Source organism: Lonchura striata, chromosome 6 (assembly GCF_046129695.1).
Source record: "Lonchura striata isolate bLonStr1 chromosome 6, bLonStr1.mat, whole genome shotgun sequence".
NCBI lineage: Eukaryota > Metazoa > Chordata > Aves > Passeriformes > Estrildidae > Lonchura > Lonchura striata.
The window spans coordinates 5142845-5264740 of NC_134608.1; the positions used below are offsets into that span (position 1 = coordinate 5142845).

Below are 121896 nucleotides of genomic sequence, written 5' to 3' on the forward strand. Positions count from 1 at the left end.
CTGATGTGAACCCTGGGGTGAGATTGGGCTCGGTGCTGTTGGAGATAACATTGGTTTAGGGTGTGGTTTGTTTCCACACAGAACATCCCAGCCCAGATACAGAACTGCTAAAGGTCTTCTATGTACTCTAAAAACCTCATATCAAGCAACAAAAAGCATAATGCTGTCTCCTACCTTTGAGCCAAAACCAGCCCTGATTGCTGTGATGGAAATATTCCCACAAGCTCCAGTGGTCTGGGATGGTTTTAGGGGCTCAGATGGTGATTTTGTTCTTTTGGTGCAAGTGTTTGGTTTAGATCAGAACAACGATTAAATAAAAGCTGTGGCCTCTATTTCTGCTGAGCATATAATCTGTGCAACGTGAAAGACTATAACCTCGAGAGGGCTTTTTTCCCTCCAAAATCAATTTTACTTAATTTTTGTAAGGGGATGGGTTCCATATTCCATTACTGTCAGCTGAATCAAGTGTCCTTTTAGGTTTCACTGGAACACATAAAAACTCCTCCCCAGAGATAAGGACAGTATTGATCTGACATGGATTGGTCGCAGAGAACATTTATTAGGGTCTAGTGAGCATCTAAAGATGAAGGCTACCAAGTATATTCTTACAGATTTAGAACAAGAAACCCATTTTCTTTCCCTCAGCTCTGAGAAAGTCCTGGTTTAGTTTTTCATCCAAGGAGCAAACCCTGCTAACCCCCTCCTGTTACAAGGATTATTTTCCAAGCAGGCTTGGTACCCATGCTCTCCCCTTTTCAGGGCTGGATGCTCATCAGTCTTACACGATGACTATTGCATGTGTCCTACTTATCCAGAAAGGCTATGGGCAGCTGGTTATTGGGTTTTCCTGTCTGAATAGAGGAGCTTAATTTAATAGGCGGCTGTTGGAAAAACAAGCAGGAAAGCAACACAATGGGGCTTGATAAGCGGCATCCAAACAAGCTCTGAGGAGGCAGCTACAAGAAAATGGCTGAGCAGTTTTGATGAGGAAGATGCAATTCCAGATGCCAACCATTAAGCTGATACTTAGCCAGGCTGGGAGCCTTGCAGATCAAACCATCACTATGTGGTTAATGAAAGTCCTTGAGGAGGAAAAGAGTGGGAGAAGGGGGGTCCTGGGAAGGCATTTTATGGAGAAAAATAAGATGAATGGAAGGGCAAAAGAAAAGCTGTGCTGGGATGGAGGCAGGGACCATTCTGCTCAGCATCCTCTCATAGCCAATGGTGTATGATAAGCCAGGGGTATGAGAAGTGTTCAGGGATATTTTCCCATAAACTCTCCAAGTCCACAGCAGGCTGCATGCAGCTCCAGGACTTCCTGAGCCTGAGGCTTGTATAGAAATACTGGATTGAATAGTCCTGGCCTAACCCTTTACCTCAGCGAAAAATGCTCCCTATCTTTGATCACTAGTTCTTTGGTGAGAACAGAGGCCAAAGCTGCTCACAGTATTCAAGAGGAGAGCAAACCAGGAATTTGTACAGCAGTTTTTCCTCTTACCTCATTAACTCCTATCTGTCTATTTGCTTTCTTGACTGCTGCTCAGCAGTGAGCTGATGCTTTCAACAAATTCCTTGTTATAACCTGGGATCCTTTTCCTGAGGGGTTGCAGTCAGTTCAGAGCCTGTTGCCATGTGCATGATGTTAGGAGTGCTCCCTGTGAGGCTCATCACTTACATTTGTCTCCGGAGAATTTAATTTGTCATTTTGTCACTGCACGTCCCGAGGTCCCGCTGTGGTTTGGTGCCTTGGGCCTTTCCAAGCAGCTCAGTGTCACCAGAAGCCACCACCACCATGTCCCCTACTCCTACATCACTGATGAAGATGCTGAGCACAGGCCCCCTGCTCAGAGCTCTGTGAAACTCCCCACCTCATAGCTCCAGTGCAGACTGACCATCCCAGTCTGGCCTTTGTGGTTTCTGCCTATAAACCACTGAGGTTTTTTTCATGGCTCCTTACTCCCCTCAGTATGTTTTGATGAAGGATTTTGTCAGAGCCTTTAAGAAATCAATATCTCTTATATCCATTAGATCTACCACATATTTGGCTCCATCAAGGACTGTGGTAGATTTTGTGAGTTATAATTCCTCTTGCCAAAACTTGTGCCTGGGTACAGATATTTGTCCTCTTGTCCCACCAGTTTCACAACACCATCATTGCATTTGCTGCTCCAGATAACCTGCCCTTGACACCTTTTATCCCAAAACTGCTTCTGTGATTGCTTCAACACCCAAAGGGCAAGAAATCAAGCAAGGCAGGCTGGAGACCAGCGTGGCTGAGCAGAGACCTGCTCCTCAAATTGAGGAGTGAGAAGCAAATGCTCAGCCAATGGAAGCAGGGACAGGTGACCTAGGAAGAGTACAGGGATATGATTTTGATGTTTAAGGATGGGGTCAGGAAAGCTAAGGCACAAATGGAAAAGGCCAAGGAGAACCTGGTATAGTGGAAGGTGTCCCTGACCATGACAGGAGGGTTGGAACAATATGATCTTGAAGGTCCCTTCCAACCCAAGCCGTTCTGTGATTCTGTTAATTTTACACCACATTTTGGTATCAACTCTATGGATGCTTTCTTTACTTTCCCAACACTGGCTTCTCCTTTGTCCCTGCATCAATTTTTGTGCAGACTCCATATGAAACACAATCACAGTAAATCTCTTCCTGCTTTTCAGACCTTCCCATATAGTTGTTGCCAAGAAAGAAAAAAAAAAAATATTCAAGATGTAAATAGCTTGACTTCTTCTCCAAAAAAAAAAAAAAAAAAAAGAAAAAAGTTTACTTAAGGTAAAATGTTCCACGCTATTAATTTGATCTGAGTTTTGATTTGCACCAAGAACACTAACTGCTCCTTCTTCCATCTCATACAGCGAGGTTATTCCCATGCATGTGGGAATCCAACCGTGTATCCAATTGCTGCTCTGATTCACGTGAAATGGGAACCTCTGGAAAATTGATTTCTTAAATCCAAGCGGAGACTGCCGCATCTTGGGAGGCCTCTGCCAGGCAGCTGCGACACAGATCCCGCGTGTCCGTGTCGCCAGCCGGCTGAAACTTTATCCTCGCCGCTCGGCGGGAGCGGGACCCTCCCGCCTGCCCCCCGCCTGCTCTGCAGCACGGGCAGCGCGGAGCGTCCCGCTGCGGTGTCCTTGGAGCGGTGCCCTCGGCGCGGTACCGCCGGTGCCGTACAGCCTTTGCGGCACCCCCAGCACCGTACCCTCGGTGCTGTACCGCCGGTAGCGCCGCCGGGGCGGTACCCCCGGCAGGGCACCGCCGGTGGCGGAGCCCCCGCCCCGCGCGTCACCGCGAGTCCCGGCGGCGGGCGGGCGCTGACGCCAGCGCGCCGGGCGGGGCGGGCGCGGCCCATTGTGGGCAGGGGCCGGGCGGGCTCCGCGCCGCGCAGCGCAGCGCCGCGCCGGCAGGTACGGCGGGCGGGCAGCGAGCCCTCCGCCCCGGCAGGAACGGCGGGCACAGAGCCCTCCGCCCCGGCAGGAACGGCGGGCAGCGGGCAGCGAGCCCTCCGCCCCGGCAGGAACGGCGGGCACAGAGCCCTCCGCCCCGGCAGGAACGGCGGGCAGCGGGCACACAGCTCTCCGCCCCGGCAGGAACGGCGGCCGCGCTGCGGTGAGTGCTCCGAGCCCCTCGGCGCTCCTCCCTTTCGCTTTGCGGGGCTTTCGGCGGAGTGTGTTGCCCTTCTCCCGTAGCCCGCGGCCGTGCTGCGGAGGGGTTCGGGAGCACCGGGAGCCGGCGCTTTTCTGCCTTTTCCTCGCCGTGGGGAGGGAGGCGAGCCCGCGTCCCACCCCGCCCCGGGCGCTGCGTGGAGCTGTTGCCCCGGGGGGAGCGCCCGGGCCCCGCGGAGCCCGCTCCGCTGCCGGCGCCCCGGAGCACGGCGGGTCCCCCGGAGCACGGCGTGTCCCCCGGAGCACGGCGGGTCCCCCGGAGCACGGCGGGTCCCCCGGAGCACGGCGGGTCCCGGGCGGTGCCCAGCCCCGTGGGCGCCGGGCAGGGGGCGCCCAGGCGGGGGCGTGGGATGCGGGATGCTGCTGCTGCGCTGCCTTCTCCATGGCAACGCCTCCGGAGGCTGCTGCATCCCCGGCGCCGGCTGGCACGGCGGCTCCCACCCCTGCGGCGACTCCCACACCACCGGTGTGACCCCCCTGGTGGGGCTCCCGCGGGCTTTGGGGAATCTCAGCTTCGTGAGTGCCTCCCCACAGGCACGGCTGTTCGGGGCTGCCCCATCATCTGTGTGTGCCAAGCCTCTGGTGCTGGTGTCACACATTTTGCTGCAGGCGTGCTCTTGTCCGGCCGATGCTTTGATGTGGGAGTAGGATTTTGGCATGTGCCGGTGTTGGGCTATGGCTTGGCTACAAGCATGTGTATGGCTCAGGCACCAGGTGAGGAGGTCCGGTCTGTCACTGGCTGCACCCGCCCAGAAATTCTGGGAGGGAAGATTCTGGTCAGGGGTCTCCCTGGAGGAGGGACAATGCTCCTGCTGCATGGAGCCTTGAGGGTTGGCTGCCATTGCTGTGCTGTGGCTGTGGTCGGATCCTGGTGTTTTACTTGGCATGTAGTCTTCAGTGTGACCAGTGGGGTTTGGTCCCTGGGGTCTGCAACCCTCATGGCTTTCACACCACGCTGCCTCTTGCATTGGTGCTGGTGTGAAACAGTCTTTCTGCATCTTTAAGTGATCAAGGTTAATTTAAGGCACAGACAGATGATAATGTGACAATAATGTGTCAAAAGCCACGTGAACCGACAGGGCTGTGCTTGCCAAACTGGGGGCAAGGGGCTCCCCGTGGAAATCGGAGGCAGGTGGAAGATCATGGGGTGCAGCCAAGTCTCCTTTTGCAGGTGCTGGGGAGAGGGCAGTCCATGGCACAGGCTGTCCTTGTGGTTTTGACCAGGCCTGAGCACTGCAGATGCCCGGCATTGTACAGCCAGGCAGCTTCTCCTGGCTGCATGGAGAAGGAGAAGCCATTGGTTTTCTTTTCTCCCTCTCTAGAGGTTGATTCTGATACTGTGTACAAAATCAAGTGCTGGTGTGTATTAATGCCTCAGTGGTCAACCGTAGTGCAACCTCATTATCCTCCCTTGCCAAAAACCAAAACCAATGTATTCCAAAGCTATTGGCATTCCCTGCCTGCCCCTCTTTGAGTCCCATTAGGAGTAGATGTGTCCTGCAGCATCTGGACCTCTTTCCACGAGCACTGGAGTTTGTTTTGGCGTGCGTTTCCCCCCAAACCCGCAGGTCAGACATCCACCTTGCTGTTCCTGGATTAATGAGTGACTCACCCTGCTCTCCCCATGGCCATATGCTGGGACCTGCCCTGCTCTGTCAGGAGCAGGAAGCAAAAGCCAAAGTCCGCGATCTCTGACCGCCCAGTGTGGTGTGACACCGGGACAGGAGGAAGCAGTGACACTTCCTGGCTCTGGCCAGCGCTCAGCTGGTGTGTGGCTCTGCCGGTGCTGCCCTGACACGGCCCTGGGATTTTTGGGTCCAGCCAGCCAGGCGTGCACCCTGCTCTATGTACTGGCCTCTGCCCCGGGGAGGCAAACAGGATGGGTGAGGTGTAAAATCAGCGCTGAATCCGCTCCCCTGGGCTTGAAACGGAGTCAAACCGGTCTTGACCTGAGCTGGCTCCTTATCTGACCCTTTGTTTGTGGCAGGGGTGCAAGAGGGAGCAGGAACGGTGAGGACAGGCCAGACCAGGGGACAGCTGGTCTAACTGGATTGTGATTATCTCCCTTTGCTTCTGTGCTTTGTTTTGGTTCCTTCCTCCAGTTTTCCCGCGCTGTCATGTCACAGCTGAGGAGCCCAAGGCAGTGGGGACATGGAGCTGTGGGGCAGCTGGGCTTCCCACAAATTTTGTTTGTCAGCCAGCCAGCAGCATAGCTCCTCTTGCTCCATCTTCCTGCTTTCAAGTTTCCATGCATGACCATCCCTGCTGGGTCCATCCCTAAAGGGGGATGCACTTGGAGCAGCCCACCACGTGCCCAGGTTGCACAGTGGTGCATTTACAACCTGAACGGGTTGTGTGGGGATCCTGACAGATGTACCACCCAGAGTGAGTGGTCTGCCCATCCTCCTCCTGCACAGACACCCACTGAGCTGCTCCTACACGGCCACTTTTATCTCTGAAGTATTAATAAAATGAAGCCTGCCTATTTCTGTGAGCCTTTTTAAGAGGCTGGCGGGGCTGCCTGGAAGGCTCGCTCGGCACTGCAACTATTCAGAGCTTTTTTCCGCGTGTGCTCTAGCAGCCGATAAGCCAGGGCATCCAGCTGTCAGCTTTGCAGATTGCCAAAGCCTGCTGAACAGCATTTCTGCAGCCTTCGCTCACAAATGAGGATTTTGTTGGACGCTTTGGTTTCTGACTTGATGCTGGTAATTAAATATCTTAACTTGGCTTCAGAAAGCTGCCACTGCTGTGGAGTGACTGGTGAGGCCATGTGAAGCAGGATGTGCTTGTTCTTCTGGAATTGAGTGTGACCTAACTATGATTCTTCAACCTGCAATTTATTTTCTTATAAAAATATACTTTTTTATATAAGTAAAACCCTTTTAAAGGGGAAGAAAAACCTTGTGTTTTACTGCTGTGCTGTTAAGCTTGCACGGACCTGCTGGGACAGCTGTTTATTTGCAAGTCGTAGCAGCCTAATGCCACAAAATTCAAGTCATGTCCACATTGATTTTTTTCCCCCCCTTCTCTCTTTTCCCCCTATCTTTTAATCATATATGTACTTTTCACTCATGCAACACAACAGATGTCAGTGCTATGCTGAAAAAATAGGAGCTGATCTAAGCAAAGGGCTGTAAGTTGGGGCAGAAATACCGAATGCCTGATCCTGACTTGTGTGTTGGTTAATTTAGATGCTAAGTCACATAGATCTACTCGGTCTATGTATTTAACATACTAGGGGATGAGAGAAACAGCTAGTTAAGGGTTGGAAAGTCATTAAATATTCCACCAGAAGCTTTTCTGAGTATTGCATTAGTTCCCTCACCCTTCATGACATATTCTTTGAGCAACCTAAACTAGGGGAAGGGGGTTGGAACCAGATGGTCTTTAGGGTCCATTCCAACTCAAACCATTCTTTGATGCTATGATTTCCAACTTTCTATTTAATGCAGAAATTAGAGGCTCCACAGCCCCTTGCCAGATATATGTTGTAATTTGCTGTTTGCCTTTGATTCTTCTTTTCTTTATTCCTTAATTGGGATAAAAGCTGTGCTGGTGCCTATGTAACCTTCCTGCCCTCTCAGGAGACCATTTGCACTTGGTATCTTCTGTCCTTGTGGCATTATAACATTCTGGAATTCACTGAGGAACCAGGAGTTCTGGGGTAGCTCAGAAAATCTCAGCTCAGTGGGTCATAAAGCTTTCAGATCTTTGTGGCTGCTGAGAAGAAAACCAGAGGAGATGGAAATGAGAGAAACGGCCCTGGCACACTGTAAAGACGTGGTTAGTTGACTGAAGAGTTTCAGGATCTGAGCTGACAGCACTTTGTTTCATGATTGGTGTGGCCTGAACACCAGCCACCTGAATTATAGCAAATTAACCAGATTAGTGCCTGAAGTTGTCTGAATATCTGGCCTGTGTTTTCCTCATGGTGGGTTGGGTCAGGTCATTCCCAAAGGCATCTGTCCCATGCTGTTCCCAGGTCTGGAGCAACCTCTGTGCCCTCACATGAGTCTCTGATTATCCTGTTTGTGCTCCCTCCTGTGTTCACCCTCAGCCTTTTGGGAGGAGTTTATGGTAAATATATTAAATAGAGGAAGTTTGTGCTGCCTGGAACACCCAGGAGACGAGGTTGCTCATGGTCCCTTCCTGAGTCAGCCAAACTGGATGGGGTGGCCCAGCCTAGAGACACTCACTGGGGAACCAATGTGACTGTGACTCAGAAGGTTTCTCCACGTTCTGCTCCTCGTGGCGGAGTTGCCTTGAGAACCTGTGTTCAAAACATTGCCGTGACCGCTGGAAGGGCGGTGTTGGACAGGCGTGTTCTTACCCACCAGCTGCTGCTCATCCTGCCAGTGCCCATGGCTGCCAATGCTGGTTGCTCTTCAAACCTCTTCTCTTCCTGCAGTACACGCCACTTGCTTCACTGCTGCTCGAATTTTTATTTTTTTGTGTTTGGAGCTGACTTGCAGAGGCGGAGGAAGCGCTGCAGCGCCTCGTGGCGCGGCTGGTAAGAGCTGGTGCGTTGCTGGCTGGAGAAATCCTCTCTTTCCCAACCCAGAGCTCCCCGGCAGGGCCTGGCAGATGATTGAAGGGTTATTTGCCGTGCCAGACAAGTGGCTTCATGTTTCCCTTCTGCATTCCTGGGGCTGAGCGCTGCATAGCGATGATGTGCTTTCAGCTACGTGCTGCTCACCTGAATCATGTCTCCCCCGTGCACGCAGCTGGCAAGTCGGGGCTCTCCCTGTCCAGGCTGCTCTGTCCCTGTGCCACCGAGTGCTTTCATGAGCAGGTAATGAAATAAGGTGTGGAGGGTGTGGTGGAGGAGCTGCAGGAGTGTCCGGCTCCATCTGCCGACGGTGCCTGCGTTTACCACACCTCCTGAAGGAATGGTTTTCGGAAGCTGAACCCAGTGACCCAATTACCGACCTCTGGGTTTGGGCTGCTGCCAGGAATTCTGCACTGAGGCTCCTCATCGCCTTTTGTGCGGGCCCTGGGTGGAAAGCAGCCGTGCCAAAGCTCAGAACAGCTTGGCAACAGCCAGAGATCGGTGAGGTAAAGAGAGGGGAAGGACTCAATTAATCCACCTGGCCTGTGCCCATCCCTAGGAGAGCACAGGAGAACACAGTGGGATCTCCTGGTGTTCCTGCTCCCTGCTGCTCGTCTTTCACATGGGGCTTTCATCCTGTTTCCCGTAGCGATGGGCAGGGCTGCTGGCAGATCCTGCCTCGGGGCAGTATGGCAAGAGGAAAAAATTCAAAATTGTGCCATTCAGAGGCAGACTCTGGGGGGTGGTGTGCGAAACACCAGCAGCTGGGCTCTGTACCAATATGCAAAACTGAGCTACGGAACTTGGCAGCTTTTGGGGAAGGCTCTGCAGGGTGTGGGTTCCTCCGATGTTTTGCAGGAGTGAGGATCAGCTTGTCTCCCCTTTAGTGAGCAGAGTTGGAGGGTTGAGCCTTTGAGGGCAGACTGTTCCCAAGCAGGAAAATCCTCACACTGTTTTTTGGCTGGAACACAACTGTCCCTATGCTGAGGCTGCAGGGCAGGGGAGCTGGGGCTGTGCTCTGCACCTGGGAGCCAGCTTTGCACCACTTGGGCTGGGAGGAGATTTTTTTAAATTTTTAACTCAAAAATTAAAATTAATTTTTAAATATTTACTTTAAAGTAAATTTATTTTATTTTAAAATGTATTTTAAAAAATTTATTTCATGAAAAAAACCCCAAAAACCTGGAGTGTGAAAATGGGGGATGTAGAGGGGTATTGTTCAGGGGTGTGATCTGCAGCCACTCGGGTCTGAGGTGTGAGAAGGAGAGTGCAGTGTGTTCCAGGAGGGTGTAGAAAGATGTTTTATGTCGCTCAGGTGATTTTCTAGCAGCTTGGTGCCTGTTACAGGCAAACTCTGTTGGCAAGCTTTCCTCACAGCTCCAGCAGGGAGGAGGAGGAGGATGGAGGAAGAGTCCAGAGACCATTTCCCCACCCCAGACAAGCAAGATTAATTGTTTGCTGTGGCATGGCCATGGAGGCAGTGCAGGGGGATGTTTTCTGTCTGTGTTGTGTTATGTGACATGGAATTCAGTCCATGATGGGTCTGCCCTGCTGCTGCTCCTGAGTGTTTTTCTTTTTTCCATACCTTTCTGAGGTGGCTTTCTGGAGCTGCACATCCATCTGACTTTTACCTAGACATGAGGTGTGGCTTTTTTTTTTTTTTTTTGAGTGCTTGGCCTCAGCATCAACTTAATGAATGGTGCTTAGAGGAACTCATGTCCCATCCTGGAGAGTCTGTGTCAGCTGTGGTCCGGTGCAGCTGTTTCCTTCAAGGATGCTTGTGTGGATGGAAGCGACTGTAAATCTGTTTGTGTAAAGCTTTCCCTGCCGTGACTCCAGTCATCCTTCATGTTCCTGTTGTTTCATGCTGCTGCTGCTCCTGGAAACCACAGCACCTTCTTGCCAGAGCTGAGGGTGGGGGGGATGTGTCAGGGAAGGTGAGTACCCTTGTCGTGCCTGGCTTCCACAGGAATCGCATGCAAAGGACGCTTGGTTGGCTGAGGTTTCCTTCCCTCTGCCCCCGAGGCACGAGGAGTGCCTTGGTTTGTGTGCCCAGTGTAGGGAAGAGAGCTGCTCTGTGCCTTGATAGCAGGGTAAGCCTTCAGGGTGCCTGGTGTTGTTCAGCTGTCCTGTCTGGCTTGGCACTGTTCTCCCTGCATATCCCATGCAACGCTCTCAGCTGCCGTGCTCCTGCAGAGGGACACTCCTGTGCCCAGCTTGCTCATGGACAGCCTGGTGTTGGATCTCATCCTGCAACTCAGGAAAAAAGCAGCCCCACGGTGCTGCCTCCTTGGATTTTCTTCTTCCACTGAGTACTTTGATCAAGCACAGGGCTCCTGCCATGCTCATCCCTGCTCCGTGTAGGAGACAGAAGGGTTAAGGCTGTCGGAGCTCTGGTGTGTTCTGAGGTTCCAGGCAGGAGAAAAGCTGAACTTGCAAATCTGTTCCTGGGCACTCCGGTAAGTCGTGCCAAGGACTGTTTGAACAGTGCTAATCCCAGGTGCCTCTGGAGCAACCTTGTTTACAATGCCAGCGCTTCAAATGGGTGTTCTGACAGAAACTTTACGCAAGCCATTTGCTTACCAAAGCTCTCCAGGTCTGGGAGATTGGTTTTCAGACCTCAGCATGCTCTCTCCTTGTCCCAGCATTTTGGAGGCACTCAGCAAAGAGACTGGAACCTTTCTGGGGACCACTCGGATCCATTTATGAGCTCCATCTATTTTTCCATGGAGAGTGTTGCTGGCAAATTGCATGCGAAGTAGCTGGTGGCTCTGGAGGCATGAGAAATCTCTGCCCATCACATGGAGCAAAAAGATGTTGAGGAAAATTTTTGGAGCATGCTAAATATTGTAATCCCTACAGTGAGTTCTGCTTTTGGGGCTGGGGCTGGAATTGAGCCATTATGCTTATTGTTTTTTTCCCCATTTACTTATGTATTAAATGTTGCTCTTCCACTTACCAGGTTCAGCAAAATTTATCAGTTCTTAATTGATGACGTGGTGGTCATAGCTGTGTTCAAACTGCAGTGATGTGTGACAGGCTATGATGAGGGTTACTTAGTCATGGAATTGTGCCATTCCCTTAGCTGCCATACTAGGACTTACCTTACATCCAGGCTTTTGAAGCCATTCTATAGCATGACAGCTTTCATAGTGAGAAAAAGACAGTAAAGAGGGACTTCAGCCTCAAAATTCTCTGGATTGATTTCCAAAGGACTGCTTGTAGTTGCATCACAGGAAGTCTTGTTGGTTTTGCTCTGGGGATGAGGCTGATCTAGGTGAGAGAAGTGTGAGACAGTGGTGATGATGTGTCTTGCAGCTGTAGCTCAGTTGCCTCATGTTCATGTTTTTATTTTACTTTTGCCTTGTGGTTTTGGACTGTGTTTTTCACTTTGGTGAAAGTCAAACTGAGACTGTGTCTTCTGGCATCCCCAGTATGCCAGGAGGTGTGGGATAATTAAGGAGGGACCCATCCCTGGGGATGGCAAGACCCCAGCTCCAGCTGTGGTAATGGGCTGTTACAGTGTATTCTGAATTGTATGCCCTTTCTCTGGGAAACTGACTCCAGACAATATGGAGCGTGAGGGAAAAAAGACCTGTGAAAAATGGGTGCTCATTTTTCCAAAGAGGAAAAAAGCCAAGGAAAATATATCCAATAGTCGCCTTGTCAGATATGTCACGGGAATGTCCTTATCCAGCCCCTGGGTTGGACTCAGTGCTGCTAATTACAGCTTGTGTCGCTGCTGAAAGGGAAAATTTGAATCTGTTCACCCTGAGTTTCCCACAGCAGCATTTTGGGACAGCACCAACCCCACATCTCCGTGCCTGGAAGCTCTTGTCCAATGCCAGAGACTGGGCTGCTGTTTGCACCAAGCCTTGGGTTTGTGCTCACCCATCGTGGCTGAAGGTCTTGGAAAAACACCTTTCTGTATCTCTTCACTACTCTGAACTCACCTGCTGGAAAAGGCCCTGGAAAGGTGCTCTGGAGCTCAGGGGACGTTGCTGTAAAGGTCCCAGGCACAGGACCCCTGTCCTTTCTGGCTCTGGCCTTGTCTTTGGCTCTGTCCTGCAAGGATCCGCAGCTCAGCTCTCCCGTGGGTGCAGTGCTTCCCGCCTAGCAGAACTGGCTGGCTTTCAGGAAAATAAGCAGCCCTTCTCTGCTGGAGCTGGGAGTCCTGGGCTGCTGCAAGGGAGAAGGTTGTAACCAAAGAGGCAGGCTTTCATCACCTGCCTCTACCTGTGCTGCTGCTGCAGCTGCTCTGCAGCGCTGGAGCTGGGCTGTGGCTGGTTTACAACACGCTGCATTCGGGGGCAGCTTTATATTCTTGCTTCTCAATCCTCGTGTAGCTCCAGGAGGGGAAACCATCCCCAAACTTCCCGTTTTGCACGTGGCTGTGTTTCTGCTGGGACTCCAGCGATACAGAAGCCTGTGGGATGTGAGCCCATGGCACACACCTGGGCACAGCAGCAGGGCAGGCTCTCACCTGAGCTTGTGGGATACTCAGAGCTTTCCCAGCACCACTCCAGGTCATGCAGTGCCCAACACTGATGGATGTTCACAGCTTGCCAGTGCTGCTCTAACCCCAAGTTTATTAAAAGCCCACAGGACCGTGTCTTCCCCTTCCTCCTTCTGCTTCCTCCCCCCTCCCTTGGCTTTTCAACACTAGGTTTTGAATAAATCATCTAGGATGTGATCACACAGGAAATTCGCGAATTTATTTATTTTTTTTTTTTTTACAGCAAGTTCGGAAGTGAATTCAGCTCTCCGGGGTTTCAGTCCTGTGCTTTTTAATCACGAGGTTCCCCGTCCTTTCTACTCTGTCACTTGTGACATGACGTCTCCTTGGCCGTGTAAGCTTTTCCCCTGCTTCTGCCTGCCCACAGAAACAATAGCTGCTGGAAATGCTCTTCAAGAATGGCTGGGGATTGCCAGTGGAAAATACAGATCTAATCTGTGTTAGGTCTTTTTGTTGTTACTTTGTTTACTGCTTGGTTATCCTTTTCCTTCAAAGAAAAGCAAAGCTCTTGTTCTTGTAGAATCGTGATGTGTTCCTAGCTGGAAGTAACACGTTCAAAATCCTGCATTCTTTTGTGCATCTTTGCTTTATTTTCTTTTTCTTTGTGGGTGGGAGTTTAGGGAGTATAATGGGCAGATTAGCAACTGTATTTGTGGAGTAACCCATCTTTGTGCAGGTCTGGCTAGAAACCAATTAAGCTTGTCTTGATCTCTAAATGAGATTTTTGTCAAACGCCTCACCCAACCGCCTTCTGCATCCATTAATAGCAGGGTGGGATGGAAATAGCTGAAGGAGGGAAGATCTTGTGTTGGATAAACAGAGAGGCGTTGGCTGCAGGGAGGTTCCCGGGATGCGGGATGCGTGTGAGCTGCTGCCTCTTTGTGTGGTTGTTTTGTAGCTCTGGTTCTTGAAACCTGGGATTAGCAGTGCTTGACTGCAAGTGTGCAATCCCCTGCAGCAGCAGGAGTGGGGTTGCAGGGAAAAGCTGCTGGATAAAGAAGGAGCATCCCGTGGACTTCATTACTGTGCTGACCCCCATTCCTGTGACATCCCTGGGGTGACAGCAAAGGTGTGTTTGGGAGCTGCTGGTGACTCTCAGCTGCAGGTCCCTCAAAGTGCCTTGGCTTGGGTAGATCTGTCTGGTCTTAGGCTGCTTTTTAGCTTGGAAAACCCTTTGGCTTTCCAGGGGGACGCACGACCTCGCCAGGCTGGAGGTGTTTGCTGCTGCTGTGATGAAAACCAGTCCGGGAACGGCGCTTCAGCGCGGTGTTTTTGAAGAGAACCGATTAAGGAAAGATGCCTTTAATAAGCTGAGCCTTCGGGGAGCCCTTCTATCTCTGTCCCAGACTGTTTCTGCATCAAGATAAGGCTGCAGAGCAGCTGGATCTGTGCTCTGCTTTGGGAGGTGTAGGAGGGGGAAGGGCGCTAGGATTTCTTCTAGGGTGCGAGCGTTCATTATGATCACTTTTATTTGTAAAGTAGCTACAGATAAGCCATGCACAGGTGGTACTTTCTTCCCTGCATGCCTGGCCTCGCTGTTAGGCACAAATGATGGCAAGAGTGATCTCAGGGAAAGGGAGAAAGGAAAACACTGGGTGAACTTGCAGGGTGTAGCTGCTGCAGATGTGCTGTGACATGCAGCAGATCACCCTTCTGCCCCACTTGGAACTCTCCTAGGGACAAGAGAACACAAAAAGAACAAACCAGCTTTTCCCTGCGTGCCTAAAATTTTGCTCTCCATCTCCCCACGCCCTAAATTCCAAAAGCTGTTGGGTTATTCATGGAAGTGTTGCTTTTTTTCTTCTCCCTGTGTAAAAGTGCCCAATAAGAGATGTGGGTGTAAAGACATGGAATGCTGTGCTGGAGCCCATGTGCCACATCAAGGAGGTCATGCTGTGGACCTTGACATCATGGCATGGCCAAACCCAGTCACTTTTTGCCCTGGGGAAATTTGGGAATCTTGAATCCACAAAGATCTGAATGTGGATGAAGCAAGTGCCTTCCAGGGTTCCATGACAACTGCAAAAGCCTCAGAAAAATCTAAAACTGGGATGACTGGAAGATAGTTTTGGTGTTGGGTGGGAGTTACGGAGAGAGAAGCTGGAACAACCTCCAGGACTGGTGCTGTTTTGCTTTTTTGGGACGCTCTTGACTGAAAAGCTGCTGAGTTTTGATGCCAGTGAGACAGAAAAATACCTGGTGGCAGAGTGTCCCCATGACTTCATCCTGCTGTCGTGGGGCTGAGGGAGTTTGGTGCAGTGATCTGATGAGGCATGGCAGCCGTGCCCTGTGGAGATGCCATCTCCTGGGAGGAAAATGTAAAAATAACCACGTCTTTGGCTGCGTCTTTGAGTTGCGTGAGACTGCAGCAAAGGAGGTGGGGGGTGAAATTATATCCATGGAAATGAGGCAGGAGAAATGAACCTTTTCCTGGGAGGCAGACATGAAGGAAAGGTCCTGAAGACAGTGAGGGGAATGTCCTCTCCCTCCTATACTGTGCTGGGGTGCAGGGGACACGCTAGAACTGGGCTCTGGGGTGGTTTCAGAGGGTCCCCCAGGGTTTCCTGGCATCCTCTTCCTCGCTGTGGGCTGAAGGAGGTGCAGCCCCATGTGGGTTCCTGCACCTCATCCCATGCCGTGGCTCCAGGGTGTAGACAGATGACACAAACCCTTGCGAGAGACTGTGTCCTGCCCAAGGCTTTGGAAACCTGTTGAACCCATTCTTCCACCTCTTTGCTTTCCAGAGCTTTGGTGGAGCAGGTCTGTTCCTCCATGGGGGACCACTAAAGTGTGGAGCTGGAAATAAATCCATGGGAGCTGCCATGGGTGGCAGACGTGTGCTCCTGGCGTAAGCAGGCTCAGCTGATTTAATCTGCGGTGGACATGATTTCCTTTGTCTTCCAGTTGAGCTAAATATACCCTTTGGGTTGTGGTTATGGAGGCTAACTCCCTTTTTGATTATGGAAATCACACTAACAAGGGATGAGGCTGGCTGCCTCCAGATGGAGCTGGGAGAAGAACGGGATTGGGGCGTCCCATGGCTGAAACTCTCTCCTGCTTACCTGCATCTGGGCCAGGTGCAAAGTGTGGGATGCTCAGTGGGCATCTGTGGGGAGTGCTCCAGCTGCAGAGTTTTGTGTGATGCAGGTTTTGGAAGCACAAGGAATTCCAGCATAGCCATGAGCTTTCCATTGTCTGACAGGTTTTGAAGTTTAGTGGCTGAGCTGCACGTACCTGGGCATGGCTAGTGGCTCCAGGACAGAGAAAAGGTCCCTCTTCATCTTTGCATAATTCCCAGAAGCAGTAGTTCTGTATTTCTGGATTCAAAGGAAAGTAAAAAGCTGTTGGTCAGCTTGAGCAGCAATTGGAAGAAGTTTTAGTCTTGGAAGGCAAAAGGGAAATTAAAGGCCAGTGGTGAAATTTAACGTGTCAGTCCAAAGGTGCCACCTGGGAATGTGTGTTCCTGGGATTAGGCACACAACACACAAGCTGTGTGATGGGAGATGCCTGTTCTGTCTGTGTGGGTGCCCTGCCAGAGCTGCTGAGTGGGTCTTTGGTTGCTTTATCTCCTGAGGTTTGTCCTGTGTGACAGCATCTCAGACTCTTCTAGTATGACCTTGAAAGACCAGAAAGTCACAACAACAGGTAAAACGTGCTGCTGCATCTTCACTGCCATGCTGGCCTCAATGTCACTTATTTTTTTCAGTCCTCACTGTTGCTGGCTTCAGAGGAGCCAGGAAAACAGTTAGTCAGGAGAACTTTAGTGAAATGTGGCTTCGGGGTCTCTAATATTGGCAACTTCTGAGTTAAATACCCGGGGTCAGCCATGCAAGTGCCTTGTGCAGATATTTGCTGGAGGCTGGCAAAGCTGTATTCCCCCATTTGCTGCCCTGGTGCATAACCAGCTTATCTCTGAGCAGCTGGATTTAACCCTCTTATCCACCTCTGTGCCAGCCCTTCACACTCTGCTGCTCCTCCCTCCTAGGATGCTGGGAAAAGCCTGGATGACTTCCATGGGAAATGGATGTTTGCCCTCCCTGGGATGATTGCTTTTGTTATTTAAAAAGAAACAAAACAAAAAAATGCACCAGCAAACTCCTGGATTGGGATAATTAAGCCAATTGAAGTGTTTAAGTAAATGAGTTTCCCTTTAATTAAAAAAAAATAAATATATATATATATATATATATATATATGTCTCATCATGGTTCCTAAAATACTGAGTCATTGACCTGCTTTATCTCTGATTTGGCTTACAGATGGAGAAGGGAGGTAAATTATCATGGAAGCATGGAATGTCCTGAGCTGGAAGGGACCCTTAAGGATCACTGAGCCCAACTCCACCCCTGCACAGGACATCCCAAGAATCACACCGTGTGCCTGAGAGTGTTGTTCAAATGTTCCTTGAACTCTCTCAGGTTTGGTGTTGTGATCAGTGCCCTGGGGAGCCTGTTCCAGTGCCCAGTCATCCTCTGGGGGAGGAACCTTTCCCTAATATTCAGCCTAAACCTCTCCTGACACAAATTCATCCCATTCCCTCAGGTTCTATCATAGGCAACCACAGAGAAGAGATTGGTGCCTGACCCAAATTTTAGATAAAAGTAGGGGAAATCAGCTTCACCTGTGAAAGACCATCTCCTTGTCTTCGGTGGCAATGCTACAGTTAGTTCAGGGAAGCAGAGGATTGCTCTCCAGGGGCAAGGCAGTTTCTCCTTCTCTCCTGGTGTCTCTGGAGCAGAGCAGCTCTCCACCGTGGAGCCAGTTTTCAGCTCAGAAAGGTGAGCTCTCACCTCCCTGCCCTTGCAGGGTCCATCAGCCAGGAGGATGCTGAGGAGCCAGGAGCTGTGCCCTGGGGCTGGGAGGAGCCAAGGGACCACATCACAGCGGAGATTTGGGAATAAAATGCCAATGGCTCTCCCAAAACCAATGCACGTGGGAATGGCAACCCCTCCGAGGTGGGTTCAGTGAATAGATGTGATGAGACACGTTTGTTTATCACAATGCTGATCAGTACTGAGGGTGTGTTTGGGGGCAGGGTGAGGCAGCGTGGCAGGGTGGAGGTGCCTGAGATGCACAGGACCACAAACACAGCTGTGGGTGCCTCAGTGCCCTGCTAACTTCAACTCATTGCTGCTGGGAGTCCCTGCCTCACACTGCTGCCAGAGATGCTATGCTGGTTATTCATCTGCTGAGATAATTGTAGTTTTAATGTTTCCAGCGGGGGAGTTCACAGCAGGCAGAGGCATTCCTAGAAGCCCTCGGTGGGTGCCATCCTGGAGGCATCGCACAGCGTGACTCAGTGTCTTGGGTGTTTTTTTTTAAGTGGGCCTCAGGTTGGTGCTGATTTGCAAAGCTAGGAGGTAAAATGAAGGAGACAGGGAGCACAGGCAGTGATTTGGAGCTGTGGAATAGCATTTTCACAGAATCACTGGGTTGGAAGAGACCTTCAAGGTCATCGAGTCCAACCCAGGCCCAACACCTCACCCAGTGCCACATCCAGGCTTTGTTAAACACACCCAGGGATGGTGACTCCACCACTTCCCTGGGCAGCCATTTCAGAACTTTATCACCCTTTCTGTAAAAAACTTTTTCCTAATATCCAACTGGTATTTCCCTTGGTGCAGCTTCCAAGCTTTGTCCTCTGGTTCTGTCAGCTGCTGCTTTTTGAGCTGTGATTAGCAAAAGAAGCATTTTGGAAGCAGGGCTGCTGCTGAACCACTGATGGAAGAGCAGTGCCTGACCCTGGTTTGGCTGATGAGTGTGCAGGGAAGTTCTGCATGTGCATAAAAGCTGGGGAAATGTTTTGTGCTGGGCAATGGGAGTGCTCCTCTTGCCTTTCCATCAAGAAGCTATAAAATGGCATCCAGCAGCTCTTCAGCCCATGCCTGGAAGCCAAAGCCAGGTGCATGCAATCCTGAACAAGGCACGGGGACATCTGGATATTTATTTATATTTGAGCTGCATTTGGCCATTTGCACAAACACTTGCAGAAAGTGGCCTTAGCCTTGGTTCAGCATCCTGAATGCAGGCCTGAAGGGAGTTTGAGCTTGATGAAAGCACATTAAGCCATCAGTAGCAAGAGAAGCAGATAAGATCAACAAGCTGCAGTCTTTGGGAGCCCCATACTCTAGGAGAAATCACTTTCAGAGCAAACACTCTTAAGGTAGCTTCATAGGGGTGGAGGAGGACAAAGCAGAAGAGATCCTAATGGATCTGTGCCACATCACACCAGGGAGACAATCCCCCCTCCCTTTTCCACAGTGAGTATACCCTATGAGTAGACCCCCAGAGGCTGGGGTGGTGTTTGGGAAGTTGCTGGGGGGCAGCAGCCTCTGTGTCCCATCCCACCTGGTGGCTGCAGCCCTGCAGTGTAAGCCAGCAGGTGTGGATGGAGTTTCTGCAGCTGTGAAACTGATGTCAGGCAGTGGTTTTATCCTATTTGCTTGCAAAAATAATCTGTTGGCTCTGCCTGCTGTGGGGCAAAGAGGTGGGGACCAGGTGAGATGTGACCCTGTGTTGCCCTCTTCCAGCCCCCCAAAGCCCTGTAAGAGATGTCTGCTCAGAAAAAGTGATTTCTGCTGGAACGTGGGACTGAAAGGACTACAGTGCAACCTCTGACTGCCGGGGAGAGTCCTCGTTTTGTCTTGTCCCGTTGCTCTGAATGAAGTAATTTATAAGGACATTTTCCATGAATCAATAAATCCATGTTTGCTGCTGTGCCTGGGAGGTTTAATTTGCTCTAGATACTGCACAGAATATCTCTGTCCTGAATTGCACTGTGAAGTTCTGCTCTTTGGGAGAGGATGAGGATACAGTTGGATCCTCTGGGAACATGCTGCCAGCGTCTGATGGTGCCTGATCCCTGTTTGGGCACCTCCTGGTGTGAGCTGAAGAGTTCAGGATGTAAGAGCAATAGTTTCCCTGTGTGGAGTTTGAGACTTAGTCCATTGTGCCAAGCATTTCCTGATATAGATTTTGGGGAAATTGAAGCCAAAAAAAAAAAAAAAGGGAGGGGTAGGATCATTGGCCTTTGAAGAGACCACAGTGCAGAAATCTAGGTTACAGGTAGGTTTTTTTCTTCCACATCTCTGAGTGATGCTTCCTCTCAAGAGGAATTGAAAAATTCCTCTTGTTCTGCACCACCTCCACTTCCAAAAGCTGCTTTTATGAGCCCCTTGGAAACAATGCACGTGTGTTTACAAAGCCTGCCACTGGGTCTGCCTGAAAAAAAATAGAGTTCAGAAACACAGCTCTGCTACACACAGAGAAGTCAAAAGTAACCCCAATCTGCCCCAGTCCTTAGCTTGTTTCTCTTTGTCTGAGCAGTGTGGTCTGGTGAGGCTGGAACTGTGGTCATGGATGGATGAGGAGACCTTGCTTTCTGCTGTGCACTGGGGGTTTGGGGTTGTTCCTGGCCTCTTCCTGTGCACAATGGGTGTTTTGAAGGCCTCTGAACTGGTGGGGCACGGACTGGCTCAGCTGTCCCTGTGAGCACCTGGATCCCACCTCTTCATCCTGTTCCCCTTGCCTGGCTGAGCCCCCAGGAACTCCTCCACTTCTCCTCCAGAGCGACTCCAAAACCATTTTATAGCTCTTGGAGGTCAGAGCTCAAGCTGGAGAATCCAGAAACGTTCCCAGAGCCAAAACACGCCGTGGCAAGCGGGTGTGTGCCTGGTCTCTGCTTCTCATTTCCTTCATCACTGTGGGAGCAGTGGAGCTGCACATGGGGTTTCAGCAGGGTGTCCCCTCGTTTGTTCCTATATATTAGAAAAGTCTGTGCATGTGTTTATATTTAAACCAATATGTATATATTTCACCATGGCTGTGCCCCTCGGGACTGGTCTGGTTGGACAAAAGCAGAATGTATTTCACAGCTGCCTACCTGTTGCACTGGCAGCTGTGTGATGATCCTGCTGGTCCAGCCATTCTTGCACTTGGAATAACAGGTGTTGGCAGGGAGTGATCCCAAACCTGCTCAGACCCAGCTAGGAATGATCTTTTTGAAGTGAGCAGGTTTGGAGTAATTGTGGCAGCACCAGTGGAGAGGCTCTGTTGCTGTTATTTGTGTCACAGCCTGGGCAGTCCATTCCATGTGTGCCCATCTTGCATTTTCCATGCCCTCATTTTCCCACATGCTTGCTGGTGTGTTGGAAGGAGGCAGATGCAGCTTCTGGTGGCAGGGCTGGATGTTGGGCTTGTTGCCCATCCTCTGGGACAGCAAACACAAGGTGAAACAATGGCTATGCCAATGGCAAAGCAGAGCAGCCATAGAAAGTTGTCATTTTAAATAATTGCCATAATGGTTTCTCCTCCCTTTCTTCCACCCCCTCCCCATATTCTTCCCCCTCACTGTGTCTTTCCCCACCCATAACCTGGGGGCTGCCTGGATCTCTTCAAGATTTATGTTAAAAGGGAAGTGTTATGTACGTAATTAAACCATCGTATTGCTGGATGGAAATGGGATTTGGTGCTTACCGCTGTGACTCTTTCTCATGCATGAGGGTGAACTGATTGATTACTGAGGTTTGAGATTAAATATTCCCCTGAGCTCCACTGGCATTTAGTGTACTGGGGGGAGGCAGAGGGAAGGGGTGGAGGGGAATTCTGGTTTTCCTCCAAGGCAAGGAGAGCACGGGAATGTCTGCTGAGCCCATCCTCTTGTCTCAATCTGCAGCATTGGCTGTAGCAGGCTCCTGGCATGGGTGTCTTGGACACCAATAAAGCAGGGGCCTCACTCCATATCCACGCTGCTGGATGGGCTGCTGGTGGGCTTTGCAAGCTCCTCTCAGTGCTGCATGGAGCATCCCATTGCATCCTGCCCAGTGCAGGTGACTCAGCTGCCTCCCCACCTGCCCGCACCTCATCCCTGGCTCACATCCCTCCCAGCCTGGCAGTGGGGTAGACTTGCTTTCCCCCTCTTTCTCCTTAGGAGTGCACCTTATTTGTTTATTTTCCTTAACTTCTTTTCATCCAAAAACCCCTCTGTGTTTGGTTTCGATGGGAAAGGAGGAGAAACCCTCACACACTGCTCCTGGAGTGTGTGGTGGGCTGGAGACGCCTTCGATGCTTCCCTTGAAGTCTAATTTTAGCTGGAGGTGACGGGATCCCTCCAGGGTATGGCAGAGATTTCCTATCAGCTGCCTAGACCTTAAGAAACAAAACACACAAACAAACACAACACAGAAGCACTTAAGGTTTATTTGGGTGAATTCTTTAAAAAAAAAAGGGTGTGACTTTTTTTTTTTTTTTTTTTTTTTTTTACGAGCAGCATGCTGGCTTTGTTCTGCTGCAGTCGGGTATTTCAGGTCTTCCAAGATTTAATCAGAATAATTAGTTACTCTCTGTTTGTACCTTCTGTTTCTGTTGCAGGGTTACCAAAGGACGTATTTATCTTCCAGAGGGCTGCCTAAGTGTCACTTAATCATTAAAGCATCCGATTTCCTCCAAGTTATCTGCCATGAGGCTTATGTAAGTAAACAAATAAATAAATAAATGAAAGCAGGGAGGGTGGGGATGGTGTTGGTGAATTCAGCTTGGAGGGGGGTTATAGGGATTTTTCCTGATTGTCACGGGTTTAATTGTGAGTTGCCTGTGGTTCCCAGCCCGTCATGTGGGGATCAGAGGACTGAGTGTTTGGATTGGCGCTGAACGACCCAGCCAGTTTAATGAGGCTGCTCCCAGCCAAGCCTTCACCCCGCTAAACTGGCAAGAGCTGAGTTGCTCCCTGTCATTTCAGGAGCAGGGGGAAAAAAAAATCCTTGCAGGAATGAAAGGCTTTTGCTTTCACTCATACAGTTACAGCTTTGACTCCTTAACCTAGTGGTATCCCTTATAAAAATCACAGCTCTGTCTGGAAATAAGTTAGCACTGTAAGTTTGGCAGGATTGGGAATTAGCTGTTTTTCAGGCTGTATTTGCCATGTTCGGTTTGGGAAGGAGGACTGTTAATGCACACATTTCCCATCTCTAACACGGGAGATGAGAAACACTCAGGAAGTCACTGCAGAGGAGGGTGGGATGGCTGGGAAGCCTCGCAGGGAGAGCAGTGGGGTGCTGAGCCCTGGTTTGTGCCTGGAACCTGAATTGTGTGAATTGTGTGATGTTTTCCCTTCAGGGTTTGTCACCAGGAGCAGATGAGTGGCCCTGTTCGGATGGCAGTGTGCAGCTGGACAATTTGCTTTCTTCCCTTTGGTTTCTCTTTCTTCCTGAGCTGGTGTGGTCGGGGTTGAGTTCTGAGGTGCTGGTTTGTCAGCTGCCTCTGCTGCCTCATTTATCATGTCCAATGTGCAAACCTTGGGAGTGAGGGTTCAGGGTGCATGCTGCTTCCTGATGGGTTTAGATACTTTTAAATCCAGAACAGCCTTTGCCATCAGTTTCTCTGCTTTCCTGTGTGAGAAGGAGCATACATTTTTGACGTTGTTAGCCCGTCTTAGAGATAGAAGTGTGAGGCTGGCCTTTGTTCCCCTTCCTTGGGAGAAGTTCGTGAAAGGGAAGGGGCCTGGAGGGAACAAGGTGGAACCAAAGGGATCTGCAGAGCTTTGGTAGCTTCAGGGAAAATTGCCCGTGTGAAGGTTGAGGTTGAAGTCTATCTTCTCTTTGTGTTTGTTAGGAAGAGTAAAGACAAGTGATGGGGCATGTGTTCGACTCTGCTGTGGCAGAGCTGAAGCTGGGCATGACCCCACATCCTGTCCCAGCTCCAGAGTAACAATTTGGAGAGACAAATCCCCTGGCAAGGCCCCTGTCCTCTCTGGGACGGGTGTAGTGGCTGTCACAAGCTTTTCCTCCTTCTGCTCTGGTGTGTGTGGAGGTGGGAAAAGTCCTACTTGATGGAAATACTCTTAAGAAAGCTTGTCAGCCTGATTATTTCCTTGATGTTTGCCCAGCTGGAAAGCCAGTGGCAGTTCAGACAACACCTCCTGAAGCACTGGGAATGTGTGATGTGCAGCACAGCCAGTGTTCCTGCCTGGCATGGTCCCTCCAGCCACAGTGAGGGATGCTGGAGGGGGTGGCAGGTCTCTAATCCCCATCCTACTGGTGTGTGCCTGCCTGCTTCACTGGGCCCTTCACAGATCTGCTTGGCTTGGGCAGAGGGAGAGGTGGGGAGGAGGAGCAGAGCTGCTGGGAGTGGAGGAGAGTGGAAGCATGGAGGGGAAGGGAGATGACAGAGTGGTGGAGATGGATGCTGGGAGGAAGAGGAGATGATGTGGCTCATTTGCCTGGTGCTGTAGAAGTTGCTCAGTTAAATTAAGTGCTCACTAGGGAGCCTCATTTGGCTTTTAAATAGCTTTGGAGCATGTGAATGCTGTGTTGCTCTCTTCTTTCTGCAGTGTGAGCCACCTCCTGTCCCCATCTCTCTTTGAAGAATATCCCTGTTAAAAGTCTACCTTAGGATGTGGTGTGGGAAGCTTGGTGGTCACCTGCTTTCAGAAAGTCTTCCAAAGTTCTCTCCAAGCTCCTCATCATTCCAGACCATCCATCCTTTGTTTTTTTCCAGTATGGACACTGTGAGCTTTGGTGATTGGAACTGAGTACAGATTCCCTCTCCTGCAGAGGCCACAGCATGCCAGGAGCTGTGGTCTGGGATGAGCTGGCTACTCTTCCACCATCTCTCCTTGAGCATCCCACTTAAGGCAGAGGTTGATACCCCTTTGGCTTTCCTGTTCTTTTGCAGGGCTGTGTATTTTTTCTTTCAGCCAGCTGAAAAGTTGCTCCAAGAGACTGGAGAATGATTTTGAGTACCTCATTTCCCTGGTTGTACTTTGGTGCAGAGATGGATGTTATTTGTGCACTTGGATCATCCTGCTACCTGTTAAAGGAAATTCATAACGCTTAGTTTTACTTAATTTCTGTAGGAAATGAAAGTATCTCAAGATGTTTATTTTTCTTTGTCTCCAGAGTAGCATGTTCAGTGACGGAGGGTGCCAAAAGCAGGCACAAATCACCAGAGGCGCCTTGGGGCTTCAGCTGTGTCCCCCCATGCAAGGAGATCGTGGCCACCAGGTGCCACTGAGGTGTCCCCAGTCATGGGGCTCCCTCCCTGCTCTGGTCCCTCCACCATGTGTCCACCAGCCACTTCCAGACATAGTGGGGGAAGGCTTGGGAGGAGCACACCCCATTTTCCTCATAAAACTCCAAACAAGAGGCTTGGCCTGGTTTAGATTTTAAAAATAACTTGCACATTTGGAAGCTAAAGTTTCAGAAGGGCTCTGAATGGGATAATGGCTTTGATCGTGACAGTCTGAGATCAAGGGAAGGCTTTTTAGGTTTGCTGTATCAGCTGGAAAATATATTGTAGTGTCTAGACTTTATCATCCTCAAGAAGGGCTCTATTTTTTTTTTTCCCTACTCTACAGAAAGTCTAATCCAAAGCCCATGTACAGTTGGTAGGAGGGGCTTTGATAGTGTCCAGGAGCTTGTTGAAAGAGGTGGAGATGAGCTTTGGGCTTTGAAGGACTCGGAGCGTGGTTTAGAGGCGCCGCTGTTTCCCATGGAAGTTGTGTCAGCAGTGGGATGAGGAGGCTGAGGATGGGGATGGGGAGCAGCTGTGTGCCAGTCCCCCCTCCCCAGAGTGGTCAGTTCCTGCAGCTGAGCCCTGCTGACACCTCAGTGCTCATCCTTTGGCTGCTGTGCTTGTGGTGAGCTGCTCAGACCAGAATCTCCCACAACTGTCTCAGGTTTCTCTGTAATAACCATAAACATCCACGTTTGATGGTGTGTGGACAGAACTTCAGAATTTTTAGCTTGAGTGTAGAAAATGTATGGTTTTCTCTCCATACCATTCCATAAGTGGGGTTTAAAAGTTTTTTATTGTTTTATTGAATTTTTTAAATAATCTTTTGGCATATTTTTTTTGTAATTCCTAAAGAGAGGCAGGGAAGGATCATCCTGAGTTGCTTGGAATAAACTCAGAAGTCTGCCGAGAACGTGAGGACATCTGGCCACATGTATTCATAGAATCATTAAAGTTGGAAAAAGATCATTGAGTCCAGCCTTTGATCAAACACCACCTTGTCAACCAAACCATAGCACCGAGTGCCACATGCAGTTGTTTCTTCAACACTTCCAGGAATGGTGACTCCACCACAGCCCTGGGCACTCTGTCCCAATGCTTAACAGCCCTTTCAGTGAAGAAGTTCTTCCTGATGTCCAACCTGAACCTCTCCTGACGTAGCTTGAGGCTGTGTCCTTTTTCTTGCCCCTTGTTCCCTGGGAGCAGTGCCTGAGCCCTGCCTGGCTGTACTCTCCTGTCAGGGAATTGTAGAGTGAGAAGGTTCCCACTGAGCCTCCTTTTCTCCAGGCTGAGCCCCCACAGCTGATCCTCATCAGACTTGTTCTCCAGACCCCTCTCCAGCTCCTTTCCCTTCTTTGGACACATTGATGTCCTTCTTGTCGTGTGTGACCCAGAACTGGACACAACACTCGAGGCGTGGCCTCACCAGTGCTCAGTACAGAGGGACTGACTCTTCCTGAAAGCCCACGTAGCAATCAAGCTCCTCTGTCACATTGGAATATGCCCTGTGGAAGAAGCAGAGGCAGTTTTCCTTTGAAACACTGTGTTTTCTGTGCAGGGCTCTCGGGTGTGTTTTGGCAGTTTGTCATTGGCAAAGTCAGCACCAGCCATTTCCTCGGTGTGTCTGCTGCAGCACACCATGATGCCATCCATGCTCAATGCCCCAGGCTTTGGAGGGGTTGCATCCTAGTTATGAAAGCTTCATCTGGAAGCTTTGAGAAACATTTGGAAATGTTTTGGAAAACATTTGGATTGAGAATGCTGTAGCTCTGTGCTTGGTTATTTTACTTTGCTTTGTCCTTGAGCGAGGAAAGTGCTGTTTCTGTTTCTGTTTTTTTCTTTCCATCAGTTTTTCTTTTAGACAAACTTATTTCCAGGGATAAATCAGAGCAAATGCCAGTGTGAAAATAGTTTGTGGTGTAAAATGGTACTAAAATTGTGCTGGAAGGGATCTTGATAGGTTACCTTTCCCCAGGGGTAGTTGAATACGCTCATTGGTCTGGAAAGTGATCGTCATTGCTGGAAGTTGTTTTGTCATAAATTATCTCAGGAGCAGAGGCAAAAATCTACCAAATAATGCTGTCAGTATGTGTGCACGAGCCTTCCTCAGTTTATTCAAATAATTTGCTCAATAAGTGTTGAAAATTAATGCTGGGTTTGTTCCCAGAGCTATTCAAAGTAATATTCCTGAGTAACCTTTTCCACCTTGGCATTTGCCAATATCTGACAGCTTTATGGATGAATTGCAGTTACCCACAGTCTCCATTTGACACGGAGCCACCCCTGTTTTGCCCCATTTCTGAGACAGCCAGTCCCCAGAAGTGCCTATGAGATAAAGAGCAGGTTTTTCTTTGCTTTTTTTTGTGAATTAGCTGTGACTTTTCAGTTTTCCAGGTGGTCACCAGCCCTGTGGAAACCCACAGCAGCCTCTCCCCTTGACATCTGCAGGCTTAGATAAAGTTGTAAGATCCTGGGCAGGGATCACTAGAAATCCTCATCTGCTTTTAGATTGAGCCAAGTGATGACTTTCAGTTAATTTCTCCTGCACCTTCCTCTGTCCCAGCTTTGTGTCTTGAACGATGAATCAAAAAAAACCCATACCCAAGAGCCCTATTTTAATGCCCCCACCTTTTAAAGGTGCTGCAGGGCTCCATGGGGTTTTTCACCTTGCTTGCAGCTCCTCACTTCAGTGATGGAAAGTTCTGAAAAAGATTCAGCTGGATGCAGGGTTGTTCTCCAGCCAGCAATGCGTTGGTGTTGCAATCCACACAGCCAGATGATGACTGGTTTTCCTTCATCTGGTCCTTTTCCCAACCCAGTTTCCAGTAGGTGATAGGGGAGTTCACCCATTTTTGGCTGTGGGGAAGGCTTGGCAAGCCCCCCTTGGCCCATCTGCACATTTAAAGTGAAGATGACTGGCATCAGTGTTATTGTTTGGCCAAGTGTATGCAGGGATATCACAGCTTAGATTTGTTACAGATGGGTTTCTGGATATAGTCTGAGGCATTCTGCCAGCCAATTTTATATCTGTGTAAAAGTGATTGGCATCCCTATAAATAAAGCCGCTGTGGGATTATAAATCTAAATATACTTATTCATTAAATTATTTTTACACTTCCACTGGGTTGTCATCCTGGCTTATCATAAGCAAACTGCTCTCTGCCTGAGTGTTATCCACAGCTCCAGCAATGTGGCTTCTGAGGCTTGGAATTATCTTTTCACTTGTGTGTGAACTATCCATGAGTCTCTGTGCCATGGATCCCTTCACTAGGACTTCCTCACAGTCATATTGGGAATGACCTGGTCCTAGAAACTGCTGTAGAAGTGGCAGTAAATACAGGAATGTGATTTTTTTCTTGGTTGACAAGTGAGCATGACTTTGCTGGGGTATTTAGTACCTGTGACCTGGTAAATACTACTTGCATGGCTCCTTTGGTGTGGGAAGGGCTCCTCCATAAGATCCTCCATCTGTGTCCTTGGACAGGGAGTCTTGCAGAGTTTCTTCCTTCGGTGCCCCAGGCCAGGCTGCTTGGAAACAGGGGTCTTTCCACCTGGTTTAACTATCCCTGCTGGTTGTTTTGGCTACAGGAGCAAGAAGAAATGTCCCCCAGACCAGTTGCAGGTGCAGCTGTGAGCTGGGGAGGTGCTGGAGGGAGAGCCTGGCCAGACACCAGCACAGGCAGGCAGTGATGCAGGCACTGGTGAATCTGGCTTGGTCTTTGAACAGGCTGATGAGGACACTGAGAGCTGCAGCCTCCGGTTTCTCTGGGTTTTTTTTTCTTCTCTTTTCAAAGCATTTGATTATTAATTCAGTAAATGATGAAGCATAGAGGAACATGTGCTTGAGTGGCAGAATATCAGCTGCCTCACTCTCCTCAGTAATAACATGCATTGTTGAAAGTTAACCCATGATTTTAGTGTCATTTTCTAATGAAGGGAAGCTTTAAAGTTGGTCTGTCCATCTGCTCCTCCTCCTGTCAATGACAACTCATTAAGTCCAATGCCTGTTTTTTTGTCCTTTCTTTCAGATTGGTTTTTCATCTCAAATTTGTGAGGCTGCCGCAATTTTTTGTCAAAACAGCCATCAAGTTAGAAGGGTGTTACGGAGGTTTTTTATTAAGGGATGCAATGAAACCTCAGCCTGTACTAGACACCAGGGAATACATATAAATGTTATGAACATCCAAGCCATAAAGAGTGCTTTAGTTGGATTTGCCATGTTATGAGACAGCAGAGAGCCTGCAGGTCTCTGTGCAGACATGTAGGTGTTGCCTGGGGGATGTTCACCTCAGTGAATTCTCTGATGTCTAATAAATGTAAGTTCATCCTGCAGCTTTACTCTAAAAGTGTTGCTGAGATTCACAGAAGTAAATCTTCCCATTCATGTTGGTATTCCTAGTGCTGCTCACCCCACCAAATGTTATTTTGGTAGCATAACAGGGTCAGCACTGTCTTGTAGGGTCTTCAGAGGCTGGTAGCAGCATTTGGATGTCTTGACTTTTTGCTGGAGCTGCTTGCCAGTCCCTGTGCAGTTTGGCACTGTGGAGGCAGAGGAGGTGCTGCTGGGATTCAGCATCCTGAAGGTGGGAGCTGGACCATGCTGCTGGAAACCTCACCATGCTGTGTCTCAGGAAAGCTCAGTCTGGCAGGTGAGCAGCAGATGGGGAGGAGAAGCCTGAGTGGGGGTCCTGTGTCCCTGCCTTTGGGTTGTTTCTGGTGCCCAGTGGCTGAGCTGCAGCTGCATGGTGGAGGTCAGAGGTTGTGGTTGTGTCCTGGAGGTACCAGGGCTGGATAGAGCAGAACAAATTTCACACACTCAGAAGTTAAATGAAGCATTTTGCCTGGTGCTGATTAGGACAGAGGTTACTGTGGCCAGAGCTGTGTGGCTGGTGCCAGCAAACAGGGAGGTGGTTCCCTGTTCCCTGCTGCAGACCCTAATGCAGTGATTTACCCACTTCCTCCCTAAACCAGCAACAGCTCCTGGTTGGCACACCTTACCCAGGCTCTGGAAGTGCTGGTGTGGGTGCTCAGAGCATCTGTAAGGTAGTCAGGGGGTTATGGTGTGACCAGCTGGGCTTGGTGCTGCTGATAGATGGGTCCTGTGTGGGTGTGAGATCTTTTCATCACCTTGTCTCAGGGGGAAGGGAGAGACCCTGAAAGAAAAGACCAGCCACCACCACTTCCCTGCAGGGATATGATGGGGTGCAAACAGGATTTGACATTCAGTATGTTCTTGGTGAGCTGCCAAATGTTTGCATATCAGCCTGGCTTTTACTGGTAGGTGTCAATGCTTCTTTCCAGGCCTGCTTTCCACCAAAACTGGAATTCTTTGCAGTGCTGGGGTTTTGTTTTCCCCCCTCTTTGTTTCCTTTTTTCTTTCTCCATTCAGTGCCTTAGTAAGAGCACAGCTGAAGTCCTGGGAGCCCAAACTAAACCTGTGTATTGCACATGGGCCGATTAGAAGCCATGGTAATAAGCATTTGAATCTAAAGCTAGATTAGGCAGGGAGCAGTTTGAGGCTGGATTTGCATAGCACACATTCCTTTTCCACAGGACGTGTTGGTAAATCTTCTGAAAGTGAATTTAGAAAGTGCTGGCATGTGTCAAGTGCTCCTGTTGATGCATGGGTTGCTCTTCTCACTAGGCACTCACTGGGAAAAAAATGCCTGTGATTGCTTGGCAGATGCTTTTTCTCCTCTCTGCCTGCTCTCAGGGCTCGTGTTGCAGTCCATGGGGATGGGTAGCTCTTGCCAGCTCTACAAATCTGCATTAAAGGCATTTTGAAAGTTTTTGCCCGGAGAGGCAATTATTTGAGGGTGCTTTCTCTTCCTGTGACAACTCTGGCAGTAGTGGAGTGAATCTGGAATTTTCAGGTACCTAAATCCAATTTGCAGCTTCTTCAAGGTTTCACTTCAATGTTACAGGTCTTGTGCTGGAAAATGTTGCAAAGATTTGTTACCCAAAAGCCATTTAATTTCCTTCCCCTGTGGACAGTCAGAAGATTGTGGATGATCTGAGGGTCAATCTCTTGTTCTTTATGTCATTACCATGTGTTTAGGCCATCCAGACTACAATGTTAGGTCAGACAAGGGGGGGCAAGATGTTTTTCAATATTTAGGGCAGTGTCTGGGCAGCAAACCTGCAGGCTGTCTGTTCTAGGAGAGGGTTTGAGATGGGTTTCATCCTGGGTTTAGACTTGCTAGGCCCCACTTTGTTATCCATGGTGTTGTGTGGGCTGTGTTGGAAGACCTGGCATTCTGGTGAAGGCAAAGCTGCCCCTCTGAGTGGCCTCTGTTGCCATTTCTGGTGACAGAGGTGTTTCTAGAGCTGCAGAAGGAACGGGCAAAACCAGGGACCTCATAAAACGGGAAAGCTGGACAGGACAGAACACTCATCCAACCAATACGATTAATGCAACGTTCTCCGTTTATTCGAGAGAAGATGGCAGTTTATATACACTTCTATATAGTTTACAGTTTACAAAGGCACTCTCATTGGCAAGTGAAGATTGTTTATCTTTGTCTTAAGGTGGACTAAACTTCACATTATGAATCTATACTACTTCACACCCAGACAGCCCAGTGCTTCCCATCACACCTTAATGCAATTCCTAACTGTGCCACAAACTCTTAATTTCTAACTGCATCAGAGGCTGGAAGGCCTCACAAGGCCCAGATCTGAGGCCTTGACTGGAGTAGCTCAAATCTCTTTCCAGACATAAATCATGCCCTCTGTCTCAAAAATGCTGCAACACCGGGGGAGTGTTTCAGGGGTTGGGGATGTGTTCTCTCCCTGCACAGCTGGGCAGACCTGGTGTCACTCAAGTGCCACGAAAGGAGGGGAGCTCTGGAGGAGTGCCATGAGTCACTGATCACCAGAGCACTGAAGCCTTATCCAGGGGTGCAGAGCTCTGCCGGAACCACCATCACCTCTTCCAAGTGTGAAGCTCTCCACGGGTTTGGATTGTGGGTGAACCAGACTGGCGTTGATGGGGAGAAGTAAAAACGCTTTATATGCAGATTTCTATGCTGAGCACTCTGGAATAACCTTTGGTCAGCTGGGGTCAGCTGTCCTGGCTGTGTCCCCTCCTCGCTGGTGGCGTGGGGCGAGGAGCAGAGAAGACCTTGACTCTGTGCCAGGGCTGCAGAGCAGTAACTCAAACACCTCTGGATTAGCAACGCAGTTCCCAGCACAAACCCAAAGAAAACCAAGCATTCCAGAGCCACAACCAGCTTGGGAAGCGGCAGGAGAGAGGGGTGAAGTGGTGGTGTGGGAGCATCTCTGCAGAGGGCAGTGGGTGGGTGTCAGAGTTTGGTGCTGTGACACTGGTGGGTGACACTGTGTCTCTCTGAGCCCACTCCATGCCTGCAGTGGCCTTGGGGAAGGTTCATCTGTGCTCATGGACACGTCTGAAGTGTGCTGAGTCCCAGATATATCAACACCCAGTCTGCCCTCCTGCTGCAGATGGGATTAAATTTAAAAAAATCAAACATAGTTATGTTCTCTCAGGGTGTCTGAGCCTCTCAGGAGCCCCTTGGGTCACTTTTTCAAAGCAGCTGTTTGCAATTGCTAGGCTTTTTTTTTTTTTTTAAAGCAAAGGGAGATGATTGTATAAATGTCTACAGGGGTGGGAAGCTTGTTTGCAGTTTGTGCTGGGTGCAGTGTGAAAACCTGCAAAAAAGAGAAATCCACTCCCATATGTAGCTGTGGCAGGGATGTGACCACTGTTGCTGTGATATTGCCCCTCCAGGGGGTTTCATCACTGAAATGTTTGCTCAGGTGGGGTGGAGAGGCTCATTTTTTGAGCAGTATATAGGGAGGAAGGCAGGCAGGATGCCTGAAGCACTAGAGATGCTGTGGATGCCTTGTTTGGACTCCAGATTCTCCAGGGGAAAACCAGATTTGGTTAAATCAATGCACAGAGGAAAAACTAACAATCCTGTGCATGTACTCAGTGTGTTTAAATTCAGTTTGTATTGACACTGCTGATGCTGATACTTTCCTGGATTAAGCATTAAAATAGCCTCTATTGATTTTTAAATGCATCCCCTTGGGACCTCCACTGACATTCCCTTCTGGATGCTCCAGCAGGAGCAGAGCCTTCTTTTGGTCCATCCCCTGGTCAGAGGCTGGATAATTAGGCAATTAAAACCACATGCCCCCATTAAGACAGATCCTCTGAATTGCAGGTGGTGGATTTGAGCAGCTGTCCTGGAAAATCGAGTCCTGCTGCCCTGTGGCTCAGGATGGTGCAGATCCGTCCTGGTCAAAGCTTTTGCCATAAGCTACATTGTGCTGTAGTCACACAAAATAAGTATGACCAACCCTTCCAATTAATCTCACTTGTCTGATTTTTTTTTTCTTTTAATACTGTTTAAATGCAAACAGTATTTCAGTGAAATGTGATAAAAGTTGCTGTTTTTTTTTTTTTCCCAGGCTGGGTAGGAGCTGTTGGCATCATGTTGTGCCTGATGTGAGCTCACATGCATTGTTTTTTAGTGTTCATCTCCTGGAGCACAGGGAGGTATTAGTGTCATACTGGAAGGAAAAAAGGCCAGTGGGCCTTTTCTGCCATTAGACATATTTATCAAGGAATTCTCAACCCCAGGTTTGTACTTCAGTGGGGGAAATCACTCTGGATTAACATCAGAATTTAAAAACCTTTAAAAGAAAATCAGCATTGCAGATGGGTAGGCCAGCTGAGAGATCTGACAAGTGTGTTTTGTTTGCTCTGGGCACTTTCAGTACTGTGGGTTTAATGGTATTTTGAAGTTTAATGATATTTAGCCATCAGGATCCCTGCTGGGAAGGATTCCTATTTACAGCAGCTTTCATCCAGTTTCCATTTTGAGAGAGAAAGAAATCAGCTTGCTGCACACCACAAAATGCCTGAACACCTGTGGTTCCAGTAGCCTCACCTTAAGCATGGATAGTGCTAAAAAACTCCAAACACCACCCAAAAAAAGCCCTCTGGGACTTAACCAGTAGTTCCTTGTTGCCTTGTTGTGGTGGTGGCCCCATGGCAGATGTTGCTGTGCTGATGGACTGGAAGCATCTGCTGCTGAGAAACTTGGAAACTCCACTTTGTGAGGCCAAATTAAGAGGCTTTGAAAGAGGAAAAAACCTGCCTGCCTTCAGCCAGTCTCACCCTGGGGATTACTGCTGAAATGGGGAGCAGTGAAATGGAAAGCTCAGCAGTAAGGGTTTGCATATAATAAATCACATTCACAGCCCAAATATTCATTGGAGGAGCAGGGTTGAAAAAAAGGGAAGAATTAAAATAAGGGAAGATTGTTGATTGAACTGTTGTTCTCCAGGAAAAGTCTAATTGGCAAACAGATATCCTCCTCCAGTGGGAAATGCAGCTCCACTCTTCCTTGCCAGGCTGCTGAGTTTGTATTAACAGCATTTGCATGGTCAAAGGGAGTAGTCAGAACTTGTGATATCTGGGCTGGGCTTTGCAGCTGGAATTAGCAGCTTCTGGAGTTGTGTTGTGTTTTGAATGAGCAGTTTTCTCCTAGCTGGGGCCAAAACCAGCAGTGGAAAGGGACTGGGGCTGGATTGGTGCTTGTGCTTGTGCTGGGTGATAGGGATGGAGCCAGGATGGGGGAGGATGCTCCCCCAGGATGCTCAGTGAGGCTGTAGGAGCCTCCTGAGCTGCCTGGAGGTTTTGCATCCCTCTCTCTTACCTGGTTTTGTCCTTGAGGGCTGCCTGGATGAGGCTTGGCATCACCCAGCCCAGACACTCCCAGAGGCTGCCTGAGAGACCAGGTTCAGACGGCACAGGAGAAATTCTGGGAGGCTCTTCCCTGCAAGGCTTCAGGCTTTCAGCACAGCCTTGGGTGGGTGCTAATCCCTCCCTGCACATAACCTAGGCTCTGAAAGGGCTGTGGCTGCCCCTTTGAGCCCCACCACAATGCAGCACTGACAGCTGCTGCCCCAAAACAAGAGTGGGGTGAGGGGAACACCAGGACCCACTGCCCCTCGTGCCACCTTTCCTTTCTGGTTTTTTTTTTTTTTTTTTTTTTTTTGGGGGGGGGGGGGCGTTTGTTTTGTTTTGTTTTGTTTTGTTTTTTTTCTGTGTTGTCTTTTAGAACTGGGCTGGGACACAGGGAGGTCAGGGGAATGCCCCAGCATCCTTCCTGGAGATCCAACTCTGCTTCCCTCTGCCTTCCTGGAAAGTCTCTTGGGCTTGGATAAGTGTTGTGCCTGGGTTTCAGGATGCAAATCATGGATTGCACTTAAGGGAGCGTTATGTGACTTGAAAACTCTTTCTTTTTCCCATCAGTGCCAGCTCACCCCATTTTTTTTTGCTTGATTCTGTGAAAAGACCACAAATCCACCTGGTTTCTGGGAAAATGGGATGTGTGTGTCTGTAAAATTGGGTCATTCATTCACCCTAGTGAATATCAAGAAATATATATATTTATATAGGTTTGCAAACTGGGTCTTGTCTGTGGCTCCATGTTGTTGTCCTTGTTCCCAGAATAAATGGTATTTGCCCGAGCTGATCTGCTGGAGCTCCTGTAAGAAGTGGTCTGTAGTGGTTTGGAAGATCTCATTTTGTCACTGATGAAATTTACCCTTTTAGTGGAGAACTTGTGATATCCAGTGTTACTGTGCTGCTCACCATGTAGATGGCTGGGAAACTTCCAGCAAGGTTTAGTTTTTAAACCTCAAAAACTAAACAAGGTTTTGCTGCAGCAGCATCTTCCCTGGTTGGATTAATATGTGCACTGAGCCATGCAGCACAGGGGATCAAGGGCTGTGTGGGGTTCCCTGGACCAGCTCCTGATGGATGCTGCAAGTCCTCAGCTTCTCCTTGGATCCAAGCTTGTCTCCATGGCCTGGCATGAACATCCTGCAGCTCACCATCAGCCGTCCCCTGCTCCAGATTTTGGCTGCTCCGAGGATTGATTTCAGCTGGAGAGCGTTGAGACAGATCCCATCTCACCCTGCTGTGCACCACACTCTTCCCCCTGAAAAGTGGATTACAGAGGCAGCAGCCTGTGTGCTGCCCTTGGCAGGGACCTCACTCGTGTGCTGGAGACAGGCAAGCCAGGCCATGGCACTCTCACAGCACCGTGGAGGTTGTTGCTCTTTTCCCTGAATGGCATCAACACCTCCAGGTGGGAGCCCCATGCAGACACATACAAAAAAGTCTCTCCCAGCACTTTTGATAGGTGTAAGTTTAAAGTGGAAAAAGGAGGGCTTTCCTGGAGTGTTACAAATTCGTGAAGCTATGTCTTTTCCCTCACTAGCTCTGTAATAAGCTTGGTTTAATTTTTCTTGCTGCAGCCTGGATGTGGCCATCAAGCCCCCGAAGCTCATCTGCCCCTGAGCTGAGCGAAGCGTTTCCTTGTGAGACAGCAGGCCCAGATGTATGCTTTAGAATGTGACAAATGCCACAATAAAAGGAAAGAATAGAACGAGGAGGTGACACATTTTAGGCAAGCACTGGGTTTTTGATGGTGGTGGCAGATGGGGCTTTGCTGGAGTGAGCAGAAGAACCTGTGGCTGCAGCTGTCTCCTCATGGCATCAGGGGCAGTGTCCTGGTGGCCTTCAGGTACCAGGTAGCCCAGGCACGGTATGGAGACACAAAACACTCTTTTTGTTGGGTTCATAAAGCATAATAGGATTTCTGGGATGAGGAAAAAGGATTGGGGGTAATTCAGGATTTGGCAGGTGTATTTATAAATCCATGAAACCCAAGTCTTTGAATTTGCATGTGCTGAGAATCACAGCTCTTGTGATGCACTAGTGATGAGTCAGGCTCCTCGTGGCAGCTGCATCATGGAAAGGGTCCTGTTCCCATCCCTTTTGGGCTTCTGTTCTGAGTAGATGCATGGAGATAAGGCAATCAATAGCTTAAAGCCTTTTAGCTGAATGTTTTGGGCTTTTTGCTCCCTCCTGACGACATACATTGATTTCCGCCAAACACAAACATTGCTCCCCTGTACCAGCCTATGCCTGAAAACAGCTTTGCACTGGAGAAAGGGGGTTTTGGAAATCAGGATGATAGTTTGTGGCCAAAAAAATCATTCTGGTTGCTTTAAACCAGAGCAGCTGTGCTGGGGGATACCAGCACCATGCTCAGCACAGTGGAGGTGCTGGTAATGAGCTCATATCCTTTAAGCTTCTGTGTTGGAGGGAAGATGATTCCTGCCCAGGGGAAGGCAATCCTATTTCTGAGCATTTAATCGTGCAAGAGCTCAATATCAACCATTATATTTTTTTAATTGAATACTACTTAGACGACCCCCCCCCCCCCACCCCAGTAAAAGGTGTTTTCATGCACCATTGCACATTTTCATTTGCACATTTGGTGTAAATGTGAAATGGAAGAGAACTCCTCTCTCTTGAGAGGGATGTGCAGCTGCCTTTTGGATGGTCAGAGCACCATGAAAACACTTTGGTGGGCTCACAATCAGAACCAAACCCAAGAAGAGGTTGGGTTACTGAGTGGAGCCAAGGAAAGTGCTGACTATCTTGGGTCTGTAAGGTGAAAAATTAAAACATGCCTGGGAAGGGCTTTGGTGCTTCTCAGGGAATGCTGCAAATGTACAGCTGATCTGAAAAATGTTGTGGGAGCATCCAGTTTTTATTGCTGTGGAGGTCTGGATGTGACTTACACAGGAGGAAAAATCATCTGGAATTGTTTATTTAGAGAAATGGTGCAGGATAATCTCGCACTGTGCCCTCCTCCGGGTGTTGAATTCGTGGGGAGAAGCTCCGAGGGAGGATGAGCACTGCTCAGTGGTGGGGTGGGACAACTATAGGGTGCACTGTGTGGAATGCCAAATTCCTGCTTTCTAAGAGCTGAGAAAAGGGGTCCAGGACCTGGTTTTAACACTTAGTGTCAGTGATGTATCTTCCTAAAGTCCTTGCTGAAGCCAAGTGCTTCCCACCAATCTCCAGCCAAGGACATCACTTTGCAGTGATGGATGAGAGTTGGAGTATTTCCATGGTTTGGGAGCATCCCAGGCTGTGCTGAAGCTCTTGCAGAGTAAAGGCAGGCAAAGCTTGGTGTGGCCCAAGATGCTGAAATTGGTGAGGACACAGCAGAGAGGGTCAGTGAGCACTGTTACACCAAAACCCCTCCCTCCCTGTGCAGCACACTGGAATAAAGCTCCACATTCAGAGACAGAGCTCACTCAGGATCTCACATCCTCATTTTGGGAGGGGAGCCAGGAAAACAACAAGCTAATATTCATGTTTGAGGATTTAGCTGCTGGCTCCTGGGTGGGTTTGGAGGAGGCGGGTGTGAAGGGGAGCGTGTGTGCTCCTTTGCATGTGTTTGTGCCCTTGTTGGGTATTTTTAGGCTGCAGACCGCAGTGCTGCAATACCGGTGCTGGCTCCCAACCAGCTGGTTGGGGCATCGGTCACAGACAGGCTTTGGCAGCTCCTTGCTCCACGAAGTTTAATTTAGCTTGCTGAGGAGGCTGTTGAATATGCAAGTGGTAATTGCTGCTCTCCTTTCCTTAAAGCAAAGGCGGAAGCGACACCAGGGTCCAATTTTCTCCTAATGACTGATTTCATTTAAACACTGCTCAGGGCAATGCAGGCTTGATGCTTTTCTTTTTAGGGCTGGGGAGAACTAAACTTCTGTCTCTGTGTATCTCTGGGCAGGGTGGCCTCCATCTGTCCTGGTCCATCCTTGTCACACACATGAGCTAAACTCCTTCTCCTCCTTCTCTTCAGTCTGGATTTCCAGTTTGAGCCCATCACAAAAACATTTTCACCCTTGTTTCTGTGAAAACTGGGTTGTTTGGGAATGATTCGGCCCCATCAGTCCTGCCTTGAGATTTGGGCTTGGCTACAAGTTCCCTCAGTGACCCTTCCCAACCTATCATCCCTGGCTCTGTTCATACAGGGGCAATTAAGCTTAATTTATTCTGGCCCACTCAATAGTAGAGGCCAGAAGGCACCATCAGATCACAGTCTGACTTAAATTTATTGATCTAATTAGCAGTCAAAGGTACAAGCAGGAGGTGGGAGCAGGACACTTAACATATGATGTGGCATAGACCTTGTCCCTTCTGCTCTCCTTAACATAAGCCTCCAGATTGCCAGGGGCTGCTGCTTTTTCTTCTTGAATAACCAATTTCTGCAGGATTTGCAGGGGAGGAGGAGGCTGTGTAGCTGGACTTTGTTCTGATGATGCAAGCTGAGCTGTCTGCAGCTCCCAAGGACCTGCCAGGGAGCTGTGTTTTGATTTTGATCCATCATGTCAATGAATATTCATCAGTCTTCTGAAGGTTTAATGCTATTTGCCTGGTAGCTAACATATTCTCTCCCTAACCTTTTTTTAGCCTTGGTTGCTAATAACCTACAGCCCACTCAGTCTACATTATAGGGTGGTTTGGTTTTTTAAATTGTTTATAGATGAAAATGAGGAACCTCAGTAGCTCCAGAGCTGGAAGCAGCTCAAAAGTACCTTGTCTTGGTTGCTCCATGGCTGTCTGCTTTAAGCCCCAGAACAAAACCTTGCCTTTTGGTCTGTCATTCAGACTCCTCATAAAACATTGTCAGGAGTGTGTGTCTCTGAGAAGCAGGTGCTGTTCTGATAAAAGCTTTCCACACGTTTTTGTAAGCCCATGTCAGAGCTTGTGTGTAGCAGCAGGTTTCAAGGATGAGGCTGACGTGGTGTTGAAAAGGGGATGGAAAATGCCCTGTGGAAGGGCTGGGTCTGTTTGCTCCAGACCAGCTCCTGGAGCAGGATCAGGATCAGATGCTGCTTTGGGATTGGTGTGGCTGTACCCATGGACTTGGAATGACCAAGTGACCAAACTTTGCACAATGAGGACCCAATGTAGGCTGGGACAGAGCTCCTGTGCTGGGCACAAAGCGCTGGGCAGCCACCAGCATCTCCCTTTGAACCCTGCTCCTTGTGGCTCTTTAAAACCCAAACCTGCAGTGTTTTCTCCCATACTGGAGTGAACAGAAATCCCCGTGCCTTTGGCTTTTTGTTTCCCTCCCATCTTTAGGAGAGAAGCTCTGCAGCAGGTCCCCAGACCCTGCTGACACCGAGGGGATGCCAGCAGGCAGCTAATGGATTTGCTGCGGTGCTGGCTGCCGGGGAGCCGTGATGAGAGAGCTTTCATGGCAGCTAAAATTCCTCCAGCGGCTGCATATTTCTACATCCAAGATGTAAAAATGTGAAATGAGATTTGGGGCCCTTCAGGAAGGGGGGGGACGACTCTCCAGGCTGGGCATAGAGCAATTGCACAGCCTGGGATTATCCTGTGTGAAGATCCAATAGCTGTTTCCCATCATTCGTGGTTCAGCACATGATTACACCATGTGCTAGAAGCGTGCCATGGAGATCATTTCAAGGGTCAAATCCTCTGTTAAAGAACTGTGGGTAGAGCTTGAATTTTCTGCAAGCTCTATGCTTTCAGAGGGCAGTATTTGCCATGCTGTGGTGGTGCAGGGTCTGACCTGGGGTCTGACCCCAGCCCTGGCTCTCCATGGGGCACAGCAGCTGTTTATTCTGCTGTATAAATCCATAGTTGGAGGGAATGGCAGGCTCCAGGGAGATCAGACACTCCTTTCCAAATGCTGACCTTTTTTCCCTGAGTCTCTTCATAGCTTTGTTAATAAATCTGAGTCATCTGTATTTCAACCTTGGCTGTTTGTCCAGGCTCTTAACATCTCAGTGTCTTGTTTCACAGAGATAAAATATGTGGGTGTGTAACTTTGTAAGACAAATGTTTAGGCTTCCAAAAATTCCCTACTTTGCTGGTTGATTTTTCTCATCAGAGTGTTTCTCCACACTCCTCATTCCTCATAGGTGACTCTCCTCTTGTGTCGCTGACTTAAGAGCCCCAATTTTGGGGCAGCTTTTGCCTGGTCCTTGCTGTCATGAGTGAGGCAGGGCACATGGTTCCTGCCCTGAGCTTTGCTCCCAACCAGTTTCAGAAATCAGCAAAACCCAAGCAGCCGCTGGGGCGAGCGATGCCCGATGTCAGCACTGCTTAGGAAAATCTGAGCTACCGGCACCGTGTGATTTTTATCAGCCGAAATTGCCTCTTGTAAATATTTACTGGAGCTGCAAGTAAGGTTTATCTAATTAAAGCCAAGCAAAACTTTCCATGAAAAAGATCTGCCATACAGAGGGCTGCTGGTGGATGTCTAGGGACATGTGTAAGAGCTGGGGGAAGCGTGCAGGATATTTTTTCAGCTCTGCTGCTGTCTGTAGTTCAGGGCATGCTGAGCCACATGAGGTCCTCAAGGATTGAATCATCCGTGATGGGCACCTGGTGGCCCCAAGCACATCCAGCTGTTCTGACAGCAGTTCCCTGAATTTTCCATACGCCTGGCATGAAGAGATGTGAGGTGTGGGTATGAGGGGGGCTGGCCTGGCTGCCATGGCATGGGGAGATCAGTGCAGATTTGCTGGGATTTGCGGTGGGGTCCAGGACTTCTCATCCCACAGGGACAGTGGCGTGACCCTTGTGGCTGCCAGCTCTGGCACGAGGCAAAGCAAATGCATCTTTTTAATTTGCGTGGTCGTCAAGGTTGCCAGGACTGTAAACGTCAAATCTGAGCAGAAATATTTGGCATGGAAAGTGTCTCTGCTCTTCCCCTGCGTGCCGAGCGCGTGGGTGGCTGGGTTCCTCCTCCCGCCGCGGGACGGGAGCGCAGCGCTGCGGGGCGGCTGCTCGAGCCTCCTCTCTTCTCTTCCCCACAGGATCTAGTGCCCAGCAGGGAGGGACACAGAGGATTGTGGCCATGGCCCCGAGGAAGAGGAGCAGCCGGGGGATCTCCTTCATCTTCTGCTGCTTCCGCAGCAGCGACCACCCCGAGATCACGTACCGGCTGCGCAATGACAGCAGCTTCGCCCTGCAGACCATGGAGCCCTCGCTGCCCATGCCGCCGGTGGAGGAGCTGGATGCCATGTTCACCGAGCTGGTGGTAAGTAGGACACTTCTTAATTTCAGTTTTAGTTTTGGGGTTTCTCCCTCTTTCCCCTCAGCCCCTTCTTTGTAGTCTTCTCACTTTTGAGTTTTCAGGCAAACTTTGGCGTGAAGGGAGGCTGCTGTTGCTGAATCCTGAGCTCTGCTCCTCCCTGAAATCCTGCCATTTTGGGGTGGTCTCTCTCATTAGAAACTCTTTATTTCTTTTAGCGGGGGGTTGGGTCCAAGCTGGTAAAGCAGGATGTTCCCCATAGGTGGAAAGTGACCTTCAGAGAAATTGTCAGGTGTGGGCTACACTGTGATTCAGAAAGTCAGGATATTGTTTCTTGGAACCCTTGGTTCCAAAACTTGGAAAAACATGGATTAAGAAAAAAATTGACAGCCAAAAAAAGCTTTAATTTCCTCTAAGCAGAAACATTTTGGTGTGGTATTTTGGATGGCGTTCTACTTTGAGTTCATTCAGCAGTGAAATGAGCTTTTCCTACAGTGCTCGGATGCAGAGGGAGCTGGGAATTGTGACACTGGTCAGTCACACCTCAAGGTACAACACATCCCATTAGATGCCAGGCAGCATGGACCTGTTGAGCCAGGCCTCTTGGTAGAGGAAAGCTCCAGGTTGTATTATAAAAGTTGGTTTTGCCAAGACATCCTTCTCCAAGGGTGTGGCAGAGCAGGACACCAACACAGCACAGTGGGGATGAGGTGTCCCTGCAGCAGAACTCTTCTGGTCAGACTGAGTTTGTTCAGGAGAAGTGGCTGTCTCTGTCCTGATTTATTCTCCACTCCTAACTTGGCCAAACCAAGTTTTCCTGGAGAAATTCTTCCCATGGATCGCTTTTCCCATGCCCCAGCCAAAGCCTTGTTGGGCTGAAGGAGGCATCTCTGGAGGCTCATTTTCTGCAGCTCCACCAAGCCTTTGCACCTCATCTCAGCCCAGGATTTTCAAAACATCTCCTCCAAACTCATCCAGATGCTTTGTGCAGTGGCAGTGCCACAGGGAACCTCTGTGTGTACAGCAAGGCAAGAGCCAGTACAGCCTTATGCTCCCCAGCCCTTCTCCACGCTGAGGAGGTTTTTAGTTATTTTTCCCCAGCCAAGGGTGAGAAAAAGGCCTGGAGGCAGCTGCTGCTCCAGGCCATGCTGGCAGCAGGAGCTCCCTGGGGATGAAGTTGTGCAGGGAGGGGGACAACGGGTGCCCACCGTGCTCCTGCACAAGCAGCTGCAACCCCCTGTCTCCCCAAAAAACCCATCAGGCAGATCTCAACCCAAGCCAGCACTGGGTGGGAGGGAGAGGGAAGCCAAGCTCTGCCCTGTGGGCACAAGAAGGCAGATCTCATTCCGGGGAGTGCAGTTGCAAATCCCCACTCTGTCCTTACAATGGCTCCTTCTTGCTCTCTGTAACCTGTTGGTGTTGGGTGTTAAATTTCAGTGTTAGTTAAATGGTTTGGAAAGTATCCCACTGTTCCTGTACAAACCCACTGTGTAACATTTGGAAGAGAGACAGAGAAAGCACTCAGAGGTGCTGGGTTGATATTTACGCCTGCAGGAGCCCGATGCCATCGTGCTCAGCCCTCCTGGGTGGGATGGCTTGTGCCTGCTCTGTGGGACTGAGGCTCCTCCAAAGTTCTTGGTTGTCTCAACCTGTTGGGTTGAGGGAAATTAAAGGGGTTGGAGGGGGTCTGGAGGCTTTGCCAGCTGGAGTTGGTCCTTTGCCAACTCTTCCCTTGCAGCTTAATCCTGACTTTTCTACTCCACTTGTTTGCATCAGAGTGGAGGGATGGAGGATTTCAGCCTGGGATGGGGGGTATCTATGGGGACATTGCAGCAGTAGGCATGGACAATCCTCCTGCAGATACAAACAACAGAGTGGAATGCCAGCTCCACGGATCCCAGCCTGCTGCTTACACTGAAGGGCAAAGTCCCTTTCTCTTTGGAGCCATCCTGCAAAATATTCCCTGAGTTTTGTGTGTTTTTAAATCTGCCTTGTTGATCCGAGGCAGGAAGGATCCGTAGTGTGAGAAATTGGTGATTGTCCCATGCCAGCAGCAGAGGGTGAGGGCCTGGGCTGCAGAGGGATGTGGAGCAGCTGTGACTCCAAGGTCAGCTAAAGGCTTGGGCTCTTTTCCCAGTGTCTGTTTTTTTGGCCTGTTTAGTGTTGGATGGACACTTTGGATTTTAATTGGGATAGGTCAGTAGAACAGATAAATACTTAGGGGTTTATTCTGTGTCTGTGCAAGTGTTTTTCACTTAGTTGCATTAGAAACAACAGGGAAATGGGATATTTTTGTCACCTGGGCACAAATTTCAGTAACAAGAAATGCCTGATCTTCATCCCAGACTGCAGGGACGATGCTCCCTGTCCCAGCCAGCCCTATGCAGCAGGCAGGGGCTTTTCCCTGGCTCAGGGCAGATGCAGATGTTGTTGTTGTGGTCAATGACTGATCACTGCTTCCTCCCAGAGGAACCTTTTCCCTTTCTCTGCCTCTCCCCCAGCCTGGTCTGAATGGGTTTTGTCGGAGCATTGTTGGGATGTCGCTCAAGCGGGCACCGGCCCCATCTGAAAAGCTTTTCTTTGTCCCCTGTCCTGCCGGGGCTCCGGCCAGGCTCAGCCACCCAGGGAGGAGCAGGTGCTGGCAGAGAGGCACTGACAAAAGCAGAGTATTTCAGCAAGACTTACTGATTTGCAGCTCCTCTGGCTGGGACAATGCTTTATGGTTTTGTGCAGCTTTCTGTGCCTCAACGCCGCTGTGTCCTGCCGGCTCGGGTAGGCGGTGTTTGCTTCCCGAGGCTCCTGCAGAGGTGTGGCACCTGCCAGGCAGCATCCATGGGATTTAAGGAGTTTCAGGAGCCTTCAGTCCCCCCATGGGACACATCAGGAGGATCACTGATCACTGTGCCCCAGAGAGGAGGAAATCTGGGGCTGCACAAACTGCCTGCGAACCGGGAGAACAAAGCTGTGCCATCTGCCACAGCTTCTTTCAAGAGGCTCCTGCGTATCCAGGCTAACAATACAGCATTTCTTCAAAGGCTGAAGTCTTGTTGCACGCTCAGAGAAAGCACTTGCAAAGCTCCACATAATGGTGCCATATGGTAGATCTTGCCATAACAATCCTCTCTATTTTCCGCCAGCAACTAGACTTCCCACCAGATGGGTGAATGACTGATGTCCTTTATATCTGCTTAACACTCCTTGTCACTCCGAGGCTTGTAATGAAATGCTCTGTGTGTGGTGATGTGCACCGGGCAGGGGGCTGGGATGGCTTGGTTTGGAGAGGATAGGAGCAGCCCCAGCATGACCCAGGAGCCCACTCTGGCTTTCCTCACAGTGGCATCTCCATCCCTGCAGGATGAGAGTGATGCTCTGGTGGCTACTGACGTAGCTTAGATGCTCAGAGGAGCTGCTGACTCTGGTGTGGCTTTGCTTGCCCCTGAAGCACAAGATGCTGCCCCATGTGATCCCACACCCTGCTCCCAGCCTGCATCCCTGCTGGTGGAGGGATGGGTTCAGAGGAGAGGCTGCCCCAGACATTCCTCAACGCTTGTCTTGCCCAGCCTTTGAGGAAATTCCATTTACTACTCCCGCTGGGGCTTCACAGCCTTTTCACTTCTGAGTTAGTGAAGCAGAAGAAATTAGAGCAACCTCCATCCTGCCCTGCATCCTGCCTGTGATGTGCAGCAGCCCGTTTTTAGCCTGTGAAACCAGAGCAGGTAACCTGCCCTGGGTGCCTCTGCCCAGACTACAGCAGCTGACAAGTTTTTTGGAATTTGGGGAGGTGACAGCAGGACGCTTGTGGCTATGCAGTGTCCCCAATCCCCCAGAATCAGGATGGGTGCAGCCTTTGCTCACTGATGTTGCCTGGGCTTTATGCCTCACATGGAAGGCGGCTGCATCCCCTCCCTGCTGCTTTATGAAGTAGTGGAAACTTGTGAGCCTGAGGAACAATAAAAAGGTCTCTGGCAGCTTATAAGATTTATCACAGCATTTGTTTTTGCTGTACTTGGGGCAATTAATGTATTTCATCCGAGCTGCTCTCTGGATGCTATCAGGAGATAGTTAGGAGATAGCATCCCCTGTCACAAACATTAAATCTGTTGCCTTTGAAATGCTTTGTGGTGGTCGATAGGTCTGTGGCTCATGGTTTGCAGTGCTGGGGCAGGATTCTCCATGGATAACTGTCCCTTGGAGCTGTGCCTTGCCTTCCTGTTGGCATGCTGGGATGATAGCTGTTTTATATGCTACTTGAGCAGGGAGCATATAAATGTGAGGAGGAATGGTGGTGTGGTCAGTGTGAGCACTGCTGTGTGTCAATAACAGCTCTGGGTTGGGAACTCATTGCTGGCAATCTGCAGTGTACTCAGGAACTTCAGCAATGTGCTTTTCCCCCTGCTTTCTAATCCAATAAGGAGAAAGTATGAGGTTTTGGGCTTTGCAAAACAACATGGCTTTTAAGTAGCAGCTGAGGGATCAGCTGCAAAGCCAAGCTTTGCATTTCATGCTTGCAGGTCAGCTGTCGTATTTTGCTGCCTGGTCCTTCCAGCATTAAGGACTTCAGGATTTTGGGAACCACTGAATGATGACCAAAGCCATTTGCCCTAGATCTGCAAAGAAAAGCATGTGGTTGGTGTCTGGAAAAAAATTACAATTGCAGTAGCCCTTGTGTTCTGGGCAAGCCACCCCTTTCTGCAGAGTCCATCCAGAGCCAGATGCTGAGTGTGGAGCTCCTGACCCCATCCCACTGCTGTCTCCCAGAACCAAGCTCCCTTGGCTTATGAATCAAGTTCAAACCAAATGATAGGTAACATATGCTTTTAAATTCACTCTGCAGGGATCTGTGTGCCACAGGGACACTTTCACCAGGCTGGCCAGTTTTTGTTTTTCTGATGTGAGCAGTCTGGACCTGCCAGGCTCCCATCCCAGCCCAGGCCTCACGACGCTTGTTTTCATCACCTCGTGTTGTTAACACCCTCCCAGGTATTCTCTAAATGTACCTTTTGATAGGCAAGCATCTGATAGGGAAGTCACACACCTACTGGGTCAGAAAATAAGGGTTTTCTGCCTACATGTGTTCCCTGGACCTGAATGAACCAATCCACCAAGGAACTCTGTATTTCAGCAGAAACAGCCCTGTAATTGCAGTATCTGTTACTGCTACAAACCAGTGTGGGGGCTTGCCCAAAAAACGTGCTGTTCCCAACCTGATTTTGCAAAGGAGCCGTGTTACAGCACAATGTGAATCTCAGCTGAAGGCAGAGAGCACATAAGGAACCCCTTTGTTTCCAGAAGTCCAAGTGGAAAAATAATATGGTCTACCTGCTAAATGCTTTCCACTTTGCACTTCATAAAAGAGGAGGCCACATCCCTAGGAGATGCCTGGCAGCTCATTTGGTAACGCATCGGTGACCTTAATGGAGGCTTTTAGGTTTTTGGCTTGCACTTGCTGGAGTATTTCTGGCACAGGTCACCATGGAGGGTACCAGCCTCCTTGGACAGGGAATCTGCTCCAGCAGCAGTCTTCTTCTTCACTGCACAGTGCTGGGGTGGTGTTGCTGGAGTTATAAGCAGGATTGGACAGCAGATGAGTTGTGCTCTATCACCATGCTGAGCTGGAAGCATTCCTGCAGGGAGTAGCCTGTGCCTGCCTTGTATCCATTTGCAGATCCAAGTGAAGCTGTCCGTGCTGCTGTAGTATCTGTTGTTGGCAGGGTCTGGGTGTTCCTCAGCGTGGGAACATCACCAAGGTCAGCTTTTGGCAGCCCAGGCTCTCGCAGCCCTGCAGGGAGGATCCTGCCTGAGTGCCCAGCGATCCCAGTTCCCATGAACTCCGTGTTCAAATCAATACCATTATTTACAGGGATCAGCTTCCCTTTCCCACCCACACCCAGCATCTATTCTCCATTCTGTGCCTGCTTGCAGGTGACATCTTGCTGGGTGTCAGACCCCAAAATCACAGAATGGTTTGGGTTGGAAGGGACCTTAAAGATCATCTCATTCCAGCCCCCGTGCCATGGACAGGGATGCCTTCCACCAGACCCCAGGTTGCTCCAAGCCTCATCCAGCCTTGGTCAGAAGAATCTTCCTCTTAGGGTGAATTTGCTTTGCACCTGGGTAAGTTCTCAAAAATGCTGTTAGGAGTCCAGGTGTGACTAAAGCCAGGCCTGTGGGGGATGAGGACTGGTCCCATCCATTTCCATCCTCTATTGCTCCATCAGCATCAGATTACAGCTGGCTTCTGCTTCCTGTGGCTGCATCCTTTAGTTCCCAAGGTACCTCTTGGGAAACTTCCAGGATCAAGTTGGTGTGGGGCTTTGTAGCCTCTGATTCCACCCAGCCCCTTTGGAAACCCTTCCCAGAGCATTATCTGGGGAAACCTTGGCACAGTTTAGCCCCAGACCAACCATCCACAGTGTTCCTACCTGAGCATCCCTGTCAGGCAGGGCACATCTGGAGCCACTCTTGACCTGTTGGCTTGATTTCCAGCTTGAGCAGTTCCCTGGGATGCCAGCAGCAGAAGCAGTGTAAAATCTGCATGAAAAGGGAGCTGCTGCTTGAATTCAGTAAAGAGGTGAGAGGTCCACATTTGAAACCTTTTCTATTTTCCAGCCCTATGCTTTGTTATGGTAGGAGGTGCTCCCACCAAAGGACAGCCATCCCCAGCTCTGGTTGATGAGATTGAATCAATTTGAGCTGTCACAGTAGTAGATAACAGGCTGAGACATATTTTTGTTGTTTTTTTCAGGGTGTATGTACAATTGTGTGGAAAAAGTGCTCTGGTGATGCACCTGCAGGGCTTCTGGATCCAAGAGTGCTCTGCAGGGTGAAACTGTGTAGATCAATAACTCAGGCTGGAAAAGTACCCTGGGTTAATTAAAATGGGAGAAAGGTTTTCCAGATGAGGTCGGTGAAAAGGTCACAGGAGGCTGAGCTCAATAAATAACATTAGGGAAAAAAAAATATATATGATAACAAAAAAGGAGAGACTTAGTGGATACCTCTCTTAAAATACAGTCATATTGAAATAGGAGCAGCTATGAAACCTTTAGCCTATTTAAAATAATGATTGAATTAAAATATTAAAACATTACATGCTGTCTGCCTCAGTTAGGTGTCTGAACTGATGGGAACATGAATCAACTGCAGCTGGAGTTTATTGAAGGGCTAAATCAGCAATTGATGGCCATAATCTTTCCTGCAGAAGGAGGAAGGAATATATATATTTCATTTATGTCTGTCCAATGTGTTCAGGTCAATAGCTGAGCAGGGTGGATTGGGGTCTTTCTGAGACTAGGAAGAAAAATTCATTGTGGAAGGAGGTTAACGAGGCATGAGCACTTCCAAGTGCTTCTGTTATTCCTTGTTGCTGCTACTCGTTCACTTGGCTGTAAGCAATTTCCTTTATTCAGGAAATTCATAAAGGCAAAATGAATAATAATCTTTTATCTGTTATGCTTATTCATTAAAAATATGAATAGTTGATTTTTACTCATGTTCTGTAATTGCAGCTGCAAGTTGTCATGGAGAAATTAAAAATACACAGTGATAATATTAGCAGGGATTGGCTTGTCTGAGGAGTTGTTTTTAAGCTCTCAGGGCACTGTAGTTCAAAAGAAGTGTGCTGAGGAGGAGGCATTTTTATTAGTGATAATAAAAACAAAAGACTTTTTAAAAAACCTCTGAGATAATTCTGCATGCACTGAAAATTGTAGTTGCCTAAATAAAACTGCAGCTGGAGGATCTCCTCCTGTGGCACAGGGTGGGTGCGGAGGCAGGGGGTTGTTTGTAACAGCCACTGGTTAATAAGGATTAATATGTCTTTTTTTTTCTGAGAAAACAGCTTAAAAGGAAAAGAAGGAGCTGAGTAGGGTGTGTTCTGAGGCAGGGGTTTGCTGGAGGCAGCAGGGCCAGCAGTGGAAGCAGCAGCGGCAGAAAAACACGAGATGAGGAATGGGGGGAAAAATGCTGATTGCCATTTCCCCTGACACCACAGCGTTCTGGGATAAATCAAATTGATGAACTTGGAGAAGAATGCCTGGAAGAGAGTGAAAAAGCAGTATGACCCTTGAGAAAGGAAGGCGGTGCAGGCTTCAACAGGCTATTATTTATTGACTTTTAAATTCCCATGCTGGACCCCTTAATGCCAAACATTGCCAAAAAGTTCACACTTCGTTTTTCCCTTCTATTTTTTCCAATTTTTTTAAACATTCTTGAATCTCTCTCATGCTTCATTTGATGATGCAAGAGATCTCATCTTTACATGCTATAGCCTCGCTTACAGAAGTTTCTAAACTCTGTGCATCCATCCACCAGGAGTAAATTCACTTGCTATTTATTGTGTTGGTCATTTACTGATCCAGTGACATCTTTCTATATATATGTGTGTGTGTGTGTGTGTGTGTGTGTATGTACACACACTGGTATGTATAAGTAAATCCAGAGAGAGAGAATTTGTGGATTCTTCATCCCTGGAAGTTTTAAAGCCAGGTTGGATAGGACTTAGAACAGCTTGGTGTAGGTGTGTGGCATCCCTGCTTACAGGGAATGTGTTGAAACTAGCTGATCTTGATGGTACTGCCCCAAACAAGCTTTTCTGTCATTCTGTAAACATATATGTATGTATATACAAACCAACAAATTTTAAATAATTCAGTTATAAATAAGTATTTCAGTTATAAATAAGATCCGGTCTCCTCCATGTACCGAACTTGCACAATTTATCAACCAGAAAGATGCATTGGATTGAAAGGTTTTTCATCTTCTTTTCTTACAACCTGTAAGGATATTTGGGAGTTGCAGACCCCTCTGTAGGAAGTTGTTCCTTATTTAATCTCTACTCCCCAGATGCTTCATGCAGAATGTTTGATGGCACAAAGGACCTGTGGGATGTAGGGGAAGAACCCATGCTGGTCACGCTGTGGTCTTGTGGACATGGGTGGGCAACATTTGGGCTCACCCAGCTCCAGGAGCCCATCCTGGAGGTCATTCCTGCAGTCAGGAAATTTGCAGCATCCTGCTGTCTCCATCCTGTTGGCCCCACTGGTGCCCGTGGCTCTCAGTCTGTGGAAGATGCTCATTAAAACATGGCATGAGTGAAGTGGCAGGGACAGGAGTTTGTCTCAAAGGACTGTGCTGTGAATCTGAGGCTGGACTTGGTGCTTTTCCTGCACCAGGGAGGGTCAAACATTTCTTTGACCAGTGTTTTTTTTTGGCTTGATCTGGCTTTGCCTTCAGGAGGTGGTAGGAGATGGCAGTGGCTACCAACCAGAGAGGTGGTGGTGCCATCTCCCTCCTTGGAGAGACTCCAAAAGCCATCTGAGAATGGCCCTGGGCAGTGGCCCCGCTCGACCAGGGGGTTGGTTGACCACAGGGCTCCTCATAGCATTGAGTGGCCAGCTCAGGGAGGTGCAGGCCATGGAACATCTGTCCCTGAGTGCTGCTGTGTGTCCTCCAAGGGAGAGCTGTGGAGCACTTGTTTGGCCCACAGGGTTGTGCTCACCATGTGCTGAGCTGAGCCACACGTTTCTTAGGTAGCTTTAGGAGAATGCTGTGAGAGCTCACCTTCAGTGGAGCCTGTGCTGTGCTCAGAGAGAGGAGGTGAGGTTTGCTTGGCTGAGATGGAGAGCTGTCAGCAGAGCACACAGCATGGAAGTGTTGTACCTTCTAGAAATAGCAAAATACACACTGAGAATCAAAGCTTCCCTGTGAGGTTTTTTTAAAAACCATATTCAAATAAAGATTTAATGTGGAAACCTGTTTCCTGATGTAAAGGTGAATAGTTTAGCTGTACAGGATAAATATTTAAGAGTAGCATATCTCTTTCCAGTAAAAACACTCTGGGCAGAGACTTCCTTTTGGTGGAAAAACGAGGCTGTTATTTTTTATGCCACTGACCTGATTCCAGAGCAGTATTAAAAACAGGGAAGTTGGCAGATCCTGACATGGGAAGCAGCCAGGTGGAAGGGGCAGAGCTGTGAAAGGTGAGGGGTGAGGGCTGTGAGGGTGATGGACACCGACCCTCTGGTTGTCTTCTCACTCTTCAGCAGCTGCCAGCATCACACGCTCTGGTGGGATTGTGTGAGTTGCAAATGTCCCATAAAATGAATTTTCCAGTTAGAATCACCTAATTATCAAGCTCATGATTATTAATTGAAGGCCCATATGGGTGTGAGTTTCTGCACAGCTTCTCTGCTGCGCTGCGGCTCAGCTCGATTGTTAAAGGCTTTGTGGGATTTCTACAGTGGGCTATGAGGCCCAGAAATCAGGTGTTGTTCCTGTCCTTCCTTGATCTTTTGGAGCTGGAAAGGGCAGTTTCTGAGCAGCCTGCACTGAGATGCACATCAGGGAGCCTAAGCAAAGGGCTGGAGGTGGCTGCAGGAATCCCCAAACATATAAAAACCAGCAAAGACCTGACTCTTCACAGCTGAGTCACTGCTGTGGTTCCAAATAGCAGTCGTTAGTCACTCTTTGATTATGAGGATTTTCATATTCACTGGGTGCCACGTAGTATTTATTGAAACACCTCTCCCAAGCATCCTGCAAGATATCATTAGGTAGGTGTTGCTGAGTGATGCAGGGCTGTGATGACTGAATGTGTTAGAGCTGAGGCATGATGAAATGTGCTGTGTGAGACTTAGAAGCATTTCTGCACCTTTCTGGATGTGTTTGCACGTTGTCATGTGCCAGCACCTACCTAATATGTTCTTCTGTTTTGTCCCTTCTTGCTCTTGCTTAGCCTTCAACTTAGGTTTAGATTTTTTTTTTTTTCTTGGTTAATAAATCTTCACATTTGCGCAAGTTGTCTTTTTAGGGTATGGGCATTTTGAAAGTTTCAGTAAATATTTTTCTAAGTGCAGATGTGCGTGGCTGGTGCTTTCAGGCCTGGTTATCAGATTCACATGGCCAGAAAGTGGGGTCACAGTGGAAGCAATTTCCTGTGCTCTCTCAAACCCTCACCACAGAGGTAAATATTCATCAAGAGACCCTTGTTCTCCCCCACACTCCCAGATTTACTTTTCCATTGGGCTGAATTTCAGCCGGGTCCCTGCGTGGGTGTCATCCTGTTGGTCACCTTTAGACTTTCAAAAAAGTGTTCAAGGCCAGGTTTTATGGGACCCTGAGCAACCTGGTTTAGAGGGTGGAGAATGCTGGAACTAGATGATATTTGAGGTCTATCCCAAGCCAAACCATTCTGTGATTTCTCTGAACTGAGGCTGAAGCAGAGCTTGGATGTTTGACTGGTTGATAGCCTGAGGAGACAACGGAGAAGTGCAGTTTTGATTTTGAGGCATGGAAGGCATTGCCCCAGGCTGGGGTGGAGGTTGATTGCATGATAGTAATCTCTGACCTCCCAAGCTGTAAGGACCTGGGAATGTTTGAGCATGGCACTTTTTGGAGTAGTTCCTAGCCCAGGTTCTCCTCCCTGGGTGCAGGAGGATGGGATGTGTCTTGCACTGAGCTCAGGTTTTCCCGGTCCTCTCTTTTTCCCCAGTCACTCTTGTAGCAGCATGGGTTTTTCTGTTGTAAAGGTGTCCAAGTGTGCTTCCAGAACTCCATCAGCATCAGCTCTGTGCATCATGGTTGGTTTGAAGATTTGGGGCAAAAAGGTCGGGGAAGAGGCAAAGCCTCCTCAATGAGTGTGTAATAGAAAAAAACGGCAACACCTTTCATTTTGAGGAGTAATTTCAACAAGAAGAGAAATCAATACCTGCAGTGCATAGATAAGCCTTTCTGAGATGTTTGGGACTGCCAGCAGCCCTCTGTCACTGGCTGTTGTGCTGGAGGACCCCTAGGTTTGGGTTACAAGAGAGCTGAAAGCTCCCTTCCATGGCTACTGGGTACAGTATGAGCTTGAATCATATCAGCTGCATTTCTTGGTGCCCTGTGGGCTTGCTGATGCAGGGACCCATCTTTTGCCAGAGGCATCTTGCTCAGCCTTCCCCAAATGAGGCTTTGATTGGGGTGCAGAAGCTGCCAGCTTTAGTTGGTAAGTGTTATTGTTCAGGCAGGAAAGCTTTAACAGCTCTCCATATGGGGTGTTTTTGGTTGCTGGAATTAAATGTGTAATTTTTAATGGGGATCCTCTTACTTAAATCCACAGTCTGGGTGGGATGAGTTGGCTTGAAGCCGTGGCAGGGCTTTCCTGTGACCTTCTGCAGCCTCTCTCTGCTGCCCCCAAACCCCTCCAGCACGAGGATTATCATCAGTGGTGGTGATTTTAAGAAACACCCATGCTTCTAAGATCAATGTTGGCTTTAGCAACGAGCCTCCCAGCCCTGCCTGAATGTTTTATTTAGTTCCCTCATAAAAGCTTTGACCTACATCCAGCACCAGGAAGCGATGAGGCTTTGATAATACTCGGGCATCCCGGCGGAGGGCACGCTGCTAACCGAGCTTCCAGGTCAGAAATGGATGTGTACTTTAAAACATCAGATAAACCAATAAATGCTTCAGTCAGTAAACAGCTTTATCTCTGCCAGGCAGTGTGTGATCCAGTTTTGATGGGGAGGATGTACCTCTTTATGAACCGTAGGTATTAGGAAAAGAGCTTTCTATTTTTAGCTGTAAGAAAACAAAGCAAAAGCCAAACCCCACAGTTTTTGATTATATGAGGGTGTCAGCAATGGAAATGGGCTGGATCACGCAGGGTGAGGTGCTTCAGTGAAGTAAAGATGATAAAAAAGAAAGGTCCTGTTTGAATTTTTCTTTGCTGTGTGTGTCTTAGATGAGATTGCTCACCTGAAGCTGTCAGTGTGAGTCTTGTGGGCAGCCGTGATGGCTTCATGGGTGTCCTTTCCAAAACACTTAGAGCTTTTAAAAGCAATGCAGGAGATGTCTGGGAGGGGCAAGGCAGGGAAGTTTGCAGCCCAGAGTCAGGAGAGGTCAGCAAGAGCAGGATGAGAATTGGCATCTTTGCCCTGACAAATTTGAGAGTCATGGGGTGATGCTGTGGGGTCACTGCTGCACTGTGGTGTGACCCCACATTGATTTACACTTGTCTGGGGGGTTGTGTCTGTGCCATCACCTGTTTGTGTACTCATGGTGCATGTTTTGTGTTCCTTTTCCCCTTTCCAGGATGAACTTGACCTCACGGACAAGCACAGAGAGGCCATGTTTGCGCTGCCGGCGGAGAAGAAGTGGCAGATCTACTGCAGCAAGAAAAAAGTAAGAGACTTGTTGGGTGCTGAGCCTCCTCCCTCTCCTGCAGGATGGGGAGGAGTTAGGGGGAAGGACACAGCTCTCTTGGAATGCCAGGGGTGTCACAGAAATGGGTCTGTTTCTGGAGTGACCTTGGGAAAAGAAAGTCTTTGGTCCCCAGCCCATTCAGCATTCAGGCTGGAGGGAGTGTCCCCACAACTCACATGGGTGTCCCCACCCCTATGCTCATCCCTGCCAGCACATTAGGGCTCTGTGAGCACTGAGGCTGGCCTTGCAGGGGTGAGGGGCTGCTCACCATCTCCTCAGAGCCCCTCCCAGTACCTAAAGGGGGCTTATCAAACAAATGAGGATGGAATTTATAGTAGAGGCTGTTGCAGTACGACAGGGGTTAATAATTTTAAACTGGAAGTTTATTTAGGTTAGATTAAAGGAAGAAGGTTTTTACAGTGAGGGTGTTGAAACACTGGCACAGGTTTCCCAGAGAAGCTGTGGATGCCCCATCCCTGGATTTTTTCAGCCTGGGTTGGATGGGGTTTGGAGCAACCTGGTCTAGTGGCAGGTTTTCCTGGTGACAGCAGGGGCATTGGAAACAGCTGATCTTTAAGGTTCCTGCCAACCCAAACCATTGGAAGGTTCTGTGATTCCATTCCCTGATTTGCCAGTGTGCCCCTCACCCAGCTGCAGGGGGTGGCTGAGCAGTGCTGGCAGTCCCTGGCCCCACTCCAAGGGTGCTCACTGCTGTAAATGTCTCTTTTCTCCTGCTGTAGCAATGGCACCAGATTTTCCATCCACATTTTAGGCCAAGAGCAGGCTTACCTTGCTCATGTAGGATTAAGTTTTAAGCCTCTCATAAATACCCCTGAAATCCCTGTATTATTGTTAGACAGAGGCCTGCCATGCCCGAGATTTAAATGGGAGGGGAGGAGGGATGTGAACAAATTACAGGCACTGGTCTGGATCAACAGGAGAATGGGCAGGGGATGCTCACTCCTCACTCCCTGGTGGATAAGCAAAGCCTTGCCCTGGTGTGTCTGGATAATGGGAGAGTTAAATCAAGCAAAGCCATGTAATTATTATTGTGAGTGCAGATTATGTGCTATCTAATCTCCAGAGGAAGGGTTTAGATGGAGCTGATGGTGGCTCTTTCCCTTTCCAGAACCTCCTGGCTTTTTAGAGGCTGTGCTGTGAAGCTCCTTGCTCACGGGGGGAAGGAGCCACAGAAGTGCCTGTGGCATCCTCTGAGGTTCTGGGAGCAGGCATCCATCTGAGGCTGGACCCTGGCTGCTGCTCTGCTCTGCTCCTGATTCCTCTGGCTGCTCCCAGCCACTCCTTCCCTACTTGTGCTGCCATCACAGTGAGCTGCAGAGCATATGTGCCACTGCTTGCTCTGATTGAGACAAATGCTTTTCTCCTGCTTTTTAATTAAAAATGAGTGAGACCATATCAATGAAGGCTCCAGCCATGGAGGAAATCAGCAACTCCATGGGCTGGAGAACATGGCTGTGCACAGCAGGCTCTAGGCTGGCCTGCCCTGTGTGATGGTGACTGGTGAGCAGCACAAACACTGGTGGATATCCTGGCAGCACAAATCTTACTTGTGCTCCTCTGTATTTATGAGGCCAGATCACCTTCATGGCATTGGGGAGAGGGGCTGGACTTCTCCAGCTGAGAACAGTGTCTGCTTTTTGGGCAGGGCAGCAGAGCTGGGGATAGGATGGTGGTCCTACCTCCCTGGCTTGGCTGCACCCTGAGTGGCAGCGATTTGGGAAGTGCAGAATGTGCCCAATGCCTGTGTTTAACAACAAGTTGTTGCTTGAAATGTTGGGTAAAACCCAGTTTTACCTGGTGAGTCCCAGGGGGCTGGTGAAGGTGGACATCAGCCTGACTTAACAATCCAGAATTGTCCCCTGAGCAGTTTTTGCTCTTTACTCTGCTGCCAGTTTTGGCTGGTGCTTCTGCTTTGCTGTCAGTATCACCCACCACACTCAGCTCTCCAGAGCACATCCCAGATGTTGCTGTTTTATATATTTCCATGACGGGCAAGATTTCGTAAAAGGGAAGTAAAAATGAGACTTTTTTTGCTGGGTTGTCCTGGAAAGAGACCTGACAGCACCTGGCCTTGGCAGCGCCTGTTGAGAGGAAATAGGGGACATCCAGCTGTTCCCCAGGCATGTTTCTTTCCCTGGAATATTTCCCCCTGGCCTGCAGCCCTATATCCTGGTTTCTCTGCCCTTCTAGCAGCTGGTTTTATCCCAGCCCACAGGACTGGCTTGGCAGGGTGGAGGCTTTGTCCTCCCTGATTCTCCATCTGTGGAGGTGGTGGGTTTGATCCCATCCTTGGGGATTGCACTCCTCGTGGTCCCAACCCTCCTGTATCACTCAGGGGACAGAGAGACAAAAAGCATCTCGTGATGGGGCTGGCCAGCTCTGTCAGCAGCAGCCCGAGGAGGAGCTGAAGTCTGCACTAAATCCAGCAGCCATGCAGTGCTGGGGTCAGGAGAGAGATTTAAAGATTATTCTCTGAAGTTGTCAGCCCCTCTGTGGCTGGGGAAAAGCAGGGAAATGCAAAGGCAGAGATGCAGCGACAGTGGGATGAAATCTGCTTTTAGAAGTGGTATTTCTGGGCCATGACTCGTTTCATAGCTCATCCCAAAATACTTCACTCCCTGCTGGCCCTGCTCTCCAGGAGAGGATATTGCTCGGAAGCTCAGGGAGGAAGCAGGAGGGTTTCCAGATTTGCTGTTTCTTTGGCTGTGGGTTTGCCTCAGTGGAGGAGTGTGACTCAGGATGGCCTTTTTCCAGAGGGAGTTAATAATTAACCCTTCGTGCTTGATCTGCAGGACCTGTTTAACCACAGGAAATTTGGCTCCTGACAGCCCTTGTAGCTCATGTCAAGCTGTTAAAGCAGCTCAAAGGGTGGCTTTTATGAGCTTCAAAATATAGGTGGGTACAGGGTGTTGGAAGCTCAGAATAAATAACCAGGTGGGAGGGATGGGTAGTGAAAAGCAGTTAATGTGAATGCAGGGTCTGGCTCTGCCCCTCTCCCTTTGGGTCCAGCTGAGCATTTCTAAAGCTGGAGTAGAGGAAGAGCCACCTGCAGGGATGCCAAGGGATGCTGAGCTCTGTAAGCTTGTGTTGAAAACCCAGTGGCATCACTAACCCTGGGTGCATCACTCTGAGCACTTTGAAGCAAAGCTTGTATCTAAAATTTCCTCAGGGGTCAGATAAAAACCAGCATCCTTTTGCACTAGGAAGAGGCAGCAGTGGTGATTTTTCAGGGGAAATATGTAATAAATGAGTGATGTCTCTCCAGTAATCCTCTATTTCCCAGGCAGACAGTCTCTTTCCCTTCCAATTGCTCCTTCCACCCACTCCCTCCAGAGAGCTTTGCTTTCCAGCTCGTTCTTCCACTTGTCCTTCTCAGCTCCTTCATGGGGCTTGCCTTCCATTCCCTTCATTTAAAAAACATCAATTCCCCATATTTTTTGCTGCAGTAGCAGAACTAAGAGCAAAAGCTGACAAAGATGGCATGCAGGAGAGGGGAGGATAAAATAGCTCGGCATTTTGCCACGCTCCAGGGTCACCTGGGATGGATGGGAAGGATTTCATGACCTCTGGACATCCAGATATCCCTGCTGTTATTGCAGCAGCAGGTTGAAATACCATCTCAGGTGTCATTTGCTCAGGCTGAGCGAGAGAAACTGCCTGTTTGCATGGCTGGGGATGTTTTCCACTGGGAAATGTTTATAGTTTTTATCTTTCAAGGTAATTCCCCTTTTAGTTCCAATCACAACACACTTTTGTTTAAGCAAGGTTTTTCTCGCTCACCGGCCAAAAAATGCATCTGTTAGCAATCTTTTTGGATTTTGAAGTGAAGCTTTTCAAACAATGAACCAGCTGACTACCAAAGGCATCTGGTCATGCTATATTTGCTTATGGGGAGCATAATTCCTAAACCCTGGGAAAAGCGTACAGGGGCACGTGTGTGTTTGTGGAGGAGAGGGTATAGCAAGTGTTAGCATATGGAAAACCAGAGCAGGCTGGGCTGGGCTGGTTCAGACCCTGAGATCCCAGCTTGGGGAGAGTCTGGTGAAATTCCAGCCCTTTGCAGCGTGGCTCCGTGGGGAAGCAGCTTTATGGAATTGCTCAGGTGCTGTTCCAGGGATACCTGGAGGGATGAGGGAGCCTTAGGGGGCTGTGCTGGGCCCAAACGTCCACCAGCAAACCCCTTGCAAAGGCTGGGCTGGATTTAAACATCTCATACAGGCTGCAGACCCCCTGGGCTTTAAAACCCATCCATGCCACAGCCTGCTTCCTCCCTGACCTTGCAAACAGCATCCAGGGGGATCACCCAGGAGGGAGGGGTTGCCAAAATGCAGTGAGCTGTCAGATTTCCCTTGCTCTGCTGTTATGGAGCAGCAAGGAGGGGTGGGGAACACTGTGCAAAATAAGTTATGTCAGGACAATGTGTAAAAATGAAGGGGGTGTTTCTGTTTTTGCAGCTGGTGCCAATTGAAGAGGGTATTTTTTAATCCCTTCCTGTGACTTTCCTGGGGAGTTCTCCTGGGGCAGACCAGCCTTGCAGGTGGTGCCAAGAGGGAGCTGAACCACCAAAATCACAGAGTTGTTAAGGTTGGAAAGACCTCTGAGATCACTGAATCCAGCATGAGCCCAGTGCTGCCGTGTTCACCCTTAAACCATGGCCCCAAGTGCCACATCCCCACTTTTTGGAACACTTTAAGGATGGTGATTCCACCACTCCCTGGAAAGCCTGTTCCAGTGCCTGACCACATTTTCAGTGGAGAATTTATTCCAGACATCCAACCCAAGCCTCCCCTGGCACAACCTGAGGCCATTTCCTTCTGTCCTGTCACTTGCTACATTGGAGAAGAGCCACAGCTGCTGTCACTGAAGGGCTCTCTGGGGCTTGCATGGAGCTGGCTGCTGTGAGCCAGCCCTTTCCTTCCAGCCTTGTAGGACATCAGGTGGGTGGGGAACTCAGCCAGCCACCATCAATCATCTCAAAGCAGCTCCAGATCCAGTTATCCCAAAGTTACCACCATGGGCTCTGTAGGGAAGCAGGATGCTGGATCAGATGTGACATCACCTGCACACTGAGGAGCTGCAAGATGTTGCCAGAAGCTTGTTTAGGAAGCAAAGCAGGTGTGACAAAGCACTGAGGAGCATCACAGGTGTCTTCCTCTCCACCACCATGGGGACATGCTGTGAGGTTGCATGACATGCATGAGGTTGAGACCAGCCTTGAAGTTGCTTTGAGCCACCACTGGCTGAGCCCCCACCTCGTCAGTCCAGTGGTCATTGGGAAGAGAAGGAATTCTGCCTGTGGGAGCTGCTGACACTCCGAGGGGGAGGCACAAAGGCTGTGGCAGTGTTGAGATGTGTGTCAGACTCATCACCAAGATGTGACAGGAGTGTGAAATCTCCTTGGGAAGAGCAAAGGGATGGCTGGAACTGGCAGATTGGTGACCCTCATTGAGAGAGCTCCTGCTAATGGCTGGGCACTGCTTTCCCTGTGGTGCTGAGGAGGGGATGGAGCTCATTCATGGGTTTCACATCACAACAGCCCCTGCCACCATGGAACAGAGCAGCATCCATCAGCACAGAGCTCAGGGATGAGGGACAGCAGAGGCTGTGGCATGAGAGGGCGACATGGTGACACCAGGGCTGCAGCTGATGGGATTTGTGGTTTTGCCAGGTCCCTGGAATGAAGAAGTAGGTGAGGGGTGCAGGTGGAACAAAGCAGGGGATGCAGCAAGGTCTGCCCTTGTCTGTGCAACTTTGGCATGTCCTAATTTTTGCAGCTGAGCCCATGTGGTGGCACATCGGGGCCTGGAGGACAGTGAGGAATGTTGATGTGCAATTAAAGCCATCAGTGTGTCTCTAACAGAGCAGCTCAGTCTGGGTTCCAGCAGGGTTCAGATCAGCCCTCACTTCTTTGCTGCTTGAGAGCACACACAGCAGACTCAGCCCAGAGAATAAGAAATGGGAGATGCTCAGTGATGCAGTGGAACATCCTGGAGGTACTCACATTGGAGGTGCTCAGCTTTGTGTCTGGGCATCCCTCCCTGAAGGCAGGCTGCAAAACCCACTCTGCATGCTGGGAAACCATTTGACACCCTCAACTTTTCAAACCCTGATGCTGGAGAGGTTCCTCCCTCCTCCCGGGCTGAGCAGAGCCTTGTGACTCACTTCCCTCCGGGCTGTCGCTTTGTCAGGAGATTTCTTTACCACCAGGAATACACCAAAGGACACTTATCAATGTGCTGTGGACCATTAGCCCCAGTAATTACCACTGAGCAACGTCCTGCAGCGAGCTGAGGGGAGGGAAGCCTGTGCCCTGATCTTTGCCTGCTTTATTGTGCAGTCCCCCTTTGCCTGGGAAGCTGCTTTCCAGCGAGCCTGCCCAGCTGCTCATTGGAATTAATGAGGTTCTGCTGCACTTAATTGAGAGCACTCTCTAAATTGGGGGTTTCAGGGAGGAAATGCAAGAGCCCGAGGGAGCCGAGCAAAGGGAAATATTTATAATGCAGCACGTTAATTATAAATGAGCAGTTTAGCCAATTTTGTTGTTCAGCCTCCCCTTCACCCCCTGGAGACCTTTATTTGCTCCACTGCTCCTTTCAACCCTAAATGAGCAGCAGGTCCACATCCCTCACAGGTGTTCTCAGCACGTGGGAAGGTCCTGGGATGTGGGATGCCCCAGCCCTGCTGCTTTCCCTCCCCATTCCTCAGCACGGATCTCAATCCCTGCCCAGGTCTCGTGGCTGGGCACATCTGGCCACCTCTTGCTGCTGTGCCTTGGTGGGGACCTTGCCACCCTTCCCAGCTGGTGTTTCTGGTGGGTGTTGGAACTCAAAATGTCCCTCAGACATTTTTGGAGGTTCCAGACCCAGGTCAGAAGCATTTGAGACGCTGGCAGGCAGCTGGAAACAGCTGTGATTTTGGGTTTGAGCCATGGAATGATTTACCAACCTTGCAGGAAGAACAAGAAGTCACAAAAGTTTAGATATTATAGTAGAAGTAGTTACAAAGTAGAGGGGAGATTTTTTGAGTGCTGTACAGGGGGGTTTTAAGTCCTGTACAGGGGGAGTTTTACTTTGTACATGGAGGTCTGAAGTTTTAAGATGGAGGTATTTTGGCCGGTACTGTCCTTCCTCTTTCTTCTTCCTTACCTCCATGTTCTTGGTGATGCCAGCGCTTATAGATCAGTTTAGAGTAGAAAAGCACCATTTAATATAGGTAGTAGGCATTGGGGAAAAACTGTAACCATGTAACACGTAATGTACCATATAAAAGATAGAAAAGCACCATTTAATATAGGTAATAGGCATGGGGAAAAACTGTAACCATGTAACACGTAATGTACCATATAAAAGATAGAAAATCACCATTTAATATAGGTAATAGGCATGGGGAAAAACTGTAACCATGTAACACGTAATGTACCATATAAAAGAGAGCAGCAGCTCTGGGCGGGGAGAGAAGAAGCAGTCAGAGTCAGAGAGGATGTCAGGGTGTGTGTGTGCCTCTGCCTGAGCTGTGAGCAAACCACAGCAGCCCCAGAAGAAAATCTTTTAGATAACTTGCAATAAACTGCCTTGAGACCGAACAACAAGAGGCTGCAGAGTTTTTCTTTGGAAGCTCGGGGTGGAGGAGAGACTTTTCCACCACACGGAAACCCTGAACCAGGCCGGGGTTCTGACAGTGGGAAAGAGATGCTCCTTATTAGAGGGACAGTGGGAAAGACCTTCTCTGACACCTCCAGGAGGTTACAGGACCATGTTCAAGGCACCTGTGAATGTTCCAGCTCTGCAGTCCCCTGGAATACATTTGCATGCTGGACTCTAAAGTGGGGCAGGAGAGCTGGAGAAATCAGAGTGCCCAGAAGCTTTGTGCAGAGCCTTCCCCTGGCAGGGCACAGGCAGCTGGCAGGAGAGGGTTGGCACTAGTCTGACACCAAGCAGACAGCTGGCCTGAGCCTAAGCCCAGCTGCTTGGCATCTCTGAAGGACTCTGGGGTCAGGAAAAGTGTTTGAGCAAAGGGCAGAGGTTTCCAGGCCTCTTGGTGCTCTCAACCTTGTGTTGTCCCTACCTTGGAGCCAGGCATGGTGGAAGGAAGGATCAGGTCTGAAGGCACAGGCTGTTCTGCCCAGGGCTGAACTGAGCCTTGTCCAAATTACCTGTCCTTGACTCTGCTTGTCCTTGTCTTGGCACGCTGCAGCTTGGGAAGTTTGGATGCACAAAATTTCCACATAAGCCTCTTGAGCCATGGTAAATATTTGGGACTCTGCTCTTGGGGCTTGCTGAAAGCAGCCGTGGCTGTCTGCAAGCACAGACGTGGGGGCAGAGAGGAGATCATCAGCTCCCACCATACCCACCATAGGTGTTTGTGGTGTGGGATGAGGTTTACAAGCATCTCTTAAAGTTAGGGAAGGGGCAGAGCCATGCAGCCAGTCAGGCAGTGATCACAAGGTGGTTGCTGATGGAAATGTTTGGGATTTGTGTAGAATTTGTTCACTCCAGCCTAGACCTGTGTGGCATTTCTGCTGTGAAATCCTCTTCTTTTAATATATATATATGTCTTTAGGAAAATAAATTGGGGGGAAAAGGTTAATTATGAAGTATTCCTTCAAATTCTACCTACTTACTCCATGCACCCCTGGGAATGTGCAGCACTAGTTGTCTGAGCTGGGCTCAGAGCTTCTTCAATCATGTCCTACAAGAACAAGGTAGAACCTGAAAACCCCTGATGAGCCCTGACAGATGCAGGGCATCGTGGACCAGGATGGCCAGATGAGGCTCTGCATCACTCAGTGTCACACATCATGGGCCCAGGGGTGACATCATTTAAGGGGTGACATTGCCAGATGCATGTTCCCTCCCAGTGACTTAGGAAGTCCCCAGAGGAATTGTTTTGCCTGGAGTCTCTCTTAGGATGTTGCTATGTTGATAAGTCATGGTTCTGCTCCAGGAGTGCAGCCTAGATCATGTCACATTTAAACATTCTTCATTGCTTGTAAACATTTTCCCCCCTGAGCATATTCAAGGCTGTGCAGCCAAAGCTTCAAGGGCACTGTAGAGTTGAAATGAGAGATTTGAATGTAAAATTTCAGTATGGTTTCCCTGAAGCTGATAATCACAAGACTGATGCAGGACCAGTGGGGCAGTGTTTGGTCATAGGCAGGTGGTGTAATTGTATTTATGGCAGTCCAATAAACCAGGCAATGTTTGCATAGCTGGAGTCAGGGGTAAGCTCAGAATATAGAAAGTCACACTTATATTAATATGAAGTCATGCAAGAGCTCAGGGGTGCTTCAGAAATGGTTGGTCATGAAGGGCAGGGAATGTTAATACTATTTTTTACTAATCTGGCTTTGTTTCACTTTTTTTATCCCCTATCTAGGACCAGGAAGAAAATAAAGGAGCCACCAGCTGGCCAGAGTTCTACATCGATCAGCTGAATTCAATGGCTGCTGTGAGTATTCCCCCAGAGCCCTGGTGCCTCTAAGCCCCGTGTGGGGCAGCAGCAGGGTGGGGACAATGTCCCATCATCATGCCTGGGAGGGTGGCAGTGCCACCTGCTAGACCAACAGGTACAGCTGCAAAATAGAGAGATGTTCCTAAGGCACCAGGGGCATCTGTGCAATCACAGATCCATGGATGGGGTTTGGGTGGGGAGGGACCTAAAAGGACATCCAGTTCCAACCCCCTGCCACCAGAGCAGGTAGCTCCAAGCCCCATCCAGCCTGGCCTTGAACACTCCCAGGGATGAGCAGGGGCTGTGAGCCAGGGGGGAATGAGCTGCTTCCCTCTGGGAAGGCAGGAGCACCCAGTCCTGGCCATGGGCTGCCAGCCAGGCAGAGCCCTGAGCCTGAGCAGAGCTTGTGATCAAAGCCTGCCAGATGCCTGGAGGGTGGCTTTGATCTCCCTGACATGCTGCTGAAGAGGAGCTGGGTTAAATGGAGGGGTCAGCACAGCTCCTCATATCTGCTGGAACCCTTTCTGCTTTGGATTAGCTTCAGCCAGGGCTGGCAGGGCTCACCCTGACACCTCTGGGGGCCCAGCACTGTTGGGTGGTGCAGGAATCACTTGGGGAGCTTTCAGCTGTAGCTGTGCCTCGTGCATGCCCAGGGAGCAGGCAGCCCTGGTGCAGGAGTCAAATCCCAGCCCCAGCCCCAGTTGGAGAGCAAAATCCAGTGTGGGAGATGCATGCTGTGCACACAGCCACTGTCCCCAGCTGAGATGCACGCTGCTGGGTTTCACTGGGAGACTTGGGTTGGCTGTTCACCATCCCTGTGGCCTACTCTAGATGATCTCCAATAGCCTAATGCCTTTTTTGGATGCCTTTATTTCACATTGTGGTGCCCAAAACTGCCCTAAAAACTCAAGGTGAGGCCACACCAGTGCAGAGCAGAGCAGGAGTTGCTGGGGGGCTTGGAGGCAGTGCCTTCATCCCTCTGTCCCCAGTCCAGGCTGTCTCCTTGCAGACCATGGGGTGGTTTTCCTCACTGCTCCTTTTCCCAAGTTCTGGGGTTGCCATAAGGATTCTAGACTTCCAGGATGGATTTAGGATCCCCATGGCTTGGCACAGTGGGTGGTGGGCACTGCCACTCCTTGGGCATACAGGGAGATTCCCCTTCTGATTCCTGCCTTCCTCCTTCCCAGAGAAAATCCCTGATCGCCTTGGAAAAAGAAGATGAGGAGGAGAGAAATAAAACAATCGAAAGTTTGAAGACTGCACTGCGGACAAAACCAATGAGGCAATTCCCTTCCCTTCCCTTCCCTTCCCTTCCCTTCCCTTCCCTTCCCTTCCCTTCCCTTCCCTTCCCTTCCCTTCCCTTCCCCTCCCCTTCCCCTCCCCTTCCCCTCCCCTTCCCTCCTTGCTGCTGTTGTGGGGTTGGATTTGAGTTCTCTGGCAGAACAGGGGGTTAAATAGGAATATAAATGGGAGCTTTACAGGGTGAGGGAGGCAAGGACTCTGAGGCACTAATTGCCTTTTTTTTTGTTTCACCAACTGCTTTTTTGTGTCACATTTTGTCATTTTGTTCCTTTTTCTTGGTCCTTTTAGTGACCAAGACCTCTCTGTCTGTTCAGGCAAATCAGGCAACTTTTGTTTTTACAAATTTTCCTTTTTACTGAACAGAAGGTAAAAATTCCTTAAAGATTGTGTTTTGTGGTTTTTTTCAAAGAAAACAACAATTTTTATTGGTCAGCTAGGACCTTTGTTTCAACTTCAACTCCTCTTGCAATTTATAAGGCAATAAAGTCACATGAATCTTCAGGCTTTTATGAAATGGAAAACAATTTTTGATGGGAGGATAAATGAAGGCTGGGATGCTTTCTGAATGTCTGGAGCTTTTCCTAATTTTGTTTTCTCTGAAGTCTGCATGCACCCTTTTGCAACACTTAAAGTGCCTCAGGTTGACATCTTTTGATGGGAAGATGTTCCATTGGGAAGTGCCTGATTTGTTTTGGTTATGGAAGAAACAAATGCACTATTGTTTGTAAATACCTTTCCCTCTTCCACCTGTGGATGATGATAAGAAATTCCCAGGGTCCAGGGTGAGCACCTGATTTCTGTGACACCTGGACCTTGTGGGTGCTGGCCCCTGCAGTGAGCATGAAACTTTATAAAATCCATAAAAGTTTGAGTGTTTTTTGAGGGATGCAGCAGATTCCATAGAAGATTTTACCTGTTGAACCTATTTTTGCATCCAGAGAAATGAACACCAACTTTCCTATTGACTTTGGCTGGAAGAAGAGGAGGCTTTGAAGCAGAGAAAGCAGTTTTCCCCAAGCCTGCAATTACCCCCTTTGTTGCATGGCTTGTTTGGAATTAAAATCATCTCAGTGCTGGGATGTTCTTGGCTCGTTTGCTTTCTGAGCCCGTGCCTTTTGCCAAACCAGAGACACCCACCATGGATGGCACTGGGCATGGGGGCCCCAAAATGCCTCAGCAGTGTGCACTGTTGTGTCTGCCAGCTCCAGTGAATCTGCCTGGGGCACTGACCTCTGTTTGCTGTCTGCTTACTGTTCAGTGGCAATGTGGGTCATGTAAAAATCAGAAATCCCTTAAAATTGGGGAGCTGTGCCTGAGGGAGGAGAAGGGTGTGGATGGTGAGGCAGGAGAGGTAGCAGAAAGCAGAAAGGCTGACACTGAGGTGTCTGCAGCTGATGAGGAGGTGACTTCAGGGCTTGGGGTCTTCTTCCAGTTCAAAACTGGTCTCAAGACTCAGGCTGGTATTTTTTGCAGTGTGACTGCAAACTTCCAACCTCCACCCTGAGACTTGTGGTGATGGCTGGGTTAGCTGGTTCTCTTTGAAATATCCTCACTCTGAAGAACCTTGTGCAAGTTGAAGAACCTTGTAGCATAGGCAACCAGGCACCAAGCTCATCCCTGTGTCTGGGCCACAGACAATTTCAGGGGAATTGGATATTAGGTTGAAGTTGGATATTAGGAAGGAGGTTGGATATTAGGAAGAAGTTTTTTACGGAAAGGGTGATGACTGCCCAGGGAGGTGGTGGAGTCACCATCCCTGGATGTGTTTAACAAAGTCTGGATGTGGCACTGGGTGCCTGGGTTTAGTTGAGGTGTTAGGGAAGGAGTTGGACTCAATAATCTTGAAGGTCTCTTCCAGCCTTGTGATTCTCAGCCCTTCAGGCTTTCTGCTATCCATGAAGAACTATACAGAAAGGTTTTAGGTGTACATAACAGACTCTGTTTGAGGATAAGGCAGACCTTCAGCATTTTATTTTAAAGTGAAAATCCCCTTTTCTGGCAGGTTTGTAACCCGGTTCATCGACCTGGATGGCTTAACATGTATCCTCAACTTCCTCAAAAGCATGGACTATGAGACAGCAGAGTCTCGAATACATACCTCGCTCATTGGATGTATAAAAGCACTAATGAACAACTCCCTGGGCAGGGCCCACGTCCTGGCCCACCTGGAGAGCATCAATGTAATTGCTCAGAGTCTGAGCACAGAGAATATAAAGACAAAGGTGGCAGTGCTGGAAATCATGGGCGCCGTGTGCCTGGTTCCTGGGGGCCACAAGAAGGTACTGGAGGCCATGCTGCACTACCAGAAATATGCCAGTGAAAGGACTCGTTTTCAGGTATGTGGGTTTGTTGTTTCTAGTGGGTTTTGGTTTGTTAAGTTGAGATTTTTACTAATTTTGATTTTTTTTTTGTTAATATTTAAAGAGTGTGGTGGGTTTGGTGTTGATTAGTTATTAGTGTATTTACTTCTTGTTGTGAGATAGGATTAGGAGAAAGGTAAAGCAGGTTTAAAACTTTAAAAGGGTATGAAGAAGATTTTATTAGTAGTAATTAAAAGGGAAAAGGTACTAGGAATTAAACTCTTCAGAGCACTTCACTCCAGAACCCTTTTTTTTTCTTATTGATAATGTAAAGAAACAAAACCTAAAATTTCTAGTCAGCTTATTATTTCTAAAACATTTTTTTTTTCAGTTTACTTAGGGAGAGAAGTTTTTTTGTTAATGTTATGGAGACATTTTTATAAGAGGGGAAAAAACCAGTTCTTTTTTGATTTCTAATTCCTTCTCTGATAGCAGCTTATCAGGGTTTGAGGAACCCTGTTGTCCTGAAGTCCCTCCTGTCTTCTACAAGTTTTCTTACAGTTTGTTGATGGGTTATGTTGATTTATGGGGTATTGTTTTAAAGATACCCCATAAAATATTGTTTTAAAGATGAGATGTTTATGGGTAAAAATTTTCATTACTCATTTCTAAAATTATCTTCATCCTTGGGAGCAAGAAGTTTTACATCACTTCCCTAGATTTCCTCTGTTCCAAAGCACAACAGTGTGTCTCCTCTCACCTCTCAGCCCTTGAAATTCAGCATTCCTGTCCCTAAGTGGCAGCTTGCAAATGTTTTGTTATGGCTGTTTGCGAGTTGAAAAATCCAGAATTACCCCAGAGCCGTGTCTGATGGGATCTGCAGCCGATTGAGGAGGGAGGAAACAGTTCTTTAGGGTGACACCCACCAAAAAAAACAGGCTTGCTTGTGCAGGGTCACTGGGATCACAGCTCTGCAAGGCTGCAGCAAACCTGCCTGGGCTGGTGTTGGCCCAAATGGGTGCTGGGGTGGCCAGCAGCTGATGCTGCATCACCTTGTGGGAGCATCCCGAGGAGTCGTTCCTGCCCGTGTTCCCTGGCTGTTGGGCCAGCACTGGGGCTGTCCCAGGGCACTGAACTGACACCACGTGTTTGGCAGACGCTGATCAACGACTTGGACAAGAGCACGGGCCGGTACCGAGATGAAGTGAGCCTCAAGACAGCCATCATGTCCTTCATCAACGCCGTCCTGAGTCAGGGCGCAGGCGTGGTGAGCACCAGGGCTCTGGGACAGGGAGACCTTGGGCTGTGCTTGGGGTGTTCACTGCAGTGAACTTGCTGTGCTGAGCCCACAACTGTCCCTTGCAGGAAAGCCTGGATTTCAGACTCCATCTGAGATATGAATTCCTCATGCTCGGCATCCAGCCAGTCATTGATAAACTAAGACAACATGAAAATTCAACCCTTGACCGGTGAGTAATGACCCTCAGCACACGTGTGATTTTTTTTGTCTGCTGTCCTTGCTTCAGGTGTCAGCCTCTGGGGAAATCACATGGCTCTAGAGTCACACCTCTTACAGAAATTCCTTGCTGTCTCCAGAGAGGGAGAAAAAAATTCCAACACGGTTTTGCTGCATACTGATGCAGGGCTGAGCTGGGGAGGATGTGCCATCAGGGGTTCAGGGGATGCTGTCAACCCTCATCCACCTCTTGCCATCCCAAAAGGCTCCTTGAACATTCTGTAGTGACTAGGAAGTCTTGGTGTTTCAAACCCTCCCAGTGTCTGATCCACTAACAGACCAGCTGCCTGTAATTTATTGATTGTCACATTCATATCTGCTTTTAACAGGTTGTTCTGGTTTGTTTTTTTCCCCTTTCTTTCCTCAGGCACTTAGATTTCTTTGAAATGCTTAGGAATGAAGATGAACTGGAGTTTGCCAAAAGATTTGAGCTGGTGAGTACAAATGCTGCTGATACAGATGCTGGCACCCAGTGTCACAGTTAGTTTTAAAAGAGTGGTCAAAGGAATAAAGAGTGGTCTTTGGATAAAATGTAGAGCTTGGAAATCTTTCCTGTTGTCCTGTCCTAGAGCCTGCTTGTAGCCCTTTTGTCCTTTGCCTGCCCAACAGCTCTGTTTGCCCCTCGCAGGGCAGTGCGGCCAGTTTGTCTGTCAGTTTTGGGGTGGGGGTGGCTCATGGGGTGTGGAGCTGAGACTTGGGGAACAGGAGACCCTGTTGAGGGTGCAGTGGCCTTGACCTTGCCTGGCTCCTGCCCACAGGTCCACATTGACACCAAAAGTGCAACTCAGATGTTCGAGCTGACGAGGAAGAGGCTGACGCACAGCGAGGCGTACCCGCACTTTATGTCCATCCTGCACCACTGTCTCCAGATGCCTTGTGAGTCCCAGCACAGCCTCGGCTTGCTGGAGCCTTGGCAGCCCAGCCCTGCTGCCCAGCAGCCTCACAGCCTCCCCTGTGCTCACGTCAGTCTCTCCCCTTCCTTCCCTGCAGATAAAAGAAGCGGCAACACTGTCCAGTACTGGCTGCTGCTCGACAGGATCGTGCAGCAGATTGTCATCCAGAGTGACAAAGGGCAGGACCCCGACGCCACTCCCCTGGAAAACTTCAACATTAAAAATGTTGTACGAATGTAAGTGCTTGAGTGTCACCGCTCCTTGCTCGTTGCTGTCACACAGTGATGTTCCTGCTCCTTGACTGGACATCCCTGGAGCTGTTGGCTTCCCAGGACTCACCCCACCTTAGCAATTAAGCCCATCCTTTTTGTTAGACAGCACTTGCAAGTAATTTTTGAGATTAAGGAGTTTTTGCGTGCTCCCTGATAAATTTTACGTAACACAGCAGAGCTATTAGGTGTACCACTTGGGGAGACTTAAATCCCACTTACTCAGTTGTGTTCCTTGCTGGTGATGGTCTCCTATCTGCTGTAGTAGGATTGTCTCATGTGCTCCATCTCTTCTCCTTTCAGGTTAGTCAATGAAAATGAAGTGAAACAGTGGAAAGAACAAGCAGAGAAAATGAGAAAAGGTGGGTAATGGAGAAATACACAGTGTCAGTGCTAACCTTGGCTAAACAGTTAGCATACACATGTGTTTGTATGTTTATTTATACATGTATCTGCAGGCTTTATTGAAGGGCTCAGACAGTATCATGCCATGGAGCTGACGTGGCAAATGGGCAAAGCAAATAATATTTTTTCATGGAGAGGCTCCAAATGGGGTATTGAGGCACAGCACAGGCTCCCTTTTGCCAGCTGCAGCTTCTCTGCAGGGCGGTGTGGGGCTGCTGTTGGCAAAAAGGAGTGTTTGTCACCCACCAGTGGTCTCCTGGGGCTGTTTCAGAGCACACAGAGCTGCAGCAGAAGCTGGAGAAGAAGGAGCGGGAGTGTGATGCCAAGGCCCAGGAGAAGGAGGAGATGATGCAAACGCTGAACAAGATGAAGGAGAAGCTGGAGAAGGAGTCCAGCGAGCACAAGCAGGTCAAGCAGCAAGTGGCAGATCTCACAGCACAGCTCCACGAGATGAGCAGGGTGAGACCTCAAACCTGCTCCTGCTGTGTAATGGGGTAACTCTAACCCCCTGCACGTGCAATGGGGTGATTCCAGGAGGCTGAGCTGCATGGGGGGACTGAGAAAGAGGCTTGTTGGAAGAGCCACCAAGGTGTCAATCCCTAGTGATGGGGTGATTTGCCTCTCAGCTGCACTGAGCCTCAGTCAGGAGTGTTGAAGTCTTTGAATGCTTCCTTTTGTTTCCTAAAATTGAACCAAATTAATTAAAAATCAGCATGGGGGTATTTCTTAGCTGGTGTTCCCCAACTGCATATGACCAATCCCTGTTCCTCTTTCTGTCCCAGAGGGCGATCTGTGCTGCCAGTCCTGGAGGACCTCCCATGCCACCAGGAGCACCTGGTGGCCCTTCACCTTCCCCAACTCCCGGCTCTCTTCTTCCCCCTCCGCCACCCCCACCACTCCCAGGGGTCTGTCCCCCACCGCCTCCCCCACCACCCCCTCCAGGGGGTCCCCCCCCTCCCCCTGGCCCCCCACCCCTGGGTGGGCTGGTGCCTCCCCTTGGCCCACCCCCGGGCATGGCCTTCAAGAAGAAGAGCATCCCTCAGCCGACGAACGCCCTCAAGTCGTTCAACTGGTCCAAGCTTCCAGAGGTGAGTTGGGCAATAATTTGGGCAGGGACACTGGAGGTGCTGGATGCTGATGTAAGGGCAGTGGGTGAGGACCCCAGCCCACAATGCTCCCACTGTCTTGCAGAACAAGCTGGCAGGCACCGTGTGGACCAACATAGATGACACAAAAGTGTTCAAAATCCTGGACCTTGAAGACCTGGAAAGGACATTCTCAGCCTACCAAAGACAGCAGGTAACAGCTGGCCCGGGCTGGGCACACCTGGGCAAGGTGCCACCATTGTGGGATCATGTGGCTTCACTTGTGTTCCCAAAACACATCTCCCATTATCATTTCATACCAAAGCCACGTTTGCCAGATCAACTTCTTCTGCTTTGTCCTCTCACCCATGTGCCAGAGCCTTGGCATTGAGGTGGCTGTTTGTGGCTCCCTGTACCTGATTCCACCCCTGCCCACACACCTGATCACTTGCACCCTGAAGGTGGATCATCAAAAAAACACACACACACACACACACACACACAAGAAAAGAGACAGGGAATGCTATGAAAATAACCCCCAGATGTGGCCACAGTTGGGTAATATTTTTGGATTGCTCTTAACAGCAACTGCTCCATGTGTCTGTGTTGGGTGGAAAATTTCTATCCCTCTCTGGCCAAGAAGGACTAAGCCTTGCCCACATCTACCATGGGTGGGTCTCTTCTTTTATTTTTGTAGTGAGCCAACAGCAAAATGTGAGCTTTGAACAAATATCCCATACCAAAATAATGTCATTGCAGGCAAAAGTCTCTGCTTTTTAATCTCCTGCTCAAGCTCTATAGCCCCAGTTTGGAAAGCATCAAAGCACACAAAGAAAATTAGACACTTATTTTTGCCCCAGGCAGGATGAAAATGGGCAAAAGCAATGAGTGTTTCAAGAAGGCAGGAGAAAAAGCAAGGAGAGAGGCTGAGAAAGGATGCTCACCTGCTGAACACCTGGCTGTGTTCCTGGGAGGAGAGAGCAGCTTGTCTCCTTCGTGCCAGGCTCAGTCAGAGGCACAGTGCCAGGAAGGAGTGGACCAGACCCATAAGCTCATTAGGCAGTGTGAGAGTTCAATCTGTTCCAGAGGCTAATTGAGGGAAAGATCAGGGTGGATTAGAGCAGGGCAAATACCAGGAGTTACCCACCAGAAGTAGGTGCTGCCTGCCCCAGTGTTTGGGAAGAGGTGACCACAGCATTTCTCTTTCCCCTGGCATTTTTTGAGCTTGACTCATGCCTACTGGAGGGCACGTCTGAGGACAAGGAATGGAAATGGAAGAGGAGCAAGAATAGAAACCTGAGTGTCAGCAGGACAGTTTGCCCTCGGGCTTGCCTGCCCGAGCCCATGAGTCACCTGGTGTGCTGTGGATTATTGCCAGGCAGGAATTTAAAAATAATTTGGTTTGGCTGAGGTCCTGCTGGGTGAAGTGGCTGGTTAGGTTTGGGGCCAGGAGGAACAGGGAGACAGTGCAAGGAGCGCTGTGACATCCCAGATGGGATGAGGACCAAAAGGGAGCTGAATGGAGGAGCCAGGGGCTGGGTTGGGACTGGCAGAAGATGCTGTGAGAGCATCTGAAAAGGCAGATGAGAAAGACAAGGCAAAATTCCACCTGTGAGATGCTGCTGGGGCTGGAGCTGCCCTTGGGAACACGATGCACAAGTTCATTGTGGTTCGTTGTGTCTGAGTGGAGCCATGGGACACATCTCCCTGGGCCTGAGGGATGTGTTTGTCTAGCTGGGAATCCCCAGGGTGTTCCCAGCATTAGTCCCAGGATGGAGAGGGGGTGCATGGCTGTGCAGCCAGCAGCAGTGCAGGCAGCAGTGTGTGGGGCTAGATGTGCTCCATGAGATCAGGAGAAGTGGAAGTGTTCCAGGCTGGATGGGGCTCTGAGCAGCCTAGTGGAGCAGAATGTTCCCTCCCCATGGCAGGGGGGTTGGACTAGAGGATTTTTAAAGTCCCTTCAGCCCAAGCCACTGTATGGTTCTGTAACACATGCAAACCATGGGGCACTGTGTACATGGTGGGGGGCTGGGGGAGTGAGCCTGTCCCTGAGGCACAGTCAACTAATAATGGTTTCATAACTCTCAGCATTTTCAAGCTCCAGCAAAACTTGGTTTCTGTCACGAAGAAGCAAGGGAGGAGCAGGGTTTTCTCCTCCCTGTTCCCTGTCTTGAGCCACTTGCTCAGTGATCGTGTCTCTCATTTGTCCTGAGTCACAATATCCACATTTCGTGGGGCATCAGGGGCTGCCTGGCTGCCCATGCCCCAGACAAAGCAGGGCTCTGAAAATGCACGTTCAGGTGGTGCATCCCTGTGGCCCTGCCCCAGCAGGACGTGGGGACAGCAGGCAGAGGGGTGTGCAGTGCACAGAGCTCTCTGACCCCCCCAGGGTGGCTGCTGTGGGGCTGCCTTTGCTGGGATTTGTCTGGTTTTGTTGCCAGAGTGCCTGGGAATCCCTGAGTGCTGCACAGACCCGAGGCTTAATGATGTACTTAAAATTAAACATCTCTTCAAATGTTTTTCCCACATCACAGGCTGGGATGTAAATGCAGGCTATTAAGTGAGCTCTGCAGCTTTTGGGAAGGGCCCTTTCCATGTGGGGAGGACAGAAACCCTCTGGGCTTCCTGGGGATCAGCCTGGGAGCATCCCTGCCTCACAATGCATGAAGCTCTTAGGAAAGCCTGTATCCTCCCAGCCAAGGCTCCACAGATGTCCCTGTCCCCAGAGGAGGTCTCAGCCCTGCAGCTGTACAAAATATCAGCATTTACAGAAAAGCCAGCAGGAGTTTTTGGCTGTGGCATGAGAACTGGCAATAGCTGTGTAAGGCTGTGCATGTAGTGATGGAGAAAGGCAAGTCCAGGACCATCAGGGCTTAAACTGCACAGGGGTTTGTGCCTCTGTCAGGGATGCCTTGAGTGGCTTCACGGGGGTAGAGGCTGGGAGTGATGTTGATAAGTAGCAGTGACACAGCCAGGGCAGTTCTGGCAGGTCCTGCAGCGGTGAGTGATGTAAAAGAGTCAGGGCCAAGTGGAAAAAATATGCCTTGTTGAACCAGGGGCTTAGCAGTGAGCTGGGAAAGAATTCATCTCCCAAAAAAGGATGAAGGAAGTAAAACCTCCAGCTGCTTTGTGCAAGGAAGAGTGACCTGCACAGGGGCCAGGGACAGCAGGGCTGGGAATTGTTTGTGGGGATGGTGACAGCACATTTAAAGCTGCTCCTCCTTACACCATCCTGCAGCAGAGGCTGGAGCATGGTTCCTGCGAGGGAGAGGGGCAGGGATGAGGCAGGTTTGAGGCAGAGAAGGAGGGGTTTTGTAGTGAACCTTTTCTCTACCTTAATGCATGAGTAGCCCTCCCTCTCCTAGAGCAGGGGACTGCAAAGAAAGCCACCCTGTCCTCCCTCTCCAGCAGCCTGGAGCAAGCCTGAGCAGCGTGGGGCAGGGTTGAAATGGAAGGAAGAGCTCCTAATTAGGGACCAGTTTAATGAAGATAAAGATACCCATTGGAGCTTGTGGGTGTGCTTTGTGCCTGTCCCACAAAGGAGATTGCTGGGTAGAGATTGATTAGTGAAACACTGTTCCTTAACCTTAACTGAGCCAGAGACTTTCAGCCACAAGACTCTTGATCAGCAGAGCTCAGCCAAGGGGATGGGGAAGGAAAACTCCCGTGTGAGTGTGTGTGTGTGTGTGTGTGTGTGTGTGCACACGTGTGTGGTGCCAGCTTTACTGCACCTGCTTCCAGGCTGCTGGGAGAGCCCAGCAGCACAGCCAGCTCTGGGGAGGGGCATGTGGGCATTGGGATGGCACTTGGCCAGGCTGCAGAGCCCTGGAGAAGCAGGGAGGAGGAGGAGGAGGATGAGAACTCCAGGGGAAGTGTGTTGCCGTGGCAAATGGTAAAGTTTTGCTGCAGCCAGATTTGCTGCGGGATGCGCCTCTCGTTATTTCCACTTAAAAGCCCTGTTTTTCCTGGCAGTCACATTGGCATTTCAGTCCCTCAGATGTGCAGGAACCAGCAATTTTCCTCCCAGCACAGCAAGCTGAGCAGTGCTGTGCCTTTGGGCCAGTAGCAGGGCTTGGCCAGCATCCTCTCACCTCAGCCCGTGTCCCCTCCTCACCCCTGTGCACAATGTACCTTGGCCTGACCCGTTCATGGAGCCTCCTCTCCCATCAGCTCTCCCCTCCTGCACATCCTGTTACCCACATTTTCACCTGCACCCCCCCTGTTTTGGCACTGGCACCCCCAAGTGCCTCCCCATGCTGCCAAACCCCCCCAAATTGCACGTTTCCCTCCTCTGTGCTTCAGTTCCCTCTGGTTTTGCTGAGATCACTGAACTGCATGTGTTTTTACTGCCTTTTTCCATGCTTCTGCTATGGCTGTAGGACTTCTTTGTGAATGGTAGCTCCAGACAGGTAAGTGAGCACCTGCAGGAGTGTGATGTGGGGCTGGGGACAGGGACATGGGGGCACGTGGCTGCTTCTGAGGGGTTAATGTGTGAAAAACGGGGTTGAAGCACAGAGGTGCAAAGATCACCAGAAGGAGCAGCTTGAAAGTTGATGCTGGGGAGGCTGGTAAGGTAGAGCCCACCCTCTCTGCTGCCTGGCCCGAGGTGAAAACCAATGTCTGAGTCCAGGAGTTGGATTTTTAGTTGCAGCTGAACACAGAGAAGCTCCTAGCCCTGAGCAGTTTTTGTTTTCAAAAGATGGAAATAAACCCACGGGTTGAAGTTCTCTGCTTGGTCAGAGCTGGCAAGGCACATGAGAGGGGCAGCTAGTGCTGGGTGACTTGGGGCTCATTTTTCATCACCTGCCTCTCTTCCCACTTCTCATATCTGCGTGTTTCCTTCATTAAAACAAGAAAATGAGTTAAAAAATGGTAATTTCAGTGCTCACTCCCTGCCCCTGTAGTGGCCATGTGCCAGGTCTCTATGCTGGTGGATGTTTAGTGTGGATCTGTAACATTCAGGACCTTGCAGCTCCAGATTGTGTTCCTTCCAGAAGGATTAAATAGCCAGCTTTTAATTGATTAACCTTACTAAAATATGCAATATGGTAAATTAAAACCTGGGGCAACATGAACTCCTTGGGCAGCCCTACAAAGCTGCTGTTGTGTAGATCTGCCCATTTGCCCACAATCACAATATTGTTACTCATCTGAAGGTAATGTGTTTAAGCCACTTTAGGAGATAGAGGTGCTTATGCCACACCAATTCCTGCTTTAAAATCCCTTCTTTTGGGAGGATTTCACTGAGAAAGCTGCTGGTTGCTTCTGCAAGTCTGATAGCCTGAATTGGTTAGTTGGCTCGGGAGGACTGATGCATGAAGGGTGATCACAGATGTTTTTGGAGCAGGGGTGAGGAACAAGAGCGATGCTGAGTGTGTGCAGCAGCCCATAATGAAATCCTCCATGCGAGGGTTTAATGAAGTATCACAAGTATGTATGCTAAGAAAGCCAGCCTTTATTTATTCAGCAGCGCCCGTGTGTTTGCAGATTTTTAAATCTTCCCTGTCTGAGAAAATATTTACATTTCTAACCAGTGGCTTCAAAGCCAGCTCTGGTTTATGAAATGACTTACTGTGTTTTGTTACAGGCGAGGGGTTTTACCCATAACCTGTGGTGACACTCCTGATTAATGGGGGCCCACTGTGTATCACACTGCTGTGTGCTGAGAGTACTAAATGTCCTTGCTGCTCCATGGCTCTTCTCCAGGCTTTTCTTCTTACTATTTCCTCGTAGAAGGAAGATGCCATCGATGACACTTTGAGTTCCCGGCACAAAGTCAAGGAGCTTTCTGTCATAGACGGCCGGAGAGCTCAGAATTGCAACATCCTCCTCTCCAGGTATGGTTAATGCCTTGTTGCCCTCTGGGGAGCTGGGGGGATGCTTAATACCGTGCCCTGGGCTGCCCTGAGTGTGCTCCTCATCCCTGGAGCAGGGGGTTGATGACAGGAGCCAGTGCAGCAGGAGAGGCAGCGACACCTGAACCCAGCTATAGCCTTACATCCTCGTGGTGGGGTGACCTGGAGGGGGGCAGTGCCATTAAGGGGGTATGTGGCAATTTGGTGTCCCTGTAAAGCCCCCCAGGAGCTGGGATACCCAGTGAGCTTTCACAGGAAGTGGAAGGGGGCTGATTTCACCTCTTATCATTCTCAGCCTGGGTTTTGTTTGCTCTTTTGTTTGCTCTTTGCTGCCTTTTGAAGAGGGTCTGTCTGGGCTGGGGAAGTGCTGGGTATCAGCAGGGTTCAGGGAGCAATTCAGCCAGGACCTTGCTGCCTGCATCTGAATTTTGGGAAGGGGATGTCCCCCTCTTACAGCTGCCCTGCTGGTCTGACAGCCTCCCTCACACTCCTCCCCAGGCAGGCTCAGCCCTGCTACCAGCAATTTAATCTGATCTCCAAATGGCTGCCAAAATTCTAAAAATTACTTTGGCAAGATAAACTACACCAATAAGATTGAATTTCCTGAGAAAAGGGAAACCAGGTTGTGGTGGTCTGAAAGGATGAGCTGTCAGTGTAGCTGCTTGGAAAAAACCATCCAAAGAGCAGCAGAAAATGCCACTTGTTTCTGACTCACCCAGCAAAAAATAAATCCACCATCAGTAAAATTTAAAATATTCACTCTGCTGTCTGGAGGCACAGAAGCTTCTGTGCTACCCAGGACTGGCCAGGATGTAGCAATATCACTGGCGGGTTGGGTTTGCAGCTGAATTTGGTATTTTCCCAGACTGTGGGTTCTGTCTGCTTCTTCCAAGTGGAGATGGTGCCTTGTCTGGGCAGCCCACCTGATTTCCTTCCCTAGAAAGACTGGAGAGGCTGATGTCTGCAAAAAAAAAACCAACATCTGAGTGGGTAACTCAGCCCCTGGTGCTTCTCCCAGAGGTGGCTGGCAGCCTGTGGACAGTGAGAGCGATGAGTGCCACAGCATTTGGGGGTAAAACTGCCCTGCTTTTGGCTGGCTCTGCTCTGGGCTGCTTCTGGGGATTTTCGTGCTTCCTAGCAGTCCAAATAAAAAAGGATGATGATGAAAGCAGAGTTTAAAGCAGCAGGCAAATGAGTATGTCTGTGGCAGGCAGCTATTAGCAAGTAAAACGATGGGATTTGGGGCACTGGCTGAGCTGCTCCTGGCATACGTAGGCTGGGCGTCGAGTGGGTTTAGGTGTGATTCAGCCAGAGGTTTAAGTGTGTATTTGGAAGTTAAGCACACAAATAGGTCCTTCAGTGGGAAGGGGAGAGACCCAAGCACTCAACTTCAAAGGCATCTTGCACGTCCTACTGAGTGAAGGTCTCAATTTCATCTCACCAGCAAACATTTCTCTTCCAAGAAAGCAATGGCTGGAAACAAATTGCCAGTAACTGATCCCACAAAAAGGGCAGGATGGAGGTTGCTGCCTGCCTGCCTTTCCCTGTGGGCCAGTTCCTAGGGGAGAAACAGGATCAGACTTGCCCTGCAAGGTGGTCCTCAGGCCTCTATATGGCTTTTCCCAGGCTCATCCTCAAGCAGGGATGGAGTGGCTTTGAAGTTGCAGTGACTTGCCCCAGATGCTGCTTTGGAAGTGCTTTGGAGTTCATCCCATGGTACTCCCAGGACCACAATTGAGCTTCTCTCCCCAAAACCCCTTTGGGTGATTGGATGCCAAGTGTCTCAGAGGTGGTGTAGGGATGAAGCCCAAGCATCCTCTTAGTATCTTCAGGTCCAACTCCTGCATCTCCAGCAGACTCTGTGTATCACTGGGCAAACCTTTTGCCTCTGCCCACCCCAAATCTGGGCAGAGCAGTGGGTCCCTGGTCCCAGTGTTCCAAAGGGACTGGTCTGGCACCTGGGCTGCTGCAGTCCCACCTCTCTTGCCTGGCCACCACGGGGCTGAGCAGACTTTCACATGCAGAAGGACCTGCAGGCTTGGCCCCTGGTTTAGCCCAGACATTTGTGAGCTCACCAGGCATTGTCTGGCTCGCAGCGTGGAAAGATTACAGCCAGTGAGATACTTTATCTCTCTCTGTAGATTTATTTTTTTGCCTGTTTCCCTTGCTTTGGGAGAAATTACTGCGCAGTGAGATCACTGGATTTTCCTCCAGCTTGTAATGCAGCACAAGAACATTTTTAACGCTTGCTTTTTCCTTCTGTCTTTTGGAGATGGCTTTGCTGATGTCAGTGCCTCACCGTGTCTCCCTCTGTGAACCCACCACGTCCTTGCTTTTGCTCCCTGTGCATGGGTGTGTAATTTTAGTCCTGCTTTCTGCCAGATGCAAACCCACCCTCGCTCCGTCGTTTTCCGGCTGTGCTGGCAGTGAATGGCCCGTTTGATTCCTCTCTCCTGGTGAGGCGACATGAGGCGGGTTTTTTTTTCCCCCTCACATGAATGTGGCTTTTCAGGGAGGGCGCGTCCCTTTCCTGGCAGAATTTGTTTTTCCCCTTCACACTTCTTACGTCCTCCACGAGGTCTGACAAAAGGCACGGCCAGCAGCCCGGGCTGGCGAGCTGTCACCTCGCATCGCCGGCTGCTGCCTCTAAATGCCTGTGACAGCGAGTCCTGTGACCCCGTTCCTCTCAGCCCTCGACAGCTGCTGCCAACAATGATAATTATTGTGGTTATAGATAAGCTTCTAGCTTTCACTGGCCCCTTTCCCATCAAATTGTCTGAGAAGCTGTTTTCTTCTGGCGCCCCGCGCTTGCTCTCTGCTGATGCAGGGGCAAGGCTCTTGTTCTTGGCACTGGCTTGTGATGATTCCTGAGAAAAGCTGGTTTTTTGTTTTTTTTTTCAATCTCTTTTTTTAAATGCAATTTTTATTGTTGACTGTGCTTTCAATGAGTAAGGGCTTAAAAGAGACACTCTTGTCTTCCCCCACCCTCTTGGAGATGATCATGCTACTTTTCTATGCTTTTGGTGTTTGCTATGGATGAGGAGTAGCTGCTCACCACTTTATAAGGTGCATTTTTGCCTCCCAGGGTTCCCCAGATGCCCAGATCTAGCCAATGTCTGCTTTTTATCAGAGTGGAAACTGGTGCTGTTGGTCTGAGCATTCCTGTTTCTGCTGGGGTGTAAAAGGAGTTCTGCAGTTTTGTATCCCACCTTGGATCATGTCCCATCCTGGCCACTGCCATTGGAAGGGACAGGTAGGGTGACCCCAGGATGTGACTGCTTGTTACTGCAAGCAGCAGAGCAGGTATTTTCCAAGGATTCTGGATTTGTTCGTTGCATGATGGCCCCAACAATTGTCTTGGCCACTGCTCAGTGCACTCTTAGAGCTTCCTCCCCTGCCTGAGGTAGATTTTAATTCACTCCTTAATTAACACACCCTCTCTAGAGTGCTCCCTTGAGGAGGAGGTTGAGAGAGGACTGAGTGCAGGATGAGAAACACGGGCTCATAAGGAATGAAGATTTATTTAACCAGGTCTGTAAGATGCACCTGTCTCAATAAAGCTAATCCTTCACTTCCAGTCTTGAGCAAAATATTCCAAGCTAAACCAAGCCTTTTCTACCTTGGCCTTAGAGACCAGAACCCTTCCTTTATCAGCTTTAGCTTCCAAAAGCCAGCTTCACAGTCTAAGTCTGCTCCCTGAAGATATGTGGGGGTGAAAAACACCCTCCTTGTTTAATTACTCAGAGTGATCAAGTCAGCTCCCAATCTTCTTTTTGATCTGCTGACCAGGTTGACTTCCAAGGTCTCACATCCTGCTGTAGGGTGTGTTTCTGGTTTCAGCTCATTCCTTTGAGCCACATCCAGTGTTTCAGCATCTCTTGGCAGCACTGATCACCAATACTGAGGCCATGGGGTTCCTCAAACAGGTCTTTTCAACTCTGTGGTTTTTCCCTGCGTGCAAGTACAGGGAATTACAGGGAATTTTTTTGAGCTGGATCTGTTGCAATGGCTTTAACCATGACTGCACGCCAGGCGAGGGAGAGGATGTAAATAAAGTTGCAGGAGTTTCTGGGCTTTCCCTTTATTTAATTTAGGTTATTTTATAGACCACAATGCAAAGAATAAGAAAAATACGTGTGGTTTTGTAATCAAAGTCCTTGCAGGGAGCGGTTCCTTGCAGTCAAATTAAACTGTAATTAATGGCTGCTGTAGCTCAGGAGGAGCTGAGGGCGTCTTTCCATCTCTCTGTTGCCTCAGCTCAGTGTGGGCTGCTGGCAGAAAAATCCCTGCCAGGAAAGCCCAGCCTGGTGGTGCTCACTGTGACACAGTTTCCAATTTCCAAATTGGAAATCTCCAATTTGAGGCTGCATCTTCAGTTCCTGTTAGGTGAAGTAGAGGAAGAAAAAGGTGGACGAGAGACTAGTTTCCAGCATCTTACATTTCTAAGAGCATTGAATCCCCACCCCTCCAAAGAAAACCAAATTGATGGGTTCCCCAGGGATGCTGAACATCCACTTGTCCAAATTTTGGATTTCTTTCTAATTTTTTCCTAGAGGTAGACTCCAGCTGAAGGTGGTCAGGAAAAGTGAGAGAGACAATGTTTGAATCCAAGAACAGCAGTGGAAATTGGCCAGATTTTCCTTAAGGGTTGTGGCAGTGGGTTCAGGGGCAGTGCTGAGCTGCACTCCTGAGCCTGGGCTGGGCTCTGCTGTCAGTGGGAATGTAACCTCACTGGGGCCTTTGGGGGTGCTGGAACAGCAGGAGCAGCATTGCTATGGGCAGGAGTTACATCTGGAAGTTGGGTATTTAATGTACTGCTTACAATGCTTACATAAAGTACTGTTAAACAGGGAAATAGGGAATGGCAGCTGCGGTGTGGGGAGAGGGGATTGGTTTGGGGGGTTTGATCCCCTGTTTGCAGCAGGGCCAGGGCTCCTCACTGCTGTGCTGAGCCTTGGCAGAGCATGGTTCTACCACATTTCTCACACATCCTCCTTCATAACATGCTGGATAGAGCTGTTTGTGATGCTGCTGCTGGCTGGGGTTCAGCTGTTCATGTTGCACTGAGCCTTCCCTGACTGCTGGGCTGGAATAACTCTCCTTTCCCTCCACCTCCCAGGCTGAAACTCTCAAATGACGAGATCAAACGAGCGATTTTGACGATGGATGAGCAGGAGGACCTCCCAAAAGACATGCTGGAACAGGTGGGCAACGTGTCTCGTGCTCTTTTGTGGTTGCCTCATGCTGAGACAACGCTGTGCAAAGTGCTTGGGACCAAAAGCACAGCTTTGAGTGTGCTGGGCCCCAAATTATTTACCAGCCACATGCTGAAAAACCACCCAGGTGGGCTGGAGCAGCAGGAAAACAGCTCGGTTGTGGCATCAGTGCTGGGAGCAGCATGGCCCCCATGTGCAATTCCTGTACCCTGGGACCCTGAGGTGGGGCCATTTTGCCTTTTTGTGGCTGCAGCTTGAAGTTTGTGCTCAGTGGTGGTTTATTTTTGAAAGGTTTGACGGTATTTTTGCAGTCCTCTAAAGGGGAATCCCATTTTCACCCCCTCTGAATCCCTTTGGAAGCTTATTACTCACCTGTCCTTAAAGCTGAGCTGGTAATTGCACTTTGAGTTGAGATGTGGGAGGATTCATTTCATGAAATTTCCATCTGCTAATAAGTAGAGTTGCAGCAAATGGGAGTCCCTGACTGACATCTCCTCTGGCAGAGCTGATGTTGAAACCTCCTTGGAGCAGACTTAATTCATTTGTTGTAAAAGCTGAGTGATGGCAGGGCAGAGTCAGGAGACACTGACGTGGTGGAGTAATGTGAGGAAGGTCACAGGCACAGCAGTAACACTTATTTCACAGGCACCTTGGGGTCACTGCCTCTACATGCTGAAAAGGTGTTAGACTCCAGGAAATAAATCACCTTTTAGCTCCTGAAAAAGTGTGCATAGATCTCACATCCACTGCTGTGCTTTTTCCTGGTCAGCTCCTGAAGTTTGTTCCTGAAAAGGGGGACATTGACCTGCTGGAAGAGCACAAGCACGAGCTGGACCGCATGGCCAAGGCTGACCGGTTCCTCTTCGAAATGAGCAGGTTGGTGGCTCAGGAGACACATTTTGGCCAGTGGCTGCACAGGCTGATTGGGAAGTGGCTGTTTCATGGAGCCTGCTTGGGAAATAAGTCCTTCTTACTGTTTTTCACATCAAGAAATGAGTGGGCCAAGCAGACAGGAGGTTCCAAATTATAAGGATTATTTGTGATGCTCTGTCCTAAAATCAGGGTTGTGCTCCCATACAAGAAGCAGCTGGACAGAGAAAGGGAGAGGAATGGGGAGATGGATTTTGTGGTGGTTCTGGGTTGATGGTTGGACTAGATAATCCTGAAAGTCTCTTCTGACCTTGATGATTCTGAGATTCTGTGATCTAACCTGGTCAAGTGGAAGGTGTCTCTACAGGGCAGAGGGGTTGCAACTAAATTGTCTTTCAGTCCCTTCCAACCCAAACCACTTTATGATTCATTGTGGCCCAGGTGGAAAGTGCTGTTAGAATAACACAATGCTGCTTTCCCTTTCATCCTAATGGATATTCAAGCCTGATGGATGTACATTTTGCCCTGCTGTGTAGATGAGTCCCACTTCTCACCTCAGGACTGACTCATCTCTGTATGAGACTGAAAGGAAATGTCATTTCTTCCTGCTCCTGGCAACAATCATTTAAGACTTAGGAGTCTTCAGGGATGAATAACCTTACCTATTGCGTGCACATCCTCTAGAAGTGCCAGGTTAAAATCTTGAAGCTCCTTATTTGAATTGAACTGAGCATTGAACTCTTTGAATTTCTTAGCTGAACTTCAAGCCGGTCACTTGTTGGCAAGCTCAGCGAGTTTTACAATTGGAGATTGCACTGGGAGATCAAAAATAGAAATGCTCCTGTCCTCCCTCAGCACTGATTGCTGTGTGCTTGCTGAGTGTCAAAGGCAGGCAGGATGGAGCTGTGGAGCTCACACCTGAGCCCTCAGGGCTCTGTGGTGCTCAGAATGAGCTTTTCTATCACAGGTCACCTTTCTTCTTCACAGGCTCTCACCCAAGTGTTGCTCCCATGCCTTCACCCTTTGGAAAGCACAATGCAAATGTTTTCCTTGATTTCCAGCAGGGCTTTTTAATTTTGCCTTGTGGTCTGTAACCAAGTGTGATGTCTTTGTCACCTCTGATTAGTACAACAGTGTAGCTCATGGCTCAGTGTGTGAGCATGTCTCCCGTGGGTCCTTGGTGCAAGTGACTCAAATCAGACTGCCATGTGCATACAAGTGAGATCTTGGTTAGCACAAACACAACTGACATGAGCAGAGCCATCACTGACTTGCCCAGGAAAGGGGCTTTCCAGCCCAGTCCATCAAGCTGATGATCAGAAGGTCCAGTTTCATTAGTTCTGGTCATAGGTGAGCCTTTCTCCAGCTGCAGCTCATCACAAAGCCATAGGGAGCCCAGACCTCATCAGCACCTTTGCTTAGGAGTGGTTGTGAAAGAACTGTTTGTTCATACTAATGGGGTGTAAAAATCCACTTGTTGAACCTGCTGAGTTAAGGGGATAGGCTTAAGCATGTGCTTAAGAACCCACGGGGATCCACCCCGGGACAGCTGTAGCTTCACTTGTCATTTGTTTCCCATCCCAGCACAGTTTCAGGGAGAAAAGGGGTCATTATTTTTTAATCACCCTGGCTCAGGCATGCTTTGTGAGCACAGCTGTGAGCAGTGGAGCTCTGCCTGGAGCCAGCAAAGCTCAGCCTGCTCCTCCTCTTTGTTTTCCAGGATAAACCATTATCAGCAAAGGCTGCAGTCCCTCTACTTCAAGAAGAAGTTTGCAGAGAGAGTTGCAGAGGTCAAACCCAAAGTGGAAGGCAAGTGACCAAACCTGCTAAGGGACTTTGTGCCAGCACAGGGATCACTCCCAGGAAGAGCATCCTCTGTGCCAGGATGAGCCTGGTCCACGTGGAGCTGGCAGTGAGAGGGAAGGGAAGGGAAGGGAAGGGAAGGGAAGGGAAGGGAAGGGAAGGGAAGGGAAGGGAAGGGAAGGGAAGGGAAGGGGTTGGTGGTCACTCTTTGGGGGTACTGAAGGGGTTGCTGGTGGGCTGCTGTGACAGGGGGTAATGTCCCACCCCTTTCTGCTTTCAGCCATCCGTGCTGGCTCCAAGGCAGTGCTGCAGAGCAGCAGCCTCCAGCAGCTCCTGGAGGTGGTCCTGGCCTTTGGGAACTACATGAACAAGGGCCAGAGAGGCAACGCCTTCGGTTTTAAGATCTCCAGCCTCAACAAGATTGCAGACACCAAGTCCAGCATTGACAAGTGAGCAGCCCCTGCCCTTATCCTTGGTAGCATCCACAGCCCCCAGGGGTGTTGGAGGGATGCAGGGGTCATTAGCATTACCTCTGGGACATGGGTAGGAGGGAGCAGTCCCCTCCTCTTGCTGCCCAATTTGGCACATCCAGTGATGTGAGTGTGCATTTTTTTGAGCAGGACAGCTTTCAAGGGAAGCCAAGCTGCAGATCAGCACAGCGATTGATGGGGCCTTTCCTTCCTGGGCTGGCTAAACTGCAGCCAAGGCTGATTAGCAGGATCATCTTCCAAATGTTTTTTAACCCCTTTGGAGATGCCAAGAGCCAGAGAAAGGGTTCCCAGGGGCTTTTATCCACAGGAACTCCCTCTGCCACTCTCATACTGATGCAGCCATTGCCTGGTTTGCTCTGCCCTGCTGAGCTGTGTTCACAGAGCAAGAGGAGCCGAGTCTCAAACCTGCCTGGTCTCATCCATCAGTAAAGATGGTGGAGGACAAGAGCAGTGATGCTCAAGTCACCTCCCCTGGGTTCCTCCTGTGTAGAACCCTTGATTGCAGGGGCCAGGCTGCTCTGCCCTGTAGCTGTGCATGGGACAGACCGATCCCATCAAACAGCATCCTTACAGAAATCCTCAAATAGTTTATTATTAGGGTTTTACCAGGGGTTTTGACTGAACAATGAGCCCCCCAAGATGCTGCCACACTGACTTCTCTGTTCCTCTCTTCTAGAAACATCACCCTGCTGCACTATCTCATCACTGTTGTGGAAAAGAAATACCCCAAAGTCCTCCGCCTGCACGAGGAGCTGCGGGACATCCCACAGGCAGCCAAAGTCAAGTAAGCAGGATCAAGGTGGCATTCAGGCAGCCCTGGGAGCACCTCTCCCCTCATTTCAGCCTGCTTTTCTGTGTCACCTCACCCCAGCTCACCCTCCTGGCCAGATCCTCTGTCCCATGCCGTGGCCACGCTGGCCCAGAGCAGCCCAAGACTCAGAAACAAACATCACCTGGCAGCTTTAAATCAGAGCCCTTGCAGGGAAGGCTGGAAACTTCTGAGCTTGGGGGAGGAGAGCTGCTTGGAGCAGCTGCTTCCTGTTGCTATCTCACCGCAAAAGCATTTAATTAATTTCTAATGGTGCATTAAGGAACCTGGGAGGAAGCGGCTGCGGTGTGGCTGCAGATAAAGGGCAGCTGTTTTATCTTCATGTGCCAGGGAGGCTCTGCCTGCAGCATGGGCAGGACCAGGCAGCTGTGGGAGGGACTCACCTGCATCCAGCTCCTGTCTGCCTCTTGTTCTACCAACGTGGAGTTTCTGGGGTTTGCAACCAGCTTTTTAACCCTGCCCAGTGACCTGTTGGGAACAGGCTGCCGCAGTTCAGCAAAGCCCTTGAACACAGCCTGAACCTTTAAGTTCAGGAGGAATCTGCCTTTGATCTGCAAAGCCCTCAAGTATGTGCTGAAGTACCTCTGAAATCAGTGAGGCTCTGTTTTGGTTTTAAACTCCAGCAGGAGTTTATGGGCTTTGATGCTTCAGGGATGTGAGCAGCAAAGACCACACGTTTCTGCAGCCATTTGTGTTAGCTGTGGACATGGAAAGGGGCTGAAACTGCACCCCTTTAGAGAGCATGCAGGTAGAACAGGTTACCCAGAGAGGTTGTGGATGCCCCCTCTCTGGAAGTGTTCCAGGCCAGGTTGGACAGGGCTTGGAGCAGCCTGGGATAGTGGAATGTGTCCCATGGCAGCAGGGTTGGAACTGGAAGGGCTTTGAGGTCCCTTCCAACTCAAACCTTATTCCATGATGTCTTCTAAGCATCAAAGCTCTCTTGTAGCAGTGGTGGGTTCCCAGGTAAAATGTGTACTGGAGAAAACAGGGATCCTCATGTATAAAATGTCAAATAATCACCAGCTGTTGGGGTTGAGCACAGTGACAGGACAAATCTTGGTGTGCAGGGAAGAGTGTTCTTCTGCCAGAGGGTGGCTGGACACTGGAACAGGCTCCCCCAGGGCAGTGTCACAGCACCAAGCCTGACAGAGCTCCAGAAGCATTGGACAATGCTCTCAGGCACGGGGTGGGACTCTTGGGGCTGTGCTGTGCAGGACCAGGAGTTAGACTTGGAAATCCTTGTCAGTCCCTTCCAACTCAGGGTATTCCATGGTTCTGTGGATGTGTGGTGCTCAGTTTGTAGGCATCACTGAGGGCATGGCTGAGCAGGACATGCTCCATGCTGGTGGAGACTTTGGTTTTCCCATGCTCTGACCTGCAGCTGTTGCACAGACACATGTATGGGAAAGAAAACGCCTGCACAGAGGGTTTCTTTACCCCCCTAAACTTTTATCATTTCACTCTAAACTGGACACCATATGTAACATTTGGGTTTGGTCCAATCTAGAGCGAAACCAAAAAGTTTCTAAAGCTCTGGAAAACCCTGAATTCCCCCCAGTCCTGCAGCTGTGAAGCAGAAATTGCCGCCTCTGTCAATCCCACCAGCAGTAATGAACTGCTGGAGCACGGGGCTCCCAAAACTGCATTTTCCCAGACTAAACCTGCCAGGAATGCTTGCCCCATGACCCAGTGTCAGCATTTCCAGGGACCCCAGCCCTTGCACAGACACCCCTGGAAAGGCATCAAGCCTGTGGTCACTGAGGCTTTGTGAGAAAGCTTCCCCTGACATAATAGTGGTAGAAACCCATGAGCACTTGAATTTGAAGCTCATCAGGGGCTTGAGCCTTGTGTAAACAAAGGCAGCGCCAGACGTGGTGATTTATTTTTATTTCTCTATATTTGGGCTGTCTCCCTTTGTGAAAGCCTCGGAAGGATGCTTTGCCTGGTGTTCACCCAACCATGGTACCCTGAATAACTCTCCTCTGTGCACTGGGACAATGATCTCATCTACTCCTGGACCTGGAGAGAAATCTGTGCCCAGCAAGGCACTCTCTTGAGCCATCCTTTCACTTGGAGAGGGCTGGAGGCTGCTGAGCTTGCTAAACCTGCACAGTCCCCTTGATGAAAAATACAGAAAAGCACTTTGCTTTGAAACAAACAGCTGCAGCCACTTTGAGATAGTCCCAGCTTAGAGGCTGATTTGCTGCTTGAGACACGCTGATCTGCAAAAAGAAGGCAATGTGGGCACGGTTGGGGTCTTCTCATGGGAAAACCACAGTCAAGTTGGGCAGAGAGCTGTAGATTTTGCTGGGAAAATCTGAAAATTAACATCTTGCTATTTCCAACAGCATGACCGAGCTGGAGAAAGAAATAAACACTCTGAGAAGTGGCCTGAGAGCAGTGGAGACTGTAAGTATTATTTAAATTAAGTATAGTCCAGCCTGGCTCCGAGCAGCACTGCATCCCTCCTTGGGGAGGCAGGCCAGGGAGCTCCCAGTGAAGCTGCTTTTATCTCACATCCTGGAGATCTGTTTGCCTTTCCTTCCTGCCCTGCACATGTGCCTGTCCTCTCAGGGCTGTTCTGGCACTGAAGTTACCATGTATGATTAGGCACATGCATGGTTTGTGTCTAATGCATCAAGGGAGGCTGAGTAAGCCTAGAGATGATGCCCAAGGAGGATCTGTGATGTGCAGAGGAGTCTCCCCTTAGCTGGAAAACCACTGAGGGTTGGGGAGCACTTCTGCAGCACAGCTGGAGTGGTGATGAAATAGTGGAGGTATCCCAAAGGACTCACTGTCTTGCTGAATTATCCTGCTTCCATAAACTTTCCTGCAGGATTTGGCCTAAAAGCTTACTTCAGGCAGTGTAATCCAGGGTGTCATGCATGGCAGGGGCAGCTGCAGTGGGGGTTCCAGCAGAACCCCTGGCACTGATTCAGGCACACTCCCAGTGACACTACCAGTAGCCAGGGGTGTTTGTGTCCCTCATCAGCCAGGGCCTGACCAGATTTACCTCTTTTTTCCCCTCAAAGGAGTTGGACTTCCAGAAGTCTCAGGTTCAGCAGGCAGGTGACAAGTTTGTGTCTGTGGTCAGCCAGTTCATCACATTGGCCAGCTTCAGCTTCTCAGATGTCGAAGATCTCCTGATGGAAGCAAAAGAGCTGGTAAGGCCACCAATGTCCTTGAGATCTGAGCAGCTTTTCAGCCTCACCTCCTTCTCCCTGGCTGTACCCATTGTCCAGCTGGCATTGTCCTTCTGACCCATGGTTGGGCTTTATCATAGACCTCCCTGAGGTGGTTAACCCAGGCCACCCCTTTGGCCTGCTGATGGTAACCTGGCAGAGACATTCTCAGCATGGAGTTAGGACCGGGGACAGATGCTCTGCAAACTGTATCATCTTGGCTGGATCTGGAGGAGAAGGTCTGGTTGTGGTCCCCAGCATCTGTGGAAGCCCCACTCTGAAGCAATTTTCCATGGTTGTTGGAAGGGATGGGCTGTGTGGAGTGCTCCAGCTCTTTGCTTTTTAAACAATGTCCAGATTCAAGTTGTGTTCCTGTTTTTTCTTAGGAAAGCAGAAACATCCCCTTTTTATAAACTTTATATCACATGAGGAGAGTGTTTTCAGCCTTCCCTCCCCCACCACAATCTCTGGTAACATGGCAGAGAATTGTAATATCTTGATTAAAATCAGCAAGATTAACCTCAATTATATTGACTTATATAGTGGCACTTCTCAGATTCCTCCCTGCATCTTGAAGTGTTAAGCCTCTTAAGTAAACAAAGAAATAAAAATTCACTAAATATCTTTTGAAGAGCCAGGGGCACCCCTGCAAATCAAACTAAATCATACAGGCAGGCTTTAAAAATGTTCCTCTTGGTCTACCCTGCAATATCAAAGCAACTAATAAATCTGTTGGTGCTTTGATTTTGTTTTCCTTTTCTTTTAAGCGTGCTTATCTCCAGAATGTGCCTTCACAATTTTAACAAACTTGCCCTGCACAAAGAGTCTCCTTCAGCCTAGAAGTGAGAACAAGGAGTGTCAGTCCCAAGGACAACTTGGGGGCTGTTTGGGGACCAGGACATGTTGGCAGATCGTGGATGTCCTGTCCTGACCTCTGCTACGGCCTCATTCGACTCCCTCACATTAATGGTGTGCAAACAGCACAAGAGGCAGGAAAACTCCCTATTTCCCTGCCCAGGGCTGTGCCTGAGCCTGGGCAGAAATCTCTTTTAGAAGTTTCACCAACACATTTGGTTTCAATAGCAGAGCATGTGGCAATGATAAATAATACCCCAAAAATACTTCAAAGAAAAACTTAAAAGTGCAAGTTTCCCTTCCCCTGCCGTGTTTACTATTAGTTTTATGTCTTCAGTCCCGCAATATTTTGCTTCCTTGTTTTTACTGCTGCTTAGTTAATAAAGTGGAGTTGGGGCAGGGGAGGCTCAGCAGAGCCAAAGGCAAGATGGGGGAGAGGGGTCTTGATAGTCATCCAGGTCTTGCAGGGCAGCAGGTAACACATCAGGTGATTTATGTCAGGTTTAAATCAAGGCTTGATGAGGCAAAGCCCTGCTGTGTGCTATGGCTGCTGGAAGAGTTGCACTCTGCTCTGAGAGAGCAGAGTTTCACCAGTCCAGTGGATTTATCCAAGACTGATGCACCCCTGTCTTCTCTCTTCCAGTTTTCCAAGGCTGTGAAGCACTTTGGAGAAGACACAGACAAAATGCAGCCGGATGAATTCTTTGGCATCTTTGACCAGTTCCTTCAAGCTGTGACTGAAGCCAAGCAGGAGAACGAGAACATGAGGAAGAGGAAGGAGGAGGAGGAGCGCCGGGCACGCATGGAGGCACAGGTGAGCACACACCAGCAAGCCTGGCAGCACCCCCAGGGCACCTGGGAGTGGCAACCTTGTCATGATGTCCCAGTGGTGGTCAGGGTGGCACAAGCAGCACTGAAGACTGGGAAGGGAGTTTCTGAGGTCTTAGACCCAATGGCTTTTCACTTTTGATTACTTGATTTATGACCTTGGGTTGGGGAGGCCTTGCAGTGAAATGTGCAGCAGAGCTGGTGCTGTCTGTTGGCTGCTGTGACCCGTGAGCAGCAGCCATGGGGCTGTGACCCTCAGCCCATGTTTTTATCACAGAATCTCAGAATCATAGAATGGTTTGGACTGGAAGTGACCTAGTTCTAGTTCCAGCCCCCTCAGTGTGGGCTTGGACACCTTCCACTAGACAAGGTTGCTCCAAGCTCTCTCAGACCTGGCCTTGGAGCACTTCCAGGGTTGTTTATCAATAACCCTGACCAGCTCTCATGTGCTAAGCACTGGGGTGGGAAACAACCCTTGCTCCTTGAGTTTGGGGATCACCATGCACATGCTGGGCACCCCTACAACCACCTGTGCGAGACTGAGGTGCCTTCTTTCGCCCTGCAGCTGAAGGAGCAGCGGGAGCGGGAGCGCAAGGCGAGGAAGGCGAAGGAGACGGGCGAGGAGAGCGGCGAGTTCGACGACCTGGTGTCGGCCCTGCGCTCGGGCGAAGTCTTCGACAAGGACCTCACCAAGCTGAAGCGCAACCGCAAGCGCATCACCAACCAGCTGGCGGAGAGCGGTCGCGAGAGGCCCGTCACCAAGCTCAACTTCTGAGAAACAAACTGACAGCAGAGCCCAGCAAAGGACACGCGGGTCAGTCTTTCCGAAGTGGCTGTGGTTTTTGGGCTTTTTGGTTTTTGTTTCCATGACGCTGCCTCGCGATTGCGAGCGGAACGGTGGCACGCGCTCTGTCCCCGAGGGCGAGCGTGTGTGTGTAGATACTGTGTAAATAGTCGGGTCGGGGGTGTGGAGGGAGGTGTGTGGGCAGCTCATGGTGGTGAGTGCCAGAACCACCTTCTCCCCACTCCAAAAAGTAGTTCTCCCCATGCACAAGCACAATGCCGCGTCCGTGGAGCAAGAGAGGACCCAACCCCAAGCCGCCGGTTGTCCCCGTGGTCACAAAGCCAGCGGGGAAGCTGCCTCCTGCTGCTCTCCTGCTCAGAACCCCCCAGGGCCGTTTGCAGGGGACGCCTTGCACACAAGGTTTAAAGAAGAAAAAAACACAAAAGCAAAGTTGACTGAACTTTAATCCATTGTTTGTTTGTTTGTTTTCTCTCACTGTTGTGATTATTCTGAGAAACGCGCAGATCTGTGCGTTCGCGCTGGTTCCCGAGCTTGGCGCCGCGGGTGCTCCCGGCGATGCTCTTCCCGTCATCCTTGGGAAATGCTCTTTTTCCTCCTGCTGCCACCTTGCTAAAGGACAAACTTTACCCCAAAGTGCTTCTCGCTGTAACGCCACACTGATGTATTTATACTTTTGCAACGTTTTCTGGCCCAAGACGGTGGGAAAGGTTCGGTTCTCGGAGGAGACGAAGAGCATAAACTTTTGCGTTGTAACTTTTGTTCTTGCTTTCTGTTCAATGGGACAAACTGTATCCTCTGTCAAGGTGGGTCAGGACCAAAGGTCTCTGAAATACAAAGGGGTTGGGGTAAAACCCACCAGCTTTCACCTGCCTTATTTTCCTTTTTCTTTCTCGGACACACAGAAGCAGTGATGCCAAGAAACACTCGTCTCTTAGCCAAGTCCTTTTTTGACTGGTTTGCTGTTCATTGTCATTGCAAATTTGTAAGCAGAACTACCTGTCAAATGTCAGTCCGATAAAAAAAAAAAAAGACAAAAAAAACCAATAATAAAAGTAATTCAGAGCTCTCAGGGAGTAATAATTTAAGGGTTTAGAAAATTAAGAATTGGAGAATAAAAAATAACCACCATTAACATATTAACATTTCTATTCTTAAATTATGCTGAGTATATAGAGGACTGTTACTTTTTACTTTTATTTATTTGTGGTATGTTTTTTAAGAAAGCAAAACAAAACCTTTTTATACCACCAATACTTTTGTGATCTTTTTTTTTGTTTGTTTGTTCTTTTTCCTGTGGAGAGATGAGTTTGTCCCTGTTGCACTAGATATTAACACTATTTGAAATAAGGTTGGTTGTTCTTTTTTTTTTTTTTTTTTCTTTTTTTTGTCAGATAATCGGTATTACTGGTGGGTATGGGATGTCAGTTAACTATATGTACTGTATAGCAAAAGTGCTGTTTAAACTAATTTGTATAAAAAAAATATGGTTCTAAGCACCTGAAGGCCACAGGGTCTGTGTGCTGAGTGAAAGCTGTGAAATCTCTCTCGAAGCAGAATTGTCAAGAGCTGTGGTTTTACCATTTTGTTCTTTTCTTCGTTGCAACGTTTAACGCACTGTAGATTTTAAAAAAAGAAGAAAAAAAAAAGAAAAAAGAAAAAAAATACTTTCTGAGTAGCATTTAAAGCAGTAATAAATAAAGCAGGTAAGTGCAAAAATAAGGTCCAGCACCTCATAGCCAAGCAGCTGCAAAACCTGCAGATTATGTTCAAAGGTGGAGTTAAGCACTTTGCTTTAAGAAGGAGGGGGAAATAAAGACAAAAGGTAATGATAATACTATTCCTTAACTAAAGTGCCTCTATTTATATTTTTTATTTATGGCTGAAAAAAAATGGGGCTTGATACAATTGAGGGAATGGACTATGGGGGGAATTGAAAATATATAAAATAAGAAGGAAAAAAAAAAAAAAAAAAGGTTAAAAAGAAAAAGTTTGGCTTCTGATGGTTTAAGGAATGGTTGGTCACATGTGTTTAATTGGGCAGGTGGTGGGGCCAGAAAGGGCAATCTCCTCCCAGGGTCCAGCACCCACCCCGGCTCCTGCCTCTGCAACCCCAGTGCCACATCAGGACCTTTCCTGACAGATTTCCTCTTGCCCTTCCAAACTTCTTGGGTTGTTGTTTTTTTTTTTTTTTTTAATTGTTTTACAACAGCCTCATTATCAGGCTGACTTTGCCATTTCTTTGTTTTCTTTCAAAAAAAATAGAAAATAGAAAAAAATATTATATCTCTATAAATAAATACAAAGGCTGTGTGCAGATAATTCCATGTGCCATTGTCGAAAACTACTTTTTAGATTGGTGCTGGTGTAAGTAGCCACTCTTTTCTCTTGGGTGTGTATTTTAAAGATGATTTTTTTTTTTTTAATAATGCCAAAAACAAAACAACAAAAAAAAATCCATCATAATTTGTAAACGAAAGTTTATGTCTTGGACCTTATTAGCTTCGTAGTGACTAAGGTAGTCTGTTAGGTGCAAGGATGTTAGTAGTTGTAGCTAGTGGGAAATGCTGTGTGATGTTATGAGATTGTACATTTTCTAAGATGGCAATATGCAATAAAGCGAAACAATTTCGGTGAGTGTACATGGCAGAGGCGTGAGTTATTTTTTAGGGGACAAAAATGGGATAATTAGGAATTGAGGCAGGAGTTGAAAAAGAGGCTCTCTGAGGGTTGCCCTTTTTTGGGTGTGTTTGCAGGCATTTCTGGGCTCAGGTGATAACCCCTTCACCTTGCCCTGAGTGCTGGGTTTTAGGAGATTGGGTTTTTTTCCACCCTGCTGCGTTTAAGGCAGTTGGGTTTTTCCACCCTCCAGGATTGCAGCATCCTCATTGTCACCCACATGTGGCTTCTGAAATGCCTTCCAGTTGGTGAACTCATTCATTTCTCCTTGTTTTGTTGTTGCTGGTGCCTGTTCCCACCTTGGTGGGAATTTTTCCAAGGCTTTTCCAGGATCCTGCATTGAGGCAGCAGCCAGTTTTGCATTGTGGGATTGGATCCTGTCCCTTTTTCCAGCAGAAGTGCTGGCTGGGCTGGCCACTATGCCTCTAGCAAGCCCATCTAGTGATGTTTCCTTGGCAGTAGCCCAAACCCCTCCTGGCTTATTCCTGCTCACCTTTTCCCACACACCTTTCCAACCAGGATCTGTGTTACTTTTCTATTTCCAGTGCTGTTGGGTGATTTTTGCATCACCCAAAGACACCCCCAGACCCCACTGCCTGTGCCGTGGGAGCACATCTGCATTGTGCTCTGACCCATGGGATTCCCACTTTGGACTGGGGCTGGCAGGGAGCACAGATTCCATCCCCAGCCCTGGCAGTCGTGGGCTGGTGATGCCATGGGAAAGCAGCCCAGGGCTGTGTGGTGCTGGGACCCAAGGAAAACAGCAACAGCTTCAACTTCTCTTCCCATCATAAATCCTTATGTCCCCAGCATAGGGCTGGTTGGGGTTTGTCCATAAATAGATGTGAACAAGCTGGCCAAACCCCACAAACCCATGAGGGCCTGAAATTCTAGTTCATGGCAGATTGCAGGTTTCCTGGGCCATGCTATTGTGTGACACTGGATGGTCCCCAGGATGGAGGCAGGGTGGCTCTGGGAGATGTGAGCGAGGTCAAGACACAGCTTTTTATTCAACCAAGATGCTTGATGGGAAAAAATATCCTAGTAACTTTCAATCTTCCTCAACTTCAAACCCTTCCACATGGCTGGATTAGCCCCATCTATTGTTTAGGAATACAAATTTCAGATACTGTTGGAATCTGAGGTATTGATGATTCTGAGATCGTAGAAAGTCTCTGTCTTTCTGCCCCACTGCCAAAGCAGAAGCCATAATTGGTCTGTGCTGGTTCCAAGGTTGTTTATTCTGTTTATCTCTCACATGTTCTGCTGCCCTGCCCAGCTCTGTCCTGCAGGGCAGCGTGTGGGGCTCTGCCCTCAGTGGGATGTGACAAACATTAAATACCAGAAACTCCCTGGGCTGGATTTACAATAACGTGCCAATGTCTGTCACCTACGCTGGACAGTGTGTCCCCAGTCTAAACCAACAGAAAAATGCCAACACCACAGTGAAACATGGAGGGCATGAAGAAGGAGAAAAAGGACAAGGCACACCCAATTTCCTCCATCTTGTCCCCTTTGAACTCCTAATCTAGAATCCTAAAATTTTACTTTTGCACCCATACCACACTTAATTATTGCTTATATCAAACACTCAGAGCTTGTAATTCATGCTGTAAGATTGCAAACTCTTTTCCATGGCCAGAGATCACAGCCAGTGTCTCTGGGGGCTCTGTCCAGGGGGGTTCCTGACCCCTGCCAGGGTCCCAGGCCTTCCAGGGCAGCCAGAGGGAAGCCCTGCATTCCCACAAGATACAATGTCATCCTAGGCAAAAGGGGGCCAGGGTGAGCATTGTGCTGGACTGGCACACCTATGCTGTGTCAGCCCATGTCCACTGATGTCCTGGCTAGCTGGGCTATCACCTGAAAAAAGGCTCCTGTGCCCAAAATCCTGGAAGCTATTCCCTCCACTTACAGCCCTGAGCCAGCACATCCTTGTGTGCTGGCTGCTCCAAACCTGCCCAGACCAGACCTGGTGCCAGGGAAGCTGCCGGGCACGGCGCTCCTGGAGGAATTGTCCCATAGGGCCACCCGGGTTGGTGGCACCAAACCACCAAACCTGCTGAGCCAGCCCTGATGGTGCTCTGCTTCAGCCTGGCAGCTTTCCCTGCTGCCCAAGGCTGGGGTGACAGGAGTGTCGGGTGTCACCTCCTGCACTCAGCCTGTTCTTGGCATCGCCCCCAGCTGGGAAAAGATGAGTCAAGGGCTTGTGGCAATGGCCTGATGCAGGCAGCGTTGCAGCATTGCATGCAAAGCTCAGCTCAGCAAGTAGGGCAGGCATGGCCAGATGGGGACACGGCCAGCTCCCATCCTGCTGGCAGCCACTCTGTGCTGCTGGACTTCTGGACTATTTATTTAATCCCAAAAAAAGGGGACCGTGGGCCCAATGGACCTGTCAGACTTTGCTATCTCTGCTGGAGGCCTTTGGAAAAGTGTAAGCAAATCAGGGATGTTGCCAGTTCAGCTCCCACCTGTGCTGTGGGACCTGTCCCCACTGCCACTGCCCCCGTGTGACACCCCAAGGATGCTCTGGGGTAAAACTGCACTTTGCCATCTTCACTGTCACACAGCCTGATCAAATCTGCAGTCCTTGTGCAGGGCTGGCACTGCTGGACTGCCACAGGAACAGGCACAAGTCTGATGAGGAGCAACTGGGAGAGCTCAGCCTGGAGAAAAGGAGGCTCAGGGGGGACATTCTCACTCTTTACAACTTCCTGACAGGAGGGTGGAGTTGGTGAGAGTTGATCTCTTCTCCTAGGTAACAAACAACAGGACAAGAGAAAACAGCTTCAAGTTATGCCAGGGCAGGTTTAGATTGGATATTAGAGAAAAGTTTTTTGTCCAAAGAATTTCCAAACATTGGAACAGTCTGCTTAGGGCAGTGGTGAAGTCACCATCCCTGGAGGTATCTAAAAACCATGTAGATACTGCACCTGGGGACATGGTTAATGGTGAGATTGGCAGTGCTGGGGGAATGGTTGGATTCAATGATCTTAGAAATCTTTTCCAATCTAAATGATTCTGTGGTTCCAAACAATTCTGTGATTCTGTGATTCTCAGCTCCCATAAATGCTGGTTATTTCACCAGTGCTTTGGGTGAAAACATTCTTCGAGCTTTGCTTCTGGGGGAGACAGGAGAGGCCAAGAGGACACGAAGGTGATGCATGCAGGAGGGAGGGGATGAGCTCCACCTCCACTCCATCTCCTGCAGCAAATCCTGCAGACATCTCTCCTGTGACCTCTCTCCCTGGCATTGTTCAAGGTCCTCCAGCAGATGCATGTGAAAAGGAGAGTTCTCCGTTTGAATCAGGAGTGCTCTGATCCGAAACCTCTGAGCATCTTTTGTCATTTTTAGTCTTAAATGGGGCTTGATGAGAATGTGCAGGTGAGAAATCCCGTGCTGCCGGGCCCCACCGGAGCCTCAGCAAAGGCAGGGGAAGCTGCCATCTGCTGGCACTTTCCACCTTCAGCATTTCAGAGCTGTCAAGTACAAAATAAATTCCGCCCTTGTTTTCCTCTGCGATCTCTACTGTGGTCTGAAAAGTTCTCGTGCTAAATTTTCAATAGAAGGTTCCCCCATCATGGTTGAGGAGGGTTAATTTTAATTCTCTCTATTGTAATTCGACTCAAATAGCCAAAGGTCACAGCCTGTGGCTTCTCCATGACTTTTGGCAATGTCTGACCTTCAGGTGGATGCACAGTGTGTAAAAATGCATATGTGTGTAAGATAAAGTAACTCAAAACAGATTCATTGGTCATCTGAACTTACTTAATTCCATGGCTTTTGAAATTACCACAGAATGCCTAGCTCCACTACAGTGTCCCCAAGGGCCTGCCCCAGTGCCAGGATTTGTGCTGGGAGCCTGTTTCTACCCAGCTTTCCTTACACTTTGTATGCACTCTGTTGTCACAATGCAAAGAACTTGAAATTAAGCTGGAGTTTCCCAGTTCTCAGAGCAATTCTGTGAAGGTAAATCATTGAAATTGCCATTTTTCTCCATTACTTTCTTTATTGCCCATATTCCAGTATTTGCTCATGTGCTCTCAGCTCAGAGGTGGCTCTGCAGGAGGGGCAGGACAAACTCACTTTTATTTTGGGCAACAGCAGGCAGAGCTGCTCTAAACCAGGATTATCCTGGGCACCAGCACAGCAAGTCTGGAGTGCCCAGCTTTGTTCCTGCTGCCTAACCCATACCTGTGCCCTGCCAGGACACTGCTGTAAGCTGGGCTGGGAGTGCCCCTGGCTTTACCTGGGCTTTGGGTGCTGAGGGGTGCCAGCAGCTTTTCCATCTGCTTGGATTTGTGCCTGTGTACTTTGATACGGCTTTACTTTGCCAGGCTCTGTGCAGAGCATCCCCTGGGCTCAAGGAAAAGTAAGAAAGTCCCAGTTTTGTGCTTCGCCCAGCTTCTGATCTTTGCCTAAAACCCTTTTTGCTGTGAAATCAGAGAAACATTCAGGCAAGACCTAGTTTTTATGGCAAATCTTTCCAATTTAATAGCAGGAGGCAATCACCACTTGAGTAACATTTTCTGTAAAGACTCCACAATTCAGATGCTGTATTCAGAACTTGACATGACCTCAGGGATGCTATATTACCAAATGTTCTGTAAAATGCACCAGACTGAGCACAGAGGCCACAGGCACAGATCAGGCACAAGTGCTGCAGCACATTAGATTCCACTGGAAAAAATAAGTGACCTGGTTACTGAAGGCATTTTTTATCCCTGATGCTGAGATTCTTTCAGAGTATGTTGCTAAATCAGGTAAGCAAATTACATTTATGGGGTTGTGAGGGAATTGCTGGGAGGGCGAGATGAATTTCAGAGAAATTTATTTTGCTGGTTTTGTTCACATCTGCCCTGAGGGCAGATGAGCCTGGGGGAGTGTGTTAATCTGTAGGGCCCATCCAGAGGTGTTTTGAAGCACCAGCATCCTCCCAGCTGCTCTCCAGTGGGAGTGGGGAGGGCTGAGCTGGCCTGGTGTTTTCCATAATCTCACACAGGAGCCAGCTTGGTGTCCATGTGCAGCCCCAACATGGGGACAATTTTCACTTCTCTGACTGGGAATCCCTCAGTGAATCCCTCTGGCCAAGCCCCCAAGCAGTACCCAAAGTGTTTAAGCCTCTGCATCAGAGCTGCTGGCAGAAAGCAGGAGGAGCTATCCCTGCTGCCTTCAGCCAGACTTGCTCTGGCCCCTGGGAGAAACACAGATGTTCCTCCAGATGTGGAAGGCTGATCAGCACTATTTCCACTCCCAATCTCCATCCCAGAAACAGAGGAATATAATTTTCCTAAGCGATTTCCCCAAAGTCATCACGGCTGCATCTTTTTGCTTTTCTTTATGGTGGCAAGGAGGTGTCCCCATGTCTGAAGGAAAAGCAAATGTGTGGAGCACTGTGGTTTGCAAACACCTTTAACTCTTCAGGGCACAAAATAAAAGGCCCCTGAAGAAAGGCACAATCCTCTGGTCTAAGGAAGTCTTTCCAAAAAACTTTATTACCTTTATGATTACCTTTTGATGTTCCCTTAGCTTCTGAACTGACTGTGCAAGAGATAAGATTAAAAATAAAGGCAAGAATAATGGATGTATAAAATTAAGGATCCCAAGTGCTTGGAAATTGCTCCCTGGTTGGTTTTGTGGGTTTCACAAAGGCACTGCTTGCCTTTGTGAAACCAGCTGAACCTGGAGGAGCTCAGTGCCAGCAGTCAAGAAATAACACAAATAACAAGCAGTTCCTCTCAGGGTGAATTTACTTCCTCTGCTGAATCACAGATGGATCCTACTCATGTCCTGTGATCACCAATGAGCCTGTGGGCACACTGGTGTGCTCTGCCACCCAGTACAAACAGCCCCAGCACACAGCCCCCTTGTTAAACTTCCTCTGTCACAGCCTCCTGGGGTCGTTGTGGCTGAGATCATCCAGAACTCCCCAGACAGATTAGTGCAGACCTCGGTGTGGCACCCTGGGGTTTCTGCTGCTTTCACTTTGATTTCCCCTGTGACCATTTCATGCCACTGAGAGGAAAAAAAAAAAACAAAAAACCAACCAAAAACCTAGAAATGCTGAGCTGCTGCCCAAGTACTTTGGCTGTGGACAGTGTGGATGCTTCAGCACTCAGTGGCCTGCCAGCAGCGTGGCACTGAAAAGCCAGCACTCCTCTGCAAACTGGGAACAGCAGCAGGGCTGCCCATGCTGCAGGAGGCAGAGCTGGCCTCATCCTCCCCCCTTCATTCCCAGTGAAGCCACTGGGACTCACCCCACTGCTCATGGCAAGCCCGAGGCTTGCAGCAGCAGAGCAGCACTGTGCAGTTGAGCAGGAGGTCCACCAAGAGTGGATCTTATTGTGGGTTATTCCTCCTGGAGGACTTGGGATCTTTTCTCTTTAGCACTTTGTGCTTCTGTAACGCTTTGCGAGCAGATCTAGATGTGCACCCATTTATTATTAATAATCAGAGTTATGTGAAAATACAGAAGCATCCAGAGTGCAGGGGCAGCTGTGCTGCTGAACAAAGCACGCTGCCAGCACTGGGGCTGAGCTCACCAGCCCTCCAGGCTGCAGTTCTGCAGCTCTGGCCTGCATGCACAAAATCCCACTTCTCTGATGTGCTTTTCAAAACATTCATTTCAGCCTGTACAACAAACTTCCCAAAGAGCAGCACGTGTTGAATTTGTCTTTCGGAATAAGTTTTGGTGAGGTGCTCTTTGGGCATCGGTCACAAGCCCTACCCTGAGTGCTCCTGTTTGGGAAGCAGTGGTTCTGGGGGTTGAGCTCATTATCAGAAAGGCTTTTCTCAGCATCACTGCCGGGACAGCTCTGCTGGCTGCTGAGGTCTCTGCTGGCATCTGCTGGATACAGGAATCATCACCAGCGCTGCAAGAGAGGCAGCAATGGGGTATTTCTCCTGAGCTCTCCCCGTTCTGGTGATTGATGGCAGCTATTACAGCCCATCTGGCTGTCACTTGTAAATACTGCTAATTGGACTGCTAATTGTTCACACTTCCTAAGTTATGTACACAGCATTTGCTTTGAACCGAGGCTTCATCCACAGATTAAGAAGGGAGGGGAAAATAACTACTTGAATGAATCTGATGATTAAATCAGCAGGAAAACTACCACTGCATGCAGTTGGAGCAGTATGTTCTGAAATGTTTGTCATTCATCAAGGCTTAATGTTTTCCTTCTAAGATATAATGCATTCGTTCAACCAGTGGCATGTTATCATTGCCAAATACTAAGGTACTCTTAAACTGAGGGTTTAAATATGCTGGAAAGTCAACAAGAGACCAAAGAGCCCAAAGACTCATTTTTAATTTGCCTTGGACTGCAGTTTTCTCCAGTATCCAGGGCTGAACTGGTCTTCAAATCACTTGAAATCCTCTTTCTCCTATGCTGAATATCCTACACAGAATAATCCACATGATTTTTGGCATGCTAAAATATGTCCCAATGTCTTTGAGCAAATAAGATTTCTGCAATTTGCTTTGTCCAGGCTCATCTCAAGGGAGGAAAAAGGAAAGAAACTGGAGGGTTGGAGCCTCAGAGCCTGTTTTGTAGTGTCTAAAACATCAGTGTCTTCCTGCCTCCTGAGTTTTTCAGCCCAGAGAAAGGGGATCTCTAAGTGGGGTGACACCAGCACGGGCATGTGGGAGATGTGGGGGTGATGTCCCATAGTGGCTTGGCCAGGAGCCACCTGCTGCAAAGTTTTCTCACCCAAGAACAAGCAGCTGCAACTACAGAGGGCAGAGTTTTCAGAGCTAGAGTAAAACAGTGGCTTAATCCACTGGTTTTGTTCTCCCAGACGAGCACGTGGAGCTGTTGTGAGGCGCAGGGACAGACCTTCTCAACCACTCTGGTGCTGGGTGAGAAGCAGCAACCTTCAGCAGAGCTGGGACCCAGCAGCATTTCAAGGACTGTTCTGGCAGGCAGCCTGCAGCCTTTGGTATGGTTTGTGCTGTTTGTGGTTTAGCTAATACCATTTGGTTGTATTTTTTAAAACATACTTTTAAAAACGTGGCTGTAAAGACCTATATACCTGGCTTGTTCAACAGTGCTGTGATGTGAGGAGTGGCTGAGGGAGTGTTTAGCCAGGAAAAAAACTACCTGAAGGGAGGTTGTAGCCAGGTGGGCTTGGTCTCTTCTCCCAGGTAACAAATAACAGGACCAGATGAAAATGCCTCAAGTTGCAGCAAAAGAGGTTTAAATTGGATATTAGGGGAAATATCTTCACAGAAAATGTTGCCAAACACTGGTACAGCTGCCCAGGGAAGTGGTAAAGTCACAATCCCTGGAGGCATTTAAAAGACACACAGGTGTGGCACTTAGGGACATTGGGTAACTGGTAGATTTGGCCATGCTGGGACTTGATGACCTAAGAAGCCTTTTCCAACTGAAATAATTCTATGATTCTGTGATTATGAGGAGCACAGGCCAGGCACAGCTTTGAAACACAAGCTGGCTCTCTACTGAAGCTGCAGCAGGTCCATGTCAAAAAGGATCAGGTCAAGAATCTCCTCTTGCTCCAGCCCAAGTTAGCTTTCCACAGAAACGTGCCAATTTGTGATGCCTCCAAGACCACCAGCTGCCCTTGCTCAATTCCTCACGTGCAAGACTAACATGCACCAGCCTGAGCTTGTTAAAAATACATTGAAACCCGTGTTATAACAGCTTCACTACCACTTCCCTAGAAAGCTGTGTTACTTCCACTCCCAATGCAGCTCCTTCAGTCCTGACATCCCCAGTCCTTCCCTGGCCATACCTGATTGCCACAGAGATGTTTCCCTGGCCTGTGGTACATCAAATGAGTAGAAAAGGAAACCAGTATGAAAAAGAGGGAATCAGGGGTTGTTCAGTGCCTGAGCCAGCTGGGGTGGTGGGGACAGAAGGGACAGGGAAGGTGGCCAGAGGCAGGCACTGAGGGGAGCAGCACGACCCTTCCCAGGGGATTTCAGACATTTGCTCTGCATGATTATCCCCCACCAATCTCCTTGTTACCACCTGCAGCTACCCAGGTAAGAGTTAAACCTCATCACTGACAACCACCCCTTTCCATTTACACTTAGCCAGGCATTGCTGTGCCAGAAATTCCTCTCCTGCCCTTCCAACAAGCCACCCGTGTTCACTCGCTGTCAAACAGCTCCTGTGAAGAGCTGTGGGTTTCTGCACTGCTTCTTTCTGAAACAGCAAGAAAACACTGCTCAACCTGCAAAATCCAGTAGCTGCAGGGCAAATCAGCAGTGCTGAGTAGTCAAGGGTCAGATTTTCCCTCATGGGCTTCAGGAGCATCAGAGAAGAAAGTTACAGTAATGCTTACAGCATGGAAACCAGCTGCATTAAAATTTCACAAACAATTAGGTCTCTCTACTATCATTCATCCGGCAATTTTTTTACCGCAGTTCCCTTCCCAAGGCTGTCCAGAGGATGACACCAGGCTAAGACACTTTCATTTCCTGCCTAAGAGATAATTTATTTGCCTCGCTTACAAAATAATGATACTGTGTTCACTTGCATCACAAACAGCTGAAAAATCCAGTAAAACCAAAACACTGTATTTTTAAAGCCTGTACAAGGAAAAATATTGTCTCACACTAAACACTGGCAAAGACAAATGAAGGCCAAATCTTAATTTCAGATTCAAAATACTAATTTAAGGCTTTGGGCCCTTGAACAAAATGATTACACTGATAAATCTGTTCTAATTTATGCTGTGCAATTGCATTTCCATGGTGTTATTTTCCTTTCTCTTTTCAACAGCAAAGAGCTGTTTTTTAAATATCGTATTCCCATGGATTGCTGCCATCAATACAACAATATCTGTTCTGTGCATATAGACATTTTCACATGCTGCAGAGCACACAGAGAACACGTGGTATTGCTTTGCCTCTCCTTTCAGACACTTCTCTCACACGGCTCCTCTAATTATGGTAAAACCCTTGGAGATGAGAGACACTTCGGATGAGCTCAAAAAGAAAACATACATCTTGTGCACACCACAGTTTACGCCCACACCCTTTTCAGTCTGTCTGAGGAACTCATGTTTCTCATATTCATAGTATTTTAAGTTGACTGTACCCTCAAAAAAAGAGAAAAGGCTGCTGAAATTCTGACATCTGAGGTATTACCTTCCTTCCCTTCCAGCATCATACATCTTCCCTTTCACAATTACTTTTCTTGTTATGCTTCAGCGTTTAAATAAATAAATAAATAAAAAATAGATCACTTTTTCAGCCTGTCCTACAATCTGCGACTTTTTGACTGTTGGCACTTCCACATATAACAAATAAAAGCAACATTTTCCTGCCATGGTGCGGTTTTTCACAGTGTGCTGTTTTCAGAGTGGCTTCCAGCTGCCAGTGCTCAGCTTTCAGTTGCTTTTTTGGCACTTAAACAAGCAGCTCACAGAGTCATTCAGACAGTTTGGGCTGCTTTGGTGTGTCAGCCCCGGAGCTTCGCAGTGGCACTTTCTGCAGCTCTGGAGCAAACACCGTCCTGTTCTTGCAGCTGAGCTCTTGAGCTGGCTGGGCTCGGTGGCTGTCACTGATGCATCCATCAGGCCTGCTGGAAAGGAAGGGGGATTTCCCTTCCCTGTGGAGCTCTTGGGTCACCAAACCAGAGCTCACACAGCGGAGAAGAAACGCAAACCCATCACAGTTTCCCGGCACTCCGGCTGCCAAGGGCACCAGGACTTTCTCCAGGGAGGCAGCCGCGGGGCCGGATGCCTCCATCGCGTTCCCGCATCCCTTCAGAGGCTGGTGTCGATGGCGCCCGCTTTGGCCTTCAGGGTGGCCTCAGAGACAGTGTCCGGCTGCCCATCGCGACAGAAGAGCACGGCGGGCGTCTTGCAGGCCCACATGGCCACGTCTGCCCCGCTGGCCGGGCTGGAGGAGGACAGGGCGCTGCCCGGGGGGCCGCTGTGCCGATTGATGTAGCGCTCCCGGACGCGCTCCGCCCGGCTGCGGGGCTCCGGCCGGCGGCCCGGCACCGACAGGTAGGCGACCATGTTGTTCCTAGTCCTGTAGCCGCCCTCCCGGCTGCGCCGCAGCAGCACCGAGATGTTGGGGTTACGGGCGGCGTAGATGAGGGGGTTGATGGCGCCGTTGGCCCACGCCATCCCGCTGGCCACGGCGTCCATGGTGGGCGAGAAGGGCAGGCGGCCGGCGGCGGCGGCCAGCCCCAGGATGCAGTAGGGCCCCCAGCAGCAGATGATGGAGACGATCATGATGAGCACGGTGGTGGCCGTGCGCATCTCGCCGTAGGCGCGCAGCAGGTGCCCGTAGGTGGTGAGCGGCCGCACGCGGCTCTCGGTCAGCCGCACCGCCCGGCAGATGTTGAAGTGGCAGAAGCACATGACGGCGAAGGGCAGGAGGTAGCAGAGCACGATGAGGGCAGCGCCGTAGGGCGGCCCGAGCCGCGAGGAGCCCCAGGGCAGCACGTAGACGCAGCGGAAGGCGCCGGGCCGGGCTTCGCGCCGCCCCTCGCCCGCCAGCCCGTACCAGGGCCCGGCCAGCGCCAGGGCGGCCAGCCACACCGCGGCCAGCAGCTGCGCGGCGCGCCGCCGGCCCATCTTGTGCCGCGGCTGCCGGACGATGGCACAGTAGCGGTCGAAGGAGAGCAGGGCCATGGTGAGCGTGGCGGCGATGCCCAGCCCGGCGTGCAGGGCGGCGCTGGCCAGGCACAGGCGCTGCCCGAAGAGCCAAGCGCCGGGCGGGCGGCTGAGCAGGCTGAGGAAGGCCAGCGGCAGGCAGAGCAGGGCGCCCAGCAGCTCCGACAGCGACAGCGACAGCACGAAGGCGTTGGTGACCGTGCGGAGCTGCCGGTGCCGGGCGATCACCAGCACCACCGCCCCGTTGCCCAGCGCCGAGAGGGCGAAGATGAGCAGCAGCGCGGCCGCTTGCGAGGCCAGCGCCGCCGCCGACCAGCCCGCCGCCGCCGCCGCCCCGCCGCTCTCGTTGCCGCCGCCGCCGCGGGAGAGGTTGCCCGGCACGGCCGCCGCCGGCTCCATGCGCAGCCTCACGGCCCGGCCCCGCCGCGGCTGCAGAGCCCCGCCGCTCCCGGCCCCCCCGGCCGCTGACGTCGCTCGGCCGCCGTTGCCCGGGGAACCGGCCCGGCCCGGCCCAGCCGGACCCGGGCTTGGCGAGCGGAGCCCGTGCGGACGAGCAGTGCGGCCGGGGGACCGCACCCACAGCGGCAGCATCCCGCGGGTCCCCACAGATGTGCTCCCCTGGCAGCCCCAGGTACCGGGTACCCGCAGACACTCAGCGGGAGGCTGGGACCACCAGCCCGGCTCACCAGGCTGGGGCTTGAACACACACCCCCCCCCCCCCCCCCCTTTCCTACCAATCTCATCTGAAAATTTTCTTAAGGATGGTAATGAAGGATGCACCCCAGTTAATGCCTGAAGTACCTCCAAACATCCTGTGCTGCGCTTTGTGTGCTGTCCCAGCTCTTTCCAAGGAGCCGGGCTAGGGGGCTGATCAGAAGGGAGATGCCCAGAAGATGAAAACACATGTAAGAGTGTGCTCCTACAAGCACAGAGGATGTGTATGCCACTTCTTGTAAGGCTGTATGGGACTTACAAAGAAGTTACAGGGAAGCTGGGAGCAGGAGCCCCAGACAGCATCCCAAAAAAACCTCTATTGCCAGCACAGCAGTTGCATAAATCAGGGGATTTTTTTTTGTTTGTTTGTTTCCTCCTGCTACAAAGTTATTTTCAAGCTGACAGAAGAAAGTGCTGCCAGGCATTTCTGTGCCAACCTTGTCTAAGTTCACCACTATGCACCCTTCTGCTGCATGAGCTTCCATGAGATGACCATTCTCATGTCTCATTTTAACAAGTGACAGTTCCTCCCTCGAGTGTCTTTATTTAACAAGCACCATTTTATCCTGAGACAGAGTGGAAGTGACAAGCCACCAGAGGTCTGAAGGTCTGCTCCTGCCACTGCAAATGCTTGCTTTTTTCCCTGGAGGTAGTCTGGCAAAGCACTGACTGCACTCTGCTGCACAAGCTGCCCCTGGACTGGGACAAAACCTGTAAATAATTAGCAGTCAAAGGTCATAATGGCTCAGACTTTCAAACACAGCTGCTCCTGTTGCAAGTTAATCACAGGGTATTTGCAGCCAGTGGTCCAAGATAAGCAAGAGAGGAAGGCTTAGGGAAGCAGCACAGCATGGACACTCAGCAGGAACACAGGAAATTCTGATCAAATACCTGCACCCAGCCCCAGGATGCAGGAGAGCCCTGGTGGGGTGAAATGAGCAGGGAAGAGGTTGTCTGGACAGGCTGAGCAGGGAAGCTGGGGCATGAGACAGAACAGCACAGCTGGCTGAGCAGGAGACAACGAGAGTTAGCAATTCAAACCCAGAGTCATGACATACTCGGCACAATCCTGCAAATGAGATCTGGGAGTGAAAACAAGGGAAATGACAGTTTTCAGCTGGCATTTAATAGAAATCTAACGTTGAAATTCATAATTCGCAGACATAGAGAAGGCACATACATTTGAAGGCAGCTCTCCCAAGATCAGCTCAGTTTTCTGTGAATTACGGGGAAGAAAAAGAAGAGAAATACTACAGCTTTTCAGAGCAGCTTGTATATGCTAATCACAGTGCACCCAATATGCTAATCACAACAGGGCAATAAGCCTGTTATCTCGAAATGTGACAAATGCTGTCACACCACCCAATACTGTTCTTGTTGCACCGTGTGGAGAAGCAAAACAGAAATTCATGGGCAGGAGAAGAGCAGCACCATCAGTGAAGCTTTGCCACCACCCATGGCTCGGGTCACTTGAGGAAGAAGCCGTGTTTCAGTGGGTCCTCCTCTTCAACAGTGAAGGTGGCTGTGCCAGTGTAAAAGGCTTCTCCTGAGACTTCCACAATGACAGCGTTGTAGTTCCCAAACTTAGTCTCCTGCAGAGGGATCAGGATGAGGATAGAGGCAACAGAAGGTTCTCCACTCTCCCAGCCCCACAGAATTCCAGTGCTGCCTGACATTTTTGCAGACACCCCTGCCCTGGTACATCCCAAAGCAGCCAGACAACACAACAAGGTCCTGAAATCCTTTTAGTGCCAGGTTTGTGGGAGGGCAAGACCTATAGGCACCTCCCTCTTTCCTAGGCACTGAAAGGCTTTTCTGCTTCCCCACTGAGTACATTTCTAGCAGCCCTTGAAACAGGGGAAAAGTCCAGCATGAGCCACTTGCCTTCACTGCCTTCCCAGTGAACAAGGAGCCCGTGGTGCTGCTGCGGAAGGTTCTGGTCTGCTCCAGCTGGATGAGTCCCTTGTGGTGCTGCAAGGCAATGCGAGCTGTCACCCCCGAACCTGTCGGACTTCGGTCAACCTACAGCAGAAGAGATCAACCAGCTCTAGATTTTGGGGTTTAGTACTGTTGGAATCTGGGGTATTGATGATTCTGAGATTGTAAAAGTCTCTGTCTTTCTGCCCCACTGCCAAAGAAGAAGCCATAATTGGTCTGTGCCGGTTCCAAGGTTGTTTATTCTGTTTATCTCTAACATGTTCTGCTGCCCTGCCCAGCTCTGTCCTGCAGGGCAGCGTGTGGGGCTCTGCCCTCAGTGGGATGTTACAAACATTAAATACCAGAAACTCCCTGGGCTGGATTTACAATAACGTGCCAATATCTGTCACCTACGTTGGACAGTGTGTCCCCAGCCTGAACCAACAGAAAAATGCCAACACCACAGTGAGACATGGAGGGCATGAAGAAGGAGAAAAAGGACAAGACACACCCAATTTCCTCCATCTTGTCCCCTTTGAACTCCTAATCTAGAATCCTAAAATTTTACTTTTGCACCCATACCACACTTAATTATTGCTTATATCAAACACTCAGAGCTTGTAATTCATCCTGTAAGATTGAAAATTTTTCTATGGACAGAGATCAGAGACAGTGTCTCTAGGGGCTCTGTCCAGGGGGGTTCCTGACCCCTGCCAGGGTCCCAGACCTGCCAGGGCAGCCAGAGGGAAGCTCTGGATTCCCACAAATACAAAGTGAGATTCCTCCCCTCTGTTCTTTCTGCCATCTTTACACTGCAATCAGGGGAAACTCCAACAGCCCAGCGTTTTGTAGAGAATCCAGATACACCAGAACTGAGAAGGAAGAAAGAAGCAGGTTTGGCATACATCTGGACTGTGGTTGACTTTGGCACAGTTAGGGATAGATGATCTAATGAACACTGAGGCTATTTAGGAGCACTTGAAATCTTCCCAGCATCATCTCAAAAAGACTGAGAGGGGCTGAGGCCACCTGCCCGATTCTCACACCTCAAGGCAAGACTGGTTCTCCTTACACTGAGGGGGCTCTTGGCCAGCCTGGTTTTTAAAATCTCCAAGACCACAGTGTTGGCCAGCTTCTGAGGTGACCTGTCCCAGTGCTCCACACTCCTCACTGCTGGGAAGTCCAACCAAAACTTCTCCTGCCATTTATGTCATACCTTATGCACTGCAGACAAGAACAGAATTTTAACACCCCATTTTTCTCTTCTGTTGTTCATCCCCAGCAGAAGTCCCTTGGAATAGGACTTTAGGGACAGGCACTATGCTGGCATCCTGTCTCAGCTCCTGGAAAATTCTGATCAACAGGTTTTGGGTATGAACCTTTTTAAAATGCCACCATCTAAGGTATGGAGAAGTATTTCTGCTACTAGGAGCAAAACCAGAATGTGTGCATTGACACTCAGCTCTCCAGAGACGTGACAGCAGCACAATCAATCACTCCCCAAACTAAGAACCAGAACAGTCTCTCTTCTTTGCAGTGGATCTAAGGGATAAAGGGACAATTGTGGTGCCTCCTGTGCCCAAGAAGAGCCTGTTTCTGTACCTGTTCATCTGCAAACACACAGATGTTGGTGGTGGGCTCCTCACTAAAGGCATCTTTCCCATCTGTCAGTATGGTGCCGTAGAGAAAAGCCAGGTCTTCACTCTCAGGGTGATGAAGCTTAAACTGGAACAGCACAGAGAGGATCACAAATGCACACAGCAGCAGCAATGTGTGCAGTGCAGCTTCTGTGAGAGACCAGAGGAAGGGGACAAAGCCACATGGCTGCATTTCCACCTCTGCCTCACAGGTGACAGAGAGAAGCAGGAAGGCTCCTTCTGTCCTTGTAAGGACTCTGAAATTGAACACGGGGCCAGGAGGATGGGACTCCCCCCCATCCTGAGCATCTCTCTGGCACAGTCACCCCAAAGGGAACATGCTGGCATACCACAGTGCTCTCCATACCTGTTTCTTCACCGCTTCTGTCACTGCACTCGCTGCACTGACAAGGTCTCTGGTCTTTGAAGAGCACACATCGAGGCCCAGCTGCTCGGCACTGAGGAAGGCGTAGAAGGTGCCACCGTAGCCGATGTCAACCACCACCTTCCCATGGCCAGGGACATCAATGGCCAAGTCTGAGCAGAGAAAGGGAGCAAGGTGAGGAGGCAAAACTGTGCCGAACCATGGGATTGCATACAGAGTGAAGCAACGCACACACGTGCAGAGGCAGCGGACAGGGATGATAATTGAAGTACTCCTATGGCACCTTACAGCATCCCTGAAGACCCTACCAGGGAGACAATTCCCAGATGCCCCTCAGCCAGACCCCCCCAACACCCGGCGGTCCCCACCGGTGGCGGCGGCGAAGGCGGGCACGCTGTGGAAGCGCACGGGGTTGCCGCTGCGGCGGCCGTCCCAGGGCACGAAGGCGGTGACGGGCCCGCAGGGGCAGCGCAGGCGGACGGCGGCCTCGGGGCGGGCGGGCGCCGGCACCAGCCCGTAGTCGAGGGCGAAGCGGCCGAGCGCCATCACGGCGTGGCCGCACATGGCGCTGTAGCCGGCGCAGTGCAGGAACAGCGCCGCCAGGTGCGCGCCGGCCGCGGCCGCCCCGCCGCGCACCACCACGGCCCCGTACATGCCGGCGTGGCCGCGCGGCTCGTGCAGCAGCGCCCGCCGCACGTGGTCGTGCCCGGCCGCCACCTCCCGCCGCAGCGACAGCAGCGACAGCCCCGCCGCCGCCGCCCGCTCCGCCGCCTCCAGCCGCGGGAGGATGCGCAGCGGCTCGCCGCCCGTGTGCATCTCCACCGTCTGCAGCACCGCGCCCGACGGCGAATGCGGCGGCAGCGCCCGTCCCGCTCCGCCGCCGTCACCGTCAGCAGCGCTGCCGCCCTGCGCCGCCATCGGCGCCACCGGACACACCCCCGGGGCCACGCCCACAGACAGACCACGCCCCGCTCGGGCGTCCCCGGGATGAGGCCGCGCCCGCGCCACGCCCGCCCGGACAAAGTCCCGCCCGTAACCACGCCCCGTTGAAGGACACTCCCCGTTAAAGGACACGCCCCGTTAAAGGACACGCCCCATTAAAGGACACGCCCCGTTAAAGGACACGCCCCGTTAAAGGACACGCCCCATTAAAGGACACTCCCCGTTAAAGGACACGCCCCGTTAAAGGACACGCCCCGTTAAAGGACACGCCCCGTTAAAGGACACGCTCCCATGGGCCACGCCCCGTGCGCGTTCCCGCCCCGCATGCCCGGGCGGAAGCGGAAGTGGCGCGGCGGAAGTACCGGGCGCGGTTGCCGGGTTCCCGCGATGTTCCGCGCCGGTAGGACGGGCCGGGATGGGGCACCGGGACCGGGCTGGGAGTGCGGGTGGGGGCGTGGATGGGGTTGAGGGGGTTGTCAGCGGCTGGAGCGGGCCGGGAGTGGCCGAACGGAGCCTCTCCCGGTGACGCGGCCCGCGCTGTGCCCGCAGCTGTGGACATCCAGCCCGCCTGCCTCGGGCTGTACTGCGGCAGGACCGTGCTGTCGGTGAACGGCTCCGTGGAGACCTACGGGGACTGCGGGGTGAGTGCGAGCCTCGGGCGGGGCGCGCCGGGAGCCGCAGCCCCTGCGGGTCGGTAACGGGGGCTGCCGGGCGGAGCAGCAGCTGCACCGCGAGTCGCTTCTCGAAGGAGGTGCTCGGTGCTGTACCCGAGCTGGGGACGGTGTGGAGAGCTGTGCTGAAATAAATATGAGTTCACTCCGGCTTTATTGGAGTTCCAAGGGAGAGCGAGACCCAGGAAGGGTGGGATGGATGAAAGGGAAGCAAGAAGCGGGGGAGCTGTGGTTGTGAGCAGCCTGGTGAGGGAGCTGAGATGAAAGGGAGGGGTGTGGCAGCAGGAGAGGAAAATGGAGGCTTGCATGAAGGCTTTTAATCATACTTCCCCCTTAAAAAGAAGAGCCAGGGAGAGCAAGTGTAAATTGAGAAATTACTGGGTTATTGTTTGATCTCTTTAAAAATCTGGTCTGTGTCTTGCCCCGCAGTGCTTTGAGCTGTTTTTCCATGAACTGCAGTGATTTGCTGTTGGTGGTGCGGTTCTAAATACAGCCTCTGCCTTCTGCAGGTGTGCCCTAGAGGCCAAAGAACCGATGACAACAAAATCTGCCGGGAGTGTTTGGGATCTCCAGACCGCTATGACTGGCTGTACCTCGGCTTCATGGCCATGCTGCCCCTGGTTTTACACTGGTTCTTTATTGAGTGGTATTCTGGAAAGAAGAGGTTTGTGTACCCTTTTTCTAGGTGGGTTGTTTAATATTGGAAATCTTTTAATCCACAAGTGATCAATCTGAGATGCTGAACTGAACTGTCCAGCAGTTCTTGGAATGCTAGACTGTTTTGGGTTGGGTGGAAGCCTTAGAGATCATCCAGTTCCAGTTCTCTCTCGTGGGCAGTAGACCAGGTTCTCTCTCTCCAGTAGACCAGGTTGCTCAGAACCCCATCCACCCTTGTTGTTGATTGAGCAGATATGGTTGCACAGAAGTTAGAGCAGCTGTAGAAGGGTTTATTTACAAATGTAAGTGTCCTGCAGGGCACCGTGTCCTCAGTGCATGGTCTGTACCTCTTTAATGTGGCAGTGCACATCTGACAGTTTGGGCTGGATTTGGTTTCCCAGCAGACAGAAGCAGCAGGTTGTATCATCCCTTCTCCCCTGGGTCAGTATCAGCAGGGCTGCACAAGTGCAATCAGAGGATGGGTTTGAGTTTTCTCTTTGGAAATATCTATTCTGGGTTTGGGTCTTGATAGCAGAGCTGCTGTGGCCTTTACATCAGAAATGTTCTGTAAAAAAGAGGTTTAAATCCACAGCTGCATGTGGCCATTAGGTGTTAGACTGGAGTTTTTTAAGGAGTGATGGCTCTGGAGTGTCCTGAACTGTCCCTGTCCATGGCAGGGGGTTGGAATTAGATAAAGTCCCTTCTAACCCAAATGATTTTGTGATTCTATGAGCATTGAACAGATAGGGGACTGGGAATGTTTAATATATGAATATTTACCACCTCCAACAAAGACCTACAGCTTTGGAAATTCTGCTTATATCACAACATCACCCCTTCTGAGCTGTGTGGTGTGTTACCCTCACCACTCTTTCTTTTACACACTGAATCCCCTGAGATTACAAAGAGTTTCCACACTGGGCAGGTTTGAACTCTGAAGTGTAGGGATTCCAGCGAGTGTTGGGATTCACAGGAGCTGGCAGTGTGGCAGTGACAGTGTGACAGTGCTGTTGTCCCATAGCTCCAGTGGGTGTTGGGATTCACAGGAGCTGGCAGCATGGCAGTGACAGTGTGACAATGTGACAGTGCTGTTGTCCCACAGCTCCAGCGGGTGTTGGGATTCACAGGAGCTGGCAGTGTGGCAGTGACAGTGTGACAGTGCTGTTGTCCCGCAGCTCCAGTGAGTGTTGGGATTCACAGGAGCTGGCAGTGTGACAGTGACAGTGTGGCAGTGTGACAGTGCTGTTGTCCCGCAGCTCCAGCGGGTGTTGGGATTCACAGGAGCTGGCAGTGTGACAGTGACAGTGTGACAGTGTGACAGTGCTGTTGTCCCGCAGCTCCAGTGAGTGTTGGGATTCACAGGAGCTGGCAGTGTGGCGGTGACAGTGTGACAGTGTGACAGTGCTGTTGTCCCGCAGCTCCAGCGCGCTGCTGCAGCACCTGACGGCGCTGCTGGAGTGCAGCGTGGCGGCCGTGGTGACGCTGCTGCTCAGCGACCCCGTGGGCTCCCTGCACATCCGCTCCTGCCGCGTCAAGAAGCTCTCGGACTGGTACACCATGCTCTACAACCCCAGCCCCGACTACATCACCACCGTGCACTGCACCCACGAGGCCGTCTACCCCCTGTGAGTGTGTACCCCCCCGTGTGAGTGTGTACCCCCCTGTGAGCATGTACCCCCTATGAGCATGTACCCTGTGTGTGTGTACCCCCCTTGAGCATGTACTCCCTGTGAATGTGTATCTCCCTGCCTCTCCTCCAAGCTGCCAAAAGTGTTCAGGTAGAGCTGGGATCAATGGCAATCAATACCCCGAATCTTTTGTGCATTGAGCTGTTTTACATAGATTTAGCAACACTTAATGACTTTCTGAGTAATCTGAGAAAGTGGCGTAGCTCAGGCTGTCACACAATCAATTTAGTGGGAAAAGACCTCTGGGATCATTAAGTCTGACCTATGGCCTTACACCAGCATGGCATGAGTGCCAATTCCAGTCTTTCCTTAAACTTCTCTAGGGATGGTGACCCCATCACCTCCCTAGACAGCTCATTCCAGTGTCTGGTCACCCTTTCTGTGAAGAAATTCCTCCTGATGTTCAACCTGAACTTCCCCATGTGCAGCTTGAGACTATGTCCTCTCAGCCTATCACTGTGTCGCTTAAAACTTCCTGTTTTCTTTTTGTTTTCCTTTCCTTGGAAAGGAAACATCTTGACTGTTTCCCCTATGGAAAAGTGAGCCCATCATTCTGTGTTTAAACCTTATGATTATAAAGTCTTTAGAGTTCATGACTAACCCCAAATTCCTTGGTTGTGACCCAAATCTCTATGAGAAAACTGCACATTTTGAGGAATTTTTTTTTTTTTTATTCTCCAGGTACACCATTGTGTTTATCTATTATGCCTTCTGTCTTGTGTTGATGATGCTGCTTCGGCCTCTCCTGGTTAAGAAAATTGCCTGTGGTTTGGGAAGGTCTGACCGATTTAAAAGCATTTATGCAGCACTCTATTTCTTTCCCATCCTCACCGTGCTGCAGGCCGTGGGAGGAGGCCTCCTCTGTGAGTTCTCTCCTAAAAACACTCCTGAACACACTAAATACACACTAAGAAAGTAATTAATGGACAGAAGGACAATTTTTGCTTTGGGAATAAGGCTATTGTTTAGTGTTATTTTGAGGAGTTTCACCTGAAAGGGTTGTTCGTTAGGAGCTCTATCCTCACCAGGCTCCTGACCAACACTGCTAGACACTGTCCCTTCCTCAGAAAAGGATCAGAGGGGGTGGGAGAGGAAAGTACCTCAGAGTGAGCTAGTTCCACTTTTTGCTAAGGCAGAGTTTGTCTGATTTCAGAGATGGATTTCAGTGTAAATTTGGGGAGAATGGCTATTTTTGGTTTAGCTTCCAGCATTCTTGTCACATTTGGAGCGGTGCCACAAAATCCCCACTCAGCCTGACTACTTATCTCATCACGTACCTTTTTCAATTTGTGGTGTTAGTGTTGAGTAACTCCACTGAGAAGTAGCAGAAAACCTCAGAGGGAACAGCAGTGCAGGTTGTGCTTGGCTGACCCTCACTGCTGTGCATGTGTGGTGCCATGCTAAGAGGCAGCCAGAGCAGCTCAGTTTGCTTCACACCTGTGGAAGAACTCTCTGCTGTGCCATTTTTTTGCCTGTTAATGTGTTGTATGTTTGCCTTTAGATTATGCCTTCCCATACATCATCCTGGTGCTCTCTTTGGTTACACTGGCTGTGTACTTGTCTGCTTCTGAAGTGGAGGTGGGTAAACAAGTTTCCCGTGTTAAAAGAGTAAAAAATCCTTGAGTGAGCAGAGACCGCTTTGTCTCTTGCCTTTTCTCAGTGGTGTGTTTTACATTTAAGCCTTTTCCTTTCCCCTCTTGGCTGGAGGGATGTCATATAAGAATTCCCTCTGATGGTGCACTGAGAAGGGTAACTTCTATGTTTGTGGAAGGGCTCAAACCCAGGAGGCTTCACATGGTTTTTGTGCTCTACCTGTCACACCTCTTAAATTTCAGGTGCTGGGTAACAGGCTGAATGCTAACAGGATATTGTGTTTATTTTGCAAGTTTTTCAAGGACCTGCTTGTGAGGAAGAAAAGGCTCGTTGTCCTCTTCAGCCACTGGTTACTCCATGCCTATGGAATCATCTCCATTTCCAAACTGGATAAGCTTGAGCAGGACCTGCCTTTGCTTGCCTTGGTACCTGCCCCTGCTCTCTTTTACCTGATGACAGCAAAGTACACAGAGCCCTCACGGATCCTCTCTGAAGGTGGGAATGGACATTAAAAGGAGCCTGTGCCAGCAACTCTGTCCCTGTGATCTGGATGAAGCCATTCTAGTGTTTGTCATGCTTTGGAAACTTCTGTTTTTAAAAAGAAGTTGTTAATGTGCCAGACTTCTGGTGAAACACCTCTGGGTGAGACTGTATAATATTAAAAAGCTGCACTTTGTATTCTTCCTAAGTATCTGGTATAGATTAAAAGCAATGTCTTTTTATCTATTTATCACTGTGAATCTGTGTAAAAAGCTTGTGACACATCCTTGTACAATGGTTTGCTTGTGTATTGTTCACTTCCTAACATGATATTTGAAAACAATAGAGTCTGGTTTTCAATAGACTTTAATAAAAAAAATAGAGCTTGAATATACCAGAGAAATTAATTGTTTCATCACATACTCTAACTTCTATCCCCACCAGTGAAAACAGACTCTTCTTCCTTCCATCAAAAGATAAAACACATGCATGATTCCTCATGATGTTTGAGTCTGACTGCTGGAGAAGAAATGCACTGTAAAAGAAAAAAAAAGCACTGTAAAATTCTCTATAAGGTAGAGTTTATGCTCTGTGTATTTCATATATGAAGACCTTTCTGGAGGGCATGAAATAGATCAAAGATTTTCTTTTCTTGGTAGTTGGATTAGTATTGGTCACCAAAACCTGATGCTGTACAGAGTCTAGAGGAAGATGCAAAGCAATGCTGAAGAGCCAGAAATAGAACCAAAAGTAAGAAGATCCTCTCAAATTAAACTTTCACTGTATGGATCAGTGGCTGTAACAGGGCATATTTCTGTGACAATAATGTTTTCTTCATTCTATCACCTGCCAGCACTGCTAAGGACAGACTCTGCCAGGAGCTCAGAGGCTTTGAAAGGTGTCACCTCAGCCAGGCTGCCTCAAGCTGTCACACTCTTCCACAGAAGGTTTGTTTTTGTTACATCTGATATGCCCTTCTTCCACAGCTTTTTGTGAATTTTTTATTTTGTTGTGCAATGCCACTTGACAGGTTCACTGCACCTAAAAATTGTGTGCAGACAAACTCACTCTTGCATGAAGTGAGGTTTTATTTAGGGATTAAGGAAGTAATTGATCTTAAATGTTGTCTGTACTGCTGTGTACAATGTTTAATTTGCAGACACATTCCTCTAATTTTAGAACTAGAGGAGAGTTCTAAAAGTATGGGATTAAAATTCATGTTAAAATACCACATCTAAGGACCTTACTCCTTCTGTATTTCTCTGTGGACTGTGTGTATTAGGTTTAAATGTTATGCTGGATCTTTGATTTAAATGTTGTGCTGGATCTTGTTTTTAAAAAGAAAACTAATGAGTCCAGGTAAAGAGTACATATTTTGCTAGGTCTGGAAAAGAGTGTGTTGATTTTGAAAGCAGAATGAAGGATTCTACTAAAAGCAAAGCTTATACCAAGGCAGTGCACCCCATGGACCTTGCCTGGTACCTCAACCCCTGACCTTTCTGCTGGCCTCCAGTGCTTTAGCCTTCAGCAAAAGCTGGAACTTGAAATACAAATTAAGAAAGTCTTTTATCATCCTCTCCCAGTAGCATTAAAATAATTTTATGTATCTCTCTCTATATATATGTCATCTTAAAAAAGAAAAAAAAAATCTTTTTCGAAGTAGTTATTAACATGTTACCACCAAGCACTGTCAGGTCATTCAGGCTTTTGCCTATTCCTGGCTTGAGTTCACTGCAAAAATATATTCTTTTATTATTGCTCTGAGAAAAAAATAATTACAACTGAATATTACCACCATTTTTTAAATATTTTCCAAAGAGATTCACTGTTTCTAGAGAGATCAGGAAGAACGAGTTTTAGCTTATGGAAATACAAAGGTTAATGTATTCCTCTAACATTAAAAAGCAACATCATCCACTTCACCCTGTTGAGCAAATTTTAGGAGTTTCCAAAATCAACACCAGCCACTTGTGTCCATGGCACCAAATAAAATGGGTGAGAACAGCCAGAGCAGCACAGGTCATGCTCAAGCAGGGAAACTTTTCCTCCTTTGCTACCACAAAATTGTGTTGCCTCAATAATGTTGGATCAGCTCTACCAGTACCCAGCTAAATTTAATCTTTGTTTCCAGACAGGTATGGGCAGGTAGAGCTGATAGCCAAGGGCCTGAAAGATGCACAAAATAATTTCAGAGCATAAATTCCATATTTCACAGGTCCATTCCACACCTCACCTGCATCCCAGCCCCCTTCATGTGCCAGGGAAGTCTCTTCCTACAATCCCTGCCTGAAAGCACCAGACAAGGATATTGATTATTGATTAAGGTGCCTTGCCCTTGGATACTCCTCTTGTTTCCTTCCAAACTTCACCTCTCTTTTCTGCAAAGCAGAGATAGGGTTTTTAGACAGTGTAATGACTGAACATTAGACTTAGGCTGTTATGAATAAAAGCAGAGTCTGTTAGTAACTGATTAGCTTAACCAGTCTCCCTTTTTTGTTGTTGTTTTGTTTTGTTTATTTTTTGGGTGGTTTTTTTGGTCTTTTTTTTTTTTTAATTTTGTCTACTTCTCTTTTGTTTCTCTCTTTGTTTCTTCCAAGATTAGCCTGCTTAGGTTTAATTCTTCTTCTTTTTACAGTAGAAGAAAGAATACTGAAAGTAATCTCCAAAGGTCATCCTAGTCCATCTCTGCTGTAGAGCAGAATCAATTAGACCTAAGAACCCCTGACAGATGTTTGATTTGTCCTTAAAAACCCTGCTGGCAGAAATACTCTGTCTCTGCAGAACTCATACAGTTGATTCCAGTTTGATTCCAGGGGCTTCCTCTGTGTGCTGCCAGTACTTTCTAAGAGCCTTCTTCTTCTCTGTTCCCAGTTATTTGTCTGAAGAAGTGGGCAAGGAGAAAAGCTTATTGTCTTGCTAGGAATTTTGATTTATTTGATAATTCCTACCATGCCTTCTCTTAGATTTACCTGTTTGAAATGGAAAAATTGCACATTTCTTCAACGTTTTTTTCATAATCTTTACTGAATTCTTCTTCAATCTCAAAATAATCTGCATCCTCCTTTAAACTCCAGGTCTGTCCTTTACCAAAGCTACAGGCGAGAACACTCCTTAAAACTTGCCAGGCCACCTTTTCACACACACTGCTCTGACTGTTGCCTTTTTCACTGCTGCAAATCTTTGTTTATTATGTTTATGTTCAGCTGTTCAGATTTAATTCTGTTTATCTTTGCTTAAATACCTCCCTCACGATGGATTTGCACAAACAACTGTTTCTACCTAAATGTGAATACAGGATTTAAAAAAATATTACGAGCCTTTTTTCCCCCTTAAATTAATTTTCTGACTTGATGACATAATTCTTAATTCTAGTTCTGCCCTGCAGAGGGTGCTCCCACTCTTATCATATTTGTCATCTGCAGCTATGATAAGCATTTGCTCTATCCTATCACCTGAGTCCTTCAGGAAAAAACAGATTAATTCCAGTATGAGGCCAGACCTCCTGCAAACTAACAGGAATCATTATTCTGTTCAGTCTAAGCATGGCTAACAATAATCTAGGGTGATTTTTTGAACTGTTTTGGCTCAGCCTGAAAAAGAGGCAGTTGAAAGGACATAAAATAAAGGTGTGTAAAAATCACATACGTTTGCTGGAGGAGTTGAGGAGTTACTGTTTCTCATAACACAAGAACTGCAGGTTTAAAACAGGAGAATTCTTGTCCTTATTAAATAAATTATGTAAGTGATTAGGGAGGATAAATGTGTATGTGTGCTAAAAGAATCAATCAGTGATAGGAGAATATTGAAGATCCAGCATAGCATAAAATTCCATCAAAAGCTATTAAAATCATCCTCAACCAGAGACGTTTCTGACATTCCATTTGTCATGGAGATTATACAGAAGAAGGGTCATTCTATATTTGACTGTTCTTGCATTACTTCTCCAAGGAGGACTATTGATCACTGCAGAAGACAGGATCCTGGTAGGACCAGCACTGAGCCTGACCCAGCATGGCTATTTTGGGAACTGAAACTGATTTGAACTTCACTCACCTATTCCTGATGAGCACTTAAATATAATCACGAGTAGCTCTGGCCAAAAAAAGCCTCATTTGA

The 121896-nt window shown here is 49.3% G+C and overlaps 4 protein-coding genes across 5 annotated transcripts; 2 read left to right on the top strand and 2 right to left on the bottom strand.

Annotated features, from left to right (window-relative positions):
• Positions 1-3408: 3408 nt before the first annotated feature.
• On the top strand, positions 3409-95460 carry DAAM1 (dishevelled associated activator of morphogenesis 1). 2 transcript variants are annotated; one of them, XM_077783911.1, is made up of 27 exons: positions 3409-3618; positions 22109-22207; positions 41444-41667; positions 54736-54825; positions 64243-64314; positions 65505-65599; positions 67622-67955; positions 69076-69186; positions 69285-69388; positions 69803-69869; positions 70194-70311; positions 70426-70564; positions 70901-70959; positions 71274-71461; positions 71785-72090; positions 72194-72301; positions 76467-76496; positions 77821-77924; positions 83062-83146; positions 83928-84034; positions 85749-85837; positions 86112-86280; positions 86999-87106; positions 89500-89560; positions 90184-90315; positions 91832-92002; positions 92582-95460. In XM_077783911.1, the coding sequence occupies exons 3-27, from the start codon at positions 41485-41487 to the stop codon at positions 92789-92791; spliced, it is 3240 nt and encodes a 1079-aa protein (XP_077640037.1). In that variant the 5' UTR covers positions 3409-3618; positions 22109-22207; positions 41444-41484; the 3' UTR covers positions 92792-95460. The 2 variants fall into 2 exon arrangements, with proteins under 2 accessions (XP_077640037.1, XP_077640038.1); XM_077783912.1 differs by lacking the exon at positions 76467-76496 and having other exon boundaries at positions 3410-3618.
• Positions 95461-104940: 9480 nt separating this feature from the next.
• On the bottom strand, positions 104941-107501 carry GPR135 (G protein-coupled receptor 135). The gene has a single exon (XM_021554516.3). It carries the CDS (start codon positions 107493-107495, stop codon positions 106236-106238), a length of 1260 nt encoding a protein of 419 aa, XP_021410191.3. The 5' UTR covers positions 107496-107501; the 3' UTR covers positions 104941-106235.
• Positions 107502-108914: 1413 nt separating this feature from the next.
• Positions 108915-112673, bottom strand: L3HYPDH (trans-L-3-hydroxyproline dehydratase). The gene is made up of 5 exons (XM_021554515.3): positions 112118-112673; positions 111732-111901; positions 111330-111452; positions 109695-109832; positions 108915-109402 (listed from the first exon to the last, which is right to left on the bottom strand). Exons 1-5 carry the CDS (start codon positions 112665-112667, stop codon positions 109277-109279), a joined length of 1107 nt encoding a protein of 368 aa, XP_021410190.1. The 5' UTR covers positions 112668-112673; the 3' UTR covers positions 108915-109276.
• Positions 112674-113035: 362 nt separating this feature from the next.
• On the top strand, positions 113036-119011 carry JKAMP (JNK1/MAPK8 associated membrane protein). Its single transcript, XM_021554498.3, has 7 exons — positions 113036-113091; positions 113241-113332; positions 113872-114026; positions 115438-115644; positions 116389-116570; positions 117209-117285; positions 117594-119011. The coding sequence occupies exons 1-7, from the start codon at positions 113079-113081 to the stop codon at positions 117810-117812; spliced, it is 945 nt and encodes a 314-aa protein (XP_021410173.1). The 5' UTR covers positions 113036-113078; the 3' UTR covers positions 117813-119011.
• Positions 119012-121896: the final 2885 nt, after the last annotated feature.

What these genes read in the sequence shown, in the direction of transcription:
- L3HYPDH (XM_021554515.3), bottom strand. Translation starts at nt 112,667, where the DNA reads ATGGCGGCGCAGGGCGGCAGCGCTGCTGACGGTGACGGCGGCGGAGCG. An exon ending in CGCCTTCGCCGCCGCCACCG is followed by an intron (nt 111,902 to 112,117) that starts GTGGGGACCGCC and finishes TTCTCTGCTCAG; the next exon opens with ACTTGGCCATTGATGTCCCT. An exon ending in CAGAAGCGGTGAAGAAACAG is followed by an intron (nt 111,453 to 111,731) that starts GTATGGAGAGCA and finishes GTGCTGTTCCAG; the next exon opens with TTTAAGCTTCATCACCCTGA.
- DAAM1 (XM_077783911.1), top strand. Translation starts at nt 41,485, where the DNA reads ATGGCCCCGAGGAAGAGGAGCAGCCGGGGGATCTCCTTCATCTTCTGC. An exon ending in TCTACTGCAGCAAGAAAAAA is followed by an intron (nt 54,826 to 64,242) that starts GTAAGAGACTTG and finishes TCCCCTATCTAG; the next exon opens with GACCAGGAAGAAAATAAAGG. An exon ending in AGCTCCACGAGATGAGCAGG is followed by an intron (nt 71,462 to 71,784) that starts GTGAGACCTCAA and finishes TTTCTGTCCCAG; the next exon opens with AGGGCGATCTGTGCTGCCAG.
- GPR135 (XM_021554516.3), bottom strand. Translation starts at nt 107,495, where the DNA reads ATGGAGCCGGCGGCGGCCGTGCCGGGCAACCTCTCCCGCGGCGGCGGC.
- JKAMP (XM_021554498.3), top strand. An exon ending in AGACCTACGGGGACTGCGGG is followed by an intron (nt 113,333 to 113,871) that starts GTGAGTGCGAGC and finishes TGCCTTCTGCAG; the next exon opens with GTGTGCCCTAGAGGCCAAAG. An exon ending in TGTCTGCTTCTGAAGTGGAG is followed by an intron (nt 117,286 to 117,593) that starts GTGGGTAAACAA and finishes TTATTTTGCAAG; the next exon opens with TTTTTCAAGGACCTGCTTGT.